This window comes from Callorhinus ursinus, unplaced genomic scaffold (assembly GCF_003265705.2).
Source record: "Callorhinus ursinus isolate GAN/ISIS: 27379988/994484 unplaced genomic scaffold, GSC_fseal_2.0 scaffold30, whole genome shotgun sequence".
Lineage (NCBI taxonomy): Eukaryota > Metazoa > Chordata > Mammalia > Carnivora > Otariidae > Callorhinus > Callorhinus ursinus.
In genome coordinates this window covers 19,537,593-19,681,444 of record NW_027397092.1, presented here as the reverse complement: position 1 = coordinate 19,681,444, position 143,852 = coordinate 19,537,593, and the positions used below count along the sequence as shown (strand labels likewise).

Below are 143,852 nucleotides of genomic sequence, written 5' to 3'. Positions count from 1 at the left end.
CTTTAAGAAGATTTAATATGTTCTCAGATATAAAAAAATATATATACACATTTACTACATAGTTATTCCTCTTCCTCTTGGCCCATTCCCAAATCCTGAAAAAACACTGATATCAGGTGTCACCACTTCTTTTTTTTTTTAATTTTTTATTGTTATGTTAATCACCATATATTACATCATTTGTTTTGGTGTAGTGTTCCATGATTCATTGTTTGTTCATAACACCCGGTGCTCCATGCAGAACGTGCCCTCTTTAATACCCATCACCAGGCTAACCCATCCCCCCACACCCCTCCCCTCTAGAACCCTCAGTTCGTTTTTCAGAGTCCATCATCTCTCCTGGTTCGTCTCCCCCTCTGACATACTCCCCTTCATTCTTCCTCTCCTGCTATCTTTTTCTTTTTCTTTTTTCTTAAAATATGTTGCGTTATTTGTTTCAGAAGTACAGATCTGTGATTCAACAGTCTTGCACAATTCACAGCGCTCACCACAGCACATACCCTACCCAGTGTCTATCACCCAGCCACCCCATCCCTCCCACCCCCCACCACTCCAGCAACCCTCAGTTTGTTTCCTGAGATTAAGAATTCCTCATATCAGTGAGGTCATGTGATACATGTCTTTCTCTGATGGACTTATTTCACTCAGCATACAGGTGTCACCACTTCTGTGTTACCTGGCCTACCTCCAGGTACTCCCAGTTGAAAAGCATGGGCCTTGGGTGCCAGAAAGGGAATGGAGGAGACAGAGGTTCATGGGCCCATTTGGTGTCACCCAAGAAGGAAACATTTTCTAATCCATTTTATCAAGAGGAAAAAAAAAAAGATTTCACATGGTTGGAAAAGCCCTTAAAATTCTTTATCTTATTGCTCTCATTCTATATTCATCAAACCACTTTCCCAAAGGTTCTAACATGAAGAAGGGAGCATATCCCATCAGTAGAGAGGAATCACCTCCACTGAAAATCATACCTAATCTATCTATCTACCTACCTACCTTTGTGCTCATTCATTTAACCTCCAGTAACCTGATGAATCTGAATCACTTGTCTTGCATCAGACTCTGGGATACTGAATAAAAACTAAGAGCCAGACTCTGGATGAAGGTAAATTCACCTCAATCAAGAAGGACAAGTAGATTTTAGTCCAGATGCTAATTTTGACATATTTACAGTTGGGAAAGACTCCGCAATGAGCAAGATCATGAGGACATGTCTGAGTAGTTTGACAGACGATCATGCTTGATACGGAGTGTCCGCCTTGAACACAGGCAGGAAAGTCATGCTAACTGTACCACATGGCTCGCACTCTGAGATACGGTGTTCTCTCAGGGGCCTCTAGCCAGAAAACCTCCTGGCCACATCCCTCTAACCTTGAAGTGCTGTGTCTACATTTCATAAAGAGAGCTTTCTGCTTTCAGTACTATAGAACTTAATTTAAAACATAGAAAATCGGGATGCCTGGGTGGCTCAGTCTGTTAAGCTCTGCCTTCGGCTCAGGTCATGGGATCGAGCCCCACATTAGGCTCCCTGCTCAGCGGGCAGGCTGCTTCTCCTTCTGCCTGCTACTCCCCCTGCCTGTGCTCTCTCTCTCTCTGATTTCAAAATAAATAAATAAATAAGATACTTAAGACAAAAAATTGAATGCTCCATTGCAAGGACAGCAACCTATCCCTTCCATTATTCCATCAATGAAAAAGTAAATGGCTTATTAGAAAATGCTTCTTTAAGTTTCTGTTTTCCAGGGTAAGTCAAGCACCCCATACATTAGAAAACTTAGGAACAATTCTCCACGTTAAAATTATTTTTGTAATCAAGTCCCACCCCCTTGCTAGTTTCACCTCCCAAAGCTGTGGTGACTAATGTCTCATACTTGAAATCGTTACTATTCCCTGTCTACACAGAGGATTTGTGAGGGATGGCGGGAAAGGGGGGGCGGGGGTTGAAGAAGGTAGAATGGATTTAAATGTTCACTCAGCATTCTTGAATCAGAGATGGAAGATGCCAGATGGGGCCTCATCAGGAGGTTAAGGCTTCTACTAGCCAAAACATGTATTTAATGCCTTCTTTATTCTAATCATGGTTTTAGGGCTGACTTTAGTAGAGCAGTTCTGGACTTATTTCAGGTTTCTGAATGCATTTGTTGAATAAATCAGTAGCTTAACACAGCATGCTGTTTCTAGGCAGGTTTGTTCCAGTGAAACACAGGAGGAGAGAGTCCATGTGTTTGGTCAGGTCACCCAGGCCAACAACCCTTTGCAAAGCACACTGGCCTCCTCCCTTTCACAAAGGCCTCCAAACTGCAGATCGAATCGAAGATCAAAGCTACTGAGAAACTGTATCCTTGCCCTCTCACCCACTATTCCCACAGCTAAGGAACACCAAAAAGGTTTCCTGTAAATTTTCACAAGTAGAAGCACTCAGACATACCCAAAACGTCAACTCTTCTGTTATTTAGTGTTCTATTAAAATCCGTAGTCTTCTCTTGCATTTAGCTTTTAGTGTTTCCTCAGCTGAAGAGAGTATTTAATAAGACAGGGATATTTTCCTAAACAAGAGAGACTAGGTCAAAATTAAAAGAGAAACACATATACCCAAAAATGTTAGTGGGGAATGTTCATACTCCTTTGGAATGTGGGAGGTAATTTATGCCATAAGAATGTATTACTGGGGTGCCTGGGTGGCTCAGTTGTTTAAGTGCCCAATTCTTGATTTCAGCTCAGGTCTTGATCTCAGGGTCATGAGATCAAGAACCGCATTGGGCTCTATGTTGCGTGTGGGTTGTGGGATCAGGTCCCGTGCGGGGCTCTGAGCTCAGCATGGCATCTGCTTGGGGTTCCCTCCCTCCCCCTCTGCCTTTCCCCCAGCTCCCTCTCCCTCTCCCTTTCTCTCTCTCTAAATTAAATAAATAAAATCTTTAAAAAAAGAATACATTACTGATATAATCAGAACAATAAACATAGCTACTTAGTAAAAATAAATTATTAACAAAAGGATAGAATTAGCCCTAAAATAAGAAAATCAAGTGCTTTCTTTGGCTAATCAGAGCAAAGTATAGGATTCAGTGGTTTTTATCAGAACCAACTGGTTCATCAACTCGAGTTGAATCCAACCAGTCCCTTCCCTCTGGCATTTCCGGGCGAGCTTACTACCTCAGAGGAAGCAGGAGACGGAGTTACAGAGAAGCAGGGACAAGACAGGAGGAAACAATCAAGCCTTGCAATTGCATGAGCTCTCAAGTTATTTTATTTCAAACCTTTCTAACAGGAGAGGAGAACGATGTGGTGAAAGAGGTAAGTCACTTCTAGTTTAGTCTCAATACAGGAAGCCATTTTTAATACCCCTGTCCTCAAACTGGAATTATAGCCAGTTTCAATTTGTCTTCCTCCTGACCCATCTACCTTTGGTGAAAGTGCTAATAAAAATAAAATGGTCCAGGCATGAGGCATGGGGGAGACATGAGAGGTCAACTTAATGCTGATAGTTGACCTTATCTTGCAAACGTTAAACATCCTTCGGTAACTGTAACCCAACAAGTAACCAGACATCCACATACATTTCCTTGTGAGGATGTACAGCTCAGAGAAGATAAAGGTCTCATTCAAAGCTGTCTATTAACAGGTCAGCGTTTCTAATCAAAAGATCTCCACCATGTGGCCATCACCTCAACATTCCTCACAATCCCTGATAATACACAAGAAAACAGCGAGTGCCTTCAGGCCCTGGGATGCCAGTTCAAAACGGACATTAGTCAGCCTCTTCCAGAACACGGGTTCAGTTAGCTAGCTTATATTTGCTTTAACTCTCGTAATATTTCCTTAATGCTCCATAATTCTGAGAGCTGATGGTTTTCTAATGTAAATGAGGGGGTGTGCCAGGCTGGCTGCAGTTGGGGTGGCCTGGCTAGGGTGGGTTTGTTCCGTGTGACTTTCACTCTCTTCCAGGGGCCAGCAGGTTAGTCTGGGAAGGCTGTCTGCACAGTGAAGGCAGAACTCAAGGTCAGAGACACAATTCCCTGTAGGGCTCAGGCTCTACTCGTGAACTATCACTTGTGTCTCATTTGATTGGTGAAAGCAGGTCATAGAGCTGAGACACACAGCAAAGGTTGGGAAAACACCTCTGCCTCCAAAGAGACATGGTAAGAGTGTGGATGCAGGGAAGGGCCACAACCTCAGTCTCCCACAGCCCCCGACAAATTATTTACATGGGGATGTTTCTACAGGAAATCCCAGGGCCTCATATAATATTAAGCATAACAAGAAGGAGGTGTTAACACATGTTGGAAATATACAGAAAATCGCATATATTAATATAACCAATAGCCTTGTATCTACCTCTGATAATTAACAAATTAATACTTTTACCTATTTGCTTTTCGTATTTTTTACAAAATATCTTAGAGTTTAAGCACTCTGTATACCCCTCCATAATTCTATTTCCCTCCCTCTTCAGGGGTGCCTATTATACTAAAGTTAATCTGTGCATATTTTTATACTTTTCTTATGTACACAGCCGTTCATGAAGCCAGCCATGGCCCAGAAGACAGTCACCTAGCCTTATCATTTTCTGTTAATGTTTAGTCAGCATTTCCAATAAAATTACCTTCTTCAGATCAAACACTTTTACATAGGTCCTACATGTGACCCAAATAGCTACCCAGGGAATATTCAACTTTGACTTGCTTCATTCTTGTATTTTTTGTGTGTACCTCACACTAAATTAAAAAAAATGAGAGATGCAACATTCTGAGGCTAAATAATTCAACCGGCTGTTCTTTAAAGAGCGTGGGGGCAATTCACATTACCAGGGGAAGAAACGTCATAAGGAAAGCAAAAGCCAAATGTTTCCCACAGGAGTCCTCGTTTTTGCTGTCTTGATGTCAACTGGTAAGTCAAAAAACAATTTTAGAATCTCGGCTAATTTAAAAAAAATTTTAATAAAAGATTTAGAAGTCATTAATATCACAATCACAACAGAAACTTACGTAGTTGATGACTGAAAATGGACTAGGAAGAATATGTGGTTGGGGATAGGGGACCCTCCATGATTTCCACCTGAATATTGTGATTCTTTAACAAGGGAAACAGAAAAGTGGAATGGAGGACTTAAAAGAAAAGTCTGTCAATCTTGGTCTAGGATTTAACTGGAACATCATTAGAAAATAAAGAGTCTGTGTAAGAATGGAATTTGGAGGACTCCTGATAACGGCAACTGGTGTGGATTAGGACAAGCGGAATGCTCCCTTAAGAGTCAGGAGAGAAAAATGAGTCAGTTAATAAATTGTCTAATATCTGCCTCAAATCCCAGGGATAAATATTTGTTGCCAAAGTGATGGTATTATATCTCGATCAAGATGTTGACTTGAAGCTTGGCTCAAAGGTATAAGACATTTGAAACCCATCTTCTAAAAAGTATATTAAAGAATATACTTTAATGGCCATATTCTGTAGCTCCTCTCATAGCACGTATATTAATGAATAGTAAAGTATCTTTAAATAAAATCAACAGTCAAATTAGCTGGTTCTTGCTTTTGCTTCTATTTTGTTAGTTTATTTCAAAATAAAAGGATGAGTTTGCTAACTGCATCTCTCTGTGAATGTTAACACTGGAAATCCAGGAAATTTAATTCAATTGAGTATTTATCTACTGCTTACTAAAGAGAAGCTCTACCTAAAACAAGTGTGTACAAAATACACCGAGACAGCCAGCCCCTCCTCCAAGCTTTACTGCTATACAATTTTTCATATAATTATTTCTGGTAATATTTCTACTCCCTTCTTTCCCTTGTGTTTTCCCTCCACTCTAGGCTAAATTGGTCTGACAGGTTCTTATTTCTAAGAATCTCTCTCCTCCATGTTTGCGGATATGAAAGAGATTTATTTAGTGCTAAATAAACTTTGCTAGTTCAGAGTCTGTTTCTTCTCTAATTCAAACATTTTCTTGGATTTGATTATTAGGACTGGCAATAAAGGAACATTTCAAAGTTACTTTAGAATTTCTAGAATTATTTCTTTGAGCCATGCTGTTCATTTTTGCTTCACCTAAACATAATGGTCCCAAGTAATAAGCAAAGAAAGTTTGAAAAGCACAATCTATGCCACTCATGAGTCAATAATCTGAAACAAACTGTAAGGATGGAGATTAATGCTTATAAATACACAGTTATAAATACTCTGTATGTAATAAAACAGAATTTTATGGCCAGGGAAAAAGCTAATTTTCCATCTGAATCCAGAGTTAAAAGGCAGACCTGCCCAGAACCTACAGAAAGAGAAAAACTAGTGAAAACAGAACTTTTGAATCCACTGGGAGACATGTAAGATAAACAGAGACTGGAAATATGTGAAGTCAGAAAATCTGCTTCTCATGTTTCTCTTTCTTAGCACTGGCTGGACCATGGGCTAGTATCTGCGCCGGCAAGTCTTCCAATGAGATCAGGACGTGTGACAGTCACGGCTGTGGCCAGTACACTGCTCAAAGGTATTCTTTTTTTTTTTTTAAGATTTTACTTATTTATTTGATAGAGAGGATGAGAGAGCAAGAGAGTATGAGAGGGGGGAGGGTCAGAGGGAGAAGCAGACTCTCCGCTGAGCAGAGAGCCCGATGCGGGACTCGATCCCAGGACTCCAGGATCATGACCTGAGCTGAAGGCAGTCACTTAACCGACTGAGCCACCCAGGCGCCCTGCTCAAAGGTATTCTTAATGGTTCTTAACCTCTCTGCTTAGTGTCCTTGCCTCAAGCGCTCACAGTCACCTCTCTCTGACAGCAGGATTCAGAGATGAAAGCAGCTGTACTAGTATCTTTAGAGTAGCTTCCAAGAACTCTGCTTCAAGTATGGGCTCTGAATTGGGAACACAGCATGTAATAAAGAAAGAGGGAGGGGAACAAACATATAACAATCGTCATCAATCTGACTTTTCAGGTACTAGCCTGTTCGGCTGGAGAAGAGGTTGGTAAGAGTGAGCATAAAGACAACAGTGAGGCTTGTCAGAGACAACTTAAAGAACACTCACAAGCTGGGATCATTTCATGTTTGTGCTACATTCACTGTAATAAATTCAGGAGTTATCACTCACTGTATTAAAATGTCATATACAGTAAATGATGTTTTAAAAAGATTTACTTGAGAGAGAGAGAGGGGGAGAGAGCATGCACACAGCAGGGAGGGGCAGAGGGAGAGAGAGAGAGAGAGAATCCCAAGCAGACTCCACACTGAGAGGAGAGCCCAACTCGGGGCTCCATCCCAGGACCCCGAGATCATGACCTGAGCCGAAACCAAGAGTTGGACACTTCACTGCTGGAGCCACCCAGATGCCCCAACAGTAAATGCTGTGTATAATGACTTCTGGATTACTGAGACAAAAATCAGATGAGGGTAATGTGATTCTTTTATGATAGGTCCCCATAAAAAGACAACTCTTTTGTAAGTGGCCTTGAAGAGGTTAAGATTCATATATCTATAAAATTTACTTACAGAGATAGCTGTCTCATTTCCCCCAAAATGCCATATAGTAATCAAAGTTCATAAATTCTTAAAGGCTCTCTAAATACCAAATACTATCTTAAATGCTTTAATCTTTACAATATGATTATTACTACCTGCAGGTAGGGAGGTTAAAATTGAGATAAAGAAGAGTAAGGAAACCTGGGACATCCCAACATGTTCTCCAGTTTCAGGGTTTGATATCCTAGTCTGGGAACAGTGAGCGAACGCCACATTTCTGGACAATAAAGTTCCCAGGGCATTTTCTCAGTCTGTTCATTCTTATTTACATTCTAGAAATCACAAGTCTCACCCAGGTGTGGATGTCTTGTGCTCTGATGGATCTACCGTGTATGCACCTTTCACCGGAATGATTGTGGGCCAGGAGAAGCCTTATAAAAGCAAAAATGCCATTAATAACGGTGTTCGGATATCTGGAAGAGGTAAGAGGTGTTGTATACACCTGGGACACATCCTGGAAATGTTTGATGGTTATTTATTTAATGCATCTGCCATAGACCAAAGTTTCATACTTCCTTCAAAATGATGACATCTACAATAGAAAGGACATAGGGCACCAAACGAAAACAGCTCTTCCCCTGATACCATCTTCCTTACGCACACACTCTACCTAACCCCACAGCTGACTGAAGGACTTTCTTCTTGTGGCCCATGTGGTTTTGTCCAACAGTCTACAAACAAAATCACTTTCAAGAGTATTCACTTTAATAAGTAGATACTTTCATTTACCAAAATCCCACACTTCAAAGATGTTAGCATTCCTGCAAAAGTTGACTGGAAAATATTTTCCAAGGCCTCTTTGTTCTAGGTAAAGTTGGGTCACCTAGTACTCCAGGTATGGGCCTATTCTTTATGTTTTGTTTTTTTTTTTTAATCCACTGAGGTATAACACTCACACAGAAGAGTGCACAAAGCATAAGCACACAGCTCCTAAACTTTCACAAAGTAACACTATATAACCATCACCCAAACAAGAAAAAAAAATTCAGCAGCATCCGAGAGACCCCCCTGGGCTATCTATACTCATTCTTCCCAGCAAGGATAATCACTATGCCACCATACGCTAGTTTTGCCTGTCTTGGGAAATGATATAAACAGAACGAAACAGTATGCAGTCTTCTTTGTGGGGCTTCTTTCATTCCACATCATGTCTGCAAGATTTGCTTTGCATGTGATTTCATTCTCAATGATGTAGGCTGTTCCATTACATGCATACATCTTCATCTATGTAATTATCCTTCTCTAAATGGACATTTCGGTAGCATCCTGTTTTGGGTGACTACGAAAATGCTATGAACTTTCCTGCATGCATCTTGTAATGAACATAAATATGCATTCCTTTTGGAAGTGAGCCCTGAAGACACTGCCCTCACCCCAGCCCTGAGAAAGAAACACTCCGTGAGGGACCTCAGGTTCTTGAGAAGCTGTCCTCTATATGCCCAAAATGACAAGAGAAACTGCTGCCACCGGAAAGGGTCCACTTAGTAGACAAGGCCAAGGTTGGCATGGTTACCCAACAGGCAACAGAGCTGAAGCGGTAATCAGATTCATCTGAAGCACAGAGATCTGTGGCATTGTCTAACTAATCATGGTGACCCAAGAGCTGAACACATGGGCACTAAAGCTTTATTTGATTTGTATAAATGGGAACACTCTGATGAACAAAACTGTGACTTTACTCATCACAAGAGTGGGTCACAAAACCTCCCCCCACCCTCCACCAACTCCCAGACTTGACCCAGTTCACAATCCCAGAGCCCCTTGAAAGAAACCGGGGCTGAGTCTCTTTGAGGAAGGGCTCTGTGACACGGCTGAAAATGTATACCAATGAACCTTACTTCTAGCTATCCTCAAAGGGACCTGCAGTTATTTAGCAGGATGGCTGTACATTGGGGAAGAAGAAATAATTAGGCTTCTTAGAGATTACTGGACACTCACTCAAAGATGACACTAATCCTGGATGTCCAAAAGGCCACTGTGGTCAACGAGTCAGACTGGAGGCTTCCAAGGTCAGGTGATCAATGTAGTTTCTCATCAGGGTCCATCTGACAGTGGTCCCAGTGTGTCCACAAATCCACTCTGTGGCCATTTCCCCAGTTCCTGAATGCATAATTGGCATCAACACAGTGAGGGCAGAATGCTGTAGGAGTGGGCATGCTGGGTCACTTGGGCTATGTTCACCTTCTGCGTTAGCAGCCACTGTTAGTTTCCTAGAGTAGTTCTTCCATTTTACACACCGACCAGGAGTGGATAAAAGTTCCAGTTGCTCCATATACAATACTTGGCACTATCTACCTTTTTCATTTCATCCATTCTGATTAAGTATGTAGTGGTACCTCATTGGCTTTAATGTGCATCTCCCTGATGGCTAGTGCAACTAAGCACCTTTTCATATTTATTGATAACATGGATATTATCTTTTGAGAGGTGCCTATTCCAGTATTTTGCCCTGTATTTTCTGCCTTTTTCTTATTGGTATGTAGGAGTTTTTGGTGTATTGTAGATATGAGTCCTCTGTCAGATCTGTGTGTTGTAAATATCTTCTCCCACTTCATGAATTACCTTTCACTTTCACTTTTTTTAAGATTGTAATATTTGATAGAGAGAGAGAGAGGGATCACAAGTAGGCAGAGAAACAGGCAGAGGGAGAGGGAGAAGCAGGTTCCCTGCTGAGCAAGGAACCCAATGTGGGGCTCCATCTAAGGCCCCTGATATCATGACCTGAGTCGAAGGCAGATGCTTAATCGACTGAGCCACCCAGGTGCCTCTACATTTCACTTTCTTTATGCTGTCTTTTAATAAACAAAATTCTTATTTTTCATGCAGTCCAATTTAATATTTTCCTTTATTGTTAGCACACTTTTTACCCGTTTAAGACCCATTTGTCATCCTAAAGTCATAAAAATACTGTTTTCATCTGTAAACTTTGTTTCATCTTTCATATTTAAATGTACAATCCATTTGGGATTGGGTTTTATGTAAGGAATATGGTAGGGATCAAGATCTTTTTTTCTCATATTGGTATCTGACTCAGTACCATTAACTTGACAAGACTGTTTTCTCCTCTACTGTTATTGCAGTATAGTATTTTTTGTCATAAATGATGGTCTGAATATACACAGGTCTGTTTCTGGTCTTTCTATTGTGTTTCATTGGTCACTGTGTCAATCTTGCACAAATACCACACTGTCTTCATTACTGTAGCTTTAAAATACATCTTGATATCTGATAGTATAAATCTTTCAACTTTTGTCCTTCTTTCAGATTGCCTTCACAATTCTTGGTCACTGGCATTTCCAGATACACTATAGAATCAGTTTATCAATTCCCACCAAAAATTCTGCTGGGACTTTGACTGGGTTTGCACTGATTATATAGATCAAGAAAAATTGATTATCTTAAAAGTAGTGAATCTTCCAATGAATAGACATGTTATATCCTCCATTTATTTAGGTCTTCCTGCACTGTAATATTAGTTGTCATATTGGTTTCCAGTGTTGAGGCTGTGTACATACTCTGTTTCACATGTACCTAAGACTTTCTGTATTGATTTTGTTTAGATTTTCTATAGCAGTACTGTCCAATAGAATAAAAGTCATGTATATAATTCAAAATTTTCTAGTAGTTGCATTAAGAAAGTTAAAAAACAGGGAAAATAATTTTAATAATATATTTTAACTCTGTATCTTTAAAATATTATCATTTCAAAATGCAACAAAAAATTACTAATATTTTACTTTTTTTGTACTCTCTCCAAAATCCATCAGGCATCTTATACTTAAAAGTACATCTGTGATTAGCTACACTTCAAGTGCAGACTAGCCACGTGTAGCTAGTGGCTACCATGGAGGACAGCACAACTCTAAGGCGTTTCTTATGTTTTCTGTTCACTTGCCTGTTTTCACTGATATGTGTGTTAAAATCTATTACTGGTGTGTTTCTATTTCTCCCTGTATCTCAGATAGTCTCTGCTTTCTATACATGGTTTCTGTGTTATCTGGCATATGGACAGTTGCAACTGCTGTATCTTCATTGTATTTTGCAGTATAAATTGTCCTCCTTTGTCTTGTTTCTGTGATTTTCGGCTTGAGTTATACTCTCTGATAATAGAATCATAACCCTTGCTTGTCTTATTATTTCCATCTGCTTGACAAATCTTGATCCAGCCCTTAATTCTTTGCCTTTTTCTTTTATTTAAAGATTCTATTTATTTATTTGAGGAGTAACAAAGAGACAGAGGGAGCACAAGCAGGGGGAGGGGCAGAGGGAGAGGGAGAAGCAGACTCCCCACTGAGCAGGGAGCCCGATGCGGGACTCGATCCCAGGACTCTGGGATCATGACCTGAGCCGAAGACAGATGCTTAACGCACTGAGCCACCCAGGCACCCCTTGCATTGTGTTTTATTGAATACAGCATAGAGTTGGGTTTTGGTTTTCAAGCCAGTAGGAATTTTCTTTTTTAACAGATGAGTTAACATTTATAGATATACCTCATGTATGTGGTCCCAACATCGTGATATTACATTATAATTACAGTATTAACTCTACTTCTCCATTTGGTGGGTCTTTGTTTTTAAATTTTTTTTCTTTCAATGTTTAGAAAGATTTGCATTCTTGTGCCAATTATGTCCATTTTTCTTTGTCTTTCAAGTCTAATCACTTTATTAGAATAGGTCTTGGAGTTGAAATTATCCTGGGTGAGAACAAGAAAATATGTTAAAAGTCTCAATTTTCTCAGCAACCTAGTGTTTTTCTGCTATTTCTCAATGTCTTCATTAAATCCTCATTTGAATCTATTCTCCCTTGGGCATCTAGTCTTCATTTCTGATAGAATTTTGTCACCTTCCTCTGTTCCCTCACTGAGTTCAATCAAGTCTCATTTCTTTTTGTCTTCTCTTTTTTGTTCTTATTTTTTGAATTTCTGATTCAAGGCTACTGAAACCCAGATGATAACTAATTTAACTTCTTTTCTTTTAGGTTTCTGTGTTAAAATGTTCTACATTAAGCCAGTTAAATATAAAGGTTCTATCAAGAAGGGAGAAAAACTGGGAACTCTACTGCCCTTGCAGAAAGTCTATCCTGGCATACAATCCCACATACATATTGAAAACTGTGACTTGAGTGATCCTACCATGTACCTCTAAGTAGAAGACACATGACCAGGTCTACTAAATATAAAACCATCTCCTTAAAAACCTGGATGCATCCCCTACTCTTCAAGAAATTTGTGTCCAAATAACATGATGCACGCAACAAAGAAAACAGCCTGTTTCAATTCATTGCCACTTGAATGTTTGATTGTCAACTAATTTCTGAGAGTTCGCTGATTTTTCTGTCAACTGTGGGATCTGAGGGGTTTTTACCTGTTTGTTTTTTAAAGTTTCTCAGTCCTGAACACACAGAACAAATAAACATACGAGTTCCAGTCTCTCCAGACTGCATTTCTGACACTTCTAAGACTAGCTACCTTTTCTGCCTAAAAATAAGAAAAAGCCTGAAGCTGTTTTCCTGGCACAATAGAGTGTTGCAAAATGCCAGACACACACACATACTTCATAAATATTAAGTGAACAAACTGGAGTTAAACTCTGAGTAAAGGTAGGGAAGCATTTCAGCAATATCCTCAGGTTTGTCAAAGTGGTCAAAGGGTAAGCTGTATGCATGGGTAAGATGGAATTGGCTGGTCTTCATATCCACACTTCCCCACACTATATGAGCAGAACACTTTCTAAATCATAAATTATGGCAGTCCAAGAAAATACATCCGTATTCTCGATTTCAGTAAGACTGAATTACGGGAGGTACTAGGATGAGAAAGAGGTCTATTTTAACCTGAACTTAGCTCATGAAACCAAGTACCTCATGGAAACTCAGCCTCATCTAGCCAAATGCCTACCACAGCTACTTATGTCTACACATCATTTTTAACCTAGATTATTCTTTCTTAGTTATGTTGACAACAGGTAGGAAGGGGAAATAAGACCATACGAATGCTCCAAGGACCAGAAATAACTGGCTCCCTAGATTTTAGTTAGTAAGAAATGAGTAAGTTGAATTTATCATTCTGGAAACTTTTCATGAATTTTTTGCTTAAATCCTTTTGGAATGTAGAAAACTCCAGCAGAAAGATTCCATTCTTAGTACAGATGTGCTAGAGGAAAATATAATTAATTATATTATTTGAGCTTTATTATCGGAGAGTAGCTGCATTTGTATGCTAGGACATACGTATAAGAATGTCCATGATGTCACTATTTGTCATGGCAAACCCTGGAACAACTCAAATGCTTATCTACAGTTGATATGAACAAATGAACTGTGATTTAGTCACAGAATGAAATAGTGTACAGTGGTCACAATAAATGAGCCTCAGCTAAACGTAACAAAATGGATGAGTCATAGCAATGTCATTCTGAGTTTAAACAAAAGGCCTAAGATTATATATAGTAGGATACTCTTTATAAAGTCAAAACAATTAAAACCAAAATGTAATTTTTAGGAACACATATATATGTGATAAAAGTATATGAAAAGGAAGTCAAGCAAATGATGAACACTAGTTACCTCAGGACTAAGTAAGGGAAGCCACGCAGAAAAATTAAAGTTATTGTCATGTCAATGTTGCCATTTTACAGCTGGGAGGTGATTTCATGAGTATTTATTATGATAACATGTTATAGTAAGTAACAAGACTTGCCGGTGGGTGGTCAGAAAGAAGAAAGAGTTAATGATGACTCTCACTTCAGTTTCTACAACACAACTGGTATATTCTCATATCCAATTACATATTATTCTCTACCATTTCATAACATCTCATGTAAAGCTAACAAATTAAGAATTTAATTTTTAGTTTTTTAAGAAAAAAACTATAACCAACACTGTCTGGTTTGACCATCTACCTTATTAATCTCCGTAGTGCCAAATCACTTTAGGTTGTTTCCAGAAATTAAATTTGCTTTCAAAGGACAAAGGCTGTGTTCCCATTCAGAACACAAAATAGGAATTAGCACAGAGACAATTTTTAAAGGAGCTCTAAAATGTTTGAACAATAAATAATTAACCTTCTTAAGTGACTGTTTTAAAAACCAGACTCGTTACCTGGAACGGAGAGCTTCCGCAAGGTAAAACAAGAACGGTCCCTTTTGCCTAGCACTCCATAAGCACTCTCATACCTGTTCAATGGAAATGCAAACTGCAGTCTAAAGGACTGTTCTCTCAGGAAGAACCAGAATACGGCGCCCTCTGGTGTGCTTCATCAGAGGGTTTTTTTGTCTTTTTTTTTTAATTTCCTTTTCTTTTTAGATCTGGGTGTCAAAATGTTCAGTTTAAAGTATTGTTAAGGTTCAAATGACAGAGAAGTGATGGTACTGAATAACATATTTTTCCTTACTGAAAATGACCGTAAAATATACTTTGGAAACTGTGACCCAGATACTAGGTTTGATGACTGTAAATTAATAATGCAAACACAATTAATTTTTACTTATAAAATGTTTTGAGTTTTCTGCAGAAAGGTAATTTAATGGAAGAACAAGGTAAGTGGCCATTTTAATCTAGAATCCTCTAATCTTAAGTAAACAGTACTTTTCATAGACTTCCAAAGTAAATGAAGACATTTTCATTATATAAAGCATAAAAATACTCTCTACTTTCTTGTCTTGATTCGGCTATCCTAAAAATGTTTGCTATTGAAGTTATAAACCCAGTATGTTAGGCCAACCAGGGTCATGAAAATGAGCTGATCAATTCTATTGAGTTTTCGTTTAAGAGTTCTTATAGTGCTTAGTTTACTAGGTCCGACTACTAAAAACCACTAATAAAAACCACTACTAAAGACCACCTTTTAGAGTGGCAACTTCTCATCAATGTACAAGAGGCCACGGGTACTCATTATTGTTCTGTGCTAGCAGGCAACAGGCAGAAACTCCACCTTGATCTCCCTTCGTCAGTCCCTCTCTGTTTTACTCTTTAGTGAAACCAACACTGGCATCCTACCACCCACTATACAGGTATATATACTCCCACCCTACTCCTCCACTGCACATCACGTTAGCCAGTGAGACCAGAGTTCACCTCTCCAGTATTTCCATCATTGCTCTGACCTCCAACCAGCCTGACCCTCCAACTCAGGTTTGCCATTTCCTTTATGTCTGTCCTGTTATCCTAACCAGACCTTGAGTGCCCTACAATATGTTGCTTCTGTACTCTCCCGAAATCTTAAGGTACAAATCACATGATCTGCAATAGTAACAACTGTCTTTAAGAATCTGATTCTTTAAACAGTATTTCAGCTCCACTCACATTTATTGAGGGTATACGAATGTGCCACACAGCAATCTGAGAGTCTCAAACACAAAGGTGAAGGAGGGAAGATGCCCGTTCTTACAGAGCTCACCGTGAGAAAGGACGTGGTACAGTGTGGAGAATGGTTGCACAAGTAACTCTCTACAAAAAGAGAGACATAAAATATGCTCTTTTTAAAAATTACCACTTACAAACCACAAGGTATGGTAATTCTAATTTAACAAGTAAGAATATTTAAAATTTTTCCTAATTAAAAAATGTGCAAAGCTGGAAAATAAACATATTTTTTTAAGTTTAATTGCTTTCTTAGAAAGAAAATGAAGATGTTGGAGAAAGACATAAGGGAACAACTCTGGAAATGAAAGTACCTAAGTAAAATTTACTGAGTGTCTACTATTTGCTAAATATTATGCTAGATGCTAGGGATACAACAGTGAGCAAAACCTGACAGTGTTCTTGCACTGATAAAGCTCACAGTGCAGTAGAATTAGCAGAGAATAACCATACAAGGGAATGGCAAATTACAATGGTGGTAAGTGCCACAAATGGAAGTCACAGAGTACTGAGAGTCAGAGGCTCTCCTGAGGAAATGACATCTAAAGGAAAGATCTGAGGGAGCAAAGAGAGCGACGTAAGTAGAAAGAGACTATATCCTCATGCACTCTGACTACAGGGCCCATGGCAGTCTTAAGGACCTTCAAGAGAATGGAGCAGAAAAGCAAGGGGAAGCTCCGTGAGCAATGAGGGCAAAGAAGCAGGGAGATGACAGACCATATAGGGTCTTGTAGATCATTTTAAGGATATATCTTTACCCTAACGGCAATCCATAACTACTAAAGAGTTTTAGCTGGGTTACTAATTAAATTATAAGATCCCTTCTGCAAAGGATCTCTAGCACGGTTCCAGACAGAGTAGTAGGTCAGTACATGCAGATTCCCTCCCAAAGACACTCCGCAAAATGTACGTTTTTCACTTAATCTTAGCCAAAAGGCCGAGAAGCGATCTCAGTAGCATATTTAACCAATTAATAATCACGGTATCTTTACAAAATGATCAGTATTAATTTTAATCTCATGCCCATCTTCTCCTGAGTTAATGTAATAAAGTAGAATTCAAAGTGTGTTAGAAATTAGAAATTGTTTGAGTTATAATACGATCTTATATAGTGCTAAAAATTAAGTACAATTAAGTCAGCCTCTGTGTCTATATTTTTATTTTACTTAGATTTTAAAACTACATATCTTGTAAAATATATTCATACCAAGATGAAAGAGAAGCAATTAAAGCAGTATAAAGTTATATATGTCATAATTTAGGGATCCAAAGCTCAATATTATAAATTTATTTAGCAAGCTAAAATGTGCCTTCAACAAAGTCTGAGGAACTCATCTACAAACCACGTGTAGTTTTTAGCCTACCACCTACCTAATCCACAATACAGGGTCTATGTCCTATTTATGGAAATTTCTGGCTAAACATTTCTCATAATTTTTCACATGTTTCTGCTGCAATCCATTAAGACAGTTTGCAAATGATAAGATATTTTACCTAAAATAGTTAGCAATGTATCTTAAAATTTATATTTGCATAGAAAGGAAGAAGCTAATCTTAATGGTTTAAAAAAAAAATTAAGAATCTTTGGTAGCCAATTACCAGACAGGTAGGACATCAGGGAACCATATTCTTCCCAGGTGTTTGGAGCCTTCAGTGTGAACTTAATCTAGGCTATACTCATCATCAGGGATCAAAACGTCTTCCATTACAGAGAGCTGGGTTAGTCTTTTCCCACACAGTCTTACAAATTCGACGAATGTACTGCAGCTAACTTCATATCCACTGAGGCCCAAGGCTGTTAAGTTTTTACAGTGTTCAGCAATACAAATAAGTTCAGTATCAAGAGTCTGAAGACCATGAGCATATACCACTAACTCAATTAGTCATGGACAGTTAAGGCCTATTCGTCCTAGAACTGCTTTGCTTACTGAGCGACCAAAATAAAGGTAACAGGGGTTTCTTCTTTGAAGAATGCCTCAAATTCTTCTTCATATAAAAAGAAATACATAAAAACATCCACTCCAGGGGAGTGTTTAATAAGTGCATCCCAACTTTGTCTTTTAATAGAATGAAACTCAATTTGTCCAGGATTTTCACTCACAGCATCAATTCGAAGATGCTCTAGGTTAACATTAGTTTCACTTGAAAGTGCTAGGAGAAGTTCATCACTTAGGATGTAATAGTTCAACGCCAGTTCTTTAAGCCCTTGACAGCGATCAGCTACACAAAGGATTCCTGCAGGAAATGGGGAAAAATCCTTAAGAACCAAGAATCACACTGATACTAATATAACATCTTATAAACTTAAATTTGACATCAGTTATTCATTATTTGCTAAAATAGACATCAAACGAGGTGCTGGTCGACTTGGTCCGTTAAGTGGCCGAGTCTTGATTTAGGCTCAGGTAATGATCTCAGGGTCCTGGGATGGAGCCCCGCATTGGGCTCTGTGCTCAGCAGGGAGTCTGCTTGAGGATTCTCTCTCCCTCTCCTTCTGCCCTCCCTCCCCCAACTAGATCTCTCTTTGGCTCTCTCTCTCTCATGATGTCAAGATATATATAGATAGATAGATACATATACATATATATTACACATATATCTATAAATATGTAATAATAAAAAACATGTATAATAAAATATACATATGACTAAAATACTTTTAGAAGCAATTTAAACTATGTCTACCTTATGGATTAAGACTTCTTTTCGAAAAAAGATTACTTTTTTCAATTACGTTTCATAAGCATGTAGTTTTCAATATGCACATAAAGTATAATATATATAGTACAGTATATATACATATATACTATATACTATAATATATATTATATACTATACTAACAGTATAATAGTATATATTATATGTATTACATATAATATATATTATACTGTTAGTATATGAAAAACATCATCCAAGCTTAAAAAGATATAACCTACCATCAGAGGAAACATGAGGACAGCTACTCATTTTTAGGAGTCTTAGAGTACCACTGTTGTTGGCCACTAGAATTTTCAATGAAGGATCATCCACTGGTGTGTCTTCAATTTTGATCGATGATAACGATTTTGAGTTGACAAAGACAAATGTTAAGTGCTGACACAAAATGGGACTTGCACGGCAATAAGAAAAGAATTATGAAAATGTTATTTAAAAATCTACAGCTTCAATCAAATAGTTCACTGAAACTATATCCACAGATACTAACAATAACATAATAAAAGCAATCAACATATTAGCATTTTTCATGACACCATTAGCCAGTCAAAAACACTTCTTAAAGATTTCATAACACACCTTCCAATTATTTCAATCCTAAGGATTTGATTTTCAATATTAAAAGAATATAATTGTATTTATTTCCTAGAATAGGGGTTGGCAAATTATGACCTGTGGGCCAAATCCAGCCTCGTCTGTTACTGTCTAGCTCTTGAGTCAAAAATGGTTTTCATATTTGTAAACAGTTGAAAAACATTTTGTCCAGAATAATATTTTGTGACATGTGAAAATTACAAGAAACTTACAGTGTCCACAAAGTCTGACTGGCATGCAGTCATGCTCCTTCATTTACACACTATGTCTGCTTTCACACTACGAGACTGGAGTGGAGGAGCTCCAGTATTACAGTCTGTGAAGCCCATACTTACCGTCTGACCCTTTCAATCCCTGCCATAGAACAAACAAAATTTTCATGTTTTATTCACCCCTATATTTCCAGCAGCTAAAATAATATCTGGCACACTGTAGGAGATCAATAAATATTTGTTGATGAATAAATAAACGATCTTATTCTTCAGTGATATGCTTTTTGCTAGTAAGTTATCTAAATAAACATAAGATTTTTTTAAGATTTTTTTTTTAATTTTTAAGATCTTTTTTTTTTCTTTTAAGATTTTTAGAGACAGAGCACAAGCCGGGGGAGCAGCAGAGGGAGAAGGAGAAGCAGGGCTCCCTGCTGAGCAGGGAGCCTGACGTGGGGCTTGATCCCAGGACCATGGGATCATGACCTGAGTGGAAGGCAGATGCTTAACCGACTGATCCACCCAGGCGCCCCTAATTTTTAAGATTTTTATTTATTTGAGAGAGAGAAAGGGAGAGAGAGAGCATGAGCAGGGGGAAGGAGCAGAGAGAAAGGGAGAAGCAGAATCCCCACTGAGCAGGGAGCCCGAAATGGGGCTCGATGCCAGGACCCTGAAATCACGACTTGAGCCGAAGGCATATGCTTAACCGACTGAGTCACCCAGGTGTCCCAATAAAGATACATTTTAAAAACTTTCTATGTTTTGAAGATTGACAAACAAAAGCTTATTTATAGTTTGACTCCAAAATGGGTATAATTTCACAAGTTTTCAGATCCACTATTTTTTGACAGATAGAAAATCTGAAAACCAAATCCAGGCATGATCATTTTTCCTTTTTCAAAGTCAATTTGGATTCTACTAAAGGTTCTTTTATTCCTATGACAATGACCAAATTGGTTATAACTCTCAGTTCATTTTTTAAAAAACATGATGGTTTATATTAATTGTAATTTAATTAATATAAATTTTTAAATGGTGGATGGCTAGATCTCTTTACTGAATTTTGTGCCAAAAATTATTAGAGAAATACATCACTTTTTCCTTAAGAAATATAAGGTTTATTTTTTCCCTTTAATCAACTCTCACCGGACGCTTAGTCTTGAAGGCTGTATTCCAGCATTAGAGGACCTGCCTCATGATGGTATCCACATACTCCTTTAGCACTCTTTACGCCTAGCAAAATACTGCACTTTTATCCTATCTTTCCTCAGTTGACAAGTGAAAAAACTTGACACTCAGAGAGATGCATGACTTTGCCAGAAGCCACTCGACTCATTTTACTGTAAAGGCAGAGTTTGCAAGGAAGGGAGTCTGCTAATCACCGTCGCCTCGCGCTGGTGATTACACCAGCTAGCCCAGAACTGAAGCTGCTGTGCAGCATTTGAGGCAGCAGAGACTCTAAGAATTTCGGGCTAAGCTGACTCCATCATTCATACACAAGGAAATAACTACTGAGACGTAGTAAGTTTTCATCTGATTGTTCATATTACTCTAATCCCCAAATGACCCATTTTCCTCTGACTATCTCTTGAAGAGATAAACAGCCTAGTGAAATGCTTGAGAGCCATGACCCAGTTTATGAGAGAGAAGATGCTACTATTCCTCTACCCTCTTCCACAGGAAGGTTTTCATCAGCCAGTTTTACTGACAACCATAACTTAGTGTTTATTATATATCAGGCACTACACTCTAACTCCGGGTTTCTAATGGTAAATAAGCAAAACAGAATCCACTGCCTTCAAAGAGTGTGTGTTTTGTTCTAGGGGATGAGAACAGACATGTTAAATAATGACGGTAATTTCAAGTACTCATGAATGATGTAAAGAAAATACGTATTCGCACCGCAGAGTGTTAACTGGAAGAAGGGCCACTGCTTTAGCCAAAGTGGTCTAGGAAGGCTGCCCGAGGAGATGGAATCCAAGCTGAAGCCTGAGTGAAGACAGTTAGTTTATGCGGCAGGGACGGCTGGTGGCTTCCTAACACCCATTCATCCTTTCTTTCTTTGGTAATTGGGTCTCAATTTTGAGCTGGGCACATTACCAGTCCGCTAAAAAACATTTTACCTTCATCTCCCAGAAACCTGGTTCCGGCCACACAGTTAAGTGCTGGCCAATGAGACCGCAACAGAAACATTATGTGGTACTCATGGCTAGCGTTCCTTGAAAAGCAGGGGGCATACCCTTCTTTCCCCATTTCCTCCGCCCTCCTGCCTAGAACAGGACGTGATGGCTGGAGCTCAGAAAGCCATCTGAAATGCCTACAAGAACATGGGATGCCTGGAAGGAGCTCGGGGTCCTAACAACTTCATACCAGCTGTGTTCATGCATGGATTTCTTTAATGTAAGAGAAAGAAACTCCAGCCGTGCTGTTTAAGCTTCTATTGTTTCGGAGTTTCTATTTTACAGAATCCAACATCATCCTAACTGGTATAGTTCACTTAGTACTATATTGTTCTAACCTCCAATGGAGAGGATACAGAATGACAAGAAAAACATCCACTGTTGGCCATACACACTCTGTATTCAAAGAAACTAACTGGCACTTGAAAATCCTAAGTATAACATCTAAATTTTATATTAATGATAGCTACCGTAGAAACAATGATTAAAATTACAAAATATATCCAAAGGATGAAACCATGCATAAACTATTTCAGCAAAAGTAAGCGTTAGTCAGTAGAAAACTGCTTTAAGTAATTCTTTGAACATAAGGAGGACGTGGTATGTTTTTAGGAAAAAAATCCTTTTGGCCTAGATTGAAATATTTGAGAATTTTTGTGTCTCTCACAAAAAAGCCTGGTATCTTTACCTTTGACACATCCATAAAACTTGGCTTGGCCATTGAAATCAAGCCCAAGGTCTGGATAGAACAATTTACCAGCTGAGAAAGTATATCGCAGGCAGCTTCCACTGATTCAGTACTACTATCCACCTATACAAACAATTTTAAATTTTTATTTCCTGAAGGTGAGTTATCAGAAATTTATTGGAACTATAACTATGTAACAGAATTCAATTGCAAAATTGTATGTATCCTGTCAAGCTACAAACAAATTAGTATTTCTTCTTTATACAAAAGGTCTCAGACAAAAAGTGAGAAATAGAACTGATGACAAAGTAAACTTCTAAGTGCTCCAGACTTTCAAATCCTTTACAATGACCTGAATTTTAGTAATACCATCCAAATGAAGGAAACTGAGGTTTAAGTTACAGCTCAAGTTCTACACCTCAATCTATGCAAATAATTACAGAAGAGCAGGACAGAGCTTGGAGTAAAAATTCTGTGAAATTCACTGACTGCTTCCACATAAGGATCTAGATACAGAAAAATGACATTAATGAAACGTAACTCGTTTCTCTTTAATGCTTATTTTTCTTACCTTAAAGCTGACATACTGGAGACGGATAGCATGCCTTTTACTGATCTGCTGAATGAGATCGGGATGGGTGGACTTAAAATACGAAGTCACTGATTGGTTCAGTTCAAATTCAGACTTTCTCCAAAGGTCAGGAGTATGAAAAACTTCATTCCATTTCCTACATACCGAAGACGCCTGGGCCCGATTAAAGGAAGATACTGAAAAATGCGTAATGCTACATAGTGAGGCAAACTCCCCCAGTCTATAAGGACAGTGTGCATATGGGTGTGGTTGAGAGAAGAGTAGAACCCAACTTTTGGTTGGTTCACGGCTGGTGAAGACTGGACAATTTTATTCACAACAGATAAATTGTTCCTCTTCATTCTGTAAACATTTAAAGATTTTGTGATCATATTTTCCACCTATCCATCAGACAGATGTACTCTAATTGCACAGAGTAACATTAGAAAATGAAAAACAGTTACACAAATTTTAATAGTAATCTTCCACTGCATTGCATTGATAGGAAGTGCCACGTGCTAGGGATACAGAGGTAATAGGGAGCTTGCTCTCCAAGGGCTACGGACAAATGGTGAAATACCATGATAAATGCCATCCCTGACATGGGGACAAGTTGCACTGGAAGAATAAAGCAATGACATGTGATTGAGTTCATGTATGGGAGGGAATGGTTGGGGAGGCTTCCAAAAGGGAACGTCCACGGAAGCAGTGTGTCTCGCAGGTTTATTCCTGGTCAGTTACTGTATTCTATCTCCTACAGAGAAGAAAGCATCACAATGCAATTGTGCTAACAACTCCTGGGGTCCTGAAAGATAGTAAAACGTTATCAAAAGCAGAGGCCTGGAAAAGCCCCAGCTCGGCCATTTACTAACCATGTGATCCCTTTTTGAATAAATTAAGCCTCAGCCTCCTCATCTGAAAAGCAGGGAAAACAGCAGTACCTAATCTCATAAGGCAGTTGTGAGGATTAAAGTACTTAAGTACCAGAACATATAGTAAAGGCTTAATAAATGTTGCAGTCATTCTTGTTGTCTTAAATTATCTAATGCATTTCCCTGAACTAATTTCATTACTTAATTTGAAGCACAATTTTCAGGTGAAACCCAGGACACAGCAACACACCTGACCCTCAGGAGCAAATGTAAAATAGCAAAGGGATGAGCATTCTTCCCCAACAAAAAGGCAAGATGCATTTCCATGTAGGAGCCAGCGTGAGACACAACTAAGTTACAACAAATTTCAGGTCCAGATATATAGTATCTGGAACCTGTATATAGGGTTATCTTGTACATATATTCTACATAAGAATCCAAAGTGTTTTAAGTATTCAATTATTTGAGAGACAAAATAATGGAAAAAGTGGTTCTCCACTTTATTTAACTTTGGTTGACTATTTAACCCACTTTTCATCCTTGAATGTTAGAAATGTATATATCTCTGTCTGATGTGAAACACTTCTTAGCCATAATAGAGTTGGATCCCAAAGCATGGCTGACCTATAAAGTTGCTGAACAAAATGAAGGGTCATCTTTAGGGTTTGGAAAACTAAAATGGAAAACAAAAATAGGTGCAAAGCTGTATCTCAAGCATTAGGCAAAAGAGCTATCACATACATTTAGTATGACTTAACCAGTTATATAGAATATATCAAACTGGTGACACCAATAATTCAAAGTATATTCAAAATATTCTTATTTTGGCTCTTTTTTCAAAATATGCTTATTTTGAAAGGGCTGCCCTACTCCTTAATTTTAATTCCCTAAATTGAAATATGTTGGCCCAGGTAAGGTAAAAGAATGAACAATGGATCCTAAATTCTGATATGGAGCACATTTATGGACATTTTGCTTGTACATGTTTCATTTGGTAAACTTAGAGAATGGAATGTTAAAATTTCACTAAATGACCACAAAAAGAGTTATCCCTAATATAATCCTTCACTGGAAAGGCATCACAGCCAAAAGTAAAATAAGATTTCAACCAAGTGTCAGGTTAGCAAACTACCTTGAGTTGTAAACAAAAGGACTATGCTGTACATTAAAGTGACTTTGTGTAACATGGACGGAGTTTTGTTTATTCAGTAAAATATTAAATTGCCAATTCACTGAGAATCACCATAAACAGACATTAAATGAATACCAGTCATCCCATTAAAAATAACATTTTAATTTTTTTCCTTTGTGGACATTCATTTTCAGAGTCTAAGACTCATCCACAAATCATAAATTTTATGTAAGTCAGTAGCAATGAGCATGAGTTAAATATATTTTAGAATGCAAGGCAAATTGATCTTTACTAGCTTGAAAACCTTTATATAAAAACTCCAACCTAAACATACACGATCATTTAAAAAAACTGATGATTGCTTTTTCAAACTGTCAACTTTCTTACCTAACGAAGGCTTCCAAGTTATAGTTCACTCTGAACGAACGACCTGCTGCCATGGGGTACTCACCAACATCCATTGGATTTCACTTCCTAGCTTGGTAAAATACCACAAAAACACATTCATCAGAATGTGTATAAGTAAAAATCCAGTAACTTTTATGCTTAGGATATTTACCTATCATTGCAGTATGTTGAAGGATTTTGTTAGGAAATTACTGATTCGAAAACAACTGTTTTCTACTTGGGGGGAAAAAGCCGGTCCATAAAAACAACTAGCCCGGTTAGTGGGAATATGTAAACCCCTGCCAGGAATCAGGGTAGAAGATCTACTAAGAAAGCTGTGGATCAGTCAAAAGGCTCTGAAAATTTCTATTTTAATGAACATGTATGGAGAGATATTACAAAAAGTTTAAGTAGCCCAAGATTATACTTATTTGTAGGCTGTGTAAATCTTTCAGTTCCAGTTCTTAGGAGCACATAATGCCACTAGTTATAATAATTAAATAAAAATACATATAAATTTTATTGAATATTGTTTGACTAATCTATTAATTGTAGATTTTTTTAAGTTTTTCACTTATATTGACAGATATAACTGATTCATTCATACTCAATTGATTCATTCATACTCTCTTTGAGGTCTGACCAATTTTAGGCAAAGTAACTTGCCAGAGTTGTGAGCAGTCTATGGACATGGAAGAAAATAGTAATGGGTCTACACCAGGATAAAACTCACTGCCTTGGCATCATGAATAAATGTTGTAAAGTCAAAGTAAATAAATAAATGCATTCTACTACCTGCATAAGCCAAATTCAATGGTACAGAGGAGGGGAAGGAGACAACCCATTAATCCACTAAAAACTTCTTTTAACTGCTGTGTACTACTTGCCAGGTCTCAATTTCTCTCTGAAACCTACTTCTAACATAGAGCTTTGGAGAACAGATAGGGAGAATGTATTTGAGCTCAACATCCACAATTTAATTTCCCCCTCCACTACCTGATGTTCCACTACTATCCATCCCACTATTTACAAGGTAACGTCAGGCTTGGTTCTCCCACTTTATATTCCACTCCAGACGTAGACAGAAAGGAGCTACTGGCACATTTTCAAAGGAACATCACAAATAAGGGAAGGAACAAGTCAAGTGACTTGTATTCCCCTCATCAGATGTCACACACAGTTTTATTTACTGCAGAAATCATATCGAGACAGCTGAGTTATCGAGACAGCTAACTCTGTGTCTGCAGGCCTTCCTGTATGCTGGAGAATACAGCAGCAATCTAGTAAGGGTACATAAACAATGAATCACTAGACCCCTAAGAAGATGGCAAGCAAGTACCTATCTCAGATCAAGTCACTGGAGCCTTCAGGATCAGATGAACTATTTCCCTGGGTACTGAAGAAACCTGATTGCTGTTTCAGAGTCACTATCCGGAATTCTGAGTGACAGGAGAACATAAAACCAGAATACGGGACCCCATCAAGTGATAAGCCAAACTTACAAAAAAAGGAAAGCCTGGCACTGATCTTCAGTGCAAAACTAGTCCACCTTTGAGCATTTGGGAGAGAATGTAACGAAGTGGCTTCACTAACCACCCTAACCCAGTTTCCTTTTTTGTTATGTTTACTAATTTGGTGGAACAGGTGACCATGTGAATTGGATCCTCTGAGTATTTAAGAAACCTCCAACAGTATTCTTGAGAACATTTTCAAAGACAGATTAAAAGAAAGACTGAACATCTAAAGCCAACCTGGTACCAGCAGTGGAAACAGCTATCTTTTGCAGCATCACCAGATTCTTCCAGATTGGTTAAATTAAAACAAAGGAAGTACTCTGAAAAGTTTCAAGTTTTCAATCGTCACAATGCTAGAAATGTTGTGTAAATATTACAGACAACAGAATAAAGATTCAAAACTACCTAAAAGGCTAGACAAATTTGTTGGAAGCACCAAGATGAAAATGAACAGAAATAACTACCAAATGAAATCTTATTGCTGCTACCACAAATCGGAAGGTGTGGCCTGGACAGGAGAGCTGGAGATCTGCTTCAAAATACAGCTTTCAAACACATAGCTTTCTAATAAAAGAGCCAATTATGCTAAGGGCCAACACTTCCTCCCAATAAATATCACCCAAGCACAGAACAAAAGATAATTTTTTTAGAGATGTTGGGAAAAAAACATTTAATTCTTTGCAGCCCACATGACCTTAGTTGCCTTCTAAATCTAAAAACTGCAATTTTTAAAAATACAGAAGTCAAATTACAGTATCACCAAGGGTTCAACAAGACAAACAGAGTAAGTATTATGTCAAATTAATCTTTCCTAAAGCACTGATTTCCAGCATTTTGGTGTTCTCACATTTCACCACTGATGTAGCAATTTTCTATACGGTCTCCTAAGTCTTTCTGTGGTATTAAGATATACTCATTTAAAAAAATAAAAAGAAAACTTTAAATTTTAAAATAGGCATATTTCCTTTTAATGACTCATAGGGAAACTGAAGTTTTCAAAATGTATATAGATTCAAAACACCTTGTGATAGGCAACGAGAGGGTTCCAGAGAATCTGAACCAGGCAATCTGTGAGACTCCCTGAATTAGTGATGGGAGGCTGTTCGGCAGCTTTTCCCTCTCCTGTCCCCGCCTCCGCTCCTTCTCCCACCCCCATCTCGCCAGCCAGACTCTGAAAAAGAAAAGGCAGTGAGGACACCAAGCCAGGTCCTCTACAGGGCAGCCTTCGGAACTGGGGAGGGTCCCATCCTAGGGTTGGGCACATGAAGGGATCTAACAATCGATACAAGGGATTCAAGAAAGTATTTCGCAACATTTTTCTGAGAACATAATCAATTCATTCAGCTTCACATTTTGGGAAGTTTCTGGGCACAGGTGACAAGGCAAAACCAGTCCACCTTTGAGGGCTGGCTCTCCCAAGCCACGGGAAAGGTTGGAGTCTACCTCTCTCTTGGCCATTTCTTTGTAAAAGACATAAACTCTCGCCCGCTACCCTCCTGTTACCTAAAACCCTCCCAGCCGTCGTGCAAAAGTGACCACGTCTATCAGTGGACACTGCTCATTTTCCCCAACTCCCCTTATTCAAAATATCCCCGAGAGCGCGTTTGAGGGCCGCGTCAGGACGAAGACAATCCTCGCAAACTTACCCTCCAAAGACGAAGAAAATGACTGAATTCGGGAATGCGGGTCCCGCGCAGGCCCCTGGGGAAAAACGCACACGGCGAGAAGCGAACCACGCGAGGCAGTAACCCGCCAGACGACAACCCTCCCTCCCCCCTCTCCCCCCCGCCTCGCCCCGGGAAATCAAAGGCCGGGGGTCTGGGACGGGGTCGCTCCTCTGGGCGGGGAGGCCACGTCCTCGTGCCCCGAGGAGGCGCAGTGACCACCGGCGCCTCTCCTCCCCACATGGCCACCCGCCTGAGCCGGCACCCAGGCTCCGGCCCGGGGCTCCCTCAGTCTGCGGAGGTGCAGCCCTCGAAGACCTCCACGTCCCCCACAAGGACCTGCTACCTTCAAACCTGTAACCGCGGGGGGTTCCGCGCGCGCGTCCCTGCCTCCGCGGGCCGGGCTGCTCAGCAGTACCCGCCCACCCCGACGGTGCTCCAGTGGCTGCCCCGGAGCTGGAGGCGCGGGGACGCACACCCAGACCCCTGCGGCAGCGGGCGTCCCTCGGCCCGGCCTCCCCTCCGCCGCGCCCCGGCCCGGCCCCACCCGGCAGGCGGCCTTCCGCCCCTTCTGCGGGAAGACCACGCGCATGCGTGCACACCTGCTCTGAGGTCCCGCGTTGGGGGGGGGGCGCCTCCTTAGGTGGTGAGGGGGAGGTCTTCTGCCTGCTGGTCTTCAACTACACCTCTGTGACCACCTGAGTCGTAAAATCGACGGCCAGCCAAATGACAGTGAACTTAGAAGTTCCAGTTTCTAGAAATAAGCCTCCCCGGGGAAAGGGCACCCTTTATTAATATGCAATTAGTTGGAATTTAAAATATGAAAAGTGGTAACAGGTCAGTGTTAAGTATGTATATATTACCTCTCTGTCCTGTGCCACATCTCTTTCCCTGGGGCTAACCACTGCAACAGTCTATTGTGTAAACTACCAGACCTTCAATACATACACGCAAAAGTACACAGAGGTAAGGATTTTATTACTTTTTCTTAATCATTAGTTCTCTTAAAATCTGAGGTCAAACTGTACGTAATATTCTGGAACTTCTGTTTTTGCTTATCATGGACATCATTCCATGTCGACACAGATAATTCCCCCCAGACTTTTTTTTTTTCCAAATGGCTTTATTAAGGTATAATGAACAAACTGCACACACTTAAAGCATAGAATTGGGTAAGTTTTGACCCCCTTGAAACAGTCACTACAGTCAAGATAATGAATATATGCACATCTTCCAAAAGTTTCTTTACACCCTTCTGTAATCCCTCCTTCAATTTCTCCTGCATCAGCTTTCTGACACTACATTAGTTGGCATTTTCTCAAATTGTATGTAAACTGAATCACAGAGCAGTACTCTTTTATCTGGCTATTTGCACTCAGCATAATTGTATTGAGATATGATACATCCAGGTTACTGGATGTAATACTTCATTTCTTTTTATTGCCGAGTAGTATTCCATTGTATGGATATACCACAGTTTGTGTATCCAATCACCTGAAGATGGACACTAAGGTTATTTCTAGTTTGGGGCTATTGCAAAATAAAGGTGCTGTGAGCATTATTGTACACATCATTATATGCAATTATGCTTTCATTTCTCTTGGTTAAATACCAAGGAGTGCAATAGCTACATTGCATACAAGGCATAGGTTTATCTTCTAAAGAAGACTGCCAATGTGTTTCCAAGGAGGCTATTTTTTATTCCTGCTAGCAGTTTACTGCAGATCCATTTCTTCCACATCCTCACCCACACTTTTTAATCTAATAGGTGTCTAGGGGTATCACAGTGCAGTTTTAATTTACATGTCCCTAATGAATAATGATGTTGAGCATTTTTTTCATTTTTTTCATCTTCTTTGGTGAAGAGTCTAGATCTTTTGCCTAATTTTAATTGGTTGGTTTTTCTCATTATTGCATTTGGAAAATTCTTTATATATTCTAGGTACAATTCTTCTATCAGATATACGACTGTTAGAAGGTGGTGGAGGGACTAGAAAGTATCCCCCAAATCAAGAAGGCACTCTGAGACTGAAAAACAAAGCAGGCCACTCCATACAGTTTTAACAGAGTTACTTTCAGGGTAACTTATTGACAAGGAAGATCTGGTGGGTGACAATCCAGCTGTGCAATTATTCTCCATAAAGTCTGGACCTTAGTCTATAGATTTTATAGTGCAAGAGGACTGGCCGAAGGGCAGTGTAGTGAGATAGAAGGGTTCACGTGCACCTACTTGACATCAAACATTCCATTGGATCTTGTGGCACCACCTGTGCTAGGAAGGAGAGAGCTGATGTTATCTTTAACAAATTTACAGAGGGCCAAATCAAGCCTCCCCACATCCTGGCCTTGGCTGGCATTTCTAAGGGATGTATATTAGTCTCCATGGGGTTCCAGAAGCCTGGCGGTGTTGCTGGTGGGAGGAGGGGTGTTAGCCATCAGACTTGAAGGAATAGAGGGCTAAAGATGAAGAGATGGAGTCAGTGATGTTGGCTTTCCTACATATGACTTGTAACTATTTTTCTTCCCAGTCTTTGGCTTGTGTTTCTACTCTTCTTTTGAAAAGCATAAGTTTTCATTTTGATAAAGTTCAGTTTATCAATTTGTTCTTTTATGCATCATGATGTCAAATCTAAGAAATCCTTTCCTAAGCCAAGTTCACAAAGATTTTCTCCCAGTTTATAATTTCACATTTTACATTTAGGCATATGATTCATTTGAGTTAATATTTGTACATGGTGCAAGGTGTGAACCAAAGTTCACTTTTTTTTGTATATGCATATCCAATTATTCCATCTCCAGCTTTTGAAGAGACTTTTTTCTCCACATAATTGCCCTTGCACCTTTGTGGAAAATCCATTGTTCATGTATGTGTGGATCTATTTTTAGACTATTCTGTTTGATATATTTGCCTATCTTTATTCTATTACCACACTGCCTTGATTTCTATAACTTTATATTAATTTTTGAAATCAGGTAGTTTTTGCCCTCCAAGTTGTTCTTTTTTCAAAGTTGTTTTGGCTACACTATATTCATTCCATATGGATGTAAGAATCATCTTGTCAGTATCCACAAAAAATCTTGCTGGGATTTTGCTAGAGATGGCCTGGAATCTAGAGATCTATATGAGGAGAACTGACTTAAAAATATTGAGTCTTCAAACCCAGAACATAATGTATCTATTTATTTAGGTCTTTAATTTCTCTCAGCAGTGTCTGTAGTTTCCATACAGGTCTTGCCAATTTTATCAGAGATCTCTCCAGGTACTGCATAGTTTTTTTTAAATGTAAATAGTGTTACTTTTAAAATTTTAATTTCTAATTGTTTGTTGCCAGTATGCAGAAATACAGTTGATTTTTCTATATTGATCTTGTATATTGCAACCTTGCTAAAATCACTTATTAATTCTAGGAACTTCCATTGGAATCTAGTACATTCCACTGGATTTTCTACATAGACAATCATGTTGTCTGTGAATAAAAAGTTTAACTTCCTCCTTTCCAATATAAATGCTTTTTATTTCTTTTCCTTGCCTGATTGCACTGTACTTGCAGTTCAGTGCTGAATAGTGGTGAGAGCAGATCCTTGACTTGATTCTGATCTTAGGGGGAAAGCATTCACTCTTTAACCAGTAAGAATGTGGTTACCTATAGGCTTTTCATAGATGCCCTTCATCAGGTTGAGGAGATTTCCTTCTATTCCTACTTTGCTGAGAGCTTTTTTTGGTTAATGAATAGTGGATGTTAGGTTTTTGTCAAATGCTTTTTCCCGTAACTATTGAGATGGTCTTATGATTTTATTTTTTCTTTTGTTAAAATGGAGTTACACTGATTGCTTTTCAGATGTTTTTTTTTTTTAAAGATTTTATTTATTTATTTGACAGAGACAGAGATAACAAGAGCAGGAACACAAGCACGGGGAGTGGGAGAGGGAGAAGCAGGCTTCTCGCCAAGCAGGGAGCCCAGTGTGTGACTCGATCCCAGGATCCTGGGATCATGACCTGAGCCGAAGGCAGACGCTTAACCGACTGAGCCACCCAGGCGCCCTGCTTTTCAAATGTTAATCCAACCTTGCTTTCCTGGGATAAACCTCATTCAGTCATAATTCATTATCTTTTTACCAATTATTAAATTCAGTTTGCTAAAATTAGAATTTCTGCATCTATGTCCATGGTGCAGGGGGGATACTGGTTAGTAATTTCCTTTTCTTATAATATCCTTGGCAGAGTTTGATATCAAGTAACGCTGGTTCCATAGAACAAGTTAGAAAGTACTTCTTCGTCTTTAGTATTCTGGAAGAGTGTGTAAAAATGGTATTATTTATTCATTAAATGCTTGGTAGAACCAGCTAACGAAGCCATCTGGGACTGGAGTTTCTTTTGCAGGACAGTTTTGATCTACAAATTCAGTTATCTACTTTAGTAGATATACTCAGGTTATCTATTCCTTCTTTTTTATTTTTTTTTAATCTATTCCTTCTTGAATGAGCTTTGAAGTTTGTGTCTTTGTAAGAAATTTCTCCACTTCATCTATGTGGTTAAACTGATTGGCATAACATTGTTCATAATATTACCCTATTACCCTTTTGTGTCTATAGTTCTGTGAGGATGTCAGCTCTCTCATTCCTGATATTGGTATACTCTACTCAGCAGTTTGGTTAAAGGATTATCAATTTTTATTGATATTCTCTAGGAACCAGTTTTGGTTCACTGATTTCTGGAATTGTTTTTTTCTGTTTTATATTTCACTGATTTCAGTTCTGACCTTTATTTCTTCTCTTTTGTTCACTTTGGATTTAATTTGATATTCTCTTTCTCATTTCTTAAGGTAGAAAAAAAGTACACTGATTTAAGATATTTTCTTCTATTCTAAATGGGCTTTAGTGCTTTAAGTATTCCCCTAAATACTCTCTTAGTGGCTTATCACTGATACCTAAATTCAGGGAGTCTACTAACTGAGTCTGGGTTCCTTCTCTCTTCCTAGATAGCAGCCTAAAACTCTCTCAAGGCAGTAAAATGGGGGCACTTGTAAGGCTTCAGAATGCTTGTGTCTTGAAAGTTCCTATTTCATATATTGTGTACTTCTGGGGGCGGGTATTTTCACAGAGGGTAAATCTAGTCCCTGTTTCTCTATCTTGGTTGGAATGAGAGGTTGCCTCATACTTTGTAATGGTTGAATGAGAAGTTCCCCTTATATGGAAACATCACAAATCCTTTAACTATTGCTGGACATTTAGTTTTTGCTGCTATGAAGATAATATATCTTGCATTTATGTGAATATTAATGAAGAACATTTATAGAAATGGAATTGCTGGTTAAAATAGTTTAGATTTTGATAGATATGGCAATATCTAAAATAGTGCTGGTCTGATAATTGTGCTATACTTCCTTTCAAACTAAGGAGCACAGAATTATGCCAGTAATAATTTTTAAAAAACAGCATCTTTTTATAGTCATTTTGTCATGCTTTGAACAAATAGTGATTCTGGTTGTTTGAATCAGGATAGTCTAAATTATGCTGCAGGAACAAACAACTGCAAATCACAGTGATTTAATACAACAAAGGTTTATTTCTCAATCATACTACATTTCTCTCCAAAGTCAGCTAAAAGCTCTGGTCCCTGTTATCTTCTTTCCAGGACCAAGGATGATAGAGTAGTTACTAGCTAGAAAGGTGTCAGTTTGTCACAGAGGGAAAGAGAAAGTGGGAGGAATACACTGCAACTTCTGCTTCTAACCACATGTTAATTCCATTCTCCTTGGCCAAAACCTAGTCAGAATGGCCACACCTCCCTTTAAGTGGGTGAGAAAATGTAATCCTACCACATGCCTGAAAGGAGAAACCTGGAATGTTTGAGAACACCCATCATGACTGTCACAATAGTAAAAGTGTGCAACAAAAATTTCACCAAAACATTCTCAAGCATAAAATGGTATCTCACTTGGCAGGGGTGGGTAGTTATATATAGTTTGGGGAGAGGCAGCCCCTCAGACTGCAGACACTCCTAGCAGCAACAGCAGATACCAGGGATCTCCAAGACCCCCCTCAAATTGATAATTCACTGAAAGGACTCACAGAACTCAGTGAAAACTGTTATACCCACTGTTATGATTTATTACAATGAAAGGATACAGATTAAAGTCAGCGAAGGAAAGAGAAGCATGGGGTAGAGTCCAAGAGAGTTTCAGATGTGAGCTACCAGTTGTCATCTCCCAGTGGAGTCATGGACAGTACTAAATATCGCTGGCAACAATGTATGACCGTATGCATGGAGTATTGCCAAGCAGGGAGGCTCGCCTGAGCCTTGGTGTCCAGAGTTTTTACTGGGGCTTGGTCACATAGACATGGTTGACTGCCTGCCTATGTAGCTGACTTTCAGTCTCCAGACCCTCCAGAATTTGAGATGATACCTCCTGGCCCAAAGCCCTCACCATAAATCATATTGATAGACTATTTGGTGTGACCCAAAGCCCTAGATAAACAGATATTTTTATCAGGCAGAATATTCCAAGAACTTAGATCATAACACAGGAGCTGAGGGTAAAGATCAGACCTCTCTTTGGGTAAGGATAATTTCTGACTACACAGAGTTAAATCATATTTGATTCAACATGATTTCAGAACTCTACAATGAAACTGCCTGTGTATCCTATTGGAAAGAAACATGCCTTTTAATTGTATCAGTAATATTTGCTACCTAATATAAAGTCTTTATTTTTGACAGTGTGACAGAAAAAAAATGCCGTATGTGCCTTAATATATTAACTGTCCACTTGGCAGAGAAAAATTCAGGTACATTTCCCACTTTTTTCCTCTTGCACATTGCCAAACACAATACCTACATAAAAAGATACTCTAAGATTTGCTTTGTTATAGTTTGTCCCAGTTGACCTCTACAATACAATAATATAAATATGCTCTGAAGATCTATCCTGCCTTTCTTTTAAGAAATTGGTTTTTAATATTTAAAAAGATATATAGCCTATTTTCTAAATATTCTCAGTATTTTCTGAAGATTCAGCTTTTACTTCATATTCTTTTAGAGTAAGTTCCCCAAAGGAAAGAAGGGGGCATTTAACTTTACAGAAATCTTAAGGCAATTCATTTTAAATCACGAATGCCAGCTAGTGTGTCTCTAAACGTGGATGAACTTGCCTCTGTTTGCACTGTATTCAAACACAGTAGGAAGCCCCTGTAAATAGGGGAAATTATGAAATAAGCATTTCTAAATGGGTCAGGATTAGTCATCACTGACAACATTGACCCTGTTTCCAAGAGTGAATAAAATCAAGAGGATTGCATAGATCCCAAGATTTCATTAACATCATGTTCTATCCGGTGTGAAGTAGCTTTGTCTTATACTCTTTCATAGGTCTGAACTTTTCAGTTCTTAAAGAAAAGAAGAAAAATTATTTTTTTTTTAAGATTTTATTTATTTATTTGAGAGAGAGAGAATGAGAGATAGAGAGCATGAGAGGGAAGAGGGTCAGAGGGAGAAGCAGACTCCCTGCTGAGCAGGGAGCCCGATGCGGGACTCGATCCCGGGACTCCAGGATCATGACCTGAGCCGAAGGCAGTCGCTTAACCAACTGAGCCACCCAGGCGCCCAAGAAGAAAAATTATTTTTAACCTGTTGCTTTTCACTAATGCTTTTCTAATCAAGCCTTTACCATGCAAAGTCTTTAAAATGAAATGTAACATTGTTTTCCAATTTTGTAGATTACTTAGTTTTAGAAGCTGTAACTCAAGTAAAAAATTCTGCAAATACATTTTGTTTTTAAAAAAAAAAAGCAAATGGGAGCACCTGCGTGGCTCAGTCAGTTAAGCATCCGACCCTTGATCTCAGCTCAGGTCTTGATCTTAGAATCATGAGTTCAAGCCCTGCATTGGAGTCCACACTGGGCATGGAGCCTACTTAAAAAAAAAAAAAAAAAAAAAAAAAGCGAATGCATTTATTTTCTTGTCTAACTAAACATTTCATGTAAATACTTTGTCAATCTAGATATAATTCTTTTGCAGTTGTTTTATTTACGAAAGGCAAAAGCTATATTAATTTGATTGTCAGCACAAATCTAGGATCACTGAGAAACAGGGACAGTCATTCCAGATCAATTAATACAAGTAGGTTAGTAGGTCATGTTCTACAGCTGTTGCGGTGATCAGCCATTTCTGAGGGCATTTCAAAAAAGAGTCATTAACAAAAATGAAAATATCTTGAAAGTTTTTTGAACAAAAGGAACATTTTAACACTGAGCTATTTTTCTTATAAAAAAAAAAGTAAACTCTTTCAAGACACAGATTTAAATTTCCTTGTTTATGGCAAGTTTTCCTGTGTTACTTCAAAATCTTTGAAAAATGACGTCTCTTAAAATTGAAAAGTACATAGCTATTTAATTTGACTTATTGTCTTTAGAAAGAAAATGCTCCAGTGTTTTTTTTTATGATGATTATTCATTAACATAAGGAATATACTATATTGCCAGTCAGTTACAATGAGATCATAAAGCAGAACTGTCAGAGGAAATAGAAAACAATACTATATTTAATAGAAGTAATATTTAAAATGACACAGGATAGCAATAAACTGCCTGCAAACACACTAATCAAGTACCCAAACAGAAATAGGGCAGCTCTTTGTTACCGAGTTATTAAGGAGACACTGAAAAACAGGCTCACAAACACAAACATGGCTTGCCAATCAACCAGGATGGTAACCAACCTAGGACAGAGAACAGTGCAAGAGAACAAACTGAGTCACATGGTCATCTGTGCAACCTAGCCAAGTGCTTACAACCATACAGGAAACTCACGTGGCCGCTGAACACACACACACACACACACACACACACACACACACACACACACGCACCCCTACCTGAGGCTGCTTGACAGCGGTGGTAATAACATTTATTACAATAGGTAGAAATTAAAACAGGAGCACAGCAAGTCTGATTTTTCCATTTCCCTGTATAGACTCCCTACACTGAATAAAAGTATAAAGCTCAACATTCACAGGGAGAATTACATCTTCAGATCTTTCATATGAGTATTCTTATTCGAGCCTTCCAAAAATAGGATGAAGTATGCAAAACATGTACAGATAAAAATCTAAGTAAAACCACTTTCTTGACCACATGTCTTTCTAGTACTTAGGGTGGTGTGGGATCTAAGATGGGCTTTGGGGAAAAGCCCAGTCTTTTGAGAATACACAAAGCTCTAGGTTTGGGAGAATGACTTTCCTCCCAAAGGAGGGAGCAGATCTCATGTGTGAGAGTTGGAGCTATTTTCTTCCCACAATGATGATTCACAGCATATATATCCCTTTGGGTTGAATCAGAGTAAGAGTGTATTTAGATCCCCAAATCCTTATTAAGCATCTTTGCCCTGATGTTCATAAAAGAGATTTTCTCTTCAGAGAAAATTTTGTTACTCATTTTCCTTTATCAACATCAATCACACCTTCTTACCTTTAGGGAACTTTTCAAATCTTTGAGAGGAAATCACAACATTGTCCACTATTGAATGAAGTGTGTTTCATTAAGAGCAAACTGCTGTTGAGTCATATCCTGAAAGTGAGTCGTCACTTTTAGAGGATAATTATACAAGTGCTTCAGAAGAGAATCCAGTCAAACTCTTATTAGATTGATGTATTTCCCTTGGGAACAGAGTTTTCATTTTCAGTCCAGAAAAATTCACAAATACTAAACTTGCATATATGGGTTGCTTTTTATATATGACATATATGGGTTGCTTTTTAACAAGGGGTGGTGCTGATATGTATCTACTTCATTGACTTCCAAATTTAATTTAGATGCATTGCCTTAAATTAACTACAGAAATAACCTTGGAGAGAGTAGAGGTTCAGTTCTGGACCACAGTGATAAAACAAATACCACAATAAATGGAGTCAAATGAATTTTTTGGTTTCCCAGTGCAAATTATTGAGGAGGACACTGAAAAAATGGCGCTCACGAAACTGAACATAAAGCTTTGCCATCAATGATGATGGTCCCCAATACAGGACAGAGAAGAGTACAAAAGAACAAACCGTGAGCCACACAAGCATCTGTGCAAAGAGCTAGGTGCTCACAACAATAATGTTCACTACTGTTCACAGTGTTTAGAAGTTATGTTTACACTATACTGTAGTCTGCTCAGTGTGTAACAGCCTTAAGTCCAAAAAATGTACATGCCTTAATTTAAAAATACTTTATTGCTAAAAAATGCCAACCATCATTTGAGCTTTCCATGACTTGTCATCTTTTTGCTGGTGGAGGGTCTTGTCTCAATGCTGGATGGCGGCTGACTTGTCAGGGCTATGGTTGCTGAAGGTCTGGGGGGCGGCTGTGGCAATTTCTTACAATAGCAGTGATGTTTGCCACACTGATGGACTCCTCTTTTCACGAACAATTTCTCTGTAGCATCCCAGGCTGTATTTTGACAGCATTTAACCTACAGTAGAACTTCTTTTAAAAGTGGAGTCAATCCTCTCAAACCCTTCCACTGCTTTATCCACTGGGTTTATGTAGTATTCTAAATCCTTCGGGTCATTTCAACAATCTTCACAGCATCTTCACCAGGAATAGATTCTATCTCAAGAAACCATTTTCTTTGCTCATCCATGAGAAGCAACTTTTCACTCATTTAAGTTTTATCATCATATTGCAACAATTCAGTCATATCTTCAGGCTCCACTCCTAATTCTGTTCTCTTGCTATTTCTACCACATCTGCAGCTACTTCTTCCACTGAAGACTTGAACCGCTCAATGTCATCCATAAGGGCTGGAATCAACTTCTTCCAAACTCCTGTACGTGTCGATAGTTTAACCTCTTCCCATGAATCACCAATGTTCTTAATGGAATCTAGAATAGTGAATACTTTCCAGAAGGTTTTAAATTTGCTTTGCCTAGATCCATCAGAGGAATCACTATCTACGGCGGCTATAGTCTTACGAAATGTATTTCTTTTTTTTTTTTTAAAGATTTTATTTATTTATTTATTTGAGGGGGAGAGAGAGAGAGAGCACACAAGTTGGGGGGAGGGGCAGAGGGAGAGAGAGAAGACAACTCCCCACTGAGCAGGGAGCCTGATGTGGAGCTTGATCCCAGGACCCCAGGATCATGACCTGAGCCAAAGGCAGTTGCTTAACTGACTGAGCCACCCAGGTGCCCCACGAAATGTATTTCTTAAAGAATAAGACTTCAAAGTCAAAATGACTCCTTGATCCATGGGCTACAGAATGGATGTTGTGTTAGCAGGTATGAAAACAACATTAATCTCACACATCTCCTTCAGAGCTCTTGCATGCCCAGGTGCATTGTCAATGATTGGTAATATTTTGAAAGGAATCTTTCTTTTCTGAGCAGTATATCTCAAGAGGGGGTTTAAAATATTCAGTGAACCATGTGGTAGACAGACATGCTGTCATCCAGGTTTTGTTGTTCCATTTAGAGATCACAGGTGGAGTACATTTAGCATCTTTCTTGAGGGCCCTAGGATTTTTGGAGTGGTAAATGAGCATTAGCTTCCACTTAAGGTCATCCGCTGCATTAGCCCCTAACAGATAATCAGCCTGTCCGTTGAAGCCAGGCATTGACTTCCCCTCTCTAGTTATGAAAGTCCCAGATGGCGTCTTTTTCCAACAGAAGGCTATTTTGTCTGCATTGAAAACCTGTCGTTTGGTGAATTATCGTAGCTGGATCTTCTGGATAACTTGCTGCAGCTTCTCCATCAGCACTTGCGGCTTCATGTTGCGCTTTCATGTTCTGGAAGTGGCTTCTTTAGCCTCGTGGACCAACCTGTGCCGGCTTCGAGCTTGTCTTCTGCAGCTTCCTCACCTCTCTTAGCCTGAAGAGAGCGAGGGCCTTGCTCTGGAGGGAGCTTTGACTTAAGGGACTGCTCTGGCTGGTTTGATTTTCTATCCAGGCCAATAAAGCTTTCTCCATATCATCAGTAAAACTGCTCTGCTTTCGTATCGTTTGTTTGTGCAGTGGAGTAGCACTTTTAATTTCCTTCAGGAACTTTTCCTTTGCATTCATAATTGGGCTAACTGACGCAAGAGGTATGGTTTTGGGCCTCTCTGAGCTTTCAATGTGCTTTCATCGCTAAGCTTAATCATTTCTGGCATATGGTTTAAAGTAAGAGATAATAATGGGAAGGCACCCCCGGTAGATTTCTCTGACCTGATTATATCATATTATCCTGTTCTTAGAGCTTCAGTTTGTCTGACTCCCAGCCCAAATCCAACATTTTTCTAGAAAGACGACAAGACTGTAAGATGAACTTTTGAGTGCACTGTTTAATTATGTCCTGTCCAATGGTGAAAGACTGTGGATGCAACCTCTGGTCTTTCCCCAGTTGCTCTGGCCACTTCACTCCTTGGCTGGTGTCCCATCATCTCCTCAATCTCTCAATGTTAGAGGGCCCCCAGCTCAGTTCAGGAGCGCTTCTCTCCGCCTGTGCTGATTCTCTGGCTGATGTCATCCTTCTTGTGGCTTTAACCTCTATCTATATGTTACTGACTCCTAAGTGTGTATCTCCATTCCTGACCTCTCTCTTGAACTCCAGACTTTTATACCCAGTTCTCCATTTGACTTTCCTTGCATTTCCAAAAGCCGTCTCAAACATATCCAAAGCAACTTCCAGCTCTCCTCCTTCAAAACCTGCTTCTTTTGTGGTTTTCCTATCTCAATAAATAGCAACGCTATGTTTTCAGTTGCTAAGGCACACTTTGCAATCGTCTCTGACGCCCATATTTCCTTTCATATTCTCTGTATAATCTGACAGCAGATCCTCTCAGTTTGACCTTCAAAGCGTGTCCAGAATCTGAACATTGCTCACCACCCCTGCTACCACCATTCTGGTCCAAGCCACTATCATCTCTCACCTGGAGGGTGCACTGGCCTCCTAACTGGCCTGCTTGCCTCCTCTCTCACTCCTGTAATATAATCTTCATGCACTAGCCAGAGCCATCCTGTTCAAATGTTAGCTCATGTCACTCCTTTGCTCAAAAACATCCAATGGCATCCTTGCCCTCAAAGTAAAAGGCAATCCTTACAGCACCTGCGAAACGCCCCCCTTAATCTGTTCTGCCCACTGCATCTCTTCGACTTCATCTTCTCCCACCTCCTTCCTCCCACGTTCCCTCTGCTCCTGTCACAAGGGCCGCCTCCTCTCTGTCCCCCAAGCCCTGCTGGGGTGCTCTCCCCTCTTTGGCCCTTCGTACTCACTTTCCCCTCCATCTGGAATGCTCTTTCCAAAGGTATTGACAAGACTCGCTCCCTCTTCTCTTTCGGGGCCTTACTCAAATGTTACCTGTTGTATTTTCTCACTAAACACTAATACTACATGCTCTGCTTATGTGTCACTCACATTAAAACGTAAACTCCAGGCAGGCAGAGATCTTTGCCTGTTTTGTTTTCTGGTGCACCTGCATTACCTAGAGTGGTGCTTGGCACGAAGCAGGTACTTAATGCATAACTGAATGAGTAAATGTCTTGTTATCTTACGTCATATTTTGTTCAGTAGAGAGAAGATGGGTGGGCGTGGATGGACAGATGTGTAAAATGAGCCTGCAGATAGCTGGCATGACCTGTCACTACCATGCCCCAGTCCCCTTCCAGAAAAGGCAGCATAAGCACCATGACAGAATTAGATAGAAATCTCCCATTTTAGCCTATGGACAGCATATAATCATTACACATTTTATATTTCTCAGAAATTAAGTATTAAATAACACCTTTCACTGGAACACCTTAAAATGTGTTCCCCCAAAAAAGTAGCATAATTACACGTACTTATACATCTCTATTATACATCAGGTAGCAAGAGAAGGCTTCATGGATTCAAGATCTCTCAGCTTCTGACACCTTTGTATTGGAACAGAAAATGTGGATGAGCCCAAGAAGTAGTCTGACATTTACAATAAGCCATTTGAGCTTTAGAAAGTCTATTACTGCCTGGCTTATTAACATAAGAAAAAAGTGAAATGACTTGTAGACTGTCAACAGGGTGCCATGGTGACCCTGGGCCATCGTTTACCTCAGCTAACCTCATGTGGTTCTTCCAGTCGACGTGGGCATGTCACAGTTGAACACATTAGTCAGGGAAGGCTCTGAGAAGGAAGTAGGGCTCACTCTTGGCGGTTAACCAAGAGTGTTTTCCTGAGGTCAAAGTTTGAGTGCCACAAGTACTCGGTGTTGACCACACGTACATGAAAAGACAGGTGTTCTTGAGGAGACCGAGCCCCCATAAACTTGCTAGCCGTTCAGAGGGCGGCTTTGGAACCCTGGCCTCCTAACAGCATGCCCCTCGCACCTTCAGTCCCCTCTGCAGAAGCCCAGGACCTTCACTCTTCTTCCTTTCAAAACTGGCATACAAGAAAGCCACTCATCACAGCTGAAACAAGCTGTCTCTTGCTAGGTTGTGATATGTCCTTTTGGAGAGAGGAAAGCCAGAAGCAAAGTGAATGAAGTGCCAGCCCCAAAGTATCAGGAATCAACAAGCAAGGTCCAGTCTCTGCTTTAGCAGACAGGACTTTGCCAGTGCCCTAGAGATAAAGCCTAGTAGGACAGACACTCACAGCCCCTATACCCCGAGCATGTAGCTGCTCTACTTACTACAATTACTAACATTAACATTAAAATTAATTAAAATTATTATCTCTGCCCATGGGTCTAAAGTCTGAAGGAAACTCAACAGGCCTTAAAGCATGTACTCACAGACTTTGGGAGGACCTTAGAAGTCACTTTGTCTAACTTTCTCATTTTACAGATAAGGAAATTAAGGTTCCAAAAAGTTAAATGCTGGCCTGTGATCTCCTCGGTGCACATTCCATATCTTGATTTTGTGTGTGCCTGGAAATGACTGGACTGCATTTCTTGCAAAAGGCCCTATAATTCAGCATAGTCATTCTGCACATCCTCTGAGTCTGAAACAGTAATATTTGACTGAGCTTGTCGACCAGGCTGCTCTAAAAATGCCTATGTTCTAGGAATATAGATTATATAATTTAAAAGCTTTCAAGTGGGACCCAGGAGGAACTAACTTGTCATCTGACTCTAAACTAGATTAGCCCCATGGCCACAGGCATAGATGGTAAATCCGTATTATCTGACTGACCAAAGAAAAAGCCTGGTGGTATGAAGAGGACACTGGATGGGAGAAAGCAGATGTGAGTTTCAGCCCAGACTTCATCATAAGCTAGCCACTGCACTTTGGGCAAGCACTTCATCTCTTTGGGACTTAGAAACCCTCCTAGTATGTATCCAAACTTAATGTCATCTGCTAGGACAGGGCACATGGATGAGCAAAGCAGTAGTTTTCTTTAAAGGTAAAATGCCTCTCTGGTTCAGTATCTCCTAATCTAGCAGAGACTTGAAGAAACAGATTGTCTGGAAAGGCTAAGAATACACTGGGCTATCCCAAGACTTTCTAGTTCCTTTCTTTGGCCAGAAGATGGAACCAGGGTAGGAACCAAAAAGATCCTTCCCCCAACCTGGTTTCAGTGATAGACCATGATCCATACATGGCCAGTGATGGTACCTACTCCCCCTAGCATTGGAAATAGGTCCAAAGGATAGAAAGAGGACCAAAGTAGACCTAATCTAAGTTCTTCCCTCAGACTGGTATACAGATCTTGGGAAATAAAGTTCCTTTTCTCTAGAGCTAAAAAGGTAGGGTGATGCAAGCCTGAAGTTACAGTGGCTCATTCTCTTGGGACCATGGCAGAAAACCATCAATCAGCGGGGAGATGAAGCCAACAAAGAGATAAAGAGAGCTGAGAAAAAGGCAATATTCCTTTTATACTGCCTGATACCTGGATCCAGCCATGCCTGAAGATGCTTGAGTCCAAAAAATTCTCTTTTGTGCCTGAACTAGTTTGGCTGGGTTTCTGCCACTTTTGATTAAAAGAATCCTCTAATTTTTCAAATGAGGAAAGTGAGGTTCATAGGAAGGGAGTGACTGACTCAAGGTCACATAGCACACTGGGGACAAAATTTGGACTTGAAATCAGGTCTAAGAGTTTCCATTCCAATGCATTTCCTATTTTACTCTGCTTTATATATACTGTCTTGTGAATTATTCAGCATTTTCTGAGTGATAGTACAGGTCAATTCCCATGCCATACTGCATCATGGCAAAATCCATTCATTCATTTAAACAAAAGATGGAGAATCATTTATTAAGGATTCTATGACACAAGAAGAGAGCTTAGACTAATTGACTTGTGTCTAGGTTAAGTCCAAATAAAAGATTCAATTATGTCAGGATCAAAGGTAGAAATCATGTACTTGATTCTATTTCCCACCGCCCAGCTCCGCCCCAGAACAATCTGCTTTGCTCCAGGCATGGCAATAGGGTCTTCCATCAGTGTGTTCATGTGTAGTTACCTCACAGTGGGCTTCATGCGTAGGTGAAATTCAGTAAGTACTGGGAGGAGAGAAGGAAGGAAGGGAGACAAGAAGGGCAAGAGAGAGGAAAGGTGAAGAAAAGCAGAGTGCGTTTCAAGTAAAAATTAACTGTTATTTTCTCTCGTTGAGCAGAGCTTATATTACATCATGTCTTGTAGCAGTCTTACAGTATGTCTGTGAAATCCAGTCTACTATGCAACCACTGCTTTTTCTAAATTGAACAGAAGAAACCTCAAGCTGGAGCCACAGATCATGAACCCGTCTTAGTAGTGCTGAATATCAGAAGCAAATGAGGTAACTCACAGCCGTGACCCTTGATGAATACCCTGATTGTAGCAGTTCTGTGAACTGGTTACAACAGGGTTTAGTCATGCTCAGTAATACTCATTTACAAGGGCTACACACTAGAGTAAACTGTGTGAAAGTGGCCGGTTCCTGGATTTAGTAACATGATGAATAATGTTTTAGGAAACTTGAACACCTGATGATGGATAGATGTTAAGAATATTCTGTTTGAATTATTGTTTAGTGGATGCTATATCATTCTTTGTGATCAGAATTTTTAAACCACAAACAGGATATAGAGAAATGGTAAAAAAAAAAAAAAAAAGTTTTCAGAGTCAGAAAATAAGATGATCATCAAAAGAATGTGTTTCTCATGGCCTTGTAAAGATACTCCACCACTTTAAAACTTGATCTTTCCTAGTTTTACGCTGAGTAATGGAAGGCCAAAGATTCCACAGCATCATAATCATGCAGCTGAGAGGCATCTTTTATATCAGCTATCTTCAGCTGAAATTTAAACACTATAAAAATGAAAGGGGGAGACATTTCACTATCACCCTGACTGAATTAGCAAAATAGAATATATTGTATGATTTATTTATTAAAATTAGGTTTTCTTCAAGTAAGAAATCTTCAGCCTAACTTATATGGTAATCTAGAAGATCTCATCACACTTATACGTGGGTTTTTATTGATCTTTCCATCAATAGTTTTATATTCTACACAGAGTACATTATAGTAACAGTTTTTGAACTTTTGAAAGATTTATAAAAATTAAGTATGAATTTTGTTAAGATTCACTGATGGCAATGACATCAACTTTTGATGTCATTTATTACTGAAAAACCTTACAATGTGAGTGCATGATCTGCCATCCAGCGAACTGTTCACGGGTTTCTGATGTTTACTGTTCCGTGCATATGTCTGTAGAGCCACAATACTGTCTCTTGGAGAAATACTAAAATCTTAGCTTTGCTGGTCAGCAATTTGCAGTCCTTTTATGAGATGCCTACAATAGCACCACATGCAATCTTCACCACTGATTCTTTAACTCAAGGGTTTATTCAACAAATATGTGCCATTCACTGTTCAAGACTCTGAAAGCAGAGTTGTACCATAAAGAAATGGTCCCTGCTTTGGGAACTTTTATTCTTGTGTGAGAGAGGAGAGACAAGGAACAAATGAATGAATACATGAAGAAGAAGATTTAGAGGTTCATAATTGCTATCAAGAGAGCAACACAGGTAATATGACCGAGGGTATGGGAGGATGGCAGTATGAATAGGGTCATGTGGGAAAATCCTTACTGAGGAGGTGCCAACCCGCCCAAACCTGGAAGAAGGAAAGAAGCCAGCCTGCATTTCCCGGTCTGAGAATAGCAAGAGCCCAAAGGATAGACTGGCATTGCACAAGGAAAATAAACAATGGCTATGGGCAGGTGTGACAAGGCTAGAGGTGGAAGCAGGGGTCCCGGCAGGTAGGACATCATAGGCATGGTGGGAAATTGACACTCTCTCTCAGGGTTTGGGGGAGCTATGGAGGGTCTTCAAGCAGGGCAATAATATCTGAGTTATGTTTTAAAAAGATCACTCTGGGTGCAGGTAGATAAATGATCATAAGGAGGAGCACAGGAATGAGGAGGGTTACTGGCTCGTTTGGAGCTTGGATCCCACACAATGATGCCAGGCAGAGAGGGTGAGTGGGGGGTTGAAATCTAGCCTTTGTGCTATACACCAAGCCCTATGTCCAGCATGAGGCTACATTCACCTGTACAGAGGGTATCTTTTTCTGTCATACACAAGGTACCAGATGGGCATGAATGAGAACAGAGGGGAAGGTATTCGAGTAATCTTTGCAAGGATAAAATCATAGTGGAGAAAGAGAGAAGTAGGCCTAGGCTCTATCTAGAGGTAGAGCTTGCAGGGCTTACTGACAGATTAAAGATTTTATTTATTTATTTGAGATAGAGAGAACGAGAGATAGAGAGCACGAGAGGGAAGAGGGTCAGAGGGAGAAACAGACTCCCTGCCGAGCAGGGAGCCCAATGTGGGACTCGATCCCGGGACTCCAGGATCATGACCTGAGCCGAAGGCAGTCGCTTAACCAACTGAGCCACCCAGGCGCCCGGCTTACTGACAGATCAGATGGGAGGGGGAGGGGAACGGAGAAATCAACAGTGAACCCTAAACCCACGGGGTATGGTGCTATCCCTGACTGAGGTAGGGAAAACTGGCAGTGGAACAGGGTTCTTTTTAGGAGAAAGGGCAAGAATTCATCTTAAGCTAGATTTAGTCTAAGATACATGCTAGATGTCAAACAATCAGATATATGAGCTGAGGGAATTGGTGATTCCAGAAGTATAAAGGAATTATAGCCTCTTTTCAGGTCTTCCTCATGATGCCTGACCCCCCTCACAGGGAGGGAACTAGAGTTGTCTAGACTAGTATTCTTCATCCAACAGAAGACTTTAAATAGGTTCAAACTCTCAGATCTCCATCCCTGTACACGTCTCTCTGTCAGGGTGGTGGGAGACCCTGGTGCCGTCCCAGCTGTGCCTGGAGGCAGTCTTTGTCTCTTCTGGCATCCTCTGCCTCCCGTGGACCTGATCCCTGCTTGCCCTGCTGGCATTCGCTGCTGATGCTGGCAGCCAGTGTGGCTTGCTGAGAGCTTGATGAGGGCTCTGAGACTCCCTGGCTGACTCAGCCTATGCCAACTGGCCCTGTACACCTGTCTGGCTGTCTGCCATATTCTCCACCCAATTCCCGGCCCAAACACCCACCTTGGCCCTATGGATGCTTACTAGCTCCCTATCCAGCCGTGATCCGTGGACACGTTGCCAACATGTGGGAATTTCTGAGTTCCATCCTCACTATGTGGGAACTGGGGATAGCTTTAGAGAGCTACCTCCCAGCCTATCTCTACCTGACCATGCCGTACCACTGACGTTACTCAGATATGTTCATCCACCATCTGCTCCCCAACACCAAGGTTGGCAAAAAGGCTAGCTAGGTGATGCTCTCCATTCAGAGCTTCCAAAGTAAAATGGGCAAGGATACTCAGCACTGTCCACAAGAGTGGTAACAGACCTCCCTCTGTCTAAGTGGGAGTTCAACAAGGGAAGATCGCACCTGTGTCGCCTTCTGCCTCTTCTGCCCTACCTTCTTTTCCATATAATCCCTTAATACCAGAAGAGGTGGGCTTCCAACTTTCATTCCTCTTGGTTTCTTCCTCTCCTGCCCTGGGCTTCACAGCCCAGCCGGCAAAGTCAGGTGGCAATCGTCTCTTTATATACCAAGTCCTAATATATTGGAAGATAGAAAAATTCCTTCTGGTCTCACTGCTAAACCTTGATGGCTGAGGGAGTGTGAAAAGTGGTGATATGATTCTCCACAGGGAAACAAAATCTGGACATATTTAAATATATTACACTTGTAATGCAAGTTTGTAGTTTGTAGCCCAGTGAAGCTGCCAGCAAGAGATATAATTTGAGAGTCATCAGCATGTGGACGGGGTAAAGTCAGGAATGAAGGAGACATCTATGTCATGATGAAGAAGAGCTGAGAGTCCAGCACTGAGTACTGGGGAAACCCAGTATGGAGAGGTGGAAAAGGAGGGAGAGGTGGAAAAGGGTGGAATTCCACCTTATCTCAAGAGCCAGGTCTCCTTCTCGTCTTGGAAGTTGGACATCAGCCATCACAGAGCCGCCTTCTGGTCTCCATCTCAGAGGAGACAGGGCTCTGTGTAGCAGCACTTTAGGATTGTAGCGGGACCCGCTTCCTGGGCACCCCTCTCAGATGGGCTAACTATCGAGTTGACCCTAAATGCAAACTGTTGGCTTCAGTCCCCGTTTCTACTTCTCTATCCTGCTCCCTTGGATGGAATTACTCAAAATGACTCTCTTTTTAGTTTCTGACTCAGTCTTCCAGCCCACAATCAGGGCAAGCTCTGCTCCCCCTCCGGGGGGGGGGCAGCAAAGGGTACAGAGAGGTGGTGTATGAGATAGGAAGAAAGTCAAGAGCATGTGGTGTCCCTGAGGCCATGAGAGGAGCAAGTTTCCAGAAGAAGGGAGCACTCAGCGGCATCAAATGTTCCCAGGAGGCCCAGACTGTGAAAGGAACCTAACCCACGCCCTGATCCTGACCCTGACCCTGCCACAAACCTTCAACTCTTCCTTAGAAGGATAATGAAGACAAATTGAAATTAATAATAATAATAATTTTTAAAAATACCTTATCTAAAAGGGCCAGTGGCAACAAAACTCCATAAAATCGTGTCACCATTTTTAATTAAGATGATGCTCTATTCAGAGAATGCCGTGCTCTTTGAGCCAAACTGAAACCTCATCAGGATGACTGAATTAATGAACAGTGGTGATTGGAGATCCCCCACTATTACTGAGAACTTTTAGAGGTACTCCACAGGATGCTTTAGCCTGCTTCTTATGAAGCATCATGAGAAGCAGAGCAATGCTTCTTTCTTTGTTTTGCTTATCTTTTTCTGAAATCAACCTGGAAAACCCATTCATCTCTCATTCTTTCAGACACCAAAGTACATGGTTTTGTGGGTGGGGCCTTTGCTGGGTGCTATGCTTGGTGTCCCAGGTGCTCTGGAGACAGCAGAAGTATAATCAGAGGTAGAGCCTCCTTTCCACACAAAGGAGCTTTGAAATAAAGCCTTGGGGTGTGCATGATACCCAGGTCCTTCTGCATCTACCCACCACTGTTCTGAATTTCTGGTGCCCACCATCCCCTATCCTGACCTTCACTTTCAGTTGTGACTGTGACCAGAGTAGGAATTTTATTCATTTTCTCTGTTCCACTTTATCTATTTAATCAAACTGGATTATCTAGACTATGGAAATAATAATCCGAGAATAGTGTTTTGAGTGCAGAGTTTGAATTGAACTATTTAATGGTCAGCCTCTGAGGCAGAATGATAATGCAAAGAGAATGAGTTGAATCCTGACTCTGTCTCTCACTAGCTGAATGACCATGGAGGTCGAAGTAACATGGCAGGTGTGTGAACAGGTGGTGAGAAGCCTGGCCTCTAACTTGGGCGGGGTTTTTAAAACCTGTCACTAGCCGCGGAGGGGGAGCAGAGCTTTCCCTGATTGTGGGCTGGAAGACTGAGTCAGAAACTAAAAAGAGAGTCATTTTGAGTAATTCCATCCAAGGGAGCAGGATAGAGAAGTAGAAACGGGGACTGAAGCCAACAGTTTGCATTTAGGGTCAACTCGATAGTTAGCCTATCTGAGAGGGGTGCACAGGAAGCGGGTCCCGCTACAATCCTAAAGTGCTGCTACACAGAGCTCTGTCTCCTCTGAGATGGAGACCAGAAGGTGGCTCTGTGATGGCTGATGTCCAACTTCCAAGACGAGAAGGAGACCTGGCTCTTGAGATAAGGTGGAATTCCACCCAAGCAGCTCTCCACACTGCTGAATGCACTGTCCCTGTCCTGAACAAACTACTCAATCTCTCAGCTGCTGAAGAAAAACATACATCTAAATGTGTCTTCTCTTTTTGTTAAGGACAGAAAGAAACTGCACTGGCTTGCACAGGTTCTGTTAGGACCCATCTCAGTTCAATTATCTTTCTGAACAACTGTTCATATGTAACAGCAGAGCAAAAAATTACCAGATATATAAAAATACTCAGCAGTTTAAACAGAACATTCAGAGTGAATAACCCTGAGTAAAAAAAAACAAAAGAACTTCTTCTCCCTCCTGTTTCCTCTGTATTTTTTTTTTATAATTCTTATTCTTACATTGCATTGATAAAATGAGAGCAGGCTATTATGGCAAGGAAGCATAACAATTCTTGAAGATAAAAATTATAACTACAAAACTGAAAAGAAAAGTGGAATCCCAGTAGCAGTAAGCACAGCTAGATTCCATCTTGCTTTCTAATGCCATTCTCCAGTAAAAGGAATCAGCATTCTTTGGAGAAATGGCTGATTCCAGGGCTGGCACAGAAAGTAGACAATATGAACCTGGAATATCTTGAGGTGCCAGAAAGTAACGTGCTCACAAAAGAGAAACAGAAAAGCCATAATGGGGTCAAAAGGGACACAGGAGACAAATGAAACAGCTCCCAGTGGTCAAAGCTGCAACAATATGAGCAACAAAATAAATAAAGCAATAATGGATTGCAAGCCAAAATGTAAAATAAATACCCGTGAGTCCATACTGATATAAATAAATGAATAAATAAACGGGAAGACAAAAGTGCCACACAGAATAATCCCAAATAATTTATGTAGATACTCAGCCCACAAGGAAGTGAAACGTAACTCCCCACTCCTTACGTGTGGGCTGGGTATGGTGACTTTCTTCCAAAGACTACAGTATGGAAAAGAGGGGAAAAGAGAAATCTACCGTGGAGAAATCTGACAAACACTGTCTCCGCCAGATGATCAAGGCCAACATCAACAGGGATAAGTCATGTTGATGTATGTATTCTTGATATGATGTGATGTAAATAAAACTTTATTTCTGTGGTCTTCCTCCCTAACCTCAGTTTAATCATGAGAAAAACATCAAGCAAATCCCAACGGAAGGACATTCTACAAAATACCTAACCAGTACTCCTCAAAATTGTCAAGGTCATCAAAAATAAAGTCACTCTTGAGAAACTGTCACAGCTTCAAGGAGCCTAAGGAGACAAAAATGACTATAATGGGGCGTTCTGGATGGGATGCTGGACATTAAGGATATAAGTAAAAACAAAGGAAATCTGAATTAAGGTATGGACTTTAGTTAGAAATAATGTGTCAATATTGTTTTGCTAATTGTAACAAATATGTGGTGTTTATGTAACAAACGTAAGGGGTTAACAATAGGGGAAACTAGATATGGGGTATATGAGAACTTTCTGTACATTCACAATTATCTTGTAAATCTTAACCTGCTCTAATAGAAAAATTTTATTAAAGATCAAAAAAGAAGACAGAAAGACACTGGTAAAGTGTGGGAGACAGTAGGCTGCTTTTGGGTTCTGGCAGTGGGTGTCAGATTTTGGAGAAAGACGAGCTGGATGGCTGTATCCAGGGTAGAAAAACTTCAGAGGAAGTGAAAGTTTAAGTGGAATTCTTAATTAATTTAATCTTAGGGGAAAATGTAAGGCCATTTTATGTCTTTGTGATTTGTATGTATCACCTTTCTTCCTCATTTTCTTTTATTTTAATTTTTTTATTGTTATGTTAATCACCATATATTACATCATTAGTTTTTGATGTAGTGTTCCATGATTCATTGTTTGTGCATAACACCCAGTGCTCCATGCAGAATGTGCCCTCTTTAATACCCATCACCAGGCTAACCCATCCCCCCACCCCCTCCCCTCTAGAACCCTCAGTTTGTTTTTCAGAGTCCATCGTCTCTCCTGGTTCGTCTTCCCCTCTGACTTACTCCACTTCATTCTTCCCCTCCTGCTATCTTCTTCTTTTTTTTTTCTTAACATATGTTGCATTATTTGTTTCAGAAGTACAGATCTGTGATTCAATAGTCTTGCACAATTCACAGCACTCACCATAGCACATACCCTACCCAATGTCTATCACCCAGGCACCCCTGTCCGTCTCCTGAGATTAAGAATTCCACATATCAGTGAGGTCATATAATACATGTCTTTCTCTGATTGACTTATTTCACTCAGCATAACACCCTCCAGTTCCATCCACGTCGTTGCAAATAGCAAGATCTCATTCCTTTTGATGGCTGCATAATATTCCATGGTATGTATATATATATATATATATATATATATACCACTTCTTCTTTATCCATTCATCTGTCGATGGACATCTTGGCTCTCTCCACAGTTTGGCTATTGTGGACGTTGCTGCTATAAACATCGGGGTGCACGTACCCCTTCGGATCCCTACATTTGTATCTTTCTGGTAAATACCCAGTAGTGCAATTGCTGGATCTATGGTAGCTCTATTTTCAATTGTTTGAGGAACCTCCATACTGTTTTCCAGAGGGGTTGCCCCAGCTTGCATTCCCACCAACAGTGTAGGAGGGTTCCCCTTTCTCCACATCCCCACCAACATCTGTCCTTTCCTGACTTGTTAATTTTAGCCATTCTGACGGGTGTGAGGTGGTATCTCATTGAGGTTTTGATTTGGATTTCCCTGATGCCGAGCGATGTGGAGCACTTTTTCATGTGTCTGTTGGCCATTTGGATGTCTTCTTTGGAAAAATGTCTGTTCATGTCTTCTGCCCATTTCTTGATTGGATTATTTGTTCTTTGGGTGTTGAGTTTAATAAGTTCTTTATAGATTTTGGATACTAGCCCTTTATCTGATATGTCATTTGCAAATATTTTCTCCCATTCTGTCGGTTGTCTTTTGGTTTTGTGGACTGTTTCTTTTGCTGTGCAAAAGCTTTTTATCTTGATGAAATCCCAAGAGTTCATTTTTGCCCTTGCTTCCCTTGCCTTTGGTGATGTTTCTAGGAAGAAGTTGCTGCCGCTGAGGTCGAAGAGATTGCTACCTGTGTTCTCCTTTAGGATTTTGATGGACTCCTGTCTCACGTTTAGGTCTTTCAACCATTTGGAGTCTGTTTTTGTGTGTGGTGTAAGGAAATGGTCCAGTTTCATTCTTCTGCATGTGGCTGTCCAATTTTCCCAACACCATTTGTTGAAGAGACTGTCTTTTTTCCATTGGACATTCTTTCCTGCTTTGTCAAAGATAAGTTGACCATAGAGTTGAGGGTCCATTTCTGGGCTCTCGATTCTGTTCCATTGATCTATGTGTCTGTTTTTGTGTCACTATCATACTGTCTTGATGATGACAGCTTTGTAATAGAGCTGGAAGTCCAGAATTGTGATGCCGCCAGCTTTGCTTTTCTTTTTCAAGATTCCTCTGGCTATTCGGGGTCTCTTCTGGTTCCATACAAATTTTAGGATTCTTTGTTCCATTTCTTTGAAAAAGGTGGATGGTATTTGGATGGGGATTGCATTGAATGTGTGGATTGCTCTAGGTAGCATTGACATCTTCACAATGTTGGTTCTCCCAATCCATGAGCATGGAACGTTTTTCCATTTCTTTGTGTCTTCTTCAATTTCTTTCATGAGTATTTTATAGTTTTCTGAGTACAGATCCTTTGCCTCTTTGGTTAAACTTATTCCTAGGTATCTTATGGTTTTGGGTGCAATTATAAATGGGATCGACTCCTTGATTTGTCTCTCTTCTGTCTTGTTGTTGGTGTATAGGAATGCCACTGATTTCTGTTCATTGATTTTATATCCTGCTACTTGACTGAATTCCTGTATGAGTTCTAAGAGTTTTGGGGTAGAATCTTTTGGTTTTCCACATACAGTATCATATCATCTGCAAAGAGTGAGAGTTTGACTTCCACTTTGCAGATTTGGATGCCTTTGATTTCGTTTTGTTGTCTGATTGCTGTGGCTAGGACTTCTAATACTATGTTGAATAGGAGTGGTGATAGTGGACATCCCTGCTGCATTCCTGACCTTAGGGGAAAAGCTCTCAGCTTTTCCCCATTGAGAATGATATTCGCTGTAGGTTTTTCATAGATGGCTTTTATGATATTGAGGTATGTACCCTCTATCCCTATACTCTGAAGGGTTTTGATCAAGAAAGGATACTGTACTTTGTCAGATGCTTTTTCTGCACCTATTGAGAGGATCATACGATTCTTGTTCTTTCTTTTGTTAATGTATTGTTAATGTTCTTTCTTTTGTTAAATCACGTTGATTGATTTGCGGATGTTGAACCATCCTTGCAGCCCAGGGATAAATCCCACTTGGTCGTGGTGAATAATCTTTTTAATGTACTGTTGGATCCTATTGGCTAGTATTTTGGTGAGAATTTTTGCATCCATGTTCATCAAGGATATTGGTCTGTAATTCTCCTTTTTGATGGGGTCTTTGTCTGGTTTTGGGATCAAGGTAATGCTGGCTTTATAAAATGAGTTTGGAAGTTTTCCTTCCATTTCTATTTTTTGGAACAGTTTCAGGAGAATAGGTCTATTAATTCTTCTTGAAATGTCTGATAGAATTCCCCTGGGAAGCCATCTGGCCCTGGGCTTTTGTTTCTTGGGAGATTTTTTGATGACTGCTTCAATTTCCTTAGTGGCTATAGGTCTGTTCAGGTTTCTATTTCTTCCTGGTTCAATTTTGGTAGTTGATACATCTCTAGGAATGCACCCATTTCTTCCAGGTTATCTAATTTGCTGGCATAGAGTTGCTCATAATATGTTCTTAGAATTGTTTGTATTTCTTTGGTGTTGGTTGTGATCTCTCCTCTTTCATTCATGATTTTGTTGATTTGGGTCATTTCTCTTTTCTTTTTGATCAGTCTGGCCAGGGGTTTATCAGTCTTACTAATTCTTTCCAAGAACCAGCTCCTAGTTTCATTGATCTGTTCTACTGTTCTTTTGAATTCTAGTTCATTGATTTCTGCTCTGTTCTTTATTATTTCTGCTCTCCTGCTGGGTTTAGGCTTTATTTGCTGTTCTTTCTCCAGCTCCTTTAGGTGTAGGGTTAGGTTGTGTATTTGAGACCTTTCTTGTTTTTGAGAAAGGCTTGTATTGCTATATAGTTTCCTCTCAGGACTGCCTTTGCTGTATCCCAAAGATTTTGAACAGTTGTGTTTTCATTTTCATTGGTTTCCATGAATTTTTTTAATTCTTCTTTAATTTCCTGGTTGACCCATTCATTCTTTAGTAGGATGCTCTTTAGCCTCCATGTATTTGAGTTCTTTCCGACTTTCCTCTTGTGATTGAGTTCTAGTTTCAAAGCACTGTGGTCTGAAAATATGCAGGGAATGATCCCAATCTTTTGGTACCGGTTGAGACCTGATTTGTGACCTAGGATGTGATCTATTCTGGAGAATGTTCCATGGGCACTAGAGAAGAATGTGTATTCCGTTGCTTTGGGATGGAATGTTCTGAATATGTCTGTGAAGTCCATTTGGTCCAGTGTGTCATTTAAAGTCCTTATTTCCTTGTTGATCTTTTGCTTAGATGATCTGTCCATTTCAGTCAGGGGGGTGTTAAAGTCCCCCACTATTATTGTATTGTTGTCAATGTGTTTCTTCGCTTTTGTTATTAATTGCCTTATATAATTGGCTGCTCCCATGTTAGGGGCATAGATATTTACAATTGTTAGATCTTGTTGGATAGACCCTTTAAGTAGGATATAGTGTCCTTCCTCATCTCTTATTACAGTCTTTGTTTTAAAATCTAATTGGTCTGATATAAGGATTGCCACCCCAGCTTTCTTTTGGCATCCACTCGCATGGTAAATGGTTTCCCACCCCCTCACTTTCAATCTGGGGGTGTCTTTGGGTCTAAAATGAGTCTCTTGCAGACAGCATATTGATGGGTCTTGTTTTTTAATCCAATCTGATAGCCTGTGTCTTTTGACTGGGGCATTGAGCCCATTTACATTCAGGGTAACTATTGAAAGGTATGAATTTACTGCCACTGTATTGCCTGTAAGGTGACTGTTACTGTATATTGTCTCTGTTCCTTTCTGATCTACGCTGCTTTTAGGCTCTCTCTTTGCTTAGAGGACCCCTTTCAATATTTCTTGGAGGGCTGGTTTCGTGTTTGCAAATTCCTTTAGTTTTTGTCCTGGAAGCTTTTGATCTCTCCTTCTATTTTCAATGATAGCCTAGCTGGATATAGTATTCTTGGCTGCATATTTTTCTCGTTTAGTGCTCTGAAGATATCTTGCCAGTCCTTTCTGGCCTGCCAGGTCTCTGTGGATAGGTCTGTTGCCAATCTAATGTTTCTACCATTGTAGGTTACGTATCTCTTCTCCCGAGCTGCTTTCAGGATTTTCTCTTTGTCTCTGAGACTCGTAAGTTTTACTATTAGATGTCGGGGTGTTAACCTATTATTATTGATTTCGAGAGGGGTTCTCTGTGCCTCCTGGATTTTGATGCCTGTTTCCTTCCTCACATTAGGGAAGTTCTCTGCTATTATTTGCTCCAATATACCTTCTGCCCCTCTCTCTCTTTCTTCTTCTTCTGGGATCCCAATTATTCTAATGTTTCATCTTATCGTATCACTTATCTCTCGAATTCTGCCCTCGTGATGCTGTAGTTGTTTATCTCTCTTTTTCTCAGCCTCTTTATTTTCCATCATTTGGTCTTCTATATCACTGATTCTCTCTTCTGCCTCATTTATCCTAGCAGTTAGTGCCCCCATTTTTGACTGCACCTCATCAATAGCCTTTTTGATTTCGACTTGGTTAGATTTTAGTTCTTTTATTTCTCCAGAAAGGGTTTCTCTAATAACTTCCATGCTTTTTCCAAGCCCAGCTAGTATCTTTAAAGTCATGATTCTGAACTCTAGGTCCGACATCGTACTAATGTCCGTATTGAGTAGGTCCCTGGCTGACGGTACTACCTCTTGTTCTTTTTGCTGAGGTGATTTTTTTCATCTTGTCATTTTGTCCAGAGGAGACTAGATGAATGAGAGAACAAAATTTTAACAGGTTAACAATGTCCCCAGCAAATATACTGTATACAAATCAAAAAAGACCTGAAACCCGGGGAAAAGAAAGGGAAAGAAAGAAAATAGAAGGAGAAAAATAAAGATAAAAACAAAAACAGAACATACAAAAAAAGCAGAATATGATCAAATATGATCAGGCTAGTGCATAGATCAGTGCCACACACTAGATTTTGGGCATATTTTGGTCTGTTAGAAAAAAGTGCCTCCTAAAATTTTAAAGGAAGAAAGACATATATGTGCAAAATAAGGGTTGATACAATGAAGGGATGGAAGATGACTGTAAAGATGAAAATTATAAAAGATTTTATAAAAGGAATTGATAAGTTGTTTGAAAAAAGAAAGAAGATTTAAGAAAAAAAAAAAAGGGAGAGAATGTGATCAGGCAGGAGATCAGAACAAAGCCATACACTAGTGATTTAGGGCATATTTTGATCTATTAGAAGAAACTGTATCTCAAAATTTTCAAGAGAGAACTTATATATATATATATATGCCAAAAATAAGGGTAACTACTATGAAGGGATAAAATATGACTCTCAAAATGAAAAATAAAAAAGTTTTTTTTAAAAAAGGGATTGATAAGATGTTGGTTGAAAAAGGGAAAAAGAAAAATTAAAAAAAAACAGTTAAAAAATTAACTTTTATGAACTAATGAATCATGGTAAAAAAAAAAAAAGCCATGAATTCTATGTGCAGTATTCCCCTAGCACTGGAGTTCTCCCGTTCTCCTTGATCGGTAAACTTGGTCTTGGCTGGCTGTTTGTGCTCATCTTCTGGGGGAGGGGCCTGTTGCTGTGGTTTCCAAATGTCTTTGCCGGAGGCGGAATTGCCCTGCCCTTGTCGGTCCAGGCTAAGCAAGCTGCTCGGGTTTGCTCTCGGGAGCTTTTGTTCCCTGCAAGTTCTCAGTACAGCTTTGGAGGACCAGGGTGAAAATGGTGGCCTCCCAATCTCCACCCGGAGGAACTGAGAACTCGGGGCCCCGCTCCTCAGTGTGCCCCCAGAGAAAAGCAGTCACTCCCGTCTCCCTGGTCTCCGGCCACACTCCGTGCTCACCCGGCCTGTGACCGAGCGTTTGTATCTCTGGCACCCGACCCCGTGTGGAGTCTCCAAACCCAGCAGATCCCTGCGGTGCACTCCCACGCTGCTCCTTCCGGGGGAGGAAGGGGAGTCTCCCCGGCTCTGCCGCTTGTTGGGTCCCTGCTGGAGGAGCAGTGGCCCGACTGGGCCGCAGATCACAGTTTATGGCAACCCCGAGCTGAGAGCCCGCGCCTCGGCTCCGTCTCTGCAGCCGGCTTCCCCGCTCCGATACCTGGGAGCTCTGCCGCACTCAGGCACCCCCGGTCTTTCTGTGACCCCAAGGGTCCTGAGACCACACTGTCCCGGGAGGATTCCACCCCCGCTTAGCCACTGGAGCGACGTCCCTCAGCGGAGCCGACTTCTAAAAGGTCCGATTTTGTGCTCCGCGGCTCTAGCACTTGCCAGAAGCGGCCGACGGAGGCCCCCTCCCCCGCCGTCTATCCTCCCGAATATCGCCTCGGATTCACTTCTCCGCACGTCCTACCTTCCAGTAAGTGGTCGCTTCTCTGTTCAGAGAGTTGTTGCTACTCTCTTCTTCGGTCTCCTGTTGAGTTCGTAGGTGTTCAAAATGGTTTGATCCCTATTCAGCTGAATTCCTGAGACCAGACGAAATCTAGGTCTCCTACTCCTCCGCCATCTTGCTCCGCCCCCTCTTCCTCATTTTTATAAAAAAATGGTGCAAGGTGGGCTTCATGAGCTTGTTACTTACTTTGTGGAATGTATATTAAAGTTTAAAAGTATTAAAATATTTATTGATGGAAAAAAAAATGACCCTCAGTAGAGGCTTTTAAGCAACAGATTGGGTTCTGCAGATAAATGAATTGGCAATTAAAAGACCCAATCCAGAAGTTCCCTCAAAAATCAGAAGTAAGAACAATGGTAAGAAATTAAAGGGAAAAATAAAGGTATGAAAAATACGCTTAGGAGATTTCAATCTGTGTACAATAGGAATTATAGAAGGAGAAAAAAGAGAACTGGAGATCAAGGAACTAAAAGAAAGATTTTTACTGGAGAAAGACTACGATCTTAAGATCAAATGGGCTATGTGCTGGCCAGGGGAAAAAAAAAGCATAATAGCCACAACTAGACAAATTCTGGTAAAATTTCTAAGTTTCAAGGATGAAGATCTTGTAGGCAGAAAGGGAAAGGTTTCCAAAAAGGTGTCCTACAGAGGGAAAAACAACAAGAACTTCATCAAAGATGGAATTAAAAATTGAAATTACAGACTATTAAGAAATTAATGCAAAGAAGCAAATACCAAAATCTATACAATGCTGCCCAGGCTGTGTCCCAACGAAGATGGCTCTTAATCTGCTAATGGTTGTGTAATCCTGGGAAAGTTACTAAACTTTTTAAAGCTTCAATCCTTCATCTTTAAATAATAGTATCAGGGGCGCCTGGGTGGCTCAGTCGGTTAAGTGTCTGCCTTCGGCTCAGGTCATGATCCCAGGGTCCTGGAATTGAGCCCCGCATCAGGCTCCTTGCTCCGCGGGAAGCCTGCTTCTCCCTCTCCCACTCCCTCTGCTCGTGTTCCCTCTCTTGCTGTCTCTCTCTGTCAAATAAATAAATAAAATCTTTAAAAATAAATAAATAAATAATAATATCAGTTACTTTCATGGTGCTAATTATGTGCCAGACACTGTTCTGGGGGCTTTAAGTACTCATTTATCCCCCACAGCAGCCCTATAAGGTAGATGACATGATTAATCCATTTTATAGCTGAGGAAACAAGCACAGAGAAGTCACTTGCACAAGGTCACAGAGTTAGAAGTAGCAGGAGCCATCTAACATGGGTCTGCACTCATCACCACCAAGCTATAAAGACTTCTTATGAAGCCTCATGTGGTGTTAGGAGGATTCAGTGGAATAATGCAAATAAAACAGGTAGCACTCTGCTTGCCATATAGTGTACTCAGTAACTGAAGCTACTGTTTGTTTAAAAAATGAAGCAAACATACAACTCAAGGAGCTAGAAGAGGAACAACAAAATAAATCCAAATCCAGTAAGAAGGAATGCAAGTACATAAAATGCTAATTTGGAAAGCTAAGAAAAATCATGCACAGAGTTGATAAATACAAGCATAACCTGAATATCTGAAAATAATCAAATATACAAATTTCTTACGAGTTTTTTTCAAAGAGAAAACATGGGTAAAATGCACAATCTCACCACTTTGTTAGCATAAATCTGGAGTCCTTTTCTAGGAAAATGCACATAAAAAATTAAGAAGCAGAAAACCTAAAAGAGCAGCACTAAATAGAGAAAAACCAGAAAATTCCAAAAAAATTAATGCCCAAAGGCCATCAGATCCAGGTTTTCCGGACAGGTTTATCAGAACTTAATTCATTCAGCAATTTTTTTTTTTTTAAAGAAACTTTATTTTCCATCAAGCTTATTTCCATTTTCTGCTTAGGAGTCTGGAAAAACAGGGGTGCCTGGGTGGCTCAGTTGGTTGTGCACAGAACTCTTGGTTTCTGTTCAGGGCACGGTCTCCGGGTTGTGAAGTCGAGCCCTGCGCGTGGAGCCTGCTTAGGGTTCTCTCTCCCCCTCTCTCCCTCTCTCTGCCCCTCCCCCCACACTCGCACGCATGCGTGCCTGTCCGTGTGTACTCGCTCTCGTTCTCTCTCAAATAAATAAAATCTTAAAAAAAAAAAAAAAGAGTCTGGAAAAACAGCTTAAGACCACTGGGTGGTTGCTCCTACCCATTAGCTGCGGTCCAGTCCTCAGTGGCAATGGAGGGCTTGCAGTCTTCTGCGGGAATGGGCTAAATAAGCACGAAGGCACCCACTCCCTTCAGACAAGCCTCACGTCAGGGTGAGGAGCCGTAGGTTAGGTAGCTGGAGCAGTCCATGCACCCTGAAGTCGCGCCCAGATCAACCCCTTTCAGCAGCCACCCACTCGTCCTTCTCAAGGGCCTCCCGGAACCAGAGGTTAGGCACGGCCTCTCGCCGGTGCGCATGGGAAACGGTGCTGCACATGCGCAGAACTGCCCGGGCCAGCATTTCCCCCACCCCACCCCCGCCCCCCAGACCGTTGAGAGAGCGCCCTTGTTGCTGCAGGGGATGACAGTGTCCGCAAAGCACAGAGGAGAGTCTACGTGACACAGAGCGATGGTAGGCAGATTAACTAAGAGGCCTCCATGAGGGGCTGTTGGTCAGCCCCGGGGTCAGTAAGCACCAGAAGTCACGGCTCCTGGGCCTAGTGAATGAAGGTTCCCGGAGCAAAGTGGCCAGCGACAGGAGCAGCTCCAACGGCCGCAGCAAACTTCAGGACAGCCCGCCAGTCAGTGTTCCTGGAGGGTAGAGGACACCCACATCAGTCAGGTTTTCAGTGGCACGAGCTGCCAGCAGAAACTTCTAGGTTCTCTTCAGCCTTATGACATAGATGCCATTGCTTTTCCTTTTGCAAATGCCCTGTTCCATTTGGAAGTCAAGGTTGGTGCCACCTACGGGGGTTCCTGCTGCAAGGAATTTGAGGACATCAAGCGCTTTGGACATTGTGAAAGTTTCCCTTTAAGTTATGACGGGTACCCGGAACAATGCTGTATGGACCCCTTTCTGGGTACCACATAGCGGCCAAGAAATAGTCCAGTTCCTGTTCTAATTGCTGTGTCCTGGGTGCTGTTTTGTCACTGGGTTTGTGGAGGTGAGCAAGAAAAATCCCTTGCTCTCCACAGAGGAGTAAGGGAACAAAAAAATATTCTCATACTATTTATACTCTTCCAAAGTACAGAAAAAGATGGAAAGCTTTCTAATTCACATTAGAAGGATAGGGTAACCCTGACCATAAACCCTGACCCCCCCAACACACACACAAAAGGGAAAATTAAGAATGAACTCACTTACAAATGTAGATGATGTAGGTAATGTGTTAGCCATTTCCCCTTCTGAAAGAGAATTTGGCCTTACCATTCATCTTTTTTAGCTTTGTTCCCCTGAAAACCAAATGAAGGTAAAACATCAAGTAGGCCTGATTGGCAAAATATATCTAGACTGGGAGGAGTCTAAATGAACTATAAATTCCTCATGGGAACACCACAGCCTTGGGCTCCCAAGTGCAGGGGCCTTAGAAGCTACACCTACAGAGTTTTTCCAAGAGATATTGGCAACCATGGGGCACAAGGCTTTTAAGCCAGGATCATGCCCATGCCCTCCAAACGGGAATTTGCTTTACACCTGAGCCATCTCATCTAGACGCCTAAATGGATAGCTCCTGGATGACTATAAGGATCTTTCCCAGTGAGAAGAACAGCTAATGCTGTCACCTTGGCAAACCATGCTCCATCTACTCTTCAGAGGAGATACATACAAAGTATAACCTATGATGGTCTTATGAGTCTGAATGCTTAGTTGAGCCTATGTTTTGTTGAGTGTTTGAGTCTAAGAAGACCTCCCAGTGGGCATTGAAGATAAAAATCCAAAAGAAAAGAATAGCAAATTGAATGCAGCATTTTTTTTAAATGGTGATCGAGTATGACCAAATAGAACTTATTGCAGGAATGTTAAGGATGGTTGAACATTTGGTAATCTATTAAAATAGTTTATCACATGGATTACTGAGAAGGTAAAAATCATGATCCTGACAGGAACTGAAGAGATACTTGATAAAATTCAGCCATTATTTCTAATAATTTAGTCAATTAGAAATTCAAAACTATTCCCTAACATGAAATTAATAGCAAGCATGATATTTAAATTGAAAACATTGAAAGCATCCGCGGTAAAATGAAGAAAATGGCAGTAATGTTTGCTACTATAAAAAAAAGGAAAGAAACAAGATATAGTATTCTTTTTTTTAAGATTTTATTTATTTATTTGAGAGAGAGAATTAGAGAGAGAGAGAGAGCATGAGGGGGGGAGGGTCCAAAGAGAAGCAGACTCCCTGCTGAGCAGGGAGCCCGATGCGGGACTCGATCCCGGGACTCCAGGATCATGACCTGAGCCGAAGGCAGTCGCTTAACCAACTGAGCCACCCAGGTGCCCCAAGATACAGTATTCTAAAGGAATTGATTACAGCATCAGGGATCAGCAAACTTGGGCTGGTTCCCCGGTTTTTTTCATTTGTTTGTTTTGTTTTTTGCCTATTTTTCTTTTAAATAAATTTTTATTGGACAAAGCCATACTCATTGATTTACATTATGTCTATAGCTACTTTCCTGCTACAACCAAAGAGTTCAACAGTTAAAAACAGACACCATATCGTCTACAAAGTTCAGAATATTTACTATTGGATATTTAAGAAAAAGTTTAAAGAGGATCATTATTTTCAAATGTAAACATCCACTTAAAAAAAACAAAGAGAATCAGCTGAAAATCATTAGAACTAGTAAGAGGGTTCAGTAGTTGGTGGGTATAAGATAAAAGATATAAATATTAATAAATCTATGGTGTTAGATTGCATCATTTGGCCCTAATTCCTCAGTCCTCCCCATGGCCAAGTTCTTTACCATTTAACTGTTCAATGTGCCCTCACCACAGGCAAGGTGACTTGCTTTGCTCACTGATCAGTTCTATGGCTTGCTTTGATATTGGGATGTTGGCAGAAGTGATGCAAACAGAGGCTTGAGATGAAACTGAGCATTGGCCTTATTCCTCTTACACTTCCTCTACTACCATGAGCATAATGTTTCTGGATTATCTCACTGGTCTTGTGTATATGGGAGCTGATATGCTCCAACCAATACAGCTGATATCTAGAATCTACCTTCAGGCCTAAAACCATACTTTCATATACTGATTGCATTGAGTAGACTTGAAATATAGTCTATATTTGTTGGGTCAGCAGAAATAGAGATTGATGTATGGCATAGCAGAGAAGAGCACAGGCTCTGGGATCAGGTAAATCCAGTTCAAGTTGCTAGCTGTGTGATTAAGGCAACCCTCTTAGCCTCTCTGATCTTCAACATCTGTAAAGTGGGGCTAATAAAGACTGTGCAGAAGGCCGAGGGACATAATATATATAAAGTGTTTAATATATTACCTTGCATATAGTAAGGGTTCAGCAAATTCTAGTGCCTTCCCCAATGTGACCCAAAACAGGAGTTCTCATCCTTTCTTAATTAGATGTACACCAATAAATTGTCCACTGCAAGGGGTGGGAGTGGGTCCCTCAGTCTCTAAGAAACACAGGGGCAGGTTTCAGCTAATAAGGGGCTGTGTCAGTGGGGAAAAAAAAAAAGTGCATTTACAAGGATGGCCTGGATTGTTATTCATTGATGGTGAGGAGAAGCAGAAGCTGAAAAGAGAGGAATGGAGCCCAGATCTTGGAGCTCTGGAAATTGCTTGGAAGCTAAACTCGGAGCAGTGGGCCCCGGGTCCACGGGACCCAGAATGTGTGTCAGAGGAATACGAGGGGAGAGGTCCAGAGCACCACCTACAAATCACCCTCCCTGGGGGAGAATCCCCTGCAGGGATAACAGTATCCAGTGGGGCTTGCCCCTCACAGTTGGTTGGGAAATAATGACTTAGAAATAACTATTTGATTAAGAAATTAGTGCTTGAGGATTCTCATAACTAGTTATCTCTTGGCTGTTTAAAGGAAAAGGCCAAATGGGTTTTACTTAGAAATTTTGTGTCTTTTATGTGTGTGTCATTTCATGCTGCAGCTTCCTAGAACAAATAACCATGTTGTTTTATTCCTAGAGCAATAATCCATGACACATGGGGGTTTAATCACAAAATAAAAATGTCAAACTTTATCTTTGAAACAAAATAAATGGTTGAGTATTGTCTTTTCTCGTTTATTGTAAAATATGTTATCTACACTATATCTTGGTAAGCATCCCACTCTCCAGTCTTCTTGATATTTAGAACAGGTGAGTAAGTAATTTCTCAGCTTGGTGTATTTCCTCTGTAGGAGATCATTTGCTTACTTACATTCTGGTATCACGATAAATCCTAAAAGCTAAACCTCAAAAGCTGTAGACTTTGCTAGATAAACATCTGCTGTTGTAATGGTGTTTTAAACTGCAGAGCTGCCATTTAAATATTCTTAATTCTTTTCATTTTTATAACTGAGTGGCTGGGAGGATAGGAAAGAATTATAAAGAATAATCACCTCTCTCTCCCTGTTTCTTCCTCTACAGAGTCAGGGTTCCCACACCTGACATGCATTCCTCATGTAGTGACTATGAGAACTGGAAGGGAGAGGAAATTAAAAAGCTCTCCAAAGTTCTGAAGGGACTGCCCTGCTGGAGGGTGTATTTTGTTGATTGCTTACTCACTCTTCAAATGCTTTCCTTGCTCGGGTTTTATGAATGTTATATCTGTTCTTTGTTACTGATATACTGGGAACATGTCTTGCTCATTTCATAAATAATATACATTAAATGCATTTTTACAAAATTAAAGTTATTCATCATTCATTCACTCAACCAGCAATTCCTGAGCACTTAGTATAGACCATGCCCTGGGAATACAATAATGAACCAGAGTCCAACATCATATCCTTCTCATAGAACTCAATCCCACTTCGAGGAATAGACACAAGACAGGATCATGCAGATTGCAATGATTGTTGTGGTTATGGAGGGCGTCATGGAGGAAGTGGCATTTGAATAGAAGCCTGAAGGATGAGAACAAGCCATACATGGAAGAGCTGAAGAAGAATATTCCAGGCAGAGCTTAGCAAGAACAAAGGCCTGGAGGCTGGAAATAGAATGCAACCAATGTGACTATCAGGTAGGAGCTAAGAGGAAGAGCAGAATATGAGCATAGTCTGGACCAGGCCAAATCACATTTCCAAGTGGAAATGTGGTTCCCTCTTGAGGAAGCATCCCAAATTGAATACTCCTATCCTCCTATGAGGTGGGGCTGAGTAATCCTTCCTGTGTGGATGAGTGTTGGTACATGGATGCTTGGAAAGGCTAGGTAACCCACCCAAGGAGCACCCATGTCCACTGATGACATTTCCCTGCAACAGTACTTGGGGGTAGATAACAAGGGTGGGTGACCCAAGGCCAGTTGGTCAGGCCAGGACTTGGCCCAGAGGAATGTCAGTTTACCCACTTTTCTCCTGACTTCAATATGTGGGGCTCTTCCCATAAACCAGGACCTACCCGAGATACCATTGATGGTAGGTACCTGGCTATACCAAGAGAAGACCTTTGGCTCATGGGGCCAGGAAGCTCACTCTACAGCCTGCTGCAGAAGATGATGGGCCTCCAGCATTTCAGAGAACCTGGCAGCCTATGATTCCAGAGCTTCCCCTGCCCTCCCCTCTGTACAGAGCCCTGAGCTGAATAACCAGAAAGGCAATGGGAAAAGAGGCCCTGAGGCCACCAACTCCTAGCTCGACATTTCCCGGGAGGGGAAGATCATAGATGACGTCTACCGAAAATGTGGAATGTGCCATGTGAAGGACACCAGGGGCAGGCCCTCTGTCTGTAAAAGACCAGACAGTAAGTATGTTAGGCTGTTCTTTGTTAATTGTTTTTCAATCAACCCTTCAAAACAATTCTTGGTTTGTAGCCTTACACTGCATCTGGCCAAGTGGGTTATGGTTGGTTGACGTCTACACCAGACGACATTGTCCCATCAGACATCAAACTTAAGCACGGAGGAAACATTTCTTTCAATCTTCACAAGACTCTTCTGAGGTAGGCCTTACATGACAACTGCAATCCCATCCCCCTCCCCATCCTCCACATCCACATCTTTGTTTTACAGTCAGGAAACCGAAGGATGAGAGGCCAAGCAACTTGCCCACGTCCATATGGCCAGCAAGTGACAGAAGTAAGATTGGAACCCAGGCCGTCTGATTGCAAGGTCACAGGTGTTAACCACTACGCTCTCCTATCCCCCGCTGGTAACTGAACAAGCCCACTTTTCTTTCCAGGTATAGCCTCCATCTGTATAGTAAGAGGGGCAGTGTAGTGTTTTCCTCAGTGTGGGAGGCCGCCTGAAGCAATGGGAAGTGACTTCCACGCCTCAAGCGCACGGCGTTAAATAATACTGATCTACACAATGGGAAGGTGATTGCCTTTTCAAGTCTCTTTTAGGTCTTCTAATGATGTTAGGAAAAAAAGGTTCAATCTGATGCTGGCACATCTTTGACATTTCTCTAGCATGTGCCAATTCCCATTTTTAGAAGAGATTTCCATTTTTACTGAGCTTCAAGCTGCAGGGTCTTCCGTAGGCAATGATACCTAGCTAGAATTTAGTAGCTCTATTGTAGTTTCATTGTTACCTTCTATTGTTGCTCTCGTGATCTTATTTTTCTTGTTTTTTTTTTAATGACTATTTCTTTCTGTAAAGTGTTTGTGTTGCAATTGCTACAATTCTCTTGTCCATTCCTGCGTAGTTATAAGATGGCCTCAGAAGCTCTTGCCATCACATCCACACTCAAATTGTAATAAGGGGGTAAAGGGCAGGTCTCAGCTACTTTTGCCTCCTGTTAACCAGAAAAGCTAATGAATTCTAGGGGCATTGCATTGATCAGGACACGTCACCTGCCCCCCTGCAGCACCGCAGCAGAGAGACTGAAAAAGTGGGTGTTCAGCTGGGTCCGTCGCCACCCCGAACTAGTGAGGGTTCTATCAGCAAGAAAAGGGCATCACTACCAGACTCTGTAATAAAAGTGTTTGCCATAGGCTGGCAGGCCTCTGTAACCTCTCCTTAGTGCCTGCAGGGGACAGGCATGGAGCTGCAGGAGGATTTGGGGAAGTTAGCAAAAAGCCAATTTCCCTTGTTTGCTACCAAGAGACCTCCCTTCCCCAATGTCCGTCACCCCTCCTAAGGAATGGCATGAACGGGAACAGCAGTAATACCACACACTCCGACAGCACTGGTCAGAAAATCATACGAGTTTGTCCCACTCGCTAGTATGGCAAAGGGCTAAGCCAAAGAATCCCCACTTTTTCATTCTCTAGTGTGTGGAAGATATATGTTCTTAAGCCCACACACCCCCAAATACATGCCCCAGAAACTAGATGGGAAACCTAAAATCATAGTTTTTGTGTACCTTTCTTACTATTTCAAAAACTGCTTTTCACATTAATGTTTTGATTCGACAAGCATTTAGTGATCTCCCACTGTTCCTCGGGGGCCTGCCCAGAGGCTGAGGATATAAGGGTGAACCGGACACATAGGGGGCATATATCCCGGTGGGAGAGAAAGATAAGAAACACACAGAGAAGCAGGAGAGCAGGATTATGAGCTGAACCTGGAAGCCAGACTTCTGGGCTTCAGTATGAAATTTGTGCTACCTGGCTGTGTGGCTTTGGGCAAATTACTTGGATCTCTGTGCCTCAGCTCCCCCATCTATAAAATAATGGGGGTAATCATAGTATTTATCTCATAGGGCGACAGTGAGACACCTTTCTGGTTCATAGTGATAAAAACAGCCACATCAAAGGGCCAGGAAGCTAAGATCCAATGTTTTAAAAGATAAAAAATGGGCTCAGGTCATGATCTCGAGGTAGTGAGATTGGGCCCCATGTCAGGCTCTGCACTCAACAGGGAGTTTACTGGAGATTCTTTCTCCCTCTGAGCCTCCCCTAACTCTCTCTCTCAAATAAATAAATAAATCTTAAAAAAAAAAAAGATAAAAAATGGGGATGACAAATTAGTATCTACCTTATTTGGTGGCTGCATGTAGTAGTACATGGCTTAATTCCCATCAAGTGCTTAAAATGGTGCTTAGTAGGTAGCAAGTGCTCAATGAATGTTAGCTGTTATCCTGTTTCAAGCACCGAGTGTTGACTGGATGCTGTGCAGTCCTACATAATTTCCCGAAAGACACTAAGGAATCCTTGAGGCCAATTTTAATAGCCACTGTTGCTACATTCTTGCTGGTACAGTTGAAGAGTTCCTCTTTCAGACACACGTTTAAAGGAATACTCACACAAAGATGCATTTGTATAAGGTGGAGAATCTGGCCCCAGACATGAAAAACACTGTTAAGATTTGAGAATAAAGTATAGTAAGATTAAGGTTGCAATGACTTCACCAGCATGAGCTTGCAAAACCCTTCAACAGGCATGATTTCTCATTCTCCCACCCTCTCCTGGTCCTTCATTAGAATACCCATGACTGGCTAGTATATCAGCATTTTTAATAAAGTAAAAAAGGGAAAATACAGACCTGAGCTTTCATGGAAAATATTCTCTCACAACTAGAGTATCCGCCTTAAAAAAATTATGGTTTTAAGATCTTTAACTTTTCCTTCAGCATCTCGGTACCCAACTTTTTGAAAAGCATCTTTTCTGGGGAATGACATTTCCTAGCACAATGTCACATAGTCTTTGCTGAGTGACTCAGTTTGATGTATACGTTTTCTTATTCAATGTCACGTGACCCAATCTTACATAGAAAAAGTGGGCACCTGGTATCAGTTTGATGTCAGGGTTTTTCCAGGTTTGCAAGGGAGCTTTAAATACAACTCGATTTCAAGGCATCGGCAAGCCAACTTACACCTCCGTGTCAAGATGCTCCTGCCCACAGTGGTGCTTGCCTCTGCCCTGCTCCTCTGCTCTGTGACCAGCCAGAGGTGTCAGACCTTTACAGGGATCCAGGATGTCACGTACCTCATTGACAAACTGCAGGTAAGCTGCAGGGGGGGGGGGTGCCAGTGGGGAAGGTGACATAACGTAAGAATGAAAAACTCACCACCATTATGGGTTCTTGCTTTTCTACTCACTTTAGGAACATCCAGCTTCAAAATGCACCTGCAGCAGCGCCAATGTGAGTCAATGCTCTTTTAAGACCTTTCCAAACTTATTTCCATGTTTGCATCCGGCATCTTCACTCCGGAATTCTTCTTTTGCAGGTGACCAATTGTTTGTGTCTGCCCATTCCTTCTGTAAGTATAGTGAAACAATATAATCTTGTCGTTGTGTTCTTTAAAAGTTTTCAAGTAAAAATGAGTTGCTCTATTTGATACTTTAAGTAAGAAAATGTTACTCGATTCTAATTGTTACAGCTCAGTGTTTCCTTTTAAAAGTAGGCTCCTGAAATTCTATACCATATCCATCACTTTGTATTTAGTCAGCCTTATGCCCTCTCAGAGGTTTGAACACTATTCAATACTTTAAAAAGAATCTTGTATGTCTTTTTAGGTTAGTGGCCATGTGCACAATTAAATCACGCTGGAGCTGAGAATATCAGAATATAGCTTATATCATATTGCTTACTGATTTATTTCCTAAAACTCTAGGGTTGCAAAACAAGTAAGTAAAAGTAACCCTTTTCCTTTCCTCTTGAATAAACTCTCCAGATGCTATGCCTTCTCTCTCATTCCCTCCCTTCCTATCTTTTTGGCTGATTAAGGGTGGCTGTTGCACAGTTTGAATGGGGGGAGTTTAGGGTGTCTAAGGCAGAGGGAAAGTGGAAAGGGCTTCCAGAGGGTCATTCATTCCCCACACAGGCACAGAGGAAGTGTGGCAAAACTTTCTGGTTTAGGTGAGGAGGGAGGTGCCTCCTGCATTATTCTCCCCCCCAAGCAAAGCCTCGGAGAATCTGAACTGCTCACCCTAGCCGGGGTCAGATATCACATCCCATCAGGGTACATCCCTTAGATGAGACGAGTGTGGGGTGCTTTCTGAGGACAAACCATGCATCTAAAGCCTAGGCCAGCCCCTCAGTTTACATTCCATGATTTTAGCTACTGCTGAAACATCAGCTCTATTCAATTGACACATCCCATCAGACTGGTGTGAGAAGACTTTTCCTTTCTCTCTCTACTTTGGAACTTACTGTTGTAAGACATAGAACGGAGGAACATCAGGTGCAAAGGAGACTAGAACTAGTTGTTTTCCAGCAGCCATAGACTTTGTGTTCCTTGGATGGAGCATCTGGAAATCTCCAAGGAGTGTCCCTGGGGAAAGATGGTCTTGCCTTGAAATGCTGAAGATCATCTCCTAGACTGGGAAGGGACCTGTCTAAATATAATACCAGTTTAGGTGACATTGGTTAAATTAAAATAGTGTCTGAAAGCATTCTCTTTGCGATTCATTTCAAAGTGGCCCTCAGAAGGTTTCTTTTAATAAATTCTTTTTATTTACCAGGACAACTGCACCACAGCATGCTTCCAGGAAGGTCTGTCCCAGATAACCAACTCCACAGCGGAAACAAGATACCACCTGATTTTCAATCGAGTAAAAAAAATAGTCCAAGTCCTAAAGAACAACAAGTGCCAGGTGAATTTGTTTTTGTCTGTGATACACTCTGCTTAGTTGTTTTTATCTGAGGGTCAATGACAACTCTATCGAAATGAAAAAGGATGGTAAAGTTGGAACTGGTAGTTCAAGGTTAGTAAGAAACCTCTAAGAAATTTACTCAGAATGACAAAATTAAAGTGAGATCTGCCCCGGATAGCTCATTATTCTCTCCAGTTTTAAAAAATACTCACGCCCATGTTGCCATTCTCTTCCTTCCACCCTATTGCATAAGGAAAGCATCTGTCCTGATTGTAAAAAGAAGCTGAAATCTAGAGGATCAGCCCTGTGCCTCAAAGGATGCCAAATTATACCAGGGCACCTTCTCTTCTTCAGCATATGCCCTGGTCCCTGGAGGGAAAGGAGGGCATGAACTCTTTGGGAATTAGCATCCCCCTAGGTGTCCCCAGAAGGCTGAGAGCCCTTCCCTCAGCTACTTAACTGAGCTACTTACAGTCAACAGGGTGTAGTTCTAAATGCTTAATATTTATTTCTTCATTACAATAACAGCTGTTTCAGTGATCATTTATCACCCTCCTTTATGGAAAGAGGGAACATGCTCAGTGAGGTTCACCAAACTCCCTAAGGCTAGATACTTAATAAGTGGCAGAGTTGAGATTGGAAGTCTGGTCTATCTGACCCCAAAGTCCCTCTCTCAGCCATAGGGCTATTCAATGACCTCAAAAGGATAATAAAATGTTAGGACTCAAAGAATCCCGAGAAAAGTTTTCCTCTAATGAGGAGATTTAGGACCACCTGACAGGTGTCCGTGTGTGTGTGTGTGTGTGTGTGTGTGTGTGTCACACCCCTGAAATGGCAGTAAAAAGTTAGCCACTTACACTGTTTACACAACATGCTAGCCCTGGACCTTCCTGTGCATTTGCTGTTCGAAGCCCCTGCTGCCTACACACCCCGCCCCACCACACCCCTACCCCACCTAGGGCTGCAAGCCGGGTGGTTCCTTGTTCACACTGTTTTAGTCACTCTGCTAACTTTTGTCCCCACAGTTTTTTTCCTGTGGACAGCCATGTAACCAAACTACAACAGGCAACACGCTGACGTTTCTGAGGAGTCTCCAGGAAACTTTCCAGAAACAAAGGGTGTTGGGCAAAGTATGAAGATGAAATATTATTTATGCTATTTATTGAATGAAAAAGCCTCCTGTTTAAGTTGGGGCTGTTAAAAAATCAAATAGAGCCATGCTAAATCAAAATCAATTATAATTAACTTGTTTAAAATTGTACGTCTTTATTTTGGAATAAATATATATGAAGGAAAAGAACACAATCTGGTCTCTGGGTGCTTATTCGCCCCTTGCTGCTCAGAAAAAAGAAAGCTACAAAGACCGTTAAGGGACTGAGTAGATCAAAGACTCCTGTAATAACAAGATTCCTGATCCTGGCCAGATGGGGAGTCCCGCTGGCTGGGCCTGGGGACATAGAGGGCACAGGAAGGGTGGGTAGGGAGAGTCTGAGGGCTGCTCTTAAGAAGGCTCGGGGCACCCTACCTGTGGGTGCTGGGGGAGGGATGCTCAGGGCACCATCAAGGAGTGCAGGGACCTGAGAAACCACCAGTGCACCTGAAACGGGAGAAGGCAGTGTGGTAAGCCCAGGAGGTGGGAGCCTACCCAGGAATGTGGGCACCTACACACAGAAGACAGTCAAGTACTTGAAGTTAAGCCAGGGGAAGACCCACAGGGGGGACCCTCTGAGTTAGAGCCACCTTGGGATCAATAGTCACCTATTCAACCCCAAAGACCTTCCGCTGGTACCTACCACATGTCAGGCAGAGTGCCCGGCTGGGGTGCAGAGCCTAGTGGGGACTCTCCCGAAGGGATCCTTGGACCAGGGTGTTGGCTTGGCGTACTGTGGCTGTCTCTGACGGTACATTTTATATTCAGCTTGACCAGGCCATAGGGTGCCCAGATATTTAACTGAACATTGCTTCTGGGTGTGTCCGTGAAGGTATTTCTGGATAAATTAGCATTTGAATGGGTAGACTGCTAAGCTCTGCCCAGTGTGTGTGGGCCTCATGCAAATCCACCTAGGGCCTGAAAAGGCAAAGGAAGAATTGGCTCTCTGACAGCGTGAGCTGGGACATTCTTCCACACTTGGACTGGGACTTACACCGTCAGCTCCCTGGCTCTCTGGACTCATATTATTACCACACCAGCTGCTTCCCTGGGCCTGGAGCTTGCAGACAGCAGAGCATGGGACTTCTCGGCCTCCTTAATCGCCTGAGCCAATTCCTTATTATCTGTGTATCTATCTCTCCAGCTTATGGGTTCGATTTCTCTGGAGAACCCTGACTAATAAACTATCTATCTGACTTTAATACTCAATCTGCCACTTCCCCCACAACCCCAGATCATGTCTTCTGTTCCACAGTACTTACTACCTTCTAAGATGCTCTGGCATTTCTGACTTTACCATGTCTGTTGCTTACTACCATCTTTCTCTCCCTGCCCAGATGCCAGCCCCCTGAGGGCAGAGAACTTCATTAGCTCACTGTTGTAGCCCAGATGCCTCTCCTGAGCCTGTACCCCTCCTATATCAGAGCAGAAACTCCATAAATACGGACTGATTGAATGAAAGACCTTCGAGAGGCAGAAGCAGAGTATGAACTGGTTTGGAGGTCAGGAATGTGTTCACCTAGAGAAGAGATGGCCACACACTGCAGGTGCTCAGAGAGGTGCGGTCCCTTCACAGAGCTCCAGGCGGGCCCCACGCTGGGGGTTCACGTGACCTGGCCACTTGGGAGGGGGCTGCCCGCCGGCAACTTCCTGCCAGGCCTGTCTGGCTCTGTGGGATTGGCAGGGTGGAGGCAGGGTTAAGGCGAAGGTCCTGGGGTTGGGCTGGTCTGACAATCATAATCACCTTACCCCACGACCTAAAGGCTTAGAGGCTTGGGAAGAGCTTACAGGAAGCTACCGTGGGGAGTGTTTTTCCAGGTACTGTCAAAATTAGAATTGCTTCCCCTCCCTATTGAGCTGGACCAGCCTTGGGTACTTTTGATCATAATAATACAGAAAGTTCAGAGCATCAAGAATTCCTCAAGGAGGGGCGCCTGGGTGGCTCAGTTGTCAAGCGTCTGCCTTTGGCTCAGGTCATGATCCCAGGGTCCTGGGATCGAGCCCCGCATCGGGCTCCCTGCTCCGCGGGGAGCCTGCTTCTCCCTCTCCCACTCCCCCTGCTTGTGTTCCTGCTCTCGCTGTGTCTCTCTCTCTGTCAAATAAATAAATAAAATCTTAAAAAAAAAAAAAGAATTCCTCAAGGAGCTTTGCTTGGCTTTTCTTTTTATCAGTTATGATGTCAAGCAGTATCAGAACTGACCTGAACTTCATTTTTTTGAAAAAGATTTATTTATTTATTTGAGAGAGAGAGAGCGTGGGGGGCGGGCAGTGAGGGGGAAGGACAGAGGGAAATGGAGAGAGACTCTCAAGCAGACTCCTCGCGACCAAGAGTCAGATGCTTAACCACCACCTGCACCACCCCGGTGCCCCCGAAGTGACCCGTCCTTTAAACAGCCCTTGGCCAAAAGTGAGATTCTCTGATAGTCTAAGTAGCCCTGATCCCCGGAGTTGTGCAGACCCTTTAGAGATGGGGTGGGCACAAGCTCGGTGCTGCATGGGAGCCAAGCCCCTCCTGCCTGGCGGAGATGGAGAAGGAGTTTTAGCGAGGTGTGCCTCGGTCAGGGGAGCCCAGGTTAACTTCTGGGGTGCAGAAATTGTGGGTCCAGGGGGACATCCGATCATAATTGTTTTAATCTTACTTTTCACAGAAAGAAACAAGTTTCTCAGTGATTTATTTACAGTGATGCAAATATGAAAGGGCAAAGTCAGATTTTCTCAGTCAAGAGGCTTTCAGAAGGGGACCCATGGTTTAGCGTTTGTCCTCTCTCAGTGACTAAGGCCGTAAGCATTTTGTGGTGGATTCAGACATTAAGACAAATAGATAGTCATCACAGCCTGTTGACCCACCTGCTTCCCAAGAGAAGTGAGAAGCATCATGTGGTAGCGGTGGGTGGGCAGGCCGGGGGCATAGTTTCTGCCAAGGAGAATTTCTGAGCATCTCCCGTAAGAGTGGGTACCAGACTTTATGTTCCACTATTACTGTTTATGGTAGTATATCCCAGCATCTCCCACATGATTTCTTCCCCGACACTGGAAGTTCTGAGCACTAAGTGTCCTCAGCACCCTCCCTCTTTCTGCATAGGGCTCCCCAAACTGGGTCTTGCTCCTGCAAGGCACCCTGAGCACAGAATCCAGGGGTGGCTGTCTTGCCTGGCTCCCTAGCTGATCTGGGGATCCCAGTGCACAGGGCACTGAGGAAAAAGTTCTATCTGGCTAATACATACATTATTATCTATTCATATTAAGCATGTAATTACTAAGCACTTACTCTGTATGCACTAAGCATGCATTATCTCATTTAATCCCCTAATAAGCACAGGAGGTAGGGATTATTATTTCTGTTTTATAAGTAAGGAAATCGAGGCTCTGAATGGTTAAAGACCTTCCCAAGGCCCTATACCTAGTGAGACCTAGAGCACGACCCCTGCCCCAATGTCTCATCCCAAACCTATTGCTCTCCCCACTCTGTTCTTTTCTTATTTTGTGCATTATCAGGTGTCTCCTCTGACTACAGTCTGAGGGTAAAACAGATTCATAATAATATAGGTCCACACTCCCTGATTCCAAAACCCGAGAACCAGATAGTTTTCAGAATTGAAACTGGCCTTCTAGAAAGGGAACACATAGCTCACATGCCTTAAGTTACGTAAACCCCAGAGCAGGGACTGGGATAGGATTCTGTAATGAAATACATTAATATTCTGCAAAAAAAACCCCACATGAGCAGTCACAAAAAGTAGTCAGGTTTTGCAGCCAAATGAGTCTCAAGAAATCTTGGGCTTTCAAGACTGTTTGGATTTCAGAATTGTAGTAATTCCCTACTCCTGGCCCCACTGACAGAAGGTGGCGGGCACTCCCTCCCAAGGGCTTATCTGGGGCTGGCTGGGCATCTCCAGAAGGGACAAAGGCTTCTGTAGGCCCCTGGATGGCTGCCACAGGGCCTCCAGGGTCTTGGCCACAGGGTCTTCTCTTGTCTCCTCCACTTGGGTTTTCTGAATGCACCCCCCCCACACACGTTTCCCAGTGCGCACCCTGCCACAATGGGAGCTGCCACCTCAGCAGAACTCCCCCGCATGGGGATGAGAGCAAGGACAGATGCTGGTGGCTGGTGATGATTTCTGAACACAGCCTCGGGGTACAACCAGCTGCCCGAGAAGATGGGCTGGGAGATAAGCTGCAATCCACTGTCACAGATGAGTCACCGGTGTGGCCTGGTGGTTTCCCTCAGCTGTTCTGCAAAAGTCACATAACCCACAGGATACACCCCTGCAGGCCAGCTCAGTGTAGAGTTCTCAGGGCCTGTGATGAGGTGCACAGTAATTACTCTCCTGCCTCGGTCAGGAGAGTTGAGATTTATCTAAAAAGCACCTCAGAGAAAGGAAAAGAAGGAACATGTATTGAGTGTTTCCTGTGTACCAAGCACTCTGCTAAGCATGTTTTATGGAATATCTAGTTGGATCTTTACAAGAACCTCATGAGGTAGAAATATAATTCTTGTATATAATTATTTCTGGTGTGCAGATGGGGAAACTGAGGCCCAGAGGGGTTAGTATAACCTGGCCAGGTCACACGACTCACAAGAAGTAAAGCCAAGGTTCGGACTCAGGTAACTGGCTCTAAAGCCACATCTTGCATCTAACCAACAGGAGGCTGGAAGCTCTCAACACAGCCATCTGACTTGTCCCAGTCCAGGCTACACTGATGCTGACCAAAGCCACGCCCACAGGCTACCAGCCGTGACCAGTCCCCATCTGTCTGTCTGTCTGTCTATTTGCCCATCCATCCAATTTGAAGCAGGAAGATACGGTGAAGGCTCAAGCCTACCATTCCTTTCCGAGCCTGCTCCCCTCACCTAGTCTAGACCAAGACCTCTCTTCTGCTGCAAAGGGAGCCCTCAGAAGAAATGTAAAGACCACCCACCCACTTCAAGTGTACAATTCAGTGGTTTTTAGTGTCATTATAGGGCCGTGTGACCATCACCGTGGTCTAAATTCCAGAACACTTTCTTCATCCCCAAAAGAAACCCTGTACTCATGAGCAGTCTTTCCCTATTCTCCCTTCCCCCAGCCTTATCAACCAATAATCTACTTTCTTCTCTATAAATTTGCCTCTTCTGGATTTTTCCTATAAATGGAATCATACATTATGTGTTTTTCTGTAACTGGCTTCTTTCACTTAGTATGATGCTTTTATTCATGTTGTAGCATATATCAACACTTCATTTCTTTATTGCTAAATAATATTCTGTTGTGTGGATATGCTGCTTTTTATTTATCCACCCATCAGTTGATAGGCATTTGGGTCGATTGCACTTTTTGGCCATTATGAATAATGCTGCTATGAACATTCACGTACAGGTTTTTATGAGAACATGTTTTCATTTCTCTTGGGTATACACCTAGGAGTGGAATTGCTGGGTCATATGGTAATTTTTGTTGTTGTTGTTAGAGAGGAAGAGAGAACGGGAGGAGAAAGGGAGAGAGGGGATCTTAGGCAGGCTCCATGCCCAGTGCAGAGCCCAGTGTGGGGCTTCACCTCAAGACCCTGAGGTCATGACCTAAGCCGAAATCAAGAGATGCTTAACCGACTGAGACACCCAGGTGCTCCTAGGTCATATGGTAACTCTTTTTAACTTTTTGAGGAACTGCCAAACTGTTTTCCAAAGTGGCTGCACCATTTTACGTTTCCACCAGCACTGTATGACGGTTCCAATTTCTCCACATTCTTGTCAGTAATTGATGTTTTCTGTCTTTGCAATTATAGCCATCCTAGTGGTTATGTGATGGTATCTCATTGTTGCTTTGATTTGTATTTCCCTAATAACTAGTGATGCGTCTTTTCTTGTGCTCATTGGCCACTTGTATATCTTCTTTGGAGAAATGTCAATTCAAATACTTTGCCTATTTTTTATTGGGTCACTTGTCTTTTTATTGTTAAACTGTAAGAGTCCTTTATATATTCTGGATAGAAGTCCCTTATCTGATATAAGATTTGCAAATATTTTCTCCCATTTTGGGGGTTGTCATTTTATTTTTTCAATGGGATCATTTGCAGCACAAAAGTTTTTAACTGTGGTCCAAATGGTCTATATTTCATTTTGTCTCTTGCGCTTTTTTTTTTTTTTTGTCACTTGCGCTACTGGTATTCTAAGAAACCTCTGCCAAATGCCAGTTCATAAAGATTTATTCCCATATTTCCTCCTGTGAGTTTTATAGCTTTACCTCTTACCTCTAGGTCTATAACCCATCTTGAGTTAATTTTCATATATCGTGGGCAATAAGGTCCCAACTTCATTCTTCTGGTATGTGGAGGTACAGCTGTCCCAATACCACTTGTTGGAAAGACTCTTCTTTCACCATTGAATTGTCTTGGCACTCTTGGAAAAACCAATTGACCATAAGTGTAAGGGTTTATTTCTGGACTCTCACTTACATCCCATTGATCTACGTATCTCTCCCAATGCCAGAACTACACTGTCTTGATTACCGTAGCCTTGTAGTAGGGAAGTGTGGGTCTTCCAATTTTATTTTTATCAAGATCATTTCAGCTATTCTGGATCCTTTGCATTTCCATATGAATTTTAGGATTAGCTTGTCAATTTCTGCACCCCTCTCCCCAAAAGAAAAAGTCAACTGGGATTTTGAGTGGGGTTGGATTAAATCTATAGATCAATTTGGAGAGTATTGCCACCTTAACAATATTTAGTCTTCTAACCCATGACATAGAATACTTTTCCATTTATTTAGATCTTTAAAAGTTTCTCTCAACGAGGCTTTGTAGTTTTCAGTGTACAAGTCTTGTACTTCTTCCATTAAAATATGCCTAGATACTTCATTTTTCAAATGGTATTGTAAATGGAATTGTTTTCTTAATTTCATTTTTGGAATGGTCATTGCTAGGATATAGAAATATACTTGACTCCTGTTGTTGATCTTGTATCCTGAAATCTTGCTGAATGTGTTTATTGGTTCTAATATTTTTTCAATGGGATCCTTAGGATTTTCTATGGACGAGATCATATCATCTGCACGTGAGGTGGTTTAGTTCTTCTTTGCAACCTGGATGTCTTTTATTTCATTTTATTGCCCAGTGGCCCTGGCTAGAACCTCCATGCGATGTGGAATGGAAGTGAGAGCAGCCTTCCTTGTCTTGTTCACGATCTTTGTGGGCAGGTATCTAGCCTTTCACCACTGCGTGTGATGGTGGCTGTGGACTTTTCACAGATGCCCTGTATCAGGTTGAGAAAATCCCCTTCTATTCTGTTTGTTGAGTGCTTTCATCACCCACGAGTATTAGACGGACGTCGGAGAGGAGACAGCGGTGAGGGTTCCGCCCGCAGGGGAGCCGTGGGGTGGTGCTGGCAGGACCCCAGGCAGGGGTGAGGACCTGAGAATGGAGGGCTTCTGGATTGCTTGTCCTGGGAGACAGCAGTCTGACAAGATAACGCCTCCTGCCATCTAGCACATGGTGTGGTGTAGGGAGTCCCAAAGATGCGCTTGATGTAGGCCCCTGAGTAGTTCTGATGGAGAAGCCAGGGCTTTCCCAGAGGACAGAGAGGGGCCCGGGGCTTGGCAGATATGGCTGTGCATGGACCACGTGGCCAAGACCAGAGAGGAATAAAGATGCTTTCACAGAAGTCCCCACGGAGGGAAGGCTGTGCCCCAGGATGAGACGGGAAGGATGCCAGCATAGGATGGAGCACCTCCCAAGAGCCAGGAGCCTCTCCCTGTACCCCAAGCCCCCCAAAGTCATCCCCAGGAGAGGGAGGAGAAGGAGAAAATCCTGAACTGCCTGACTTGAAGTTTATGGCGTTTTACCACGAAGCGGCAAAATTACTTTTTACTGCCATCGGACGGAATGGAGGCCTGAAAAAATTTAAAAGGCTTTATTTCTCTGTTGTACACCTGAGGGTGTGGTGGAATCATTCAGCAGACACCAGTGAAGCATGCGACGAGTGCAGGTGCTAGGCTCAACACACAGGTAGGACGCAGGGGTGTGTCCAGGACGTAGGGGTGTGGATCCACAGACCTAGCTGGTCCGTGCTGCTGGGAGGCAGGAGGCACAGGAGCTGGGGATGGGTCCTACGGCTGGCAGGAGTGACTGGTTTCAGAGCATGCTGGCCCCTCCCCACTCTTAGCCATGGGAGAGAGGCAGCGATTCTCTGGGTGGTTCTTCTGGCTCCCAGGTACTCATGGGCTGGACTTCTCTGCTGGATCAAATGTTTGCTGGAAAGCCCTTTGATGTCAGCCTGGCAGCAAGGGGCACTGAAAGTCAGCATCCTGAAGGGCTTGCATCCGTGATTCATCAGACGTCCCAGGCATCAGAAGAACCGCATCAGTAACCGTACCCACCCTACCCCAAGCGTGTTCACCGCATGTCCGTTTGGAGGTCTAAAGGCCTAGGGGCCAGGCACCTGTAGTTCTTGGGGTTTCACCTGTAGAGACAAGGTCCAAGGAACACCACAGCAGCCACCCTGTGTTGCAAACAACCTTTCCTCCAGACTCACAGAGAGGAAAGGAGGTCAAAACAAGAAGCCAGAAAAATCACATAAGTGATCCCCTCCCCTGCCTTCTCATACTCCTGCTTTTTTACTGTATAGTTTACAAAACCATGTTTGCATTTGATTCTTCCTAAAGCCCTAATAGGTAAATAATGGAGACCCATTGTTAAATACCCCATTTTACAGATGAGAAAACTGAGGTCCAGAGTGGGCCAAAGTTTGCCAAGCTCACAAAGGTAGCTGAGGGTAGCCTAGACTGGAACGTAAGGCGGAATTCTCTCTCGTCTGAGGTTCATTCCATCACAGAGAAGTATAAGGACAACAACAAGGTAGATGGTGAGATCCCGAAAACAGGAAGAGAAGTGTCATGGGGCTCAGATACTCTCACCACGGAGGACCCCAGTCACAAGCTACCAGCGCACCTCACTGGATCGTTCCGTTGACCTCTGCTGCCACCAAGTGGTGATTCTGCAGTTCATCAGCCGAGGGAGGCCTCGGTGACTGATTTTTTTTTTTTTTTTTTTTTGGTACTGCAGCAGGAGGGAACAGAGAAATCAAGGAAACACTCTCAAAGGGGAAAGGAAAAGAATCTAAGGATATTTTCCCCACTGGGATTTAAGCTAAGAATGGCAATTAATCTATGCCAGTTCTGCCGACTGGTGGTGGCGGCCCAGGGCCCTCCGCTGGGGATTCTCAAGTGGCATTCAGTGCGTCAGGAAAAGGCTCTATGACTGATTAGGGACGCCCGTCGTCGGCACAGAAGGGAGAGTGGCATCATGGACACATGCCACAGCACAGCCAAAGAGCAGTGGCCTTCCCATGTGGTTCTAGTGAGAGAGAAAATTCAGAATAATGAAACCATTCTGGAAACCAGACTGTGGACAAAATATTTTATTGGGTTTTGTTCTCCATGTGACCACAAGGCCCGGAGAAGGCCCATCCTCCCAGCACGCTCAGCGCCACCGCCTCCCAAGTGCCTCATCAGCTCTTGCCACCACTCAGGTGGGGAGGCCCTTACCAGGCTTCCTCTCCTTCCATCGCGCCCACCCTGCCCACCTGTCGCAGCTTGGCGAAGAGAAGCCTGACTGCCATCCTTGCTTTCCTCCTCACCTGCGTGGAGGGGTTCTGTGGGCCAGCGCCACCCACAGAGATCGAGACCGAGAGGAGGGTGTAGATCTCTGTAGAGATCGCTGTAGAGATCTAAAGAATGAGGGTGGTCAGTGTCCCTTGGACACTGAAGGCAGAAACATCTGATTCAGAAATGACCCAAAGAAGTTCTTGAAGTTTTTATTTGGAAACATGGAGACAACGGCACTCCTCTACGAACTCCCAGCGAGCCCACAGCAGGCGTGGGGGGCAAGGTCGATGTTACCCAGCTTTGCACCAGGGGCCAGTATGGGTCGGAATTAGCCGGTGCCAGTTGGCGGTCCACCGCTCCCTCCCCAGGCAGCTGCTGAGTGGCCCCAGCCAGGAGGTAAGGATCAGAGCCCTCAGATCGGGGAAAGAAGGGATTCTGCAGTCAGCGCCAATGGCCGAGTGCCCACCCGGCCCACAGCACGGGTGGAGGGGAGGCCCTCTTTCTCTCCTGTAAATCCACTCCCGTGGCTTCTCTAGATGGCCGCCTTCCGCGGTAGCCAAATGAGGCTGTGGTCAGGTGACACCAGCTCTGGCCAGGTGACGCTGGCTCTGGGGGAAAAGGATGAAAAAATAAGGCTTTCATCTAACTGGGGTTATCAGTCAGCAAGATCTAAGGGTCAACAACCCATTGAAAAAAATCATTTCTGCGAAGCAACCGTTGACGGAGGATCACCAGGAGAACAGGTGTGAAGCGCAAGGAGGTTGTCTGGGGTTATTCCTAAGTGTCCCAAAAAAGGTATTCCAGGAAGAATGTATCTGCTTTCCTTGAAATTGGATTTCTCAGGAATTGAAAGTGGATCAGTGAGGTTTGGAGCAAGAAGGTCACAACAGCAGGAGGCAGGCCAGCATTACTCCGGGAAGCTTCTGGGACAGCGGATCCTGGTCGGTGGGTAGAGATGGCCCAGCCGGAATCAGGGGCTTCCAACAAGTCGAACAGCTGACACCTGACAAGACCGGGACCCCACTTCTACCAACAAGGTCATCTTTCTCGTGCTGAGTCAGGTATCTCCCTGTGAACAGGTGAAACTAACCACATCCCAAACTACCGCCTCACGCGGCCTTCGCTGGACTTCACACAGCCCCTGGGTCACTCATATGTGTGATCCTGGGGAAGAAATAACTGAGAGGATGAATGAAAAGTCAGCATTCTTCCTCCACGGGAGCTGGTGGGGGTGAGGGAGAACTCTGGGCCTGCTTGCTGGAAGGAGGCTGGAGGAGCCAGGGGTTGGACTCTGCTCCCTGCAGACACCGAGAACAATCCCGTGCCTTCCCACAACCTATGCCCGGGGACGCGAGAGAGTCACCCTCCCACCCCCTCGCAGGGACCGCGGGGCCCTGTGGCTCTCTGACATACATCATGTCTCACCCCGCGCCCAGTGTGGACTCCTAAGTGAGGCACAGGTGTCCACGTCTTCAGAGACCGGGTGCTCTTGCTGCCAAGAGCGTGATCTGCCCATGAACTCAGAGCTACCCGGTAAATCCAAATCCAGGACTTGATAAAGGGCCTCGGAAGTTGTAACTCCTTGCATGAGACTTGTGCATGATGAGGCTCCAGAAAAGTCACTGGGGACCCTCCTCTTCCACCAGAGAGCCACAGCCTCCAGGCCCACACCTGCAGAGCCAAGGCCAGCACCCATCTGTGCCTCGTGGCCCGTGAGAGGACTTTCAGAAAGAGGAGCTTCCGACTGGGGTGCTCACTGCTCTGAATGGCCCAATCCAGGACCATCAGAATTTGGCTTGCTAGAAATTTCTTCCTTCCTCCTGAAGTAGCCAATCAGCAGGCTGGTGACAAGCGGCTGGTGCGACAGCTCAGGCAAGCATCCAGCCGCTCCGGGTGCCACCAGGTCTTGCTTGGCCCTCCAGCCACCTTGCTGCTGAGTATTGAATCACATAGACAGATGGTCCTGAACTCTTAAATGGGAAGAATGAGTAATAAGATACTGCATAAAACAGGTATTTTATTTTGTTCTCTCTGTTTATCTGTATATTTGGTTTTTTTCCCCACAATAAAGAGGCACTGATTTCATTACAAGATTTTCTGGAAAGCCACTTTCATCTGGTCACAGGGGGGAGTGGCCGGTATCTGAGAACCAGACCATTCCTCTGCCTTGCCCCGGACAAAACCCAAGGACAGTCGTGCTTCACTCAGGATAAAGCTTAAGTATGCAAAATGTGTTACTCCTGTTTTCCTTTTGTAAGAGAGGGCCAAGAGCCAGGCGAGACGTGATGGTGGGTGCTTTAGTGAAGAGCTACAGCATTTGAGGTAAAAGCCGGCATTCCAGGGCTTGCCCTGGGCTCAGTCTTGTCGGCCTGATCCATCACGCCCTTCCCGGGGTCTAGGGTCTGGCCCCATCTGCACATGCCAGCAGGCCCCTGCTGCCCCAGGGGAGGCAGCAGGGCAGGTTTGCTAGACCTTTCTGATGAAGACCATCCTTCTTGAGAGAATTTGCGGTCACCAAGGCCGAAGCAAAATGGTTTCTTGTTGACTAGAAAATTCAGTGATTCATCCCCCTTGATCTTCTCAGCTCTGCAGGTTACCAGTGTGGAGCCAGAGAAGGAGAAACAGTGGGAGAAAGAAGAGAAGGAGCTGAGAAGATACTGGAAGCTGATCATCCGTCTTCTCAACAATGTTTCTGAGTGGCCATCTTGGTGTGAGGCTCCGTGTGAGGCACCAGTGATAGACAAGTGAAGAAACAGTCGGAGCTCTCCCGGGACTTTCACGCTGGCTGGGGAATGAGGAAAGTCAGCAAACAGTTATGATGCAAAGGGGATGTGGTAGGGGCTGAGCAGGGGCTGTGGGGGAGAGCCTACAGCAGGCACAGCTCATCTTGGCTGAGGCATAAGGGCAGGCTTCCTGCAGAAAGAGACTTCTAGACTAAAGCCTGGGTGATGAACAGGAGTTGGTGAAGCCAAGGACGGGGGGCGGGAGGGGCAGTTAAAAAATGGTGTCAGGCAGGGACAGCATGTGCAAAGATCCAGAGGCAAGAGAGAGAATGTTATTTTCAGGATGCTGGTGATGTTGGGGTTGATGACTAAAGCTTTACCTAAAGGGCAATGGGGAGTCACTGAGGGCATTTGACTAAGGGAGTCACTTGCTCAGATTGCTTTTCTTAGAATGCTGGGGCCACAGTGATCTTTTGCAATGAGAGAGGGAGAGAGAAAAGGTATGGGAGGCAGGGAACAAGGGCAAAGGCTGTCCCTTCAGGGCTTTGAGAGCCCATTGATGGCCCTCAGACTCATGCTCTGAGTCCACTAGGGAGGTGGGGAGATGGTGCCCCATTAACAGAGGGTGGGCAGTGTGCTTTAAGTCCTCATTTCTGGGCCCCAGCCACTGAATTTATAGAGTAAAGTGAAATACACCTCTCTCCAAGGGCTGTTGAAGCTGCTGGATGGGAAAACAGATGGCTGAGCTCACTATCTACAGGCATATTCTGTGCCGATCTCAGTTACTGAGTGCCCGGCTCACCACCAGTCACAGGGGGGCATTTCAGAAGGGCCTTCTGATGACAAGGGTGGCCACCGTAGCCCCAGAAACGACACAGATTAGATAGGAAATGAATGACGGGGATGTTTCAGAAAAGTCACGACGTGTCCATGGCAAAGGAGAGGGTGTCAAGCCCCAGGGAGGTGCAGCAGGCTGGGAAGGAAGCATACTGACCTGACGCTCAGGGGCTGGTCACGGTGTGGTCCCTGCGGAGCGCCTGCAGCGAGAGCTCATACCCAAGGAACATGGCGGCGCTCATGGGGAAGCCGCGCACAGTGTTCACCGTGATGCCTCGGAAGAACACCTGTGGCAGGAGGAAGCGTCATCAGAGGACTGACCCAGACCCTCTGCAGGGCCACCACTGAGGCGCAGAGGACAGATTGGGGATGTTGGCCACTTGTCCCAGGCTGGACTCCACAGAGCCCAAAGGACCCTTGCGAGCCTGAACCACCCCGGATGCCCCAGTCATGCCCCTGCCTCGACCCACATCCCCTGGGACTGGGCTTTTCCTCCCAGGCCTGGTACACGTACACTAAATACTGGGGGCAAACTGTTGACCATGAACACCCACATACACTTGCTTAATGGCTGCTCTTTCTCATGTATATACCCACACGCATGTGTATACACATGCACACGCACGCATGCACACACGCATGCACGCATAAGATGCTCTGGAACCTGGACGTCCAAGCTCTCCACTGCACTCACTTTGCATTGGTGGACAGAGCAGCCATGGCCAACCATTTTGACAGGTGCTTCATAGGCTGTCCCCCAAGGGGCAGAGCGGGGAAGAACTCAGGCCATGCTTTTAGGCATGAAGTGGAGACACAGCTTTGGCATTTGATAGCTGTATTACTTGGGCAAGTGGCAAAGTCTCTGAAACTCAACTTCCCAACTGCAAAATGGGGTAACAATACTATTGAGCTGATATGGCTGCTGAAGGAAACGAGATGATGCTTTCAAAGCTCTTACACCAGGCCTGCCATGCAGCCAGCGTTCATGAACTGCTGACGGTCCCATCACCCTCATTGTGAGCAGGAGCCATCCTTACACCGAGTGGCACTCAACCTTCGGTCATTAGTATGAGGGCCGAGGGGACTGGCCTGTATCGATGAGTTGCTTAAATCAGCCATTCATACGAGAACCCTGTATTTGTCTTCCATCCCTCCCATTGCTAGGGCATATGATAAGATGCTTCACTTCCTCCCTGAGTTGTCCTGCCTAGTGCTGGGTAGAAACTGGTCAATGTAATGTGGTCCCAGCCCTTGCCCAGTTTAAAACCTACTCGGTGGAGGTAAGCCCCCTGTGGGAATAATTACAATACAATCTAGAATGTGATGAGAACAGATCAGGGCTTTGGGGGAGGGGGCACCTGTCCTTACATGTCTTCCCTGGGAAGAGACAACACATCTAAAGGAAACCATACCCAAGCATAAACGACCCAACAACTGCCAGGAATATGACGTACACCTGTTAGCCGACTCTTGTATATTTACTAAGTGTAATAAATAGAGCTGGTACTGTAATTTTGAGGAAGTAGAAATCCAACCCTTTTACATTTCCCCAGTTTCCTTGGTTGTGAGGCACTGTGGTGTCAGGGTAGAGACAGGCCACTGTCGTCGGCCAGGATGTAAGGGGGTCTTCAGGAGAGGCACCTGCACCTTAGCACTCCATGGCAGCCTGCAAGACATAGGCTGGTTGTGGTGGGGGGAGAATGGCCTCTGTGGGTTTGGGGGAAGCCTTAACCCTCACAGGGAAGGAAGCTGATAGACAAGGACCCCCAGACGGGAGCAAGAGGTTCAGCCAAACCCTGGAATGATTCAGGCAAGGGGCAAGCAGGACATTTGTAACATCTAATGTCTAACCTTTCTGGAATTCCCCAGGCTCACCCAGAGTGACTGAATAACAGCAAGGAATTGGCCCAAGCTCCAAAAGGAAAATTCCACACTGGGTGCCCATAAACACTCCCCTGTGGGCCTGGGCTTGGCTCTGCTCTATGAGGCCATGCCAGGCAGGGCCCAGCTTGGAGTGTGGGCCACCTCTCCCACAGCGCTGGGCCCTGCGGGAACCATGGAACACTCCAGACAGACAGACATGACCTCCCTCCAGCAGCCCTGGCCTGCTCTGCTGTGAGGTCCAAAGATGGCAAAGTGCAGACCTGCTGGCTCTTACCCTGAGCGTTCGGAACACAAAACCACCAGGCCTAGTCTCTCCTCATGAAGCCTCGATGGCTCCCCACTGCCCAGGGAAGTCTACACCCTTCCCTGGACTGCCAAGACCCTTATGCTCGGGCCCTGCACTTTCTCTGGGCAGCCTCTTACACTTGACATTCTGGGCACGTTAACAACCTGTCGTTCCTCCAGGGAGCCAGCTCTCTTCCACCACTGGGTCTCTTCTATTCCATCAGCTGGAATGTTCCCCAGCCTGGCTGCACCCTCTAGCAGTCTTCCCAGGGCCACCCCAAGCTGGACTGTGGCTCACTGTCTTCTGTGCACTCAGGATCTCTGCCACCACAGCACTTCTCACACTGTCTCTACCCACCCATCATTTGTCTGTACCCCCATTAATAATCTCAGGGCAATGAGAGCAGGGCTGTGGTGGTTTACCTTGGAATCCCCAGCATCTACACCTCTGAATCCCCAACATTTACACCTCAGAACCCCCAGCATCTAATGCTTTTCTTGGCCCAGAGGGCCCTTTGTAAGTCTTACCAAATGAATCCGTGGATGGATGAATGGATGGATGGAATGAACAAATTCCTTGTTGTGAAAAGGGAACAGTCTTTGAGCTGAAAGAGTCCTGCTGGTGTTGGTGGTAGTGGGGGATTCCTGGAGTGGAGGGACGGCTCCAGTCCCCAGATGGCAGAACCAAAGGGCAACCAACTCTGCTACCTCAGGAAACGGCTCTTCCTACAAATGTTCCTCTCTGCTTCTCCTTACAGTCATTCAATCTCAAGCCACTGTCACAAACCCCCTCCCAACAGCCACCTCTGTGCAGCTGAAGGATACCAAGTCCCTCCTCTGGCCTCCTCATCTCAGACAGTAACCCTCCCAGTGTGTGCAATGGCCAAAGTGGCCCATGACGAATGTCAGAGCAGGCAGAGAACGGACTCACACACAGCAGGGAGAGAATGGACTTTTTTTTGGATTCGGGGATGCCCCCGAAGTCCTAGACTTCTAATTCCCTTTATCCAAAGGCTGCTTTCCCAGTAATCATTAAGTGGGTTACAAGGAACTGCCAAACTTGGGTACCATCACCATTATTCTACTCTTTCCCAAGTCTTCATTCCCACCGAGTTCTTCTTCCATAGTGAAGTGGGGACAGGTGGGCTTACCCTGCCTCAGTGAGCCACAGTACAAACTGTTCAGGAATGATGCTCCACAGAGCCAGCCCCACAGTCAGCTGTAACTGGAGCCATCCACTGGGTCCCCAGAAAAGCCAATTCCTCCTGCTGCTGGGAAGGGCTGTGAGACAAGCCAGCTGTCCAGGGCTATGTGAGATGTTTTCTTCATGCTACCATTTATGTTTACATGCAAACACATATACAAACATACAGTACAGTCCGTGAATATTTTTGGAATATGTTATAAGAAACTCATAACAGTGACTGCCTTTGAGAGAAGATTGAAGACCAAGGAGGGACCATTAGACAGTATATCCTCTTATATCTTTCGAAACTTCCTATGTTCATGTATTATCTATTTTTAAAGCCAACTAATAAAAAAAATTAAAAATGACTTTCAGTCAGTGAGTGGTTAATCCAAGCTGAATACTGCTACCGCTACTTAAAACCTGTCTCTGAATATAAACTAGGGACCAATGCTACTGAACTTTGTTTTTAACAGAGCACAGTAATTTTTGGAGGAAATAATATCAGCAATATATTTAGCCTCTATAGACTTTATAGAATTAGGACACAATATTTTGACATTAATTTGAATAACTTGACACATTAGTATTTTAATCAACAGCAGACAAGAATATCTCAAATAAAACAGCTTCTTTTTTGAAATCTTTCTTATGTGTCCCTCTGTGCTTGTTGGTTGAATCACAAACAGTGCTTCTGCTAAAACAATAAAAAAGACCAGTGAGGTGAGGATTCTAGAAGTGTGGCAGAGTAGGAAATGCCAGCAATCTGTTTCCTTACCTAGATCAGAGCTGTGCTGACGGAATCTGTCTGATGTAACTCTTTTGGAATTCTGGGGTTTATTGAATGCTTACAACTTCAAGGAGAAGGTTTGGACAGTAAATCTGGTTAATTTCAATCCATTTTAGCTCTTAGCAAGGTAGCAGCTACCCATCCTCCACCCCCAGACCTGTGGCAGGCAGGTGGGTGTGCAGACACTCTGGGAGCAACCTGCACACACAGCTTGTGGAAGCCAGAGCGGGCAATAAGGACCCTGTCTTGCAAATATTGGAGATCTGTGTTTTGATCACTGATTGCTGTTTCTGATCACAGAGGTGCAAAGAGGAAGTTAGCCACTGCTTCTTCGTCTACCCCACTGATGCAAGTCCTTCCTCCTCTGGCCAATGCCCCTTTTCCCCTTAATTTTTCTCTTTTTCCCGTCTTGGGAGCTAGATGTTAAAGACTAGGACATTCAAAAGCAACTGCAGGTATGGGGAAAGTCGGAAAGTAACTGTGCATGCGCAGAGAAAGGCTCAGAAAAGACCTGAGAAGACCTTAAGTTTACACTTCAGGTTGATCTTTGGCATAGAGACAGCCTACAACAATCAAAAAAGTGAAGCAATAAACAGTAACAAAAGACACTAGACACTGGGGAAGGAGGGGAGAAATCTGATTTCCAGAGTTACCACATAATTCAATTCAAAAGTCTAATTTTCAATAAAAAATAACAAGGCATAAAAAGAAACAAGAAAGTATGATCCATTCAAAGAAAAAATAAGTGAAGAGAAACTGTCCCTGAAAAAGACCTTAGCAGATCTACCTAACAAAGACATTAGAACTGTCTTAAAGATGCTTGAAGAACTAAAGGAAGATATGGAGAAAGTCAAGAAAATGATACATGAACAAAATGAAAACATCAATATGAAATAGAAAATCCAGAAAGAAACCAAACAAAAATTCTGCCGCTGAAAAGTACAATAACTTGAGTGAAATATTCACTACAAGGATTCAAAGGTATATTTGAACAGCCAGAGAAAAAAGAGAGCAAACTTAATAAGACAATGGAAATTATTGCGGTTGAGAAAAAGAAACAAGGTTGAAGAACAGTGGAAAGAGCCTAAGGGATCTGTGGGAAACTGTCAAGCACACGAATATATGCACTGTGGGAGTCCCAAAAGGAGAAGAGAGATGAGGCAGAGAATATTTGGAGTAATAATTGTCAAAAACTTCCTAAATTTGGTGAAAGACATGACTATAAACATCAAAGAAGCTTAATGACTCCAAGTAAAATAAACTCAAAAAGACCCACACCAAGACATGTTATAATCAAACTTTTGAAAGCAGCAAGATAGAAGGAACACATTACATACAAAGGATCCTCAGTAAGTCTAACAGCATATTACTTATCAGACACTTTAGAGACCAGAAGTCAACAGGCCAACATATTCAAAGTGTTAAAAGAAAAAATCGTCAGTCAAGAATCCCGTATCCAGGAAAACTATCCTTCAAGACTGAGAGAGAAATGAAGACAGTCCCAGATAAACAAAAGCTGAGGGAGTTCACTGCCACTTGATCTACCCTGCAAGAAATGTTCAAAGGAGTTCTGGAGGGTGAAATGAAACAGCACTGGGAGTAACTTGAATCTGTATGAAGAAATAAAGATCTCAATTAATACAGGAAGAGAGTGACATCAGCATCGTGGAAGTACAAAATGTCCCTATCTTGTCCCCACCTCAACAACAAATTTGGGCATTCATACACCCATGCAGGTGCCTCTGTGGGAGTTGTGGGATCCAGCACCACATGCTAAGGGACCCAAGAGTCCTGCCCACCTGTGTATCAGGTACTAGGCAGAGAGCCTATGAACTGGCTCTAGCCCCTCTCAGCTGCAGTCTGGGAGCATTTGGAGGCAAGGACTTGGCCAGTATATACATATATGTGTGTGCGTGCGTGTGTGTGTGTGTGTGCGTGCGTGCGTGTATGTGTGTGTGCGTGTGCGTGTGTGTGTGTGTGTGAGAGAGAGAGAGAGAGAGAGAGTCTGTGTGTGAGTTTGGATGCACTGGAGCAGGGAGGGCGGGGGCCAGGTTGCAGGCTGCCTCATAGCCGAGACCAGAGGTGACAGGGTGTGGACTCGAGTGGGGTGAGGGAGCAGAAGACAGACTGGGGGACTGGATGTTGTGAGATGTGACGACTGACGTGGCTCTGGGACCTCCTACGTGGAAGAGGGCGAGGCACCGAGCAGTGAGTGAGGAAGCTGTGCCCCCAGCCTTTCCTGATGAGAAGGCAACCTTTGGTGACACACAGATGCAGGTCCAGGTCCTAGCTCTGCCATGCACCAGCTGTGTGACCTCAGGTAAGTTACCAGTCCTCTCTGAGCCTGTCTCCTCCATCAGCCTGGGGCATGGACGAGATGAGACAAGGATCGAAGTAGGGCTTGATATGGTAACCACCAGTACTGCAGTTTCCTGATTCCCCTCTGTAATCTCACATGCCCCCAAATGTCTGGCCCACCTTCCAGGGACTGACACCGACCCCACATCACTGCTGTGGGGCTTACTTTAAGACCTTCCTTCCGGTAACTCTGGGAGATACAATCCAGGATGCCTTTGTATTTGTTTAAATAAACCCCGTCAGCTTGGAGTCGACTTTTCACGACATCCATAGGAGTCGCTGTCCCCCAAGAAATTGCTCCTGTAAAGAGAGAGACAAACAGGTGTCAGGGACTGGCTGGTTGGGGTCTGGAGGGGACGTGGCTCCCTGCCCCTTTCTACCACTGACAGGCTTAACAAGCTGCTGGGGGAAGCGGGCAGAGCTCAGGCAGGACCTGTGAAGACCATCCCTGAACTTCCCTCACCACTCACTGTGGAACTTTGTAGAAGTCTCCTCTAGGCCTTGGGTCTGCCATCTGTAAAATGGGGCAACAGTACCTACATTCACGGGGTTCCTGTTAGGCCAAATAAACAGATGCACGTGAAGCATTTAGCACAGTGCCAGGCCCACAGCCAGCGCTTTGTCAGTGGACACCTTTATTAGCAGCTTTTACTGGAGACACAGGAACAGGCCCCACCAATACTTTGTAGTGCCTTTCCGGGGCACCAGGGGCGAGAGCCCAGACCGAAGGCTGGGGCAGAAGGCTTGCAGCTCCCCAGAGACAGAAGGGACTCTGAATACAGGGAAGCTAAGCGAACACTTGCAGACAGGCTGCTTGCCAACGGAGGGCCAAGTAAGGCCTGAAAAGAGCAGGAAGGTCTTTACAAATCTTGCCCCTTTTCTGGACATCTGAAATTGAAGCCTTGGGACGATGTAACACTAGGTCGTCTTCACTGGAGAAGTTCAGGTGCCCTAGTTTGAGCACTTTGATGACTTTAAAGGACTCTCGGAAAACAATGCCAGATTACTGTAGAAACACTAAAATTGGCACATCCTTAGACAGGGTGAGAAAAACAAACTGAGAGACCAAAGTCCAAGGCAGCTGGTTTGCAAGGTTTACTGATTGCTACCCAGAGACTCCCAAATGAGGCCTTAGTCTGTCCTGGACCCTCTGCCCATCCCAGCCTCCAGCCCCCGTGGCCTCCTGCCCATGATCCTCTGGGAACCCTCTGCACCTCCCTTCCCTCTTGCCCCCTGCCAGGATAATGGGGCTGCTTCTCCTGGAGACTGTCCAGGTGCTGCCCTGGCATACTCCCCTGTTCCTCAGCCCACGGGCCAGGGTTTTATAAAATGTGGTCTGCCTACCAGGCCACTCAAACCTGCTCTCACCAGAATCGAGAACGGATGAGGCCTCATGGGTCCTCTTGGCCAGCAAGTGCTTACTAATCACTTACTAGGATCTGGCACAGGCCAGGCCTCAGACGCATGGGGGCAGAGGGTGGACATTGGTTTTTGGTGGCTAAGACAAGGGCTTTGTTATATGCTTGCGGAGTTTCAAGCCTAGCTAATGATGATGGGGGTGGGGGGAGGAAGTGCTAAGGTCTGATCATTTTCTTCTCTTCAGAAGATCTTTCCCATCAACATCACACTTGCCATGTTATCAGCCTTCTTAAAAAGCAATGCTCTCTTGACTTCCCTACCCTGCTCCGGCCATAAGCTGCATACCTGTCTTCCCCATCACAGCCCAGCCAAACCCCTCAGACATGCCGGGTGTCCTTGCACTGTCCAATTTCTTTCATCCCATTCTCTCCTGATCCCACTTCAGTTGGGTGTTCACACTTCTCTTCACCAAAATGGGTCTTGTCACAGTCCCTGGTGACCTACATATTGCTAAATCCAGGCAGCAGGCATAGCAAGTGCAAAGGCCCTGCGGTGGGGAGCAGCCACGCTGATCAGGGTGCAGCAAGGAGACCTGTGTGGCTGGAGCAGAGCAAGCAAAGGGAGGGGAGCAGGAAAGGAGTGCAGAAGGGTAAGAGGCAGCTGGATCATAAAGGGACTGAAATCCACTGTAAGAACACTGATTTTTACCCTAAATGAAGCGGGGATGCTGTGTGGTTTCTGAGTAGGGAGGGTAGGTAACCAGTCCATGGTCACCGAATGAGCAGGTGAGGATTTGAACTGGGATCTTGCCGACTGCAGAGTCCCTGCCATACTGTCTTCATTAGCTGTGTGCCCTTGGGTTGGTCACTTAATCTCTCTAAACCTCGGTTTTCTCATCTGAAAAATGGGGAAACTGATTCCTCCCTTACAGAGTTAATGAAATCCTCACATGAGAAAGGTTTACTGTGTCAGCATTCAAAAAAAGGTGAACCCCAATAACAGATTTCCTCTTCAAAGCTCAGTAATACCTGACACAAAAGAAATGGTCAGAATACATCCTCTGACTGAAAATTCAACAACCCTGAATAGGGACTTGCCATTCCCACAGGTCCAGAGGGAAGGAGAAGCAAAAAAGAGGGAGACCATTCCCCATACCCCGGCTTTCCTCTGTCTGGCCAGGTCTGGCACAGAGTGGGTGCTGAACAGAGAACTGCTGCATGAGTGGCTGGATGAATCGTGCCCTTCCCTGGGCTGAGAAGCGTATGATAAGCTCCCCAGCCATCCCACTACAGGCATCAGCCCAGGGACAGGGGTCAGTATGGCTGTCCTTACCTGCCAGGCCGCCGGCCAGCCACACGGCACAGGGGCTGGGGCCTGTGCAGGCCTCGGGCGTGATCCAGTCGTTCAGGAACACATAGGGGATGAAGTAGAGACAGTAGCCCGGGACATCCCTCAGCAGCATGGCGCCAACGCCCCGGTACATCCCTGCCAGGCCCTCAGTCCGCACGATGGTGGCGATGCAATGCACAGGTCCCTGGTAGACTGGCTGCACCCCAAGAGCCACTGTCCTGGGTTTCAAACCAAGGTTGCCTGCAAAGACAGGGAGGAGAAATGGCAAGTGACACAGGGGGCAAGAGACAGGCCAATCTCCAGCACTGGAGCCAGCCCGGCGCATTGACAATTTCCACTCACATGGCCTGCTGGTTTTTACCAGAACTGCCGACCTTAGCAGCTCAAACCAAGATTCTCAAGTCCCAAGAGGAAGGCCAACACATGCAACTAGCTGTGCAGCCAGAGTGGAGACAAGGTCTGCCGGGGGAGAAAGCACCAAGTGCCTGAATGCTTTCTGGTCGACCATCACTATGTCTTTGTGAGCAGCACTGACTGCAGATGTCCAAGATCAAAGATGAACAAGCTGTACCCAGCTCTTTCCTGAAGCAGAGGTTGCAAAATCAAGGTACTCTGTGTGTGTGTGGAGCGGGGGTACTTGTGCAGAGTGTGGTAAAAAAGGCATATGAAGTTTGGACCTGGACTGTTCTGGTTCCAAATCTAGAATCCACTACTTAAAAAACTCTTCGACCTTGGTAGGCCACCTTTATCGGCCTTTGGTCCCTTAACTTTAAAAAGAGAACAGGCCAACTATTTATTGTATACAAAGTTGCTAAGAAAGTAGATCTTAGGGGCGCCTGGGTGGCCCAGTTGGTTAAGCATCTGCCTCTGGCTCAGGTCATGGTCCTAGGGTCCTGGGATCGAGCCCCGCATCAGGCTCCCTGCTCAGCGGGAGGCCTGTTTCTCCCGCTCCGCCTGCTTGTGTTCCCTCTCTTGCTATGTCTCTATCTGTCAAATAAACAAAATCTTAAAAAAAAAAAAAAAAAAGAAAGTAGATCTTAAAAGTTTTCTACACACACACAGTAACTATAGGCTATGACGAATGTGTCAACTAACCTTACCTTGGTAACTGCCTCACGATACACATGCATATTAAATAATCGAGTTGTATACCTTAAACTTACACAGTGTTATATGTCAATCATATCTCAATAAAGCTGAAAAAATTTTAAAGGAAAAAGAAGAGAACAGGTGAGTATACATAAAGTAATACCTATAAATCGCTCAGCACGGTACTGGGAAGGCTGGAGGGGGAGAAGTTATCCACAGGTTATTACTGAGGCTGAGGTGACCAGCGTGAATCAGGAGGATACATGGGCTGGAGCGCCATATGTTCTGAGCCTCCAGCCTTGGCCAGCAAGCAATGACTCTGTCTCTTCCTTTTAATCCTTCCTCCAGGCTCCTCTGTCTCCTCCTCTGATGTTCATCTCCCCTGCTACGGACCCTTTAGCTCACCTTTGACTCATGACCAGAGAGGCCTCCCAGTCCCAGGGCAGATATCGTGGGCTCTTGTTCTCAACATTCTGTTCTGGAAGAACGAACGTGATATGACTAGGAAAGAAATAGAACGAAGCTTGCCTGTGACACACACCTATTTTACCACCTGGGTTTAGTTCCCTGTATGTGGCATCTCACTTTGGTTTTGCACTTTGCTGACAAAGAAGCAATAACTTTCATTACCGAACAGCTGAATTTCCAAGTTCCCCAAATAGTCCCATCCTTATCAGATGAAAGGTTAGGAGCAAAGATTCAGCTTCATGATTCCGTAGCCCAAACTGAAGATTTGAGAGTCAAGTGCAACCCGTCCTTTCGCTTATCCCAGAAGGAGGTGAGATAGAAGGGGAGCTTTCTCTTTGCCTGGGGAAGTGTGCTTGAACAAATGAATCCTGTATTTTCTTTTTGTGTAGGGGGAAGAGACTAATCACGGCCATGTGCATTCAGCCGACTACAGCGTGGGCAGGAGGCTGAGTCCCATTCACTTCCACAGCAGATCCCCCCAGGAAGGGAGTAAGGGCGGTGGCCACTTCTGCGGGCAAAGGGCCCTCTGAGCTCGGAGCAAGATCAGACCCTGTGATCTTTGAAAGCCCACTGAGGTAGCACTGCACACCCCTTCCTTTCCCAAATCCACTATGATGCTGCCAGGGTCATCCTAGGAAATTCTGGGATGAGACAGAAGAGATAAAATTGTGTCAGCATCTAAACTCTACCTGGGTCATGCTCATGTCCAAATAACAGTGACCTGACCCAGGAGTCAAGGTTTTCATGAATCAACTACTGGTATGATGTAGCTCTGAGAAGTTACTGATTGAAGGAGAGTGTCCTGATAATGTTTTACTTGTGTAGAGGTATAGATGTTGAAAAAAATACTTGCCCAACCTTCAAAATGCCTTGTCAACAAAAAACCTGTGCTTTTTTTTTTTTTTCCTTTTCTTCCCAGGATAAGCAATAAGGAACTTCTCTCATATTCTCTCAGGTTTGTTACATAAACAATCTAGTTTTTATTGCTTGAGAATTATCCATTTATGGCTGTTAGAGCAATATAATTGTCATGGGGACTGGCATCCTCCGGAATACTGACATGAATCTAACTGCCAGCCAGTTCCTTCTGGACACAAAGCCCCTGGAACTCCTTCTAGCTCCCTCATCCCCAGTGTTAAAGCATGCACACACACACTTATTTGGAAATAATTTCCGCTTTGCAAAAAAAGGGCGAAAGAAAAATTATACAAACAACACCCTTATATATCCTTTCCCCAGATTCACCTATTGTTAACATTTTACCTCATTTGCTTTAGGGTTTGTATGCACGCTCTCTCTCTCCCTTCCCACTGAACAGATGCCCCTGTCCGAATGCATAAACTTTGCCTGGGCTATGTTCATCTCCAGGTAACAGTGACCTGACCTGGAATCAAGGGTTTCATGAATCAGCTATGGGTATGATGTAGCTCTCAGGAGTTACTGATAGGAAAGTATCTGATAAAAATCTTCCTTGTTTGGAGGTGCCAATGTTGGAAAAATATCTGACAAACTTTGAACCGGCCATGTCAACAAGACCCAAACTTGTGTTTTTTGTTTTTTTTTACCTTTTTTCCCAAGGTAAGCAATAAAGAAATTCTTCTGTACACACATGCATATTTTTTTCACATGTACATACATATTACTATTCTCTGAACCATTTTAGGGTTAGATACCAAATGGTCCTTTACTCCTAAATGCTTCAGTAAGTGCTGCCTAAGAATAGGGATACTGCCTTACCTGTCAGAGTAGTTATCAGTTTCAAAATCTACATTAACAATAACTTTATCCAATGTACTGTCTATACTCAAATTATTGAAATTTTTTTATAAGAATGTGATTATAATTGCTAATGAATTAATACATCTTAGGTCTTAGGATAGATTTTTTTTAAAGATTTTATTTATTTGACAGAGAGAGACACAGCGAGAGAGGGAACACAAGCAGGGGGAGTGGGAGAGGGAGAAGCAGACTCCCTGCCGAGCAGGGAGCCCGATGTGGGGCTCGATCCCAGGACCCTGGGATCATGACCTGAGCCGAAGACAGATGCCTAACCGACTGAGCCACCCACTTGATCTCATACTGACCTGTACGATCTCATACTGACCTGTATGGCATTCCTCCCCTCAGTAGTGCAGGATCAAGTCTAGCCAGTTACTGCATTTAGTTGTCACAATTCTTCAGCTTCATTTATTTTTGTTTTTAGTAAGCTCTATACCCGATGTGGGGCTAGAACTCACGACTCCAGGATCGAGAGTCACACATTCCACCGACTGAGCCAGCCAGGTGCCCCTAGCTTCCTTTAATCTAGAGCATTTCTACAGCTTGTTTGTTTGTTTTTAATGACACCAACATTTTTTATGAGTATGCTGCCTCCCTTCTTATGAATAAAACCTTTCTCGTTGGGGTTTGTTTGATGTTTCCTTGTTATCACATTGAGATGATGCATTCTTGGCTGGACTTCCTCCCTGTTCTCACCTCTCCTCCCATGAGGACTAATGACTCTCAGGAGCCCCTGGTCTTCTTCTCTGGCCTCCTATCCTAGTTTTTATTAGTTTCCTTTTTAATTTAGATATAATTTACATTCAATAAGATGTATAGCTTGTAGGTGTACAGTTGATGAGTTCTGACAACTGCACGCACCTGGGTCACCACAACCTACTGAGAAAATGACGTCTTATACTTGAAGCAACCTGTTTTGGTCACAGCCCACTAAGACACAGTGAAGATTCCAAGCCTACCTACGCTCTCCTGCTTGCCTTTCAAGGTATAAGAACTCTGTGACATCAGTGATGTGTCACTCAATGAGAAGCAAATCTTTCAACTGGTCGATGGTTGTCACCGGCCCATCTGCATTAGCAACAGTGGCCCCGGGCGATTCATATGGGACCACAAAGCAGAAAACAGCGGCAACTCTTTATCAGTTGCTCCAACCAAGAGATGCTCCGAGGCTGGGTCCTGGAGGCCAGAGGCGCGGCTTGGGAGGTGTAGCCCAGGAGGTGCGGCCCAGGGTTCAGGGCTTGGGAAACGGGGCCTGGGGAGGCGTGGCTTGAGAGGCGTGGCCCTGGGGATGCACGGCTTAGGAGGCATGGCCCAGGGAGGTACCGCTTAGGAAATGTGGGGGCGGGGGGGGGGGGGGGGGGGAGGCGGGGTATGGGAGACAGGACCTGGGGAGGCGTGGCTTGGCAGCTCCACTTAGAGAAGAGCTGAATCAGAGTTCTTGGTAACTCTAGCTGCTTAAAACAAACTTTGGTGACCTTTAAAAATGGACTTGGGAGGTTGCCGGCAAGCAGCTTTTAGATATAGGCACAACTCCCATCCAACTGAAATCCATGGATCTGCATGTTTGTGCAAGGAACCCAAGGAAGGGGGTGAGGTGCTGGGTGAGTACTCTGCTCACACTGAACCACCAGCTCTCAGCCTATTGTTCCTGAACCTTCAGGGCTTGGCTTAGAGGTATACACGTGCATGTAAAGGGATTCATATAGGGCATATTTTCTTCTGGCACAAAATGAATTTAGTTTCTCTAATTAGAATTTTTCATTCTAAAATGAAGATTAAATTATGAATCAAATTTTGATCATTTTTTATCATGAGGCTTTGCTATTGACACCACTTTTTTCTATACTCTAAATGAAGGCCCTATACCTTTTACTATGATATGTATGGATTAAAAACCTGAAACACTCAGGATGCATGTGGTTTTGTTTTCCCAAATTCAGCTAGGACCAATTCAAGCCCCCTATATCAAGACAGGCAGGATGCTCAGAGTCAATGAAATTGGCCCCTACCCAGCTCCTAATCTTCATCCAGGAGCAGAGGAGAGCCTATACAGTTCTAAAAAACCCCTCTCCTCCAAGCTCCCTCACCTCGACCAGCTGGCCTACCTGGTCCCTGCTGCTGGGAGGCAGGAGGCACAGGAGCTGGGGACCATCATTCCTTAGACTACGGGGTGTGGCTGTTTGACCTCACTGCTCTGCACCAGGGGAAGGTATCTCGCTCACTGACCCCTGCCTGGGCCAGGAGGTCCCTCTGGAGGCAGGTGCCTCTGAAGGGCGTAGGAGTTTCCAGGTTTGGCCAATCCCAACAGGTACCCACACAGCCACCTCTTGGGAGTTCTTCCACTTCAGAGGGGCTGAACCAGCCTAGATGCAGGCTGGGTCCCCACAGATTTGCCTCTCAGAATCCAGGGGTATAGCCACAGCATATGGTCGGGCCCTTCCCAGATACAAACATGGAGAAGTTTCATCTCTTTCCTTTCTCAGGTATTGCTGTTCAATTTCTTCAATGGGCCATAACTGTGGAAACAGGAAAGTCAGCCGAAACACAATGGCTGGTCACTGATCCACTGCACTGAGAGGGGGCCGGCCTTCAGAAACACAAAGGCCTGGCCACTTTTTAGAAGGGAAGGTGCCACGAGACTTCTCCTGTGTATGTATAGTCAGACGTGGAATGAAAACACAGCATTACTTCTCAACAGGTCACTTTCTACAGAAAATCCTTAAGAACTAAGCCATCCACAGATGAGGTCCTGCAGATCCCCAGTCAGTGATGTGCAGGGTTACCATGTTTTCTGTGCTCAAATACTTCTAGGCCATTGGACTCTCAAATCGAAGTTGGGAGCATGGACTTATTTCAAGGGACCCACAAATTGGTAGGCATTACAGATTCACAGGACTCCTAAAGTATCTCACATACATGTGTGACCATTTTTCTCCTATGTGTAGGTGCTATTGTGGGGAACACAACAAAAATTTACTTAAATATACTAATTATCCATAGTAACTTACCATATGTGGTTTCTGAATCCACACTTAATGTCCAGCTGCTATTATATGGGTTGGGCCCCATTTAACATATTTAAAAGGTTTTCTTAGGAAAAGCTGGGAACCCCGCCCCCCGACCAGCCCATTCCAGAGGCTCTACCCCTTTTATAAGGTCTGTTCTGGATGCTATTGTTTTCTGATCATGTTGTTTTACCCTAACCCATGCAGTGAGTTTCTTGATGACATGAGTAACACACTGTGGCTTTTCCCAGAGTCCTGGGACCCTGTGCCTGACACCATGTCCCATATGTGCCTCAACATCCATTCAATAAATACTTGAGCATCTGACTGGGGAGCTCTCAGGACTTGGGCCTCCCAAACGTTCCCTCCTGTGCCTGGTATTCTTCCAGGCCTGGTCCTATCTGGTCCTTGTGCCAGAGGCTGCAGATACTAAAAGCAACTCCTAAATCATGGTCCCAGCTACCGCGCTATTCCAAAATGCCACGGAAGCTCTGTGATTTGGGTTTGAGCAGGCTGGTCAAACTGCTCTCAGTTTACCTCCTCAGAAAATTACCAACCAGGAAGCTCTTGCCCAGTTCCTACTTCCAAAGAATCTAGCAGTTTCCTTATGATCTGAAGGGATCATCATAGGCAGATGGCTTAGTAGAAAGAGCTCTGGATTAGAAGCAGCTGGGGTTCGCTTTGCTGCTCATTTGCTATTTACTGTTCGACCTGGTGCAAGAGACTCCACCACACTGGCCCTCGGTTTCCTCCACCACTTACAAAAGGGGAAGAATAAATAGCCTGGCACCTCTTTGGGCTTTTGTGAAAATTGAGTGACAATGTTGGCAAATGTACTTTACTTGAGGCAAACCGTCATTCCTATTTTTATTACCCCTATTCTGATATGACTCCAGATTCCGGAAGTGCTGGAACCACCTGCAGCCAAACCTACTGTGGAAGGCTGTGGATGCCCACACAGGGCCAACAACTACCAACACCAGCGCTGAGTCCCCAAATCAGGACAACACCTGCCCTCATCCGTTGATTTAAAGACCAAATGGACGTGTCACCCACGTACGTAACCTCACAACGGTGTGTTACACTGTATGCACCATCATTCATCTCTGCTAGCTGTGTGGGACCACAGTTTGGGAAAGATTCAGCCAAACCATCCAGAATTCAAGGACTCCTCTTGAACTACATGGCTCAATGCCTGGCCTCTTCACAAATTTCCTCCCTTCACTTTTGGGCTGCTATGGCTCCAGCCCTCACTTCCTATTGGCAGCCCACAGCCTACTTGACAAGAAGGTTCAGGCTGCATGGTTCTGGCTTGTCTCCAGTCCCTTGCCATGCTCCAAGGATTCCTCCTGTCCTCCCACACAGACTCTCTTCTTCAGGAGTTAAATGGAGCAACACTCAGGGAGCTTAGCATCGGTTATTCTTGTCCTGCAATGGGAAAGTCTTGAAAAATCTGCTGTATCAGAAGTCTGCTCCTCCCCAAGGCCAACCTGCCCGAAGAAGAGTGTTTTTCTTGGCAGCCACACATCTTTATGGTAGCAATAAAACTATGTTGCCAAAGAGACAAACCGAGGTGGTCAGGGCCTCTGAGGCACAGCGGGCGACCTTCCCAGCCAGACATTGCCAGAGATTCAGAAAAATCAGAGACATGGTTTCACCCCATTTTGTCATCATGTAGATCCTTGGGCTTAGACGGGCTTTGTGTTCTGGCGTGTGCCTGATGACCTTGTCCACCCAGGTCCACCCCTCATGTGGCCCTCTCTGATCTTACCATTCCAGCCCTATTTATCTCGCCTAGGCATGCTCAGAAATTAGGACCTTCTCCTCCTCAAATCCTGGCCACACTCTGTCCGCTCCATTCTGTTCAGGTCATCTTGAACATGGTAGAGCCAGGCCTTGTGAGAAGGGCTCTGCCAACCTCCTTCCTCTTGCCCTCAACATTTTCTCTGAATTGTCTGTTTTGTTCCCCTCTCCTGGCCCAGAAACGAAAGGTTTTTCCTGCCCCAGGCCTTGGTCTCTGTCCCTAGTGTCACCTCCCACTTCAGCCATTCACTCTCCCCTCTTGATTCCCTTTTGCCTACTTTGGTGACAAGGGTTTCCCAGGACTCTGCCTGCGGGGGCAGTGGAGACGGACTGCCCGGGGCCATGCCCGGTTGCAGTGAGTCACACCTGAGGGAGCACGGACCCATCACCCAACCTGAGCCTCAGGTTGCCCGTCTGGAAGAGAAAGAGAATGACGGCCCCTCTTTAACACAGCAACGGCAGGCGTGCATTAGCACAGCGCACGTGGCACGGGCTCAGCCAGGACGACAGCCACTGATGCTGCGGGAGCTCCTCCCTGAGCTCCTTCACTGAGTCTTCCCCTTCATCTCCACTTCTTCCTTTCTGCAGCTCACCGCGGCATGTGCACCCCATTCATGGCCTCAGCCGTCCCTTCTCTGTCACACCCCGGACTCCTCCTCCAGCCCTGACATTCCAGCGGCGGCACCTCGCACACGAACCGAGCCAGACTTGGCATGTTCTCACTAAAGCCTGCTCTCCTGCCAGGCTCCAAAACAGCCGCACTGACAGTAAGTGTGTATGGATCATGTGCCCCACACACCAAGTGTTGCCTCACACACTTCGCCTGTCATTTCATTCCCTGGGGGGGGGGGCGGGGAGGGACTTCTCCCTCACAGTCACCCAACTGCGCAGTCCTGGGTCATTTCAGACACTGCCCTCTCTCGTGCTTGGCCCGATTATCCACCACAGATACCTCCCATCAGCCACCCCCCTCCATTCCCAAAGCCCAAGGCCCTGGGCCCCCTGCTCCCATTTCTCACCTGGTCTGCGGCAGCACCCCCAAAATCAACCCATCACCTCTACTTTCCCCACCCCTTCTACAGCTCCTGAAGGAACCACCTTCCTCCCGCACAGCTCTGCTCGGGTCATTCTGCTGCCCAAGATGCCCCACTGTCTGCTGAAGGGCACCTAAGCCCACCCTCAGCTAAGAAATCCAAGCTCTTCACAACTCCCCCTGCACCTTCCCCTCCCCGCACTGTAGTCAGAACTCCGACCCTGTGCCTACAGTGCGCCTCAGTCTGAAACATCTCTCCAGTCCCACGTGCCCATCTCCAAAGCCCAGCCAGTATTCCAACACCCCACCAATGGCCGCTTCCTCTCTGGAGCCTTCCTGACCTGCAGAGCCAGACTCTGAGGTTCCAGAGCCTTCCACGGGCCCTTCTTATTCTGCTACACGTCTGATTCCCCACCAGACTGTGCACTCCCTGAAGGCAGGGGCTGTGTGCCTGATACCTCTGATTTATCTACTCTGCTCGGCTCCGAGCAAAAGCTCGGCAAAGGCTTGTGAAGGAGGGAGCCAGAGAGTGAGTCCCAACAGGTGTCACACTCAGCGCTCTGCCTCCCACTGGGCCTGGTGCAATCATAGGATGGTCGGTCGGCACAGAGTTAATGCCGAGTTCTCCTCCAGTCCCCAAACTCTGCCCTCCCAGGGCATTGAGGCCTTTGCGATTTGCACATTAATGAGGCTCTTGATGAAAACACAGACCAGAAAGCTCCCAGACTGGGGAGAAGTGAGTGTCACTGGCCATCGGCCTCCAGGATGTGACTTGGCCTGGACAGTGGAGGGACTGCTGGCTTCTGGGACCACAGCCCTGAATTCCAGTTCGGGCCCAGCGGGGCACCCAGGGAGGCTCATGCCCACACAAAGGGCGAGGATGACTTCCAGAGGGAGGGTTTCTCCACCGGTGCCTTATAGTGCAGGCCACAGCCAACTGAACCCAGGCCAGCCTCTCTTTGCTGCCAAGCAGGGGCACCAGGAGCAAACCTCCATGAAGTTGCAACAGTTTTCATGAGGGCTAACTGCTGTTTAGTATGCAACCCCAGTCGGGGCCACATGGAACTTCCCTCCCAACTTCAGCAACTGCTGATGGAATGTGGTTAAAAAAAAAAAAACAAAACACTTCTGTATAACAATTTCATAGTATGTGCCAAGAATCTTAAAAATGACCAGACCCTTTGACTCATTCATGAAGCAAAGAGCCCACACATTTAGGGGAATAACCCTACAAGAAAGGCAACTCCATACGGACAGATTTCCCGATCACATCACCATGTTTAAAAGAGGACGAACCAGCAACAACGTCCATGTCCATCACTAGGAAGGTGGCGGCCTAAGTGTAGTAGTACAGTGAACATTTATTTTAGGTGTTCGGGGTGCCAGGCATGATGCTCAGACTGTCACGTGCAGTCTGTCATCCCGCTCACTCCCAGTTATGAGGTAGCTACTGTGATGATGGCAGCTTTGCTGATGAGTCAACGGAGGCTTGGTGACATGGGACAAATTATCTAGAGTTCCCGGGTTGTGGTGGAGGGAGGACTAGAAGCAGGTAGCCTAACTCGGAGAAACTGAATTTTTGCCACACTGTATCATCCCTCTCAATACGTGTGTGCACACACGGGCACGGTGATGGAATACCGCACGTCTATTTTTAAATATTAGTCGTCTATTGCTAATAATTTTAAATGCCATTTTCATAACATGGAAGATGTGTGTTATAAAACTGAGTTAAAAAGAGGATATGAAACTGAGTACAACTTCTTAACATATTTAATCTATGTATTTATAAAAGGAAAAGGAAACACATTAATGTATTAACAGTGACTGGATTTGGGTGGATGGACATTTTCTCCCTCCACATTGAATGTTCTAGCTTGTGTACATTTTCAAAGACTGGTCACCACTAATAGATTGTGCGGATGAGCTCAGTGGCTTTATATTTGTGAGCCTTCAGGTAAGCTCACCTCTTACCTCGATGTGGCCTCCATTCTCCCTGTCACACGTCCCAAAGGAAGATGCCAGAGGCCTCCAGCCCGCAGCACAGTATACGGGGGCAGTGCCTCACAGCCCATCACCTCCACCCAGGAAGTGGTCGGGCCATTCTGGGGTAAGGCCACAAACCATGGACAATCCCCCATGCCTGGCCCGAGGCTGCCTGGAAATGCCCATCTCAGCACAGTCACCCCGCAGAGGGGGCCTGACCCAGGACCGAGACCACAAGCTCACAGCCAGGACCAGCCCCACACTACCCACCCCACGCACTGCTTTGGGCTTCACGGTGTGGTGTTTGTGTCTGCTTTTGTTCTTAATTAAATTATCTGACAGTTTCCAATCCCGGCCACGTGGCAAACATGAGCTGGAACGGAGTCGAAGGCACCCCCTCGGACAGGATGTGGGCTTGCCACAGTCCCCACTACTCCCTACTACTCCCCAGCACCAGAGCAGACACGGGCCGGAGCTGCTGCTTTTTTAACAGCAGAGTGATAGGGAAAGCAAAAGACGTTCTGTGTCCATGTTTCGATCAAAAGAGGAAAAATGAAATGTGGGTTAGCAGGGCTGTGGGTGTCAAGATAAACGGAAGAGGGTACCTTTTCCAGGCACCTCTGCTCGCTTATGTTACCTCCCTGGTCCCAGTGGGTCTTTGAGCCTTCCATCTCTGGCCTAGGGGGTGTCTGAGGGACAAGGAGAAGGAAGCCGCATCCTTCCTCCCTTCCTGGTGAGATTCCTGGCAGAAAGCACTGCCTCTGCTCCAGCCCCAGTAGTGATCCTGCCCAGCCACCAAAGACCGTCCCGCAACCAGCTGGGGTGGGAGGTGAGGAATGGCGGGCCAGGCAGAGAGGGGCTGCCCAAAGCCACAGAATTCAGACCCATCCCTGGGAATCCATGAGCTGTGCCCATTATTTGAACAATGTTATTTTGGAGACATGCTCCCAGCCTTAAGTTTGAAGCTGGATTTGTGATGAGTCTGTGCAAAGGCCCAGGTGTTAGCAACGCTGCTGTCTTCGCAGCTTCCACAAATTCCCAGGGGAGAAACAGCAACAGAGCTTCAGTGGGCCCTGAGTCAGAATGCCTGGGGGCTGCATCCTAGCTCCACCTCCTACTAGGGGAGTGACCCAAGGCCAGATACAGAAGCTGCTGATGCCTCAGGCTCCCCTATTTTAACCTCTAGGAACTGGGTTGCTGGAAAGAGAAAACACTTGCAGAGCTCTTAGCCTAGGGCCTGGCGCAGGATAAGGGCTCAGTAAATACTGGCTACTCTGCCCCCCCACCCCACCCCGCTGGGACCTGGCTTGGCCCAGATCAGAGGCTTGAGGAGCACGGCTCAGACAGACCCTCCGATCTTGGTTTTTACCCTCCCTGCACTTGCTCAGGTAAACTGTGTTTGTCTCTGTACTGCCTGCTAAGCCCCCAGGCCCAGGGCTAGTGACCTGGAACTTAGCAGGGCTGAGAAACATCGGCCTGCAGGAACCTCCCTTGGCTTCTTATTGAGAGCCTTCCCAGGGTTCACACAAGGCCAGTTTCCTGGCACACTGAAAAGGACAGAGTAAACACATGTTCACTTTCTGTCGCTGCCTCAAGGGATCGACTAAAGAGAACGGGTTTCCTTCTGGCACAACAATGAGCTGACAACCTCAAGCCGCAGAGGGCTACACCTCGGGCTCTCGCCGCCCTGGTGAGCAGGCAGGGATGACCCTCAGTGAGGCCCTGACCAGGTGCACAGCCCTGATCTGCACCGATCCCTCTACCCTCCTACTGCCTGCCTCAAAGCCCTTTCTGACCCCCAGGCTGTCCTGCTCCCTCCCCACCACCACATTTGGAGCGGCCCAATTCCTGTCTGCTGGAAAGAACATTACAGGAGGGGTAGGATGTAGACTCTTGTTCAGTGCTACGTCCCTAGCTCCTAGCTCTGTGTCTGGAACATAGCAGGTGCATACGTAGCATTTTGGGTAAATGAACAGGGCTAGCAGCCATACGGACCTCACAGTACTATGGTGGGTGTTAAGTGAATGATGCACACACGGTATCAGGCATACGGTGAGTGTCTTGGCAGCTTTAGCAGCTGCTGATGGGGGCTGCTCAGGTCCCTAAAACTGGCTTCCCCTGCACATCCAGCTCTGGGGCCCTTCTTGGGTCTGCCCATTCCTTGACTGCCTCCCATCCTTCCTCCAAGCTCCAGAGGCTTCTTGCCTAGCCTCAGGATCCCTTGTGGTTCAGGCCTTGGCTTGCCGAGTTAGTTACCATTCCAGCACCCTCTGCAGGGAAGGGAGGGGTGGAGGAGGACCGGACAGAGGATGGAATCAATTCGTTTGCTTCCAAGTGTCCCAGGTGTTTCTAAGGAAGGCATTCTTCCAGGAAACAGCTCCCTTGGCGTCCAGGCTGGCTGTGCCTCACCTCGCCCAGTACAGAAATGCACGGCTCACCCTTCCTCCTCCCCTTCCTGGGTCAAAGTGCCCAAGTTGTAAAGGAGGCAGGTCTGCCCCCAGGAGCAGAGGAGACCCATTACTGGTAATTCTGCCAACATCTGGACCCAAAGGGTTTGAAGACTTAGGGAGAGAGATTTCCTCTGCTCCTGTGGCTGACACAAGCTTTTCTGAGAGGGATAGAGCCCAACGCCAACCTGCGGGCCAGGCCTCCTGGTTCTCAATCTGCTCACGATGCCCTTCCTTCCTCAACACGTTTGCTTTTGTCTCGGACAGGACCAGATCAGCGAGCTTCAAACATTCCTGTGAGGCGCCCCCCTTTGGTGAAACTAAACTGTACCAAGACAGGGCTCAGTATGTCAAGTAGATGGAGGTGGGATCCCCTTGCCCTGTATCTCTCTGAGCGGCCCCAAGGAGGGTAGGCTGCAACCCTCAAGATGAGCCAGACTGCTGTGGTCCTGTGTCACCCCACATGCCGACAGTGACCAGGGGCCTGGGGCCACTGAGCCTCCCCCAGGCATGACCCAACTTGTTAGGACAGCTGGTCCCAGGCTCTCCATGGGCCCCAGTGAGGATACCAGCATCATGCTCAGGGGATGTGCAGTCTTGTCCTGGATACCTCCTGGGCTGGGCAAGATGTGCAGACTGAATCAAGGCGCCGGGACTGGGTGCAGGACAGCGGCTGGGCTGGAATGCTCCCAAGTGCACTATCGGGGCTTTGGCTGTGGAGCCCAGCTGAGCCCAGCCTCTGTGGCAGAGGGCTCACATGCAGGCCACTCAGAAGGCTGCCAGGGAGAGGGGTCTTATCCAGGAGAGCTGTCAGCCCAGATCAGATATCTGGGGTGTCGGGAAGGACCACAAATCCAGCCCTTCCATTATGCAGGGAGGAGACAGCGGCCCGGGCAGGAGCAGTCTCTTGCCAGAGGAGACAAGAGTGGCATCAGAGCCAAGAACCAAACCTGGAGATACTGAAATCTGTCTAAGACCTGAGCTCATCTTTCCTCGAGAGCTGGTATTTTCTACTCTGCACAGCAAATGCCTTCCCATCCTTGCCACCCTCCTTTATCCAGAGCGCAGTAAAGACACAGACACTCCTTTCTCAGGCGGGAGGAAGTAACAGACTCGGCAAATGGTGCAGGAGGGCTGTCTAGCACACTGAGAAATGAAGCTCAAACCAGAACGTCAAGGAGGCGAAGAAGGGTGACCCCCGGCCCCCTGCCACGGGGGGTGCAGGGGCAAGGCCTCGTGGCGACACTCCCTGGTGTTGCGGATGGGGAAAGCTGTGGCTTTGAGACCTGTGAGTCCCTCAGGGCCCCGGGCCTGATTTAACGTTCCAGGTTGCTCTTCTAAAATTCTTAAATTTTGAACAAGGAATCCCCCGTTTTCCTTCTGTGCTGGACCCTGCTAATGATGTCGCTGGTCCTCACCCACCAGTCATTCAGTACCTGTGTGGCCCTAAGTGTCTTCACCTCTGGGGGCCTCAGCTTTCTCCTCTGTAAGACGGAAACCTTAACAGCACCTGCCTTACAGAACTGTTAGGAAGACCAACTAAGAGAACGTACCCAGAGCTCTAAGCAGGCGCCGGGCACGGAACTGATAATTAATGACAGTGTCTACTACAGATCAGAATGCTAACTGCAGACTCTTACGTGACAATGCAGATGCTCCGCTCAATGAAAATGAGATTAGCAACCACATCCCAGATCTGGTGGACCAGGAAAGGGCCACAGGTGCCCAGACGCCAGGCCCCCTCCCCTACTCTTACCTTCCTGAAATGGCTGTGTTTGCATCTGCAGCCGGATCTTGATGAGGTCCACGGGCGCCCCCAGGCCGACAGAGACCACACCGGCCACCATGCTGGCCAGGAGAAGGTCCGACAGGCTGTGGGACCCTCTGGCCTCGGACTCCCTGGCGTGGTGCTGGCTGAGGAACCTCTGCGTGTTACTGAAGACCCCAAACACCACTGAGTTGTAGACAGCGATGCTGGCAAGGGGAAAAGACATGCCCTTGAAGAAGCCGAACACCTGCGGGAAAACCAGGGGTCAGGAGCATGAGGGCCCAGAGCTGTCTGCGGGCCAGGAGCCGGGCTCCCCGCGTGGCCCTAGGCCCAGACCCTGCCCTCTTGGAGCCTGCAGGCTGGTGAGGTGACACCACGGGAAAAATAAATCATTATGTCGGCGACAAGAATAAAAAAGGATGCTGAGGTGATTGATGGCAGGGACTAGGTGGGTGAGGAGTTGCTCTCCATTCCCGGGCAGGGCATACTCTGGCCTGGGGCACAACCCGCTTCTCTAGGCAGTTTTGTTTCCTGAGTCAGGGTGCCCTGGGCCTGGAACCCATTTTTGCCACCAGAGTGGCAGTGTTGTTGGGCTGGAAAGATATCAGGCTGCATGGAGCCCTCGTGGGTAGTGGACTTACCGGGCACCCCCCACACCCTCCTCATTTGCCACTCAACCAAAAGCATTCTCTAAGGTGCTTGCCATGTGCCAGGCCCTGGCGGACAAATGTAAGAACGAAATACTCACTGCCCTCACTGAACCCACACTCGGCGGGGGGGGGGGGGGGGGGGGGGCAGATAAACTGACAGGTGATTAAAATTCAACGTGCTAAGTGTGTGCTGAGGGTCTAAGGGAAGGGGAGCTCCCAGAAGGGCAGCACCAAGAGGCTTCTTCTACACATAAGCAGAGATCACAGCAGAGAGTTCTGGAGGCTGAGAGGAGAGGGTCCTTTCCACACTGCACTCTCAGCGGAACATCACAGACACTCCTCTGAGACCTGGAATATTCCACAGGCCCTTGGAGGAGTCAGGGCAGCACTAACTTTCAGCCCTGTGCCAAAAATGAGAAAGTACCAGGAAGCTGTTGTCCCAACTCCAGGCTGCACACAAACCTGCTAATCCTGACCTGGGTGTGTGCACCCTATTTGCCAGAGATGGGATACACATACACACACGTTCACACACACGTGCATGCATACCACACATGCACACACACACACCCCACCTGAGGTTCTTCTTCCAAAACAAGCTCCCTCAGATAACGTGAGGACATCACTTAGCCCTGAGGGGCTGTGTCTCCAAGGAATGCCCACAGTCCCCACAAAACGCCCCGGGGTTGGGACTGTGGCTGGCAGGCACTGTGGACAGTGTGTGCCAAAAAGGAGAATCAATGGCCACCTCTCAGGGAACTGGGGAATCACACATCACCCTGAACAGCTTGAACCAAGTTTGCAGTCCATTGTAAAGCAGCCCAGCAAGAGAGGTCAAGCAACGCCCTGACACAAAACACGCCTCTGAGGAAAAAGTCCAGGCGCAGGCAGGAGGCTCCTGAACCCCCGGGGCACCCGCTAGGAGGCTGTGCAGACGGTGGTCGACAACGGGGCCACATTTCCAGGGACTCAAGGGAAAGCCCAGGGCTGCTACTGACCATTCCTTTAAATCATCAAGTCATTTCATCGTTAATTAGAAAATGTATTTTAAATTCCCCAAGGCAGGGCCTTAGAAAGTCTTCTGACAGCACATGCTCATTCTTAAGAAGGGCACCTGATACATTTTCCACAAAATATTATTTGGGTTTTCCTCTTTGGAAAGGAAAACCTTGAGTCCCCTGGTTTCCAGCAACCTGAGGGACAAGCCAGCTCTGGGCATCTGGAATCCCAAGTGCCTGGCTCAAAGCCACCCCAGATGAAGGGAAGCCTGTGAGCACACGGTTTACCATCCTCGCCCCTGGCTGTGAAAACTGACAGGTCCCCTTGTTTCTGCAGGAATTTTCCCACTCTGTGATTCTAAATTCCTCCGAATTTCTCCAGGGAGGTTCCACAAAATCAGTTTTTTCCCCCAATAACCGTGCACAAGATGGCAGGGTTAAGTTTAGGTGACACACAATATTTGAGGTGTGGTGTGAGATGAGGAGAAAGGAGGCAAAACCGAGCCAAATGTGATGAGCAGAAATGAACAGGCCTCCGGCCTGACGGGCTGGCGTTGGGGCTATGGCCACGGTGCCCAGGCCCTGGGCAGGCTTCGAGCTGTCTGCAGGAGTCCCTGAGGGGTACTGCTCCAGCCCCCACCCCAGAGGCACTTACACTCTCCCTCCTATACACCGCGCGGATGCAGCTGAGGGTGTTCCCATAGTTGACGCCGGCCTGCAGGCGAGTCTGCGGAGAGATGCAAGGAGGTGAGGGCCCAGACCGAGATGATTCACACCCCCACTGCCCCAGAGATACTAGGCTTGTGGCACTGAGGCCCAGGGAGGGGAAGGCCCTGCCCAAAGTGACCCAGCCAGTAAGGAGGGCTGGGTTTCTGTCCCCTCCAGGCGGGTGCTCTGTCCGCTGCCCACACTGCCTCCTTCAACGTCCCATTCCGGCCTTGCTGAGTGCAGCAGAAGTCTTCTTGGTCTGAGAGAAGAACAAAAGTCCATTTGTTGTTCAAAAATGATGCTTGTTGGGGGACATGTGATCCCTGCCTCTTGAGTACAAGCACTACTCCGGGGCTCTGCCCCATCCACTGCCCATCACTCTGCCATCCTAAGAATTCCCTTCGTGGCTCCAGAGCCCCTTCATCTCTCACCTGGACAGGGGGCTGGTTTCACCACTGGCCTCCGGCTTCCCTCTCAGTCCCTGGCCTGCGTCTACACAACAGTCATACTGATCATTTCTGACAGCAGCGAGTCGCTCTTTACAGCTCACTGGTGTCTTCCCATCAGACTCAGAGTAAACCCCACACTCTCTACCAGTGTCAGAGAGGCCTGGGTAGACACTGAGCCTGCCTCTCACCCCTGTGTGCCCCTCCCTGCATGCCCCTGCCCTCTGTGCCTACCGCGTGGCACAAGCCCCGGTCCCTGGCCTCACCTTCTCCCTCCCCCCTCCTGCCTGAACTCTCCACGGGCTCTTCCTTTCCCCAGAAGGCTCTTCCTCCAGGTCCTGCTTATCTTTGGGGGCTGAGCTTCAGTGTTGCAACGGCATTATCTCTCTGTCTGTTTACTTTGGATTTGGGCCCCCCCTCTATGGCAGGGCTGTCTCATATTTCCTTCTTGTCCCCATGCTGAGCATGGCCCTGGCATACGTCCCCTTTGCACTGGCTAAAAGAGGGGCTGGAGGGGAAGACATGGTGTCCCCTAAGGGAGGCTGGCTCTGGTGACAGAGGGCAGACAGCCACAGAGGGTCTGAGGAGCCTCACAAAAGTGCCAGGGCCCCCCCTCGAGCCTGGTAAGAAGAAACTCTGAGAACCACAGAAGGGGTGACTGGACACTACCCCCCAGAACCCAGGGTCCCATGAGAACTAAGACCCAGGGTGCAGACTAACACATCACACCAACAGCCTGAGCTCAGTGTGTAGACAAGTAGCGAAGACTCTGGCAGAACACACATCATAAAAGTGTTGGTCTCTGAGGTGAAAATCACGGGCGATGTTTTTCTACACTGAATGGCGTTTCATTTCCAACTTTCCTATGACAGACGGGTTACTTTCATTATTTTCAATTTACATAATTTAAAAATAATTTTAAGTACACAACTAAGATGAGAATAAATTTTCTGAATAAAAAAATTCCACATTCTCCCTCCCTGACTCCCAACCCCAAGCTAACCACCTCGGCTAATAGCGTGGCTAAGAGCTTCATAGGCATTCATCTCAACAGGGTTAGAGACCCAGATAGCCATGGGAAATCTGTAGCACTCTCACAAGCATGATAGGTAAATGGTATCGTATGTTTTCTATTTTTTTTATTTTTTATTGTTATGTTAATCACCATACATCATTAGTTTTGGATGTAGTGTTCCATGATTCATTGTTTGCGCATAACACCCAGTGCTCCACGCAGAACGTGCCCTCCTTAATACCCATCACCGGGCTAACCCATCCCCCACCCCCTCCCCTCTAGAACCCTCAGTTTGTTTCTCAGAGTCCATCGTCTCTCATGGTTCGTCTCCCCCTCCGACTTACTCCCCTTCATTCTTCCCCTCCTGCTATCTTCTTCTTTTTCTTTTTTCTTAACATATGTTGCATTATTTGTTTCAGAAGTACAGATCTGTGATTCAACAGTCTTGCACACTTCACAGCGCTCACCATAGCACATACCCTCCCCAATGTCTGTCACCCAGGCACCCCATCCCTCCCACCCCCCACCACTCCAGCAACCCTCAGTTTGTTTCCTGAGGTTAAAAATTCCTCATATCAGCGAGGTCATATGGGTATCGTATGTTTTCTAAGTGTTACTTTCATAATCAAAGAGCTATAATGGTTGACTCATTCAACCTATATGATTGAAGGCCTGTTTTCCAACCACCCCTGTTCCACTCAGGAGATTCAGCAGTAGAGGAAATCAGCTTCCTGGCCTTGTGGAACTTAGAACCAAGTGGGGATGGGGAAAAAAAAGTCAATAAAAGGCAATTCCCAAGCAAATATTTATGTCTGATGATGACAAGTACCTTGGGGAAAAACAGACCCGGGGGTCAGAAGTGTGGGCTGCTTGAGGGAAACTGCAGTATTTAATTGCCTAGAGGTGAAGACACAGGGGAAGGCGCAGCAGGATGAGAAGCGGGCTTTCACGGTGGAGCAGACCCACAGAGCTCTACCTTGGGGTGGGGTATCCCCAACCTAGACAAGATTATAGGCGAAGGGACATGGGCACAGGCCTCCCTCTCTTCCCCCATTTAAGGCTGGCGTGGGGGTGAATGCTCTCTCCACTGGCCCCAGCGCTGACAGGGCTACCTCTGGGGACTGAATCCACAGGTTGAGGCCCCAAGAAGGATCAAGTTCCACTGAAAAACTCCAGTGCCCGAGTCAAGCAAACCGTACATGAGGAAACTCAACCCAGGAGTCAATCCCAGATCACAGAAGAGTTCCAAAACCATGGAGCAACGGCCATCCAGCCATGCTGGACACTTGAGGACACTGCCACGGAGGCCAGCCACACAGCACATGCCTCCAGGGCCTCCTTACAACAGGGGCTGGAATTTAGTGTGCGGCAATTGCCTTCCTTGGGAAGTACTGGGCCTCTTCTAGAACTTATCTCATGGAATCCCACAAATGCCGCTGGGCCTGGATACTGTCCCCATTTTACAGATGGAGAAAGCTGACTTCTTGTATTAGTTGTCCTATTGCTGCTGTAACAAATTACGACAAATTTAGCAGCTTACCACAATGCCTATCTATGCTCTTACAGTTCGCTAGCTGGTCTAAAGGCAGCTGAGTCCTGATCAGGAAACCCTACTCACACTGCATCAGGCATATACCTGAAATGCACCATCTGGGCAGAGAGTCAGGTGAGAATCCGGATCCCAGCTTCACGGCCACCAAGCAGCCAGGGGCTGGCTCTCCCACCAGTGATGGGACAGCCACGGGCAGGGAAGGAGCCTCTGACCTGGGTTAGCAGCCCAGGTGCTTTTAGCTTGGCTCTTTACGAGGCAAGGCCTGGGACCTTGGACAAGTCCCAAGTCACCTACAACACACAAGCATGTGTGTTCATCAGGATAGGAACGGCTCACTCATGACTCTATGCTCAGTGCCTCAGGGACAATCTTCAGAGCAGCCCTGCTGGGAGGTGCTCTTTGCCCATTTTTCAGATGAGGAGAGCAAGGCTTGGGGAGGTAAAGTGCTGCATCCTGGTCACAGGAGAGTAGGTAGGCAGGCTGAGACCGCACTCCAGATTATTCCGACCCTAAAGCTCTTGCCTGGACCTTTCTCAGGTAGGGACTCCAGAGAAAATGTCAGCCAGAAGAAAGGAAGGAAGGAGCATGTTTTGGGGAGTAGCAAGGGCCCTGAGCCATGGCCAGCCGTGAAGGCTGGCATCACCAGGCTGGTACCCTGAGCGAGGAGTTTCTCAGGCTGGGCAGAGACTGGATTTGATGCATCAGGAAGGGCTCTCTCAGAGGCTCAAGGGGCAGAGTGGACAGCAGGAGGAGCACTCCAGCCTTTTCAGGCAGCCAGACCTGCCCGTGCAGGGAGGGGGAACCTCCAACAAGCTCCACCAGCCCCTGGCCAAGCTGGGGGGAAGGGAAGGATGTTCTAACCAGGGAGACACAGAGGTTGCCTGTGCCGGGAATATAGCTGGAAGGCCCACAGGGGCAGGGATTGGATTTGCTTTGCCTACTACTGATGCCTTGCTATCCCCATACCGTCTACACACAGAAAGTGTCTGGTATGCGTTTGATGTATGAGCAAAAGGCAGGGCCCATATGGGTGACACAAAGAGCCAGGAAAGATCTTAAGCTATCTAAGACAAATAGGCTGATCCCCCATCAAGAAGAAAGCAGGCCTGGGCTCTGCCCTAGGAGGGCCCACTGTCATACCGGGAAGAAGACAGGGGGAAAGTGACTGTAGCAGCCACTTGGGAAAAGCCTGAGCAGTTCCTCTTAGTGCACGATCCAGGCAAAGCTTTAGATAGGAATGTGCAAGTCAGGGGTGAGAAGGCACTATTTGCGACCAACAGTGCTCCCAGGGTATGGCTCTGTAGTCCTGCTCACTCCTGGGGACAGGGGGCGGGGATGGGCGTGGAGTCAAAGAATGTCCTTTTGTAGAGCTCCTCACTCACTCACTCCTCAATGCTTTAACACCTGGCATGACCTCAGGCAAGCCCCTTCCCCTCCCTGGGCCAGTTTCTCCATCTGTAGAACAAGGGGCGTGGATGATCCCCCCCCCCCTTGCCAGATGGCCCTGTTGAGTCCTCATACCTCCTGCACTTCCCAGAGTTATAATGGCTTCCCATTCCCAACCCAAGTCCGCAGTCCTAATCGGACAGTGAAGGCCTCCCAGGGTTGAGTGCTGACCCACCTTTCCTGGATTCTGCTCTACAGCTGCTGAAACCTGATGCATCAGCCAAACCGGCCATGCTGGCTTTTCCCAAGCGTGACCCCCACGCAGGGTCCCCACCTCGGTGCCTTAGCTCTTGCTGCTCTCTGAGCCTGGAACATCTTTTCTCATCACCTGAAACCCAACCTTAAATTCTGGACTCAGATGCCACCTCACACTGGAAGCCTTTCCCGGCCCCTCAGTTGCCGAGACTGGCAGGGGAGCCGTACCATTGCCTGGCCCTCCCCCACAGCCCCTGAGAACCTGGAGGCAGAAATCCGGCATTCACAAAAACAAAATTGCTGCCAAGTAACGAGAGGAGAGAGGGATGATTCCAAACCAGTCCTCCGGCCCCCCACCCTCCGGGGTTGGCACAGAGCCTTGGCCCTGGGCTGGAAACTGTCTTGGGATCAGAAACAGCAGACATATTGCTGGAGGCAGACTCACTCCAGGCCGCTTTCCAAGAGGTAATGGCAAACATGGCCGCAGTACCTTGACCGTGTCTAGAGGGTGGCCGACGATGACGCTGGCTGCACCTGTTGATCAAAGAAGAAGACCTGGTCACTGAGCCCCTGGACTCCTCACGTGCACCTGCTGGCTCCTGGGATAAGACAGACGGCTCGGGCACTCACATCTACTCGTTCAGTCAATGCCCAGTTCCCAGAGCCCTCTCACCCCCCCGGCAATGTGCTGGGCACCAGCCCAGGCACTGGGGAAGGCAGAGAAAATGAAGTAAAACCTAGGCTCTGCCTCTAGAAACAAGCACCCCCAAAAAAGGACAGTGAAGGCGCTGGCACAACTGCGTATCTGCATGCCTAAGAATGACGTTAGACCCCACCCTCATATCATATACAAAAATGAACTCAAAATTGACCAAAGACCTTAATGGAAACACTGAAACTATAAAAATCATTTACTAAAACACAGGGGAAAACTTCTTGATCCTAGAATGGCAAGAGATCCTTAGATATGAAACCAAAAGCACAAGTCACAAAAGAAAAAATAAACTGTGTGTCATACCGATTAAAAACTTGTGTGCAGCAAAGGACACTATCAAGAAGTGAAGACAACCTATGGAATGGGGAGAAATATCTGCAAATCATATAGGTGATAAGGGTCTAGTATCCAGAATTTATAAGAAATACTTAAAACTAAAAAAGTATTTTTTTTAAGTAGGCTCCACGCCCAACAGGAGGCTTGAACTCACAACCCTGAGATCAAGAGTCACACATTCCACCGACTAAGGTATGCAGGTGACTCCCCCACAATTTTTTTTTTTATGAGCAAAGGACATGAAGAGACATTTCTCCAAAGAAAATATACACATGGCCAATGTGTACATGAAAACATGCCTAACACCATTAGTCATTAGGGAAAGGCAAATCAACATCACAGGGAGATTCCCCTTCATACCCACTAGGATGACTATAATTGTTTGTTGTTGTTGTTGTTTTGTTTTAAAGGAAAACAGTAAGTGTTGGCAATGATATGGAGAGCCTGGAACTCTTGTATGTTGCTGGTGGGAATGTATAATGTTGCAGCCACTGTGGTAATGGTTTGTCATTTCTTCAAGAAGTGAAACAAAGAATCACCATACAACCCAGCAATTCCACTCCTAGATAGAGACCTAAAAGAGCAGACCACAGGCACTGGAACAAGTACCTGAACACGTATATTCGCGGCAGCACTATTCGCAACGGCCAAAAGGTGGAAACAGCCCAAATGTCCATCAGTGCGTGAGCGGGTAAATGCCATGTGGTAAATCCCTGTGATGAATCTTGTTGGACATCAATGGGGATCCCGAAGTGCCGAAGCATGCTGCAGTGTGGATGAAGGTTGAGAATGGTACACTAGGTGCAAGAGGCTAGACACAGAAGGGTCCCATTGTGTCTCATTCCATCTACTCAAATTATCCAGAACAGGCAAATCCACGGAGACAGAAACCTGATAACCATTAAGGGTTGTCAGGGCTTGGGGGAAGGGGAAACGGGAGTGACTGCTTGATGGATCCAGGGACTTCTTTGGGCATGAGGAAAATTTGGAACTAGACAGAGCTGACAGATGCACAACACCATGAATGCACTAAATGCCACTGAATTGGATGCTTGAAAATGGTTATTTCTAGGTTATGTGATATTTGCCTCAAAGAAAAGGGGGGAAGGTGTGAAGAGAAAACGCAGAAACTTTTCGGTTACTTATAGGTTACTTCACTTTTTCTAGACCTCACTTTTAGCAGGTGTAGGTGGGAGTCATATTAGCACCTACCTCGCAGTTCCATTGTAAGAATGAAATGAGCTAATGAAGGTCAAGTACCAGCAAAGCCCTGGCTCTTATAGGCTGTTCAAAAAGAGATGCTGTCACTATCCAGTTTTAGGGGTTTTTTTTATTATTTGTTTGTTTTTTGTTTTTGTTTTTTTAAAGAAGGCCTCTCTGACATGGTGATGATACTCTGGATTTTTCCTCTCACAGAAAAATACCCATCCACACACAGAGTCACAAGGCCCAAACAGCTTTGGTGGGAAGCAAGACTGCCCTGAAGTCATGTCGATGAAGAAGACCTTGTTGTTGAAGTTGGTGACTCCGAGGTTGAAACAGGAACAAATCCTCTACAATAAATTCCCTGCCACCCTGATGAGGAATGAAGCATCTCTGCTAGCATGGGTGATTTAACCAGGTAAGGCAGTCCTGGAATATGAGACAGTAGAGAGAGGGGCAGAGGAACCAGCTAACCCCAGAACAGGCATGTGTTCCATCTAGAACCACCAGACCCTTCTCAGCCCCTCCTTCCCATGGAAGTGGGCAGAGGCAGAAAGGTGACTTTCTGACTTCGCCAGAGGGAAGCTGGAGTATTCACTCTGTAGGAGCCCCTCCCAGCAGGGGAAAAAAGGACTTCTGGTCCCCAGACTCTAGTTGCTTGCTCACTAGTGAGAGCTTCCTTCATTGTGGGCATCCCTTAGTCCATGGAAGCAGCCTCGGAGCTCACCTTGGGTGTTTATCTCCCTGGTCACTCATTAGCCCACATATTTGAAAGCAGGAAATGCAAAGATCAGAAATGGGACAAACAGGTCAGTGGTTTCCAGACCTGAGGACCTCACAGACCAGTAAAACTTCAAACAAAATGTAAACGATGTCATGGTGGAATTTTATTCTGCAAGTTCATTAAGAAAACACCTAGAGATGAGTACAAGGGTTAAGACAACCCTGGAACCAGGCTGTCTGGGTTGGAATCCCAAGGCTCAAGCTCGATGCATGGCCTTGAGCAAGTCACTGAATGTCTCTGTGTACCCAGTTCCTCATCCGTAACATGAGGATGTAATAATTGTAGCTATCTCCCTGGGGCTACAAAGAAATATACATCAATAGACATGAGACCAAGGTTAATTTATAGAGCCAGAAAGTAGATTCATGTTTGCCCAGAGGGAGGAGGAGGAGATGGAATTTAACTGTGAATGGGCATGAAGGATCTTACTGGGGAAGAAAATGTGCTAGAACAAATTTATGGAAATAGCTGAAACACTGGTAAGGTTGCTAAAAATTACCGAATTGTATACTTGAAATGGGTATATCTTATGATGCATAAAATAGCCTCAGTGAAGTTGTTTTAAAAATACCTGTGGCACTTCAACAGCACTTGCTACCAACTGAGTATTCAGTTACGACACTCATCCTCACTTCATGGAAGCAAGAAAACTCCCAAACCAAAAGACAACAACAAAATGTTAACATGAACAAAATGAGGACGATCGTAGAATAAAGGACAATCCACTACTTACTGTGTGACTTGGGGAGGGCCCCGGAGTCATCAGAGACCTGCAGTTACTCAGACAGCCTTACCCTCAAACCCAGCCAGGGACAGCCCTACTGAAGTTGGTCTGGCTACGTAAGGGGACAGCCTTAAGTAGGGAAGGCTCTCCCCCAGAATGGCTGATGGTTGCCCAAAGAGGGCCTGAACATGGCTAGTGGGGCTCTGGGTACAGCACACTACCCCCCCCCCCCGCCATGGTAAAGTTAGGAGAGGAAGGTCTAGAAAGCCTGTGCAAAATAACTGCTTATGGTGAAAGGGACCTCCTCTGCTCATGACAGCCAGCAGCAGGAGCCCTGCAGCCACCTGCTGGGGGACAGAGGCGGGAGCAGCCCTCAGAAAGGGATCCTGGAATGCTATCTGGTCTGTTGCTCTTTTTATTTGTTTCATTTTCATTTTCCTATAAATCTGGTCTTCATTCCCAGAATACTTGGTGGGGTACAAACATACTAATTATAGCCTCTGTCTCAGCACCTCGAGTTTTTGGTTTTGTTTTTGGTTGTGACTTCAGGCAGGGGTTGCATTTGCCAACATCCCTTTTCTGATGATTCTCTTAGATGTGGCCAAAAGAAAGATAATATTTTACAGTACGTGCTAGTGCTTCTCAAACCCTCCCCACATCCTGTCAGTAGCTGACAGAAGTAGAGAAATAAACCTACTGTAAAGAGATCAGAGAAGCAAGGAAATGGATGCAACTCTTGCCCAAGCGGACCCATCCCGGGCCCAGCAGACAGCGGCTCCAGGAGCGGCCCCAAGGGGGGAGCGGGTCCAAGAGTGCGGGGAGAAGTGACAGTCGATAAAGGCTGAAAACAGGAAGGGTTCCTCCTATCTGGCAATGGGCACCTGCAGCCAGGCGCTGGGCTGCCAGCTCGGCGCGCCCCGCACCCTCCAGCCAGGGTGCCCCCTAGGGCAGGCCTGACCGCGAAGCCGGGCTCCCCATCCTTCCCCCTGGACAGTCGTCACCCTCACCCACAAGTTCTTGCAGCCGCGTCCCCACACTCAGGCGCACAGCCGGGCTCTGAAGGGTGTGTGCGTGCCTGGGCGCTCCATTGGCTGTTGGCTTCGACGGCCGGTTTAATAGTTACCAGGGCCAGTTCGCCGGGTCCTCCCTCGGAGGCAAAGCCGCAGCTCCGGGGGAACCCGCGACGCTGGCCGGCCAGCGGGCGAGGGGCAGCGGGGCACTCCGGTGGCAGGCGGCGCGCACGCTGCGCGCGTGGTGGAGGCGCACGGGTGCGGGGCTCCCAGACCCACCACGGCACGGTCTGTAAACTCGGCCGGGTCTCCCTTTTTCTCCCGCGCCCGGGCGCCTCCCGCGAGCACACTCACCTCCCGGGAGGCTCCCTCCCATCCAGGGCTGGGCTCACCTCCGATCCAGCCCGCCGCGAAGTAGTCCAGCTGAAAGCTGCCCATGGTCGGAGCCGCGGCGCCCCGCGCTCCTGGAGCCGGGTCGGTGCCCAGTCTGAGTTAGCGGCGTGTGGCCCGCGGGCCCGCGTGTCGGGGAAGGAGGTGGGAGCCTCGAGCGCGCCGCAGCTCCTACCGCGAGCCGGGTCTCCGCGCCGCCCGGCCCGCAAGCCGCCGCGCTCTCACCTCTCCGAGCGCCCGCGGCCGCGGCTAGCACGCCCCCAGCGGACCTTAAAGGCGCCGCACCGCGCCGCTCGGGGACACTGGGGCCCGGGGCGCCGCATTCCCTCGCCGCCCCCCCCCCCCGCCCCGGCGCCCACGCCTGGCCACCTCACACCCTCTCTCCAGGCCTTGAGGCAAAGATGCCGGCCCTGCCTTGTCCACATTTCCTCCGGGACACGGCAAGGGATGTCAGGGAGAGTTTTGCAAAGTTCATCACAAGAGGTAGAAAGGGAGGCTTTATCCCGAGTCGGCAAGAACGGGATCAGAAACACCAAGAGCTCGCTGTGATAGGATCATAAAACAGCGCCGAAGGAACGCTAACTGAAGGCGCAGCGAACAGCGTGGCAACAAGCCCCTCGTTTTCCGAGGGGCTGATTGAAAGCTAGGAGACAGTTTGACCATGAAAGACACAGGACACACAGTTTTGCAGGTCCTTTTTGGAGGTTAGGAACTCTTTCTCGGCCACAGCCTGCATGCTTCTCTGGCTAGCCCCAGGCTGCAGAACCCAATCCAAGAATAACTCGGAGTGTGCGGAAAGCCCCTAGCCCAAAGGTAGACTCCAAGTCAGCTCTAAATGAATACTCGCTCTCTGGAGGTCTTCAGGCCAGAGTCTGTGCCCGGGGCGCTGTGCAGGGTTCCACTTCCTCCGCATAGCGGCTATGAGCAGCCGTTCCTATCAGCCCCGCCGCGGGTCAGGTCTGTGTGTCCACTCGGCGGTGCGACAGTACCAGTGATTCCATCAAACACTAACCTAGGTGTTGCTGAGAAGGTATTTCTATAGATACGGTTCACAGCCCAAACCAGGTGACTTTAAGTATGGGAGCTTATCCTTGATCTCCTGAGTGGGTCCCACCCAATCCGCTGAAAGGCCGAAAGAGCAAAACGGAGGGACACCTGCCTGGCTCAGGGGGAAGAGCATGCGACTCTTGATCTCGGGTCTTGAGTTTGAGCCCCCTGTTGGGTGGAGAGGTTACTTAAAAATACTTAAAAAAAAAAAAATTAGGAGCGCCTGGGTGGCTCAGTCAGTTAAGTTGCTGCCTTTGGCTCAGGCCATGATTTCAGGGGCCTGAGATCGAGCCCCACATCAGGCTCCCTGCTCAGTGGGGAGTCTGCTTCTCCCTCTGCCTCTGCTGCTCCCCCTTGCTTGTTCTCTCTCGCTGATGCACGTTCTCTCAAAAAATAAAATTAAAAAAAATTTTAAGAATTAAAAAAATTTTTTAAAAGAGCAAAATGGAGGCTTCCCCCAGGGAAAAAAAATTTTGCCTGTGGAATGCAGCGCCAACTCCTGCCTGGATATCTCCAGCCTTGCAGCCTGTGCTCCAGGTTTCAGACTTGCCCAGCTAGACCCCACACTTACATAACATAAATATGTGCCCTACCGATGGTTTCCCCAGTGGGACCCTGTGTTCACCTGACACCGCTCTGACAGCACTGATTCCAATCAGCTGTGGGCCTTCTCTTCCGTCTCCCAGCCCTGGGAGCTGATGCTAACTGCCATCCCCGTCATTTCCCACTCAGCACCCAAGCAAGCAAGCAGCTGGACATTCAGGGTCATGTCTAATTTTCAGGTACAGCTTTCCAGGGGCCTAGCTCCCCTCAGATCCAGGCTCAGCCTACACTGTCTGCCCTGGGACACCCAGGGAGGCCGAGGGGTAGTGCTCTGTCCCTCAGATATCCTCTTTGTAGGTAGGCTCTGTACCCAGCCAGGACCCAGCCAGAGGTCCACGCTCACTGGGGCACATGGCGTGGCTGTGTGGAGGTGCTTTTGGCGCAATGGGAGTTCCCTGACCTCCTTCCAAGAAGGAAGGTGATTTGATGCTAATTTCCAGCGGGACACCAGCCTTGGCACCCCCACATCGTGAGGGTATGGTCTAGAAGAAGGGGCCTCTGCTGGGCCTGCTCTCTCCCGCTGACACGTCCATATCAGCTCACCCAGGCCATCTCCTTCCAAAGCAAGACGAAGTCTGACCACTGGGGCTTGCTGAGAAGGGCCTAGAAGCCTGCTGAGGAGTCGGGGCTCACCATCAGCACTGACCCCCAAGCTGTGCCCCACCTACCAGGTCTGGGGTATGTGCTGGGACAGTTCTAAGCAATGAAAGGTCTCCCAAGAGTGGCCCTTCTGTGAGTTCATCACTGAGCAAGTCAACAGGTGGGAAGGCCCGCTCTCTTGGAGGACCCCCAGGCCGATTGTCATTCCTCAGTCCCGTGTCAGCAGTAACTGGAAGGTCCTGAGTTGGCAGGCAGTGGCCCCGAGAGCTACTGCTTAAACTGCTAATGAGTGCAGCAGAATGGAAGGTGTGGGCTCCTTTCCAGAATACACCACTGTGCTCCATTCCCAAATGTGTGCCACCAATCTGCGCATGAGGCACCTCACCCGACAGGCAGGGGGAGGACACAGGTCTAGTGGCAGTCAAGGGGCAGTCCTGGAGCATCCCAGACCACTAGGCTGGGGGACCTGGCAGAATGCTCACTCTGGGGAGGGAGGTCTGGTCTGTGGCCGACTCCCGGCTTCCCTGCTTGGGAGCATTTGGAATGCTGCCATGCACATTTATATTCTACCCTTGGGAGGGAGCGGGTAGGGAAACTGAGGCACAGAGGGGTCAGCTCCCTGGGTTGTTAGGGCCAGAAAAATCCCCATTTCCTTTCTCCCTCAACTCTTTCCGAGAGGTACCCTCCTGGAACACTTCCCGCTGCCGTGGGGTACGCACGTGGGATGGGCTGCTAAACTCTGACCACCAGCGGCCCACTTCCCACCTCTCCTTCGCCTTTTCAGGGGACGACTTCCCTGAGCCCCAACTATGGGCCAGTCTCTGCTCTTGGGAGCTGAAAGAGAGGAGGCGGTTTGGGTTGCCCACAGGGAGGCTACGATGAGAGCCTGGGGAGGGAGCCGTGTGCCAGGCAGCTGTCAGGGAAGGCCTCCAGGCCTCAGGCTCCGGGGCGCTGCGTCTCTCTCCGGCCTCACAGCTCCCTCTCCTCAAGGCTCTCCCAGCCAAGCCCTCCCTCCCCACGGGCCTTGCCTGAGCAGCAAAGTCCTGGGTCAGCGGACTCCTGCCCCATGGCCTGCAGCTGCGGCCCTGCCTTCTAGAAGCCCACCCCCGCTCAGCTCTTCTCCCCTTCTCTGCTATTCCGCTCTCCCTCCTCGGTGCTTCCTCCCCCGTGTGGCCTTCCGTGCCAGGTTTCTCAGGGCCCTCACGGCCCCCCTGTCCCAACCACGCCCACGCCTCTCTGCTCACAAGCACCACATCCCATCTCCCACTCAGACCTCACACACCTTTCTTTACTCAACACCGCCACCTGAGAGGCCCCACGTCATCTGTAATGTGACACGTCCCTTGAACTCTGTAACTCCCAAAGTATTCCTCTTTCCCCACCCAGCCAGTCACCCAAGCCAGACCCTGGGTGTGGTCTGATTCCTCTCTCTGCTCCAGGCCTCATGCCATCAGCCATCTCCTCCGTGGCCCTGACGCCCACCCTCTCTGACCTCTCTATGGCTGAGCTCAGGTCTGTACCACTGCCTGCCTGCATCAGGGTGACAGAGACGCTCTGCCCCATCCCCTGTCTAGCCTCCAGCCACTGCCACAGTGAGCTTCTGAAACCTTGCATCTGCTCCAGCCTTCCTCTGCTGAGGGCCCTCCCATGACTCCCCATGGCCTTGAGCATAATTCCAACACCCCAGCTCGGCATGCGAGGATCTGCGGCCCTGGGTCTGGTGGCCTTTCCACTTCTTACTTCCTACCGTCTCCCCTTAGACTGGAGCCCCAGCTGGGCTGTGTGCCCTCCAAACCCCACCTGCTTTCTGTGTGCAACTGTGCACGCGTGTTCTCCTACTACAAACGCCCTCTCCTCTGCTTCCCTGGCTAACCCCTGTACCTGATTTCTTTGAGACTCAGCTCAGCCCCCACCTTCTCCTGACACGCCTTCCATGAAGCACTCACCATCCCACTCCACACTGGATCTGCTCTCTCCCCGGTGTGTTTCCAGAATATCTCGGGCATATCCATATCACGGCTACCACCCTCTGAAGGTTAGTCTGTCTTCCTGAGAACAGGGTGCTGTCTTATTCTGTAAACCTGCAGCACCTGGCATAGGCCTGGTAGACAGCCACCACTCAGTGGACCTTAAGTGGGGAAGGCTGTGGAGCAGAAGTCAGAAAGGCCTGCTGACTGCTGACAGCCTAAGACGGGGTCCAGATATAAGGCAGAGCAGATGAGGCCCTGGGCCTTTCTTGGCATGTCACAGAAGCCTGGCTCCTTTCAGGCCCTCAAAGCTACCAGATGTTTTTCCACCTCAGGACCTTTGCACTAACCACTCCTGCTTGTGGCTCCCTCCTCTTGTGTTTCTGGAGGACAGCTTCTACTTCCTTCAGGCCTAAGGTGAAACATCCTCTTCCTAGAGGCCTCCCCAGACCCCTGGGCTAAGGTCAAGCCCTTGTCCCTCTTGAGGCATCCCTGTTTCTCATTCCACCCCTTACCATGTTGGTCAGTCCTCGTGCAATGCCCGGGATGCCTGGAAGCGTAGGACTCTCCTGACTCATCCACCGCCACGGCATCCTAAGCTTCGGCCACGGAGCAAATGAACAGGACTTCCTGACCTTTGAATGCAAATGAATGGATTGGAAACACATGTGTATGTGGTCTTTTTCTTTGGGCATTTGCACCTGTTGCGTCCATCCTGTACTGGCCTCAGACAGTGGGAGCTCTCTGGTTCCTTCCCTGACTCTAATGGAAAGGAAAAGAGCATACAGTGATTTTTAAGGTGCTGTTCGAGCTTCTCATTTGGGGCAATGTTCCCTCCTTTATTGATAGTTCTTTGAGAAAGTCTATTCAGAGCATGTTCAGACTGTATTTGGTCCAGCGATTCAATTTGACTCCAAGTCAAGAAACAGAGCTGCAGGGCTGTGCAGGGGGGCAAAGCAGCCACTGAGAGACTGGGTGGCCTGGGCTCTGCTTCTGGGGTGCTGCTGCTGCCTCCCTGGGCCCCGTGGACAAGTCCAGGCCTCATTTTCCCCTTCTGTCTTTTGGAGAGTACAGATGACTTCCGTCTTAGGCAGTATCCAAAAAGTATGAAATTCTGGGCCACAGTTGACACCCGCTCTGGGTGTCTTGTCAAGATGTGCCAGCAGAGGGCGATGCCGTCCAGCACTTGGGATCTCGGGAGGAAAAAACCAGCTTGGCGGCCCCAGGGGTAGTTTCCGGGCCCAGATTCCTCTGCCCGGGGCTGGCGGAGCATACACTTGGGCAGTGAAAGAGGAGCTGACCTGGGAGGCTCAGAGGAATCTGAACGTGCCAGAGAGGACTTCTGAGGGGACTGAGGAGGATCCATCTGAGGATTTTCAGAGCTGACTGTACTTGGAGAGAGAATGCCCCAGTATCAAGACCTTGAATGTACCAGGGTCTTTTTTTTTTTTTTTTTTTAAACCAGGGCTCCAAGCTGGCCCAGTACTATATGCTCCACCTACAACATCTCATTTTATTCTGTGAGGAAATTCCCCATTTTATAGGTGAGAGGAGTAAGGTTCAGGGAGGTTAAGCAATTTCCCCAAAGCCACACAGCCAGTGAATGGAGTGAATGGAGCCAGTGAATACACACACCTGCTGTATGACTCCAGGGCCCAGCTCTTAACCAAGGTGCTGCCTCTTGGCTAAGACTCAGAAAATGGAGGTGACTTTCTCAAAGCCCTTGCTTGCCCCCATCCCTGCCCTGGCCCATCTGCATAAATGTCCTAACTTCTGTGTTTTAGTTTCTCTACCATCAATAAGATGATACGAACATTTGCCAACCACACTCATATTCTTAGGGCTTCCGGAGCAGATGCCCCAGTAATCATGGGGAATGCCCTGGGATACCCTCTGTTCTGTCCTCCCTGGCAGACTCCCATGGGCCGAGCTGGTTCTGTGCCCGTCTGAGAGCAAGGAAAGCTTGGCCCACCTTGGGCTTTTCTTCTCAACTGATAGGCATCAGTGGGCTGGTGCCCAGGACAGGTGGAGGCTAGGCAGGTCAGGGGACCAGGTAGATCTAGAATGGACTGGTTTCTGCAGGAGGAAAGGGGCATGGGAGGAGGGGTGGAAGGATCCCGGACAGCCATTGAGACCACATCCCAAAGTCCCTGCTGAACACCTATTGGGGACCAACCTGCCAGGGATGCAGAGGGCTTGAGCTGCTGACAGCAGGAGAGAAGTTTGTGTTGAAGACGTTTGCCCCAGCTCTGCCATGTGGAGGGTCTCCCCTATCATGTGTTCTTCAAACATCAGCTAGGAGGCCAGGAAACCCCATACTCTGGATGACCTGTAAAGAATACAGGCCAGGAGGGACAGAAGAAAGTCTCCAGGGCAAACTCAGAAGCCTCAGGAAGGAGGTGACATCTGGGCGGATCCTAAAGAGACAACCTGGGTTTTGACCCATGAAGGTAGTAGAGAAGGGCAGGTGGATGGAGGCAAGAGCCTGAACAATGCCAGTCAGGGAAGGCAGGAGACCCTGAAGAGGCTCCTTGCTGTGGGAGGGGAGGCTGAAGGCTGGGGGTCTGATAGTGGAGGATCTTGGCCAGCAAAGTGACTATATAGGTGGTCCTCAGGCTTCGTGCTGCTCCCTGGGAGTGGACAGAGGACCCGTCTTGCAGCCATCTGCATCTCACGGAGACAAACCTCCCTGACCCACGCTGAGGAGGGCTTGGGCTCCTTGCAAACCAGCTTTTGCTCTCAGCGAGCACCTGGTCATCTTGTCCCGGGAAAGCGGAGGCCTGCGCTGGTCAAGCCTCTCAGAAGGGCTGTGGTCTCCCTTCCCATACCTGCCTGGGCAGTTCACAGAACACACACACCCGAATGCCCTCTGCATGAGGGTGGTGGCCAGGACTGGGGAACGGGGCCTGGGGCCAGGCGGGCAGGGATTCGAACCATCAGTACCTTCCATGCCCAGGGACAGCACAGGCCTTTCTTACTTGCTGCGCATCAGCTTAAGGAAAGACACAGGGTGTGACCAGACCTCCAGCTCTGAACCCACCCAAATCCCATTGTTCTCTGCTCCAGGGTCCCTGTGAATGTGGCAAAGAGCAGACTTCCGGTTGTTAAGAGAGGAGAGATTTTAAAGGACTCCGAAGACATCTCAATTTTGTATAAAGTACAAAGGAAAACTTTAAAAGAACAAAATCTCAAACCATATGGATTAGATTTTCTCTAAAAGAGAGATTTGCTAAGTGACAAAAGCTGTGGCCAGGGAGGAGGCTCAGGCACTACAAGCCCCCTTCGGGCCGGGGCAGCAGGGAAGCCACCCACTGGCCCACACCCACACGGTCCTGCCGCTGCTCCCCTGTGATGTCAGCCAGCCACAGCCAGCCCCACCTTCTCCCTCCTGCACACCAGCCTTGGTGAATGAGCTTGCTCCCCCTGTGAGTCACCAGGATTGGGCTCTGGATCTTGTATGCCAGCATTTCGGTCCAGGAAGACCCCCAGCGCTTACATTCATGCCCTTGGGAGGTCTCTTTTTTCCACACTGAATGACAGCTCATCTGCGTGACCCCCAGAGTATGCCGAAGGTCACAGTCCGGGACTCGTGAGGCTAGGTGGGAAGAGGCCAGCCGTGGGAGCGAGCAAGCAGAGCTCCAGCCCCCGTCAAGCCTTTGGGTGACCGCAGCCCTCGCCGATACCCTGACCACGACTTCACGAGAAACCCCAGGCCAGAGCCACCCAGCCAAGCTGCTGCCAGGTTCCCGACCCTCACAACTGGGAGAAAATACATGTATGTCATTATTTGAAGCCACTAAGTTCTGAGATGACTTATTACAGAGAATTCGAGATCTGACAGAAGTAATGTAAGCATAATGTTAATGTTCATTATGGTCTAAGCATAAGAGTCAAAAGCATGGGGTCCAGATGAGATCTGTTCACAACCTAGCTCTAATACTTTCTGGCTCTGGGTTCTTCACTCGGCCATTTAATCAACCTGCGCCTAGACCTTCTCATCTGTGAAATGGGAGCACCCACCGTGCCTAAAAGAATCATTCTTTTTTTATATATATTGTATTTTAAGATTTTTTATTTATTTATTTGAGAGAGGGAGAGCGAGAAAGCATGAGCAGGGAGAGAGGCAGAGGGAGAAGCTGGCTCCCCACGGAGCAGAAAGCCTGACTTGGGGCTCGATCCCAGGACACCAGGATCATGACCTGAGCCGAACGCAGGCGCTCAACGACTGAGCCACCCAGGCGCCCCTAAACAACATCATTCTTAACTCCTCCTCATTGCACGTAGAGTGCTCAGCCCCGGGCCGGCACATGGTAAACAGTGGCAGCGAGTTGGCGCTTACTCTTGTTACGGCCTCTGTGTCCTGACATGTGTCCGTGCATGTGTCTGTGCCAGCACAGAACTCCCAGCCGATGCCGGCTGGACCGACGAGCAGCAAGCAGACAGCTCTTCCAGATACGCCCATTCCCTCACCCTGGTCCTCTCCTGCCCCAGATCCTTCCTGCAAACTGCTCACTCCAGAAAACTCTCCGTCCCGAAACACTGGCGGCTTTCTTGGGTGCACGAGCCAGTCAGGTTTGTCCAGCTCCCTCGGGAGCACGGGCAGGGGGCCCTGCTGATGCTTGGGAGGCCGCTCGCGTGGGGACAGGAAGCCACACGGCCGCCCCAGCTTGGACTGGCCCAGGAGAGAGTGGCCCCCATTTCTAAGAGGCAGCCAGACACTTCCCAGCCCAGTCCGTTTCTCTGAGGGCGGTGAGAGCCCAGGGATACCCGCTGGCTGGACCCGGCCCTATGGGACATGAAAGGGGGAAAGACCAGTCACCCCCTCCAAGAACAAAGCCAAGGAGTCTTCCAGCAAGGGCACTCAATGTCTTCACCCTACTGTCAACCCAGCCCAAAGGGAAGTCATACGAGTGGCTCAGAAATTTTTTAAAAAGTGCATTTTTTAAAAAAGCAATTCTTGGAGGTAACTGAAGTACAGCCGCCTGATTTCTCACATGCATCCTCTCAACTTTGCCATCCTTGGGCAGACGGGGGAGCAGGGGAGGGCGTCCTGCTGGGTGGAGGGACAGGGATCCAGCCATCACAGGGAAGGGGTGGGAGCATGAAACCAGCGCTACAGGACAGAGAGGGTGAACGTGGGTACCAAGAGACTTCTTCGAATAGGAGCCATGGCTTACTGTCCTGGGGGGGGGGAGGAGTCCTGTCACTGTAACCGCGTGCTTCAGCCTCGGGGCCATCTGCCGTAGCGTGGGGTAAGCCTGGCGTTTGGGGCCAGGCTGGGGCACCAGGACGTCTTACCTGCAGAGGTCAGGGAGGCAGGTCGTCTGTAGACCTGTGTTATGTTGCTTTCCTCTGCTTGCTACTCCCAAGTGCCATGAGCCAGGGGGAAGGAAAGGGGGCAGGGAGGGAAGGTCGGTGGGATGGCCTCCAGGAAGCTTGAGAGGGGCCGCTGGCCCTTTCCTTGCTGTGTGGAGACTCACTGAGGAGGGGTGTAGAGGAAAGGGTTTTAAGTACTCAGGCCCCAAGGACAGACAGACCCGGGTATGAATCCCAGCTCCGCTGTTTGTGAGCTGTGTCAGCGCAGGCATACAGCCTACCTCTCTGAGCCTGTTTCTTCATCGGGAGGATGGAGTGGACACAGCATCTATCCCTAACCCATAGCAAATGCTCCATACGTGGAAGCTGCACATATTTCTCCAAAGCATCCCGTTAGGGCATCAGTTGCAACCCTTATAGGGAAGTGACTTAGTCTCTGGTCTGTATCCCTAGGTTGTCCCGTGGACCCTGCTCCCTCCCTCTGAGCTTGGGGCAGGCTAGAGCAGAACCAGGACCACGGGGAGGTCTGAGTGTTGGGCCAGGCTGACATCCCCTCTGTGGAGCCCCTTTTGGGGCTGATGCTCTCCATTTGTCATCAGGTAGTTTTTCTGGCTAGGGGGGCCAAGGGAGCCCCCGGGGTTGTGGGGTCACTTCCTGAGACTGTGGGGTCGTGGGGGCAAGGCTGAGCATCTCCCTTCCATTCCCCGAAGAGAAGGCAGCCCCCAGGCCTGCCGAGTCGGGACCCTGGTGTGGAGCTGCACACTGGCAGGGCACAGGGTCCCCGTGTTTGCCCCCTACCCCCAAAGTAGACTGAGAGGGGATGGAAGGGCTGCCAGCCTTTGGGCTCCTCCTGCCCACTCTGCAGGTCATAGGCACTGAGGCAGAGGGTCCCAGGCCAGTTTGGGGAGCCTCACCCCCAGCCACCTTCACCTCTTGCTGATGAGCAGGTACTGGGGCCCATTCTTCTGCTGCTACCAGCTCCGCTCCCTCACACTGTGGCTGCACCAGGCCTGGGCAGCTCCCCGTGGGCTCCCGGTCCCCTGATGGGGAGGAAGGAGGCCCAGGGCTGGGGTACAGCTCCTCCCCAGGGGTTCTGTAGTGCGGCACGGGTCCCGAGGAACAAAGGCCGTGGCCCCTGAAGGCGGCATCCCTGGAGAGAGGGACAGTCAGCCTGCTGTCATGGGAGTGGCCTGCCAAGACCAGCAGGATGGGGCAGCAGGGCGGAGAACGGAAGGACCCGGGGATGGTGCCTGGGCTTGCCGAGACAGCCTATATGGGAAGGAGACAAGATGATGGTGAGCCAGGCTCGCAGGTTCGGCCGGAAATCAGGGACTGGCCTGGCGCCAGCAACTGCAGACCTCGGCACGGGTTCTGGCCTGGCTTGCTGGGTGGGTTCCCTGGACAGAGGTCTGAAGGATGCCAGGGGGCCTGGGGCTGGTCCTCTCCCCACCCTCCCACCCCCGCCGCACTCACAGAGCACCCGCAGCTGACGGTCATGCTGCAGAAGCAGCCAGCCAGGGCCTCTTCCCTGGTGCGTGGGTCTCGGGAGCCCCCACATGACCTGCCAGGAAGGACCAGGCTGGGAAAACTCTCCTCCTTGGAGCGGTAGTAAGGGAAGAACCCGCTGGGCGGTTCTGGGTCCTCAGGGAATGGCACCTCTCTGATATTCTGGTCTCTGCCTCGGTCCCTGCCAACCTCGCGTGGTGGGGCTGGCTCCTCCACAGCCAGGAGCTTCCCGTAGGTGCGGAAGAAGGGCAGGTACTCTGAGGCCACCAGGGGCCCATGGGAGAGGTCGAGGCTGCTGGCCTGGAGGTGCTGGGACAGGGGCTCTGGGCCGTCCTCCTCCAGGAGGCTCTGGGAGACCGAGACCCTGGGCTCAGACTCACAGCTCTTCTGGGATAACTGAGAAGAGAAAGGGGTTCCACCTGTTACGGCAGCCCAGCTTCGTCCCCGTTCCTGCCGACACTGGAGGCCAGAGGGGTCTTTCTCTCCAAAGCATAAACCTGAGTGCGGCTCTCCTTGGTTAGAGCCCAGCGGTGGCAGCCGGCCATGAGTAGGTTACCCGAGAGCCCTGGAGGACCTGGCCCCACCAGCATCTGCAGCCGGCCTTGCGTCCCTCTCCCCTGCTTGCTCCACTCTGTCTCCTTGCCCTTCCTTGGTCACGCCCAGCTTGGCCCAGCTTTAGAGCCTATGCCCAGATCTGCCTTTCGCCTCTCAGTTCAGAGGAGCCTTCCTTACCCCTGCCTCTCCCCACCCCTGCCTTGAGTGCTGATCACTTCACCCCTCACATGTCCCACACTGGAATGTTCTTGCTCTGTGGTCTGCCTGTTCCAGTGTGTGGTGGTCTTGTCTGTCTGATGCTCCTGGCTCATGGCAGGCATGCAACTGTTACTTTTCCAACAAATGACTGGGCTAATCTGCCAACTCTCAGGTCATCTCATATTCCCTTCACTGTCCAGGCAGCCACACACACCTCTTGGTCCTTCTTACTCGCCAAGCAGCCTCCCGCCACAGGGCCTTTGCTAATGCTCCTGCCTAGAATCTCTTCCTTCTCCTTTTCCCCGGGTAACAACTTCAGCGCTTGGCTCCAGCCCACTTCCTGTACTTCTCTGACTTAGCCACATCACTCTGTTGTTGACTCCCACCACCCTGATGCCCCTCATTCAGAGCTATGAAACATTCATCTGCATGGTTACTTATTAATATCTCTCATCTTACTAGTTACAAATTCCACTGAGGCAATGCCCATCTGTCTTCTGCATCCTCCGGGCCTAGAACAGCCCTGGCATATGGCAGATACCAAATATTGGAATAAAGAAAAGGAAGGTGGGAGGGAGGGAGAGATGGAGGAAGAAAGAGAATATTACACTGGGTTTGGCCAGGAACAAAGTCCTTGCCAGACTCCATGTCGATAGGAAGCGGAAGACATGTCTTGTGGGGAGGTTGGGGAGGGGAATGAGGAATTACTCCCCAGGCCCAGAGGGGACAGAGAAGCCCAAAGCACCTGTCAGTAACCTTTGTCCACCTTTGCTGATCAGGATCAGACCCAGAGCCCGTGGGTACATGTGAGGTCTGGGGGGTACCCTGTGGACTCTGAGTCCCACAGGAAGGACTTATGGTCTGGCCCTGGCCTTCCTGATCCTTGCTGGGGCCTCTGGGCTTGAGTTTCCCTCCCCGACCGCATGTCATGTGGTCATGTTGGTCCTAACTCCTTGTGTGCAGCTTCACCAGCGTAGTCCCCACTGGAAGTCCTAACCCTGGGTAAGAGCCCAGGGCCCGAGAGACTGAGAGCTCCAGAAGAGCAGGGACCAGGCCCCCCTCCCCCCGAGTCCCGGTGCCCAGCTCACAGGGCCCCCTGTGCTAAGTTTCCACCACTCCCCAGACACCCCATGGGCCCTCTGCAGTCCTCTCAGGCAATCCACAGGAGCTCCATTCCAGCTTTGCTGGGCCCAGGAAACAAGATGGGCTAGAGGCGGTGCCAGGGTCTGAGGCCAAGTCCATCCTGTTCCAAAGCTGTGACCTATGTGGTATTGTGGTCTGAACCGTGTCCCCCACAAGATAGGTACCCGGGGTCCCTGGGAATGCAACCTTATTTGGAAATAGAGTATTTGTAGATGTAATCAAGTTAAGATGAGGTCATACTGGATTAGGGTGGCCCTAAATCCAACAACTGCTGTCCTTATGAGAGAAATTTGGACCCAGACACAGAGGGAGCATCATATGACATTGGGGGCAGAGACTGGAGTGGTGCTGCCACAAGCCAAGAGAGCAAGGAGCCGCCAGAAACCATGAGAGGCAGGGAACACATTCTCCTTGAGGAACCTGCCTTCAGAACTGTTCGAGAATTCATTTGTGTTGTGTTAAGCCACCCAGTTGGTGGTGATTGGTTCAGGCAGCCCCAGGACACTCTCACATACAGGTGGGTCACAGGGCTGGTTGCATGGGTGAAGGGATTCGCCACAAGAATGAAGGTTTGCAGGGCTCTCCTGGCACTACCTCGTGAACAGCTTATGGGGAGAAGCCCATCACTAGGGCTGCACTGTCCCTGCAGGGGCTGGGTTCCCCGAGGCCTTACCCTTCCTGCCATCCCGCCGTGCTGGCCCAGAGGCTCTCCCACACCCGAGTCTTCCCCGCCTGGGCCCTGGCGCTGCTTTGCCAGTGGGTTCTGGATTGAAGGAGGCCAGATGTGCCCCCACCTACTCTCCAGAGGGGCTAGACAAAGCGGCACGTGCCCAACGCCACATATGCTGTCCCTCAGCCACCGCCTCTGGCATCCATCCTGGAGCCAGCAGTGGCCCCAAGTTGTGACATGATCAAGGCCAATCTTCAAACTCCGGCGAGAAAGACAAAGCTGCCCTTGGCAGGTCCCTTCTTCCTGGCTTGCTCTTCACCCTGGCAAATCCCCCTCTGCCTGTCAGAGAAGATTCTACCATGGAGTCACAAGGCCTGGTGCCAGGCAAGAAAGCCAGATGGCTCCGTTACCATGGAGACTACTGCCCCAGCACCCAACACCTGTGATCCTCACCTGCCTCCAATTCCACTTAATCCAGCTCTCCCCAGAGACTCGGGGGAAACAAAGGGGAGGCAGACATCTTCGGGAATCGGATCAGCTCTCAGGGCCAGTGAGCTTGTTTGGGGGCTTGTGCCCAGAGACTCAGAGAGTGCCCCAGCACTGCCCGTGGAAGCTGAGGAGGGGCCCCCCCCAAGGGTCCATGCTGTTGCCAAGGGCTGTCCGGACCCCTCCTTCCCTGGGTGCCTCAGCCTCCTCGGCTCTCTGCTCCTGCCTCCTCTCCTCGGTGGGTCTTCCCCAGTCACTCGTGAGCAGGTGAGAGGACAGAAGAAGCGCTCGTGCCGAACGCCTGCTTTCTCCCACAGAGCCGCCATCCCCAGCTTGGGTCCCAGGCCGATGCTCCTGCCCTGAGGGGAGAGACCAGCATTTGTTGTCAGCTACCACACTGGGCGTTCCCCTCATGCAGTCCCCGCTACAGCCCTTCGAGTCAGGAATGGTACCACTACGATGCCGTGTTACTGTCTGGGGAGTTGAGGCTCAGCGCTTGGACGGCCTTTCAGAGGTAGTCCTTAGCCCTAGGCCTGGAGACAGGAGCCCGGACACACCGCACAGGGTCACGGGACCCGGCTATCACCAGGACCTCAAGCTTCTCCAAGCACAGGGTGACCCAGCTGGACTCCCCCTCACCCCCACCCTGGGCCATTAAAGCTTGCTTTTCTTGTTTGATAGACGTAACTCTTTAATCCACATGGAATTTATTTTTTGTAAATGGTAATAGATAAGGCTCTAATTCTATTTTCTATTTTGAGTTATATATGTTGATGCAACACCATTTATGAATAATTCCTCCACCAACCTGATTTGAAATACCAGAGTAACCACATTCAAAATTCTTAACTATTGTAAACTCAAGTCAGTTTCTCAAAATTATTTATGGTTCTGTTCTTCTCTTTGTCTCTCTTGGTACCAGTGCTAAATTGTCTTGAGCTCTTTAGTTTTATCATGATTGTAATTCATTATACAGTCATATTTTTACCATTTTTAAAAATTTATTTATTTATTGGAGAAAGAGAGAGATTAGGAGGAGGGGCAGCGGGAGAGGGAGAGAGAATCCCAAGCAGACTCCAAACCAAGCATAGAGCCCGAGGCAGGGCTCAATCCCGTGACCCTGAAACCACAACCCGAGCAGAAACCAAGAGTCAGATGCTTGGCAACTCAGGCCACCCAGGTGTCCCCATTTATACAGTCATATTTTTAATAATCAGCTTTATTGAAGTCTAGTTTACATACATCATAATGTGTATTATTTACAACCTAAAAATCCACATAACAACCCCAAAATTAATATACAGAAATGCCTCTCTTCAGGTAGTCCCCCACCCTGACCTCCTAGCCCCAAGCAACAAGTGATCTATCTGTGTTTTGATGCCATAGGTTCATTTTGTCTATTCTAGAATGAACAGAATCACACAATCTGTACTTTTGTGTGTGGCTTCTTTTACTTAACATTTTGTTTTTTAAGGCTCATCCATGTGTTGGTGTTCTGTTTGTGCCTTTCTACTGAGGAGCAGGACACCACTGTATGGTATAACATGACTGGGCTTATCCACTCATCAGTGTACAGACAGTCCAGGTGTTTCCATCATCAATAAAGCTGCTACGAATAATAACGTACGAGACTTTGTGTGGGCATAGTTTTTGTTTCTCTTAGGTTGATACCTACGATTTGAGTAGCTGGATCATACAGTAAGTGTATATATACTTAAGAAACTGCCAAACTGGGGTGCCTGGGTGGCTCGGTCAGTTAAGCATCTGCCTTAGGCTCAGGTCATGATCTCAGGGTCCTGGGATGGAGCCCTGCTCTGCAGAGAGTCTGCTTCTCCCTCTCCCTCTGACCCTCCTGCCCACTTGTACTTTCTCTCTCTCTCTGTCTCAAGTAAATAAAATATTTAAAAAACAAAAAACAAAAAACGCTGCCAAACTGATTCCAAAGCAAGGTTGCACCATTTTACATTGCCAGCGGCAACTGATGTGTGAAAGATCTAGTTGCTTCCCATTCTTGCCATCATTTGAAAATTTTGCCATTCTAGTGGGTGTGTACTGGTGTATTATTATGGTTGTAATTTGCATTGATGACTAATGATGTTGAGCATCTTTTCCTGTACATATTGTCAACTTATATACCTTCGTTTGTTAAGTTTTTTATCTTTTGCCCATTTTAACAACTTTACTGTTCTAATTAAAGTACAACAAACTGCAGATATTCAAAGTATGCGATCTGACCAGTTTTCACAAATGTACACACTTGGGAAACCAAAGTGTACACAATCAGGATAACAAACATTTCTATCAGTCCCCACAATTTCCTCATGCACTTTTGTAATCTGTCCCTCCCTTTCCAGCAACCACTGATTTGTTCTCTGTCACTATAGATTATTCTATATTTCCTACAATTTTACATAACTAGAATCAAACACTGTGTACTTTGTCTTCTTTTACACAGCATAATACTTGTGAGATTCCTCTATGTTTTTGCATGTACCAATAGTTTGTTCCTTTTTTATTACTAAGTGCTTTTTCATTGTATGGATGTACCACGATCATTATTCCACTCTATGTAATGTGTAGTTTTTTTCCTAGCTGTTTTGATGATATTTTTCTTTATCTTTCATTTTTAGCTGTTTATAATGTGTCTAAGCATCATTTCCAATGACCTTATCCTTTTGGGGGTTTGCAGAGCCTCTGGAATATGTCAATTTATGTCTTTCACCAAATCTGGGAAGACTTTTATTTCTTCAAATATTTTTTTTGCAGTTGATTTTTCTTCTTCTTCTGGGACTCCAGTGACATCTCCGAGGGGCCACCTAGCCCCTGTTTCTGGTTTCCCACCCTGAGGGGCATGGACTGACCTGGGGGCTGGTTCACAGCATTATTTGGATGTGGTGGGGACTGGGTGTAGGAACCGAGCTGCAATGGTAGTGAGGGTTCTTGGTGACTCTCATGAGCTGGGAGTTCTTTCTGCCCCTTCTTGCTTTCCGTTCTGTGGCTCTTACCCCTTCCCGATGTTTGTGACCCTGAGCAACCATCTGCCCCTCTCCAAGCTGCAGCTGCCCACCTGAAGTCACACAGTGGGAAGTGGGTAGGGGATCCTTGGGCCCTCCCCTCCCTGCAGTGGCTCCAGGACCTCCCATGGTGGGGTCAGATCTCCATCTGCCTCCCCTTCCTGACCTGTCTGTGCCCAGTCCCCCAGGATTGCCCCCTTCCTGCTCCATGTCACCTCCACAATACCTTCTCTAGAGAATTAAACTTTAAAAATTAAACTGAACAAATTTTTTAAAATTTAAATATCTTTCCCACAGGTCCCTGGGGCTCTTCTCGTTTTTTCTAATTTTCTTTTCTCTCTATTCTTCAGAGTGTGTAATTTCCATTGATCTATCTTAAAGTTTATAGGGTTTTTTTTCCCCTCTCATCATCACCAAGCTGCTATTGAAATCAGTAAATTTTTAAATTTCCGATTTCGTATTTTTCAGTCTTAACATTTCCATCTGGCTCTTTTTTATAGGTCCTATGTCTCTGCTGAGAACTTCTATCCTTTTATTCATTCCAAATGTGTTTTTCTTGACCTAATGGAACATAGTTATAATAGCTTCTTTGAAGTCTTTGTTTGATAATTCCAATGCATGGGACACCTTAGGGTTGGCATTCATTGTCTTTTCCCTGAAGAACTGGCCACATTTTCCTGGTTCTTTATATGGTGGGATGTGGAATTTTATATGGAATTGCCCCAGACATTGTGAATGTTATGTTGTGTAGACTTTGGGCCTTGTATATAATCCTCCAGAGAAATCCATATTTTTGTTTTAGCAGGCAATCAACTGAGTTAGGTTCAAGCTACATGCTCTGTTTTGCCTTCCATATGTAGCGATTCAAATCTAAGTTTAGTTCTCTAAGCCTATGCTGTATTGGCTTGGTTCTGTCCTTGAGCATGCATTATTTAGTGATTAAGCAAAAAAGATGCATGCACATGCTTTAAGGCTCAGTTTGGTTTTATTTTTTTAAGATTTTATTTATTTATTTGTCAGATAGAGCACAGGCAGGGGAGTGGCAGGCAGAGGGAGAACAGACTCCCTCCTGAGCAAGGAGCCCAATGTGGGACTCAGTCCCAGGACCCTGGGATCATGATCTTAGCCAAAAGCAGATGCTTAACCAACTGAGCCACCCAGACATCCCATCCGTTTGGTTTTCAAAGCTTTGCCGTGCTGCTTTGGGTCTGTCCCACTTATGCATAGCTCAGAGGTTAGACTGAGATTTGTCTGTCTGTCCTCCCCAGCCCCCCATTCTGCTACAGCTGTCTTGCTGCTGTGCAAGTGCAGCCTGTCCCTCTGGGCAAAGCTGAGAGATGGCAAGAAACAGAGATAGACAGACAGACAGACAGAGAGAAAGAGAATGGGCCTGGGAAACGTCCCCCATGCATGCACTTGTCTCGGTGTGGCGTCCCCACAAGCTGTTCCTGTTTACTCTTTAGAGTTCTCTGGTAGTTGATTTTTGTGTTTGCTCAAGGGTTTTAGTTCTAATCAGTGGGATGAGTGGACTAAGTGAGCTTATGCTACCATGCTAGCACTGGAACCTTCATTCCCCCATTTTTAATAAGGTCTTTTGTCTTCTTACCCCTATGCTGTATGAGCTCTTTATATCTACTGGATACGACTCCTTTGTCAGACATAGGTATTGTGAATGCTTTCTGCCGAGCTGTGTCTTGACTTTACATCATCTTAACAATGTCTTTCTAGGAATTTTTTTTTTCATTTTGAGGAAGTCCAATTTGTTTTCTTCATTTGTGCTTTTGGTATCCTAAATGCCTACCCTAAGAAACATGTGCCTACCCTAAGATTGTGATGATTTCTTTGTTTTCTTCTAGATGTTCTATAACTTTAGCTTTTATACTTAGGTTTCCTATGATGCTTTTGGAGTTAACTGATATGATTTGAGGTGGGGATCAGGATCTATTTTTCCATTTGAATATCCATTATGTCAATGTCATTGGTTGAAAAAACTATTCCTATTTCTCATTGAACTATCTTGGTACTGTTGTCAAAAATCAGTATTATATGGCAGCACCTGGGTGGCTCAGTTGGTTAAATCTCCAGCTCTTGGTTTTGGCTCAGGTCATGATCTCAGGATTATGAGATCAAGCCCCACATCGGGCTCCTCTCAGTGCAGAGTCTGCTTGAGATTCTCTCTCTCCCTCCCCTCTGCCCCACCCTCCTTGCTCTCACGCACTTACTCTCTCTCTCTTAAATAAATCTTTTTAAAAAATTGGTTCTATATTCACGGGTCCATATATCCCATCGACTGATAACAATGGGGGTGAGGAGGGTTTGATCACAATCAGAGTTTCTCAATCTTGGCACTATTGACATTTTAAGCCTATTTGTCGTGGAGCTGTCCTGTGCCCATTAGGATGTTCAATAGCAACCCTGGCCTCTACCCACTAGATGCCAGCAGTACCCTCCCCCAAGTTGTGCCAATCAAACATGTCTCCAGACATTGTCAAATGTCCCTTGGGGTTTAACCACTCTCAGCTGAGAACTGCGGCTGCAAATTTACTATATGCCTTGAAATCAGCTATTTGGTCGTTGGCCAATTTTGTCCTTTTTTTTAAAGATTTTATTTTCTTGAGAGAGAACTCGAGAGAGAGCAGGAGCAGGGGGAGGGCCAGAGGGAAAGGGAGAAGCAGGCTCCCCGCTGAGCAGGGAGCCTAATGCGGGACTTGATCCCAGGACCCTGGGATCATGACCTGAGCCGAAGGCAGCCGCTTAACTGACTGAGCCACCCAGGCGCCCCGGTTTTGTCCTTTTTCAAAATATACTTTACCATTTAAAAAACACAAATAGTTTTTAAAATCCTATGTCCACATTTTCATAGAAACGTATGTTAAATCTATCTTTAATTTCAAGTTTTTTGCATGTTTCTTTTTTGGTTAGTAAAATCTACCCCTTTGAGTGTACAGATCTATGAATTTTAACTAATGCATCCTATCAAGTAACCACCACCTTAATCAAGATAGACAGTTCCATTATCTCCCCAAGTTCCCCCTTGCCCAGTGGTGTGCTGGTAAACCAGCTCTCAAAAACAAACAACACAACAGAACTAAGCCTTGATTGTTTGCTAATTTTCCTGTTGTAAATACTCCTGCCCTGGCCAGTTTCAAACTGCTGACATGGCATCACTTAAATGTGCAGCTGGTAAGAGATGTGCAGACCGGGCTCTTGTGAGCTGCTACAAGCCGCCTCAAGGGCACCATGCACTGTGCCCTTTGGCTGAAAACCCTCCTCACCCCTATGGAACCACCAATCTGTTTTCTGTCCCTGTGGTTTTGCCTTTCCCCAAAACTCTCGTAAGTAGAATCACAGGCAAGTTCTAGTTACTCATCTTCCTTGAACACGATCCCTGCCTTCCTGACTCCCAGAGGTTATGGTGCTCTGCACAAGTGTCCCTTCCCTACTGCATTTTAAATCCTGCAGAAAGCTGGGGAGATTTTAGGGCTCATTTCACTTGTTCCCTTTCTCTCCTAGATCCCTGTCCCGCACTTCCTGTTTTCCACTGTCTTAAAATAGTAGCTTCCTACTTTGTCCAGTTTTCTAGCTGTTCACAGCGGGAGAACAAATCCAGTACCAGCTATATTAACATGAGTAGAAGCAGAAGTCTCTCTAACCAGTTTTTAATCAGTTGCATTTATTTCAGTAGTTACTCTACGCCAGGAACCGTGCTAATCAGTTGTCACTGAATATGTCCTCTTAATAATCCTATCAGGAAGGTGCCATTATTACCTTATAAAGGTAATAGTAAAGACAAGGAAATGAGGTTTAAAGAGGGTAATCAAAGGCCAGTAGTAAACGGCAGAGGTGAAATGCAAATTTAGGCAGCTTGGCTCTGAGGTGGAAGTATTTAATCACTTTGCCATTGCAAATGAT

The 143,852-nt window shown here is 45.7% G+C and overlaps 3 protein-coding genes and 1 pseudogene across 4 annotated transcripts; 2 read left to right on the top strand and 2 right to left on the bottom strand.

Annotated features, from left to right (window-relative positions):
* Positions 1 to 4,617: 4,617 nt before the first annotated feature.
* Positions 4,618 to 12,932, top strand: LECT2 (leukocyte cell derived chemotaxin 2). Its single transcript, XM_025860862.2, has 4 exons — positions 4,618 to 4,884; positions 6,382 to 6,478; positions 7,781 to 7,926; positions 12,482 to 12,932. The coding sequence occupies exons 1-4, from the start codon at positions 4,839 to 4,841 to the stop codon at positions 12,646 to 12,648; spliced, it is 456 nt and encodes a 151-aa protein (XP_025716647.1). The 5' UTR covers positions 4,618 to 4,838; the 3' UTR covers positions 12,649 to 12,932.
* Positions 12,933 to 17,136: 4,204 nt separating this feature from the next.
* LOC112815053 (F-box/LRR-repeat protein 21-like) lies at positions 17,137 to 23,300 on the bottom strand (annotated as a pseudogene).
* A 46,775-nt stretch (positions 23,301 to 70,075) lies between these two features.
* On the top strand, positions 70,076 to 72,921 carry IL9 (interleukin 9). Its single transcript, XM_025860773.1, has 5 exons — positions 70,076 to 70,192; positions 70,293 to 70,331; positions 70,417 to 70,449; positions 71,654 to 71,785; positions 72,811 to 72,921. Exons 1-5 carry the CDS (start codon positions 70,076 to 70,078, stop codon positions 72,919 to 72,921), a joined length of 432 nt encoding a protein of 143 aa, XP_025716558.1.
* Positions 72,922 to 84,510: 11,589 nt separating this feature from the next.
* On the bottom strand, positions 84,511 to 123,063 carry SLC25A48 (solute carrier family 25 member 48). 2 transcript variants are annotated; one of them, XM_025860996.2, is made up of 8 exons: positions 122,838 to 123,063; positions 118,164 to 118,207; positions 112,967 to 113,038; positions 110,652 to 110,910; positions 95,268 to 95,525; positions 92,743 to 92,876; positions 86,231 to 86,360; positions 84,511 to 85,298 (listed from the first exon to the last, which is right to left on the bottom strand). In XM_025860996.2, the coding sequence occupies exons 1-7, from the start codon at positions 122,881 to 122,883 to the stop codon at positions 86,238 to 86,240; spliced, it is 936 nt and encodes a 311-aa protein (XP_025716781.1). In that variant the 5' UTR covers positions 122,884 to 123,063; the 3' UTR covers positions 84,511 to 85,298; positions 86,231 to 86,237. The 2 variants fall into 2 exon arrangements, with proteins under 2 accessions (XP_025716781.1, XP_073734618.1); XM_073878517.1 differs by lacking the exon at positions 122,838 to 123,063 and adding an exon at positions 121,445 to 121,520.
* Positions 123,064 to 143,852: the final 20,789 nt, after the last annotated feature.

Bases quoted from the DNA above. Each gene is read 5' to 3' on its own strand.
- LECT2 (XM_025860862.2), top strand. From the start codon at position 4,839: ATGTTTCCCACAGGAGTCCTCGTTTTTGCTGTCTTGATGTCAACTG. The intron at 4,885-6,381 runs GTAAGTCAAAAA...TCTCTTTCTTAG, and splicing joins TGCTGTCTTGATGTCAACTG to CACTGGCTGGACCATGGGCT. The intron at 7,927-12,481 runs GTAAGAGGTGTT...CTTTTCTTTTAG, and splicing joins TGTTCGGATATCTGGAAGAG to GTTTCTGTGTTAAAATGTTC.
- IL9 (XM_025860773.1), top strand. From the start codon at position 70,076: ATGCTCCTGCCCACAGTGGTGCTTGCCTCTGCCCTGCTCCTCTGCTCT. The intron at 70,193-70,292 runs GTAAGCTGCAGG...TACTCACTTTAG, and splicing joins ACCTCATTGACAAACTGCAG to GAACATCCAGCTTCAAAATG. The intron at 70,332-70,416 runs GTGAGTCAATGC...CTTCTTTTGCAG, and splicing joins GCACCTGCAGCAGCGCCAAT to GTGACCAATTGTTTGTGTCT.
- SLC25A48 (XM_025860996.2), bottom strand. From the start codon at position 122,883: ATGGGCAGCTTTCAGCTGGACTACTTCGCGGCGGGCTGGATCGGAG. The intron at 118,208-122,837 runs GTGAGCCCAGCC...TTTGATCAACAG, and splicing joins CGCGGCGGGCTGGATCGGAG to GTGCAGCCAGCGTCATCGTC. The intron at 92,877-95,267 runs GTAAGGACAGCC...CTCTCTTTACAG, and splicing joins GCTGGCCGGCGGCCTGGCAG to GAGCAATTTCTTGGGGGACA.